The 139,481-nt window shown below is 37.5% G+C and overlaps 2 protein-coding genes, 1 long non-coding RNA gene and 1 pseudogene across 15 annotated transcripts in view; 3 read left to right on the forward strand and 1 right to left on the reverse strand.

Annotated features, from left to right (window-relative positions):
- Window positions 1–8,554: 8,554 nt before the first annotated feature.
- On the forward strand, window positions 8,555–13,954 carry LOC309801009. Its single transcript, XR_014293518.1, has 3 exons — window positions 8,555–8,931; window positions 12,318–12,442; window positions 13,525–13,954. It is a non-coding gene; the product is annotated as an uncharacterized lncRNA (long non-coding RNA).
- A 49,185-nt stretch (window positions 13,955–63,139) lies between these two features.
- On the forward strand, window positions 63,140–121,573 carry ZNF782 (zinc finger protein 782). Its single transcript, XM_082615262.1, has 6 exons — window positions 63,140–63,190; window positions 64,790–64,884; window positions 65,414–65,464; window positions 71,695–71,821; window positions 112,952–113,047; window positions 117,110–121,573. The coding sequence occupies exons 3-6, from the start codon at window positions 65,450–65,452 to the stop codon at window positions 118,990–118,992; spliced, it is 2,121 nt and encodes a 706-aa protein (XP_082471388.1). The 5' UTR covers window positions 63,140–63,190; window positions 64,790–64,884; window positions 65,414–65,449; the 3' UTR covers window positions 118,993–121,573.
- On the reverse strand, window positions 110,397–110,978 carry LOC309801772 (NTF2-related export protein 2-like; annotated as a pseudogene). Its single transcript has one exon. The product of its transcript is annotated as an NTF2-related export protein 2-like (transcript).
- Window positions 121,574–135,391: 13,818 nt separating the features above from the next.
- Window positions 135,392–139,481, forward strand: part of ZNF510 (zinc finger protein 510) — a 22,055-nt gene continuing 17,965 nt past the window's right edge. The window contains exons 1-3 of one of the 12 annotated variants that reach the window (XM_082615280.1): window positions 135,392–136,980; window positions 137,235–137,281; window positions 137,925–137,983. In XM_082615280.1, the coding sequence (XP_082471406.1) occupies window positions 137,269–137,281; window positions 137,925–137,983 (72 nt within the window). In that variant the 5' untranslated portion in view covers window positions 135,392–136,980; window positions 137,235–137,268. Of the gene's footprint in view, window positions 137,104–137,234; window positions 137,282–137,924; window positions 137,984–139,481 lie in introns of those variants that run through there. The other 11 variants (XM_082615276.1, XM_082615272.1, XM_082615277.1 and 8 more) reach the window with 11 other exon arrangements.

Here is a 139,481-nt window from a genome sequence, read left to right on the forward strand (position 1 = left end):
CATGCAAACACTAAGCCAAGAAAACTGGAATAACCATATTAATATCAGACAAAGTAGATTTCAGAACAAAAAAAAATTACCAGGGACAAAAAGAACATTACATAATTATAAAATAAAATAGTCACTTAATGAAGAAGAGATAACAATTCTAATTATATATGCATCGAACAACAGAGATTCAAAATACAGTACATGAAGCAAAATCTGACTGAACTGAAAGGAGAAAGAGACGATAGACTATAATTATAGGTTGGGATTTTAACACCTCAGTGATTGATAGAAGCAATGAACAGAAAGTCAGCAAAGATATAAAAGAATTGAAGAACACCATCAATCGACAGGATCTAGGGAATTCCCTGGTGGTCCGGTGGTTAGCACTCGGTGCTTTCATTGCCGTGGGCCCAGGTTCGATCCCTGGTTGGGGAACTAAGATCCCACAAGCCATGTAGCATGGCAAGAAAACCCCAAAAAACAGGATCTAATTGAAATTTATTGAATAACAGCAGAATATATCATTTCAAGTGCACCTGGAACACAAAGATAGGCTATGTCCTGGGAAATAAAACAAATATGAAAAATATTAAAAGAATTAAAGTCATACAAAATATATTCTCTGACCATGGGAGAATCAAACTTGAAAGCAATAACAGAAAAGTAACAGGAAAATCTCCTGACCTTGGAAATTAAACAACAATATTCTCAACATTCCAGTGGTCAAAAGGAAGCTTCAGGAAAAAAATACATAAGTGAAAGTAAAAATATAGCATAACATCTATTGGATGTAGGTAAAGCAGTGTTTATCAGGAAATTTAGAGCACTAAAGTTTTATATTAGAAAAAAAATCTCAAACCAACAATCTAAGTTTCTACCACAAGAAAACAGAAAAAGAAGGGAAAATAAACAGAAAGCTAGAAGAAAGGGAATGATAAAGATAAGAACAAGAATTGGTACAATTAAAACATGAAAACAAAAGAGAAAATCAAAGGCAAAACTTTGGTTTTTTTGAAAATATAAGTGAAATTGATAAACTTCTAGCATGACTGACAATGACAAAAGGAAGATACAAATTACCAACATCAGGGATGAAAGAGAATTCCTACAGAACCCACAGATATTGAAAAGGATAATAGAATAATATGAACAAGTCTATACATAGAAATTCAACAAATTAGACAAAATGGTCCAATTCCTTGAAAACTACAAACACAAAACTCACCCAAGGTGAAATCAATCATTTAAGTAGTCTTATATTAAATAGATTGAACGTGCAGAAATACACACACACACAAACACACACACACACACCTGCAAAAAAGGAAATTTCCAGATCAGTTGTCTTCACTGGTGAGTCTACCAAACATTTAAAGATGAAATAATGTGTGGAATCTAGTCAAACTCATAGAAGCAGATAGTAGAATTGTGATTGCCCAGGGCTGGGAGGAGGAGGAAATGGGGAGATGCTGGTGACAGGGTACAAAGTTTCAGTTATGCAAGATAAGTTCTGGAAATCCAATGTATGGTGGGCAATGTGACTAAAATTAACAATATTTGAAATTTGCTATGAGATTAAATTGTAAGTGTTATCACCATAAAAAAAAGAAGAAGAAAAAGAAAATGGTAACTATGTGAGGTAGTGGATATGTAAATTAGCTTCTTTGTGGTGATCACAATATATATGTATATCAAAGTACCAAGTTATACACCTTGAATATAAATGATTTTTATTTGTCAATTATACCTCAATGAAGCTGGGGGTGATATAACACCAATTCTACACAAACTCTTCCAGAAAACAAAAGTGGAGGGAACACTTCTCACCTCATTTTATAAGGCCAATATCAAAGTCAAAGACAGTACGAAAAAAGAAAATGATATCAATTTCCCTTATGAACATAGACACACAAGTTCTCAACAAAATATAAGTCAATCATATCCATAAGTATATAAAAAGAAAGATACAATATAACCAGCTATAGTTTAGTCCACAAATGCAAGGCTGGTTCAATATATGAAAATTAACCAGAGTAATCTGCAATTTTGATAGGGTAAAGAAGAAAAACCACATGATCCAATCAGTTGGTACAGAAAAAGCACTGGACCAAAGCCAACATTTATTCAACAACAACTCTCAGCAAACTAGAAATAAAAGGGAACTTCCTCAATCTGATAAAGAACTACAAAATTACTGAAGCTAACATCACACTTAATGATTAAAGTCCTAATGCTTTTCCCTTAAAATTATTACCACAGCAAGGGTGCTCACTTTCCCCAAAACAACTTACATAGTACTGGAAGCCCTGGCTATTTCAATAATTTGAGAAAAGAAAAAGCAAGGCAAGTCATACAAATTGGAAAGGAAAAAATAAATCTACCCTTACTTGCTGATTCCATGACTGTCTACATAGAAAATCCAAGGAATTTACCAAAACATTCCTAAAACTATAGAGTTTAGCAAGATCATGGAATACAAGATCAACACACAAATATCAGTTATATTTCTATACATTAGCAATGAACATTGGAAACTGAAATAAAAAACATATTATTATTTACAATTGTTCCAAAAAATTAAAAAGAATTTGACAAAACATGTGCAGGATCTGTATGCAAAAAATACAAAATGTTGACTAAAAAATCAAAGAAGAAAAATGGAGACACATGCCATGTTCATAAATTAGAAGCCTCAATACAGCTCAGGTTCCTGGGGTTTTGGAGTAAGTTATGCCTTTACCTCATGATAATCTTCCTCCATTTGAAAAGCAGCTTCTGATTTGCCATTGGGTCCTGATGGAGACTGAACATGGAATACCAAGTGACTATGTGAACCAAAATATCTATCATCAACTTGTATAATCTACTTCACTGAATCAAAATCTTAGATATGTGTAAAGCTATTCCTTTGTTAAATGGGATGGTAAATATAAGACCAGACCAAAACAGGACCAGAAGGTATAAGCAAACTGTATAATCAAGTGGTTCACAGTCACATGGTACTTACATTAGGGAACTGTTGACCAAAACTGCCTGCACATTTGGCCAGGTATAATGATAACCACTTGCATGAGATATCTCACAATAAGAGATTCCGATAAGGAACACAGTGCTGTCACAAAAACTAACTGGGAGAATTCAGGAGGGGTCTAAAAGAGTGGGGAGATGCCAGTCCATGTCCTCCCAACCTCCCAGAATCCTTCTCACTGGAATCCATCTTGGCTGAGAGATGCACGGGCCACCAGGAAGGACCATGAGTCAGACTGAATATGGGCCAAGAAAGATGATTGGCCGGAGACAACCGGGGACTAATCACATTACCATAAAACCCGAGACTGTGAGCCACGTGGCAGAGCAGTTCTTCTGAGTTCCCTTACCCTGCTGCTCTCTGCCCAGGCACCCCTTCCCAATAAAGTCTTCTGCTTTGTCAGTACACGTGTTTCCTCAGACAATTCATTTCTGAGTGTTAGACAAGAGCCCACTCTCGGGGCCTGGAAGGGGTCCCCTTTCCTGCAACACTTACTCCTATTGACTCACCACATGACCTTCAATGCTCCTTAGAGTCCCATGGGGAGTCCACTATAAATGTTTAACAGAGGAGGAAAGAGTACTCTCCTTGAGTGACAGATGTGTCTGCAAGGGATGGTGGCAGAATGCTGGCCCTGAAAGGCTGTAGTGAAGAGAAATCCTCCTTAGTGGGCAGAGTTTGGGGAGGTATATCTGATTGTCCACTTTGTGTGGAAGGAGATGTGTTTAGAATCATAATAATTCAATATGAATGGCTCAATGAGCTCACTGGTAATCCGGGGCTGGTAAAGAATATTACTGGACAATTAACAAGGAGACCTGGAGGAGACCATGTGGATGCACTTCTAGGAACCAGAGTGGGAGGATGTAAATAGTCACTACCGGACAGGACATGAGAGGGTGAAAAACAAGTGAAGTTTGGGAATTATTCCTTTGGCCTTCTATACTAAGCCATTCTAATGTTCCTCTTAAGACCATAGCTCCTCTTGGGGCAGTCTTTCCTGCCAAGTTGTAGTTATACTCCCTGCACATCTTTTGGTGATAATGCCTCCCTACAGTCACTAGCCACAGGGTGTGTCTCACCAACCCTGCCCTTATTTCATTAGATCTCCTTAAGTGTCCCATTGTTTCTTAACAATTGACCACAGCAACCCTGATCACAAACTCCGTAAGAGTAGGGACTTTTATTTCTTATATTGTTTGTTAAAATCCCAACATCTAGAATGATGTGTCACATGGCAGGCTTTCAATAAATGTTTGTTGAACAAATATATGTATGGTCCACTTTCTCTCCATTAGAATGTGAATAGCAATTCCTTAAGCATCACTAATAATTACTTATCAAAAATGCATGTCGTCTGGTGTTGGAATGGATGTGAGGAAACAACATAAACTGATACAGCCTTTCTCAGGACTATTTGTTAGCATCTATAAAATGTTTAACATGTACACTTTTTTTTTCTTTTCTTTCTTTCTTTTTTTTTTTTTTTTTTTTTTTTGCCACGTGGCTTTCAGGATCTTGGTTCCTGGACCAGGGATGGAAACCGGCCCTTGGCAGTGAAAGCACAGAGTCCTAACCACTGGTCCGCCAGGGAATTCCCACTTGCACATATTTTAACTGAGCAAGTCTATCATTCTGGCTTTTATGCCAAAGAAATAATCACACATATATGCAAAAGATATATGGGCAATGATGTTTGCTATATATTATTTATAAAAGTGAAAATTGGAAACAAACTGAACATCAATAACAAAAAGATTGATTAAATAAACATGATATACCCCTACAATGTAGCTAAGGAAAAGAATGATTTAGCCTGACCAGACAACTGGATTAGAGAAAACTTGTACAAAAACAAGTTGTAAGTAAGTAGTAACCATGCTTTTTGGAAAATGCAGTTAGCTGTAACATAAAGTCTAGAATTCAGCATCAGTTAATACTGGTTTTATATGGAAGATGGGATGGAGAGTAGAGGTAAATTCCATTATCCAGCATGTATTTATAATTTAAAAAGAAACATTTAAATATACTTACATTAAAAAATAAACAGGAACAACTCAAGTGTTTAAAAAATAACAAGGCTTATTTAATAGCCTTGCTCAGCACATAACGTAAGGGTGATAAAATATCAAGTTGCAAAGCTTATTACAACACTAATAAATGTAGTTGGGTTGACCGTCTACTATACTGTCACACTTAGCTTTCACAGTATGAGTTCAAGGATATTTATCTAGAAAGCTGCACTTAACAAAAAAGGGTATTTGATTATTAATAAACCAATTGCATTTTTTATGGATAATACGGTTTTTTGTCCTTCCCAAAGAGTCCAGATGACAGAGTAGGGTTCATTTTTGCAAAGATGGAAAATTCAGTCTAATTAAGGGGACATACCTGAAGCAGGAGACAGATGGGCCCCAGGCTGAACAATTTCTCCCCTGTGGACAGAAACTCCACAATGGAGGATGGTGGAGGAGGCTGGGATGATGGATGGAGGCTGGGATCTGCACAGATAAGAGATAAAAGACCACATATTCCTCATTCTTGAAGTCAAGGAGACCTCCCTGACTACACACAGTGCAGAAAGGCTCCTTGGAGGTCAAAAAGGGAGGGGGCACCACCCCACAGTAAGTGATGCCAACCTACCCATAGGCCTTTTCGCTAGAACCCATCTTGGCTAAGAGATGCGTGCATGGGAGGACCCTGAGATATACCATATACGGACTCAGAACCAGGCAAAGCAAGATGATTGGCCAGAGGAAACCCGGAAGAAATGCCCCACGAAAGTGATTCAAACTACCGGGAGGGCGTGACTCTATCTGAGGTCGCCCGTGTGTCTCTCCACACATATGTACTCTTTTTCCTCCTAATAAACACTTTCCTTGTTTCACTACTTTCCGTCTCTATGTGGAAATTCATTTCTGCACAGCTGACAGGCCAGGGCCTTGTCACTGGCCACTCGTCCCTGGTGGTCAGGTGACTAGGATTCAGTGCTCTCACTGCCACTGCCCGACCTCAATCTCTGGCCGAAACCGAAATCCTGCTTAAAGCCGCTGCAGGCCGAGGCCACCTGAGGTCATACTCATGACCATCGGGAACTGAGCAATGTACAAGACTCCTTTCCCAGCTGAGGTAAACCCAGAGGCCTTTCACGCTGGCCCGGGGGCTGGAGGGTGTGGGTGCGGTGGCAGGAGCTTACCTCATGGGAGACGTGCCTAGATCCCGGCTGCGTCCGTCCCCCAAGACTCAGGCATCGGAGCACGCCAGGAGACCCGTCCTGGGCGGCTGAGGACGCGCCCAGACCCGCGCCGCCATAGCCGCTCTGGCAAAGCTGCGCCGGAAGACGCCTCCAGATCCAGCCAAGCAAGGCAGGAGGACGCGCCCAGACGCAGGACTGCGGAGGATTCTCCAAGCGAGGTGGAGCTAGGCCGGAGGACGAGCCAAGGGAGCCGCGTCGGTGGCGGCGGGGCCTGGGGAGCAGCAAGGAGAGCTCTTTAGCGTCCGGTGAACTGTGCCCGCCACCCCCTCCGGTGGCCCCGAGCCCAGTCCACACCAACAGCACGCACTCTGAGGAGGCTGAACGGCCCGGTGAAGCGGGTTCCCAGGCGTGGGCGGGGACGAAAGCTTCCTAGGAAAGCTGCTGAACCTTTATGCCTGTGTTCACTTAAATTGCACTAACTTCTTGATGGCTGTATTCCTTTTCTCACTGTATGAATAGGACCAAACTTTAACAATCATTGTCATAGAAAAAATGATTGATGTGAAATAATATTGACCAGATACGTGCTCAATATATGTAATTTAGTTAAAAGATATTCCTATAATATTATGCTCATATGTGCCTAACTTGGTTAAAAAAAAAAAACCAACAGGATGCTCACTAAGGCTGCAGTAGGGTCACCTCTGAGAAATGAGTGCTTTTCTTTTTTTTTTTTTTGCGGTACGCCGGCCTCTCACTGTTGTGGCCTCTCCCGTTGCAGAGCACAGGCTCCGGACGCGCAGGCTCAGCGGCCATGGCTCACGGGCCCAGCCGCTCCGCGGCACGTGGGATCTTCCCGGACCGGGGCACGAACACGTGTCCCCTTCACTGGAAGGCAGACTCTCAACCACTGCACCACCAGGGAGGCCCCCCAGGCCCCCTGAGTGCTTTTCTTGATAATCATTTTCTTATTTTGCATTGTGTGTATTTTCGTACATTATGCATTTTTGAAATTTGCTCTTTTCCTTTTCCTGAGATAAATTCTGTTGGTCACAGATACTTTCTTTTATGGTACTGTTGTGCTTAATGTTCAAGTGTCTTATTTGCCTTATTCCCAAAAGTTATTTGTATCTTGACTACTTTTGGCAACTTAGAGTTTTAACAGGGCATTGATGGAAAGAGAATGCCTATCCTTTTCTTTGTATTACAAAAATTTGAAAAACAGTGATGGAATAAAAACTATGTCTTAAGGCAGGACAAGAAATTTTAAGCATAACATATTCCTTGCCCCTATTAGGCCAGCCCTAAAGTGCTGTGTGCATCTGCATTATACATTAACCAGACCTCCTCAAAGGCGGGAATTCCTGCTCCACCGTAAAGATCAGTGTTTTCTTTTTCTCCTTCTGATACCAATAACATAACTTCTTAGAAGATTAATTTTTCCTTTCCTAATCCTGTAAGGGGTCATAGTGACCTACTTCTCCCCTTGTACGTGCAGGTCTGGACTATGTATCTTTAGTGAACTTTATGTAAAATATCAGTGTGTCATTTTGACGTACCATCCTTTGTCTCGAAAATGTATATGACTATGACTTTGACTTCTAACAGGTGGAATAGTCCTCAGTTTTCTGAAAGACTGTTTCCAGGTCTGTAATCCACAGGTTGGCTTGAATAAAATTCTTTCTCCTTTAGATCAGCTATTAATTTTTCCTAGACAACAAAAAAATAGAAAATGGTAAAATGAGTATCCATAAATAGTTATGCCCTCCATCAACTTAAGAAACCTAACCTTTTGCTGTATTTGCTTTAATTAGTTTTTGCTCAAATTTTATAAAATGAACTAACAAGATGACTTCAGTGCAAACCGTGTCCTTATGCATGCCTTTACAAAATCAATACATTTTCCAGTCAATCAATATAATTCCATGTAACAACTGAGTAACTAATATTCGCTGACATTATGCTCAATTCCTAATCACCACTCCACATTCAAATTTCCCAAATTGTTCCCAGCGTCTTTGGCAACTGTTGTTTTCCCCTTCGGAGTGTGATGCAAGACCATGCGATGTAGTATTTGGCAGTAAAGTTCAAATTAACCCATAACGCCTGGGGTCTCTGAGAGAACCTGGGCAGAAGGGAACATAGAGCCCACCTTGCAACAGTCTAATAATAAAGAAGAAACGCTGCAAAGAAACGGCAAGTCACAGAGATTTATGGGAAATGTAGTTTTGAATCTGGTTGGGTCACCGTGCAGCCCTCTGGGTAGTTTCTAGTCTACATTTGCGCGTGTGCAGGCCCAGCTGCGCGTTCTTGTTTCCGCACTTTCGTCCCTGGTTGATATTTGGTGCTGGGTCCTTGATTGTCCTCCTGTAGAGTGGATTTGGGGCGATAGAGACACCGCGCCGCACGGGAACTTCTGGAGAGGAGTGGGCTTGTGACCCAGGGGGCGGGAGCAGAAAGTCCCGGGGGCCCCCAGGTTCAACCCCCGTGTTAGATGCGGCTGAGCCCTTATCAGGAGCAAGTGCTCGATGCAGGCCGGAGTGTACGGGGATCGTTTGCCTGGCTCCACCTGCAGCCGGACCGGAGAAAAGCCCCCGCGGCGGCCGTGGTAGGGAGCGTGGTACTTGTTTGTTCATAATGCGGATGGTGAGCGTGCCAGAAAGCGCAGGCGGTGGGTCTGTAGTGGAGCCCGAGCTCTGGAGCCAGAGAGACCCAGGTAAATTCCAGCTCTGTCACCTTTAAGCAGGGGCGCTAGAAGGAACCTGGATAAGAAGCAAGTTTCTCATCTGTCAGTAAGGACATTAATAATGACTGCTTCATGGCATTGTTTTAAAACTCAGATAAGTCATCACCTGTAAATCAGGTAAGCTAGTGCAGGGTACTAAGCCCTGAGTACGTGACAACTGCTATTATATTTAGAAGACACGTCGTTCTTCTTATTGGTTGGCGTATGTATAAACCTCAACCATTCTGTGAGGTCTGTATAACCATCTGCTTTAAAAATAACCGAAGCTCAGGTTAGTGGACGGTGGCTCAGGTCACAAGCTAGCAATGAGGGAGTCTGGATTCAAGGGCAGGTGTGCTTTACTTCCAATCTCAGGCTTTGTCTAAATATCACATCTGCCAGAAATCAGCATTGCAGCCTTCACAGCACCTAACAGAGTAACTTGTCCCCAAATCTCCAGGGATATAATAGTAAGTGAATGTAGATGGAATCCTACCATATGTCAAATGTATTCTGGGATTTCTGTTGTCTCCTCAGATCCTTTGAGTCAGACAGAGCCTCCTATCCCCTCATGCACTTCAGGCTGTGTTATTAGTCTAAGATTATAATGAATTCCAAGAAGGTCAGCTTTCTGGCCTTAAAATTGTGGCCTAGGACTAGATTCCAGCTCCTGGGAAATTCATTTTAGAGCACAGCAGCTCTTGTGAAGTAGGAAGCAGGGGGACCCTGGTAAAGGAGTCTTACCTGGAAGAGAGCACCCCCTGACCTTAGACCTCTCTCCAGAGCTACAGAGTGGAGGCAGAAGAGCCCAGGAGCAGGTCTGCACAAGATCAAGAAGTAGTTCTTGATCCTTCTGCCAGGAATGAGCCAGACTTGGTAATGCCACCACATTCAGAAGCCACCACATTGGTGTGACAGTTGGGAGTTTGGGCCAGTCTTGAAAAGAGCAAGGTGAGCTGGGGTGGCCCAGGGGCAGGCTGCTCAGGAAAGGCCACTTTGTTGGAGAGCTAGTGAGGTTGAGGTCTGGGAGTAAAGGATAACCAGGCAGAGGGCGGAAATGGTGTCTCCACTCTCCCTAAATTGCCCTTTTACAGATGCTGCCGTCACACATGTGGCACTATCCTGACTTCACAGAGTCCCACAGTGATGGTTCCTGAAAGGTTTCTATGGTCATCTACCTCTGACTCATTTAAAACTTTAAAGAAATTAGACCTGAGAGTGTCAGTGAATTGTCCAGGGCCAAGTATTGTGACAGATCCAGGAATCAAACAGTGTCATTCACTCTGTCTCCAGTCCATGTTTCAGTAGTTTGTTCCTTTCTATTGATGAGTAGTCATCTGTTGTGTGGCTATTCCACAGTTCATTTATCCATTCACCAGCTGATGCATATTTGGGTTATTTCCAGCCATAAATATTCATATACAGGCTTCTTTGTGTGAACATATGTCTTCAGTCTCTTGGGTTAACATGAAGGAGTGAGTGGATTTTCTGGGTCTCATAATAATTATATGTCTAATGTCGCAAGAAAATGTCAAATTGTTTTCCAAAGTGGCTGTCCTAGTTTGCATTCCCATCAGCAATGTGTCAGGGTCCTGGTTACTCTGTATGTTCACCAGCATTTAACAATATCAGGTTTTTTATTTGAGCCATTATTTTAGGTTTGTAATGGTATTTCATTTTAGTTTTAATTTGAATTTTTCTAATGCCTAATAATAAGCATGTTTTTGTTCGTTATCCATTACTCTTTGTTGAAGATGCCTATTTGATTGGAGACTTACATATGTTCTATAAAAATATTTCCACAGATACATGATTTGTAGATATTCTCTCTCAGTTTTAGGTTTTTTCATATTCTTAACAGTATTTTTCAAAGAGCAGAGGTTTTAAATTTATCAATTTTTCATACCTTTTTCAGTTTCTTTTATGAATGTATTATTCTAGGCTGGCTGCTGTAACAGAATATCACACACTGGGTGGCTTAAACAGCAGAAATATCTTATAACTCTGGAGGTTGGAAGTCCAAGATCAGTATGTCATCAGTGTTGGTTTCTGGTGAACCAACTCTTCCAGGCTCACAGAGGGCCACCTTACTGCTGTGTTCTCACATGGACTTTCCTCTGTACACACACAGAAAGAGAGAGATCTCTGGTGTCTCTTCCTCTTCTTATAAGGACATTGGTCCTATCAGATTAGGGCCCCACCTATTTTAACTTCATTTAACCTTAATTACCTCCTTAAAGACCCTATCTCCAAATACAGTCACATTGGGGGTTAGGGCTTCAACATATGAATTTTGGGGGACACAATTCAGTAAATAACAATGATATATGCTTTTTTGTCCTATCCAAGAAATATTTGCCTAATATGGCCAAAAGCATTTTACCTTTTTATTCCCCTTATATATGTTTGAAAATTATGGCACCATTTGTTGAGAAATATGTACTTTGTTCATTGGATTGCCATGGTACCTCTGCTGGAAATCTATTGAGTATAAATATGAGCTCCTGAAATACAGGTCTGGTTCTGAGTATTCCCTCCAGGGCTTACACGCATCTATTCATTGATTCCCCCATTACCCCAGCAGAGGACTCTGGCTGAGGATGTGTGTAACCTAGAGAGTGCTCAGGTGTATAAACCATTGGTGTATAAGAAATGATTATAGGAACACTATTTATAATGACTTTATCTTTAAAAAGACACTAAGCTTTGGGACTTCCCTGGTGGTCCATTGGTAAAGAATCTGTCTTCCAATGCAAGGGACACGGATTCAATCCCTGGTTGAGGAACTAAGATCCCACATGCCGCAGGGCAACTAAGCCTGCGCACGACAACTACTGAGCTCACGCACCTCAAGTAGAGGGCCCACGTGCCGCAAACTACAGAGCCCACGTGCCCTGGAGCTTGCACACCACAACTAGAGAGAGAAAGCCCACAGGCTGCAACTAGAGAGAAGCCCACACGCCACAACTAGAGAGAAGCCTGCAAGCCACAATGAAAGATCCCACATGCCTCAAGGAAGATCTGGCGTGCTGCAACTAACACACGGCGCAGCCAAAAAATAAAATAAAATAAAGAAATAAAATGTTTTTTAAAAAAGGCACTAAGCTTTCTTGGTAGTATATTAACTGAGATTATAAGTACATATTTTAGAAATATATACAAATGAATTAGGGCATGAAAATAATATTTGTACTAATTGTGTGATGCCCCCAAAGTATAAGACAAAATTAGGGCTGTAATAATTTATAATTTTATTTATTATTTTACAATATTTTGCTTTAAACTCTCAACAGTAAACATCACAAGAGTTTTCAAAGGTATTTTCTATGTTACCTGTTTCTAAACCCTTCAGATTAATCAGAAATGTGCTATTACAGGCATGAATGTCATTCAAGGATGTGACTGTGGATTTAACCCAGGAGTGGAAACACCTGGGCCCTGCTCAAGAGTATCCTGTACAGAGATGTGATACTGGAGAACTACAGCCACCTCCTCTCAGTGGGTGAGCAGACCTTACCATGTGAATGCCTCAAGAATGCAATCCTGTTTATTCTCTTGTTCTTAACTGCTACTTTTATCATATGTGTCATATCCTGTTGTTTCTTTTGATTGACTATTCTCCTGGTTAAGGGTCATATGTGCCTTCTTTTCATACTTCATAATTTTTTATTGGTTGCTAGTTACGGATTTTAATTTGTTGGGTGTTGTATTTTTTTGGTATTTTAAAATATCTGGGGGCTTTCTCTGGAATAAAGTTAAGTTATTTGGAATTAGTTTTATCCTTTCAAGATCTAAAGCTTTGTTCTCTTGGATTCAGAGCAGTCTAGGGCTGACTTTGCTCCTGTACTAAGGCAGATCTTTCAGGTTATTCTACTGAGTCCTCCATGAATTAAGAGATCTTTCTACTCTGGCTGGTAGGATAACAAGCTTCCCATCTCTGTCTGTGCTTTGGTGATTTATCATCCTCCTCCTTTCCAGTGATTCTTTCCCCAGTCTCAGGTAGTTTCCTTACATGCATGCACAAGTCTCTACTCAGCCAAAGACTCAAGGAGATCTTTCTGCAGATTTCTACAGCTCTTCCTTACTACAGCTCTTTCCCCTTCAGTATTTTGTCTTGCAGATTCTAGTTGCCTTGGCATTCCTAAATTACTAACTCTGTCTCCTCAACTTACTGAGAGTGTCAGGCTCTCTTTGGTTTCCCTTACTGTGTTGTGGCATAGAAATTTTCTATACTGTGGGAATAATGGGACTCACTTAATTTGTTTCCTTTTTCTTAAGAATTCCTGTCCTGCACTGCCTATTGTTCCATTTTGTATGATTTTCTACTTGTTTGACATGAGGAGGTAAAGTGATAGTCCCCATGAAGTCCCTTGTATAAAACCCCACACATGGACTATTTTTAGAATTTAATTATTTAGTCCTACGATTCAGGGATTTAAGAAGATTCATTCCTTCTGTCACCTCCTCAAAAAGGTCAAATGAGCACCTTCATTGTATAGTTCCTGAAGCTGTACCTTCCTTTATATCCAGAAGTATTGAAGCCCATGTAGCTGATCCAAACAATAAATTCTTTTCCACTTATAGAGTATTGCTTTGGAAAACCAGATGTGACCTTCAAGTTGGAGGAAGGAGAAGATCCATGGTTATTAGAGGAAGAATGTCTAAATAGGAGCTACTCAGATGAGTTACTGAGTACTAGAAGAAGGTATCCAGGGAAAAGTAAATCCAAAGTGATCAGTTATAGGTAGGAATTTTAATTTTAATTTTATTTATTTATTGGCCATACCGCACGGCTTGCTAGATCTTAGTTCCCCAACCAGGGATCAAACCTGCATCCTCGGCAGTGAAAGCGTGGAGTCCTAACCCTGGACCACCAGGGAATTCCCTAGGTGGGAACTTTTAGAGGCCTGTGTCTTTGGTAGTTTACAAAGAATAGATCCAGTACAATGTGGAAGATGAAGGTATAACATAACCAATGCAGTACTAGCATACTGATTTTCTGATCTTTAAAGGCTGGGAGTCCAAGTGTATCATTTACAACTGAAAAACCAAGTTATAGGATTTTTATTTAATTGTAAAATGATAAACACTAAGAAATATTAGAAAAGGCACTAAAATTGGGCATTAAAGGATGGTTAAGGAGAGAGAAGAAACACTGATTTCATCATTGGTTCTATAATATGGAATTACTAGTTACTGTCTTAAGTAAGTAGAAGATTAAAAAATACACAAGTTTATAATTATAAAAGTACCTACTAGAGCAAAAACACAATCTTCCTAATTCTTAGAAGAAAAATGAACAGAGCCATGAAAACAGAACTATTTACTAAAAAGACTTTTTTTTTTTTTTTTTTCAGTACGCGGGCCTCTCACTGCTGTGGCCTCTCCCATTGCAGAGCACAGGCTCTGGACGCGCAGGCTCAGTGGCCATGGCTCACGGGCCCAGCCGCTCCGCGGCATGTGGGATCTTCCCGGACTGGGGCACGAACCCGTGTCCCCTGCATCGGCAGGCGGACTCTCAACCACTGCGCCACCAGGGAAGCCCTAAAAAGACTTTTTTATAACATAACTGAACATAAACTAAAACAAATATATCTGCCACTCAACTTACTGAAAGGAGTTAAGTTACCTATTAAATAAGTGCTATCAGATTGTACCAAAGAGTTATACCTAAAAAATAATGTAGAAAGTTTGAAATATAAAACAGTAAATTTAATAAGCCAATAAATGTACAAATAAATCAAGGTTCATTTACCTGGCTGCTAAAGTTCGAATTTAGGCAAAATAATATGAAATCAGAAAAAGGGCACTTGAATGATGTTTTTTAAAGACATTTTAAAAGGACAATAAATGTTTTGATTATCTGTGCATGAAATAAGTTATCAGGATCCATAAAACGACAATTGTAAGAGGTATAACGTAAAAGATAAACATATTAGATATAGTAGATCTTAATATACCTTTCTGGTTTTATACCAGATACAGTGGAGAACAAATGAAGTTCTAGAACAAGGGTTGGCAAACTACAGTCCTTGAGCCAAATGCAACCTGACACTTCTTTTTCTAAATTAAATTTTTTGGAACTCAGCCACTCTAGTTCTTTTACGTATTGTCAGCACTGTCTTCATACTACAAAGGTGTAGTTGACTAGTGACAAGGACCATTAGGATAATTCTCAGGAGTAAAGTTAAAAGCTCTGAATTTTTTTTATGATTTATAAGATATGATTCACTTTTGCTATTCATTTTATCTTCCAAAAGAGAAAAACATACCAGCTCTGGAGAAAATTAAGGAGATTTTATTATTTCTTAAAAGAATGACATAAGTCTATGACATAAGCAATAAATCAGCAGGTGATTCCCTACTTCAATTCCTTTCCTCTTTCTTCATTTTCTAGAAGTCTGGCCAGGCCCCTAGCCTAGGAGTAAATGACCCATGTGCTTTGAACCCAATGACTAAGTTTTCAAAAACAAAACACATGGTATTGATTATAAATTTTCTACAAGACGTGATTTATAAAATTGGATTTTACTATTAATACTAGTTTATGTAGATAACTTCTATCCTAGAAATTTGAGAAAACCTAATGTAATTGTGAAATCCATGGAGAGTTGAAGCAAAGAATAAAAATGCACAAACTCTTGTTACCAGACATATGTGGTGGTGATTTGTGCTGTTATTCCAGATTTAAATCTCCATCCCCATCCAATGGACAGTCCCAGAGGGGCTCCCTGGCTTTTATAAACTGCAACACATAGTAAAACAAAGTAATAAGCTAGTAGAACTATCATTTAGCAATTACTTCCTGATTATAGCAAAAATAATAAAGTATTTTGAAAAATCCAAATTCCAATACCCGGAGGTGATCGCCTTTAGTATTTGTGTGTATTCCCTTTTAGCACATGGTCTTTGCATCACAACTTATTTTTCTGAGATCTGGACTTATTTTTTTCAAATAGTGTTGAAAAAAATGGTTCTTACCAATGTATTGTTGATATTTTTGATGACTAGAAGGGTATGCTTTTAATTTTGGTTTATGGTTAACTATTAGCACAGATATACCCTAATTTAGCTCATTGTTAATAGGATAAAACCCAGCTTATTTAACTGATTGCCTGCTGTGCAATTTTCACTGCCATCTAAAGCTGCAGATCTCTATTATGTCCACTACTTAGCATTCATTTTAATTATAAGTCACTACCTTGATGATTATTCTCAGTGATGTACGTTCCTTACCTCCAAGCAGGATAGTTTTATACAAGGATCCTTACCCCTAAGTTGAGGACAAAACCATCTGCTGTGAAGGGAGCAGATATCAGTCATTCTGTAGTAAAGGTTGCAAGAAAGGGGCTGGCAGACTCCTCTGGGCCTTTCTCTAAAAGACTTCAATCCAACTCTACCCTCACAGAGACAAAGTGGGAATAATGAGAAGCAGAATCCATACAAGAGATCAGAACCTCAAGTGGGGCTTAAAAGTCAGCCCAGAACCCTGCATATTCTCCCCTCAATCCTGATCTCTAATCAGGATAACAGTGTAGATCGGAGTGGCTGTCAAATAGGGTTTGGGGATAGACCACACTATTTCTTAACACTCCTGGGGGTCTCTTCTGAGGAATGGTTATAGACAATTTAGGATCATTTAAGTTAGACATCAGTTTGAAAAATCTGATAGAAGCCTTGAACCTCACCCGAGAAATATGCACAGACCCGATTGCAGCCAGAAACTTGCATGAATTTCAGGCAGCTAATGAGTTTCTTGCATCTCATTAGTGGGTCTCAGGTTAGGAATGTAGTGGATATGGCTCAGAACACTTATTTCCTTGTTCCCTGATTCTAAAGGATTTAAGTATGCTCAAGTGGGGAGGGCATGGATCTAGAATGCAGAGGAGCAGAGAAAGAAGCAGGCACCCCCTACCTTTGGCAACACTCCCTTGCTTCCCTCTATCCCTCTACCTGGGTTACACCTAAGCTGTCTGTCAATTCAGCTAGCAGATCTGAGATAGTCAATGGTGGAATTAGTAACTTCATCACTAGCTGACCAGGAAGGCAATCAAATCTGTGCAGTAGAATACCTATTATGTTTAATTATTTGCAGTTATATAGGCAGGTGAAATTTAGTGTCATTCGTCAAACCACCAGCTAGTCAGGCAATGAAAATAGACCTCAGGCGAGGACTGAAGCTCCCTATTAATCATGTCACTACACACAACAGTGTGATGATCCTCTGTCAACAGGCTTCTTTTCTGCCTGCAGTGGTGTGAAGAAAGAAAATCCAACTCCTCTTGGGTCTCCAGATGAAAATACCACTTGTTGGAACAAAGTTCAGAGACGAGTAGGAAAGATCTACAGTACATAATAAGTACCTGCCATGTCCTAGGCACTGCTAGGCCCTGGGGACATAAGAACTGAACCAAGTTCCTATCCTCAGGAGTCTCCATTCCAGTGGAGGAACTGGTAGAAGCTTATAAATGAATATATGCTGCTTGGTAATCATAGGTGCTGTGACTGAAACTAAAGCAGGATAAGGAGAGAGCCCCTTCTAGGTTTCTCTGAGGACCTCTTTGAGGAAACATCATTTGGCAAAGACCTGAATAGAGTGGGTGAAGAAGACTTGTGGACACCTGGACAGAGTGAATGTGACCCCTTCCTGAGGCAGGAGAGCACTTGGTATGTCTGAAGAATGGCAAATTCATCATGGCTGGGGTACAGGTATAAAGAAGGGGATGGAGATGGGGCAAAGAGGGGGCTGGACCAGACCCATAGGACTTTGTAAGCCATTGAAGGGGCCATTGATTTATAATCATCATCCTGGAAACCTTTTGAGGCAGATGAGCTTTGTTATCAGATTTACATTTTGCAGTCTTCACTCTGACTGTGGGGTGAATAATTAACTGCAGTGGGCCAAAGATAAAAGTAGAGAAAAAAGTTAAAGCCTGTCACAATTCCGGTAATTCTCAAGGCAAGAAATGCTATGATTTGGGCTACACACAGCAGTAGTGAGAGAGTGATGGATTGTAAGTGAGTGGTGAGAAAAAGACAGGAGTCAAGGATGTTTCCAAAATTTGAGGCCTAACCAGTGGATGAATGGACATGCCATTATCAGAAATGGGAACACCAGGGATGGATTAGGTTTGGGCAGAAAAAGTATATGGATTTAGAAATGTCTTACATACTTCCTACATATCCAAGGGGATGTGTCAAAAAGGAGTGTAGAGATTTGTGTATCTTATTAGGGAAAGTCATGGCTGTGTATAAATGTTTGGACTCTATGAGTATCTAGACAGAACTTATGGCCATTTGCCTGAATAAGTCACCTAGAATAGCTAGGGAAGAGACATGGAAGAGGAACATATAGAAATTGTTTGCATTTCTTTACACTAACAATGAAATATTAGAAGGGGAAAGTTTTTTAAAAATTCCTTTTTAAAATCACATTTAAAAAAACTTAGGAATAAACCTGACCAAGGAGGTGAGAACTATAAAACATTAATAAAGAAAAATGAACATGATTCAAAGAAATGGAAAGATATTACATGCTCTTGGATTTGAAGAATTAATACTGTTAAAATGGCCACACTACCCAAAGTAATATACAGGTTTCATGTGATCCCTATCAAATTACCCATGACATTTTTCATGGAACTAGAACAGATAATCCTAAAACTTATATGGAATCATAAAAGATCCAGAATTGCCAAAGCAATCCTAAGGAAAAAGAACAAAGTACAAGGCATAACCCTCCCAGACTTCAAACAATGCTACAAAGCTACAGTAATCAAAACAGCATGGTACTGGCACAAAAACAGACATATGGATCAATGGAACAGAATAGAGAGCCCAGAGATAAACCCACACACCTATGGTCAATTAATCTTTGACAAAGGAGGCAAGAATATACAAGGGAGAAAAGACAGTCTCTCCCACAGGTGGTGTTCGGAAAGTTGGACAGCGCCATGTAAATCAATGAAGTTAGAATGCACCTCACAAAAAATAAACAACAGCTTAAATGCTTAAATGTAAGACATGACACCATAAAACTCCTAGAAGAGAACACAGGCAAAACATGCTCTGACATAAATCGTACCAAAGTTTTCTTAGGTCAGCCTACTAAGGCAATAGAAATAAAAGCAAAAGTAAACAAATGGGACCAAACCAACCTTATAAGCTTTTGCACAGCAAAGGAAACCATAAACAAAACAAAAAGACAACATACAGACTGGGAGAAAATATTTGCAAGTGATGCTACTGACAAGGGCTTAATTTCCAAAATATATAAACAGCTCATACAACTCAATAACAAAACAAAACAAAAAACCCAACCAAAAAATGAGCAGAAGACCTAAATAGACATTTCTCTGAAGAAGACATACAGATGGCCAACAGGCATATGAAAAGATGATCAATATCGCTAATTCTTAGAGAAATGCAAATCAAAACAACAATGAGTTATCACCTCATACCAGTCAGAATAACCATCATCAAAAAGTCTACAAATAAATGCTGGAGAGGGTGTGGAGAAAAGGGAACTCTCCTACACTGTTGGTGGGAATGTAAATTGGTGCAGCCACTATGGAAAACACTATGGAGGTTCCTCAAAAAACTAAAAATAGAGTTGCCATATGATACAGCAATCCCACTCCTGGGCATATACGCAGACAAAACTATAATTCAAAAAGATACATGTACCTCTATATTTATAGCAGCACTATTTACAATAGCCATAACATGGAAACAACCTGAATATCCATCAACAGATGAATGAATAAAGAAGATGTGGTATATTTATAAAATAAGATATTTGAAAATTAAACATTACACTTTTTTCATATTCTTTTCCATTATGGTTTATTACAGAATATTGAATATAGTTCATATATATGTATGTATATGTATATATATATATACATATATATACACACACATATATATACACAGACACAATGGAATACTACTCAGCCATAAAAAAGAATGAAATAATGCCATTTCTAGCAATATGGATGGACCTAGAGATTATCATACTAAGTGAAGTAAGTCAGAAAGAGAAAGACAAATACCATATGATATCACTTATCTGTGAAATCTAAAATATGACACAAATTAACTTATTTACAAAACAAAAACAGACTTACAGACATAGAGTACAGATTTGTGGTTGCCAAGGGGAAGGGGGGAGGGATGGATTAGGAGTTCGGGATTACCAGGTGCAAACTATTACATACAGAATGGATAAACAACAAGGTCCTACTGTATAGCACAAGGAACTATATTCAATATCCTGTAATAAACCATAATGGAAAAGAATGTGAAAAAAAGTGTACTGTTTAATTTTCAAATATCTTATTTTACTGATATCTTTCTGTTGTTGATTTCTAATTTAATTCCATTACAGTTGAATAATATAGATTGCATGATTTCTATTATTTTAAATTTTTAAGGTTTTTTATGGCCCAGAATATGGTCTATCTTTGTTAGTTTTCTATCTGCACTTGAATGTTTCATATGCACTCTTGTTGGATAGAGTATTCCATGAATATCAATAAGGTCATCTTAGTTGATAGTGGTCTTCAGGTCATTTATATCCTTACCTATTTTCTTATTTGTTCCATCAATTATTGAGAGAGGAGTGCTGAATTCTCCAACTATAATTTTGAATTTATCTATTTCCTTTTTAGATCTACTAGTTTGTACCTCATGTATTTTGAAGCTCTGCTGTGGGCATACACATTTAGGACTATTATTCCTTCTTGTAGAAGTGACCCTTTATCATTACATAATGTCACTTTTTATTCCTAAATCACCTTCATCATTCTCAAGGCTACTTTGCCTGAAATTAATATAACTAGTCCAGTTTTATTTTGGTTGGTATTTGCATGGTATACGTTTCTCCATCTCTTTACCTTTAATCTAAGCTTCTTACTTATGTCATATTTCTTCTGCCTGAGATCTCCCTTTAACAGTTACTGTAGGCAAGTACCCAGGAAGTTTTTCCTCAGTTTCTTTCTGCATGTGTGTGTGGGAGGGGAGGGGAGGATCCTGAAAGTCTTTATTTCTTCTTTACTTTTGAAGGATATTTTAAATGAGCATAGACTGCAAGGTTGACAGATTTTTCTTTCAACACTAAAGATTGTCTTCTTGCTTGCTTAGTTTTTCATTAAAACTCTATGATAATTCTCATCCCTGTTCTTGTTAAGTAATGTGCTTTTTCTTCTGGCTGCCTGCAAGATTTTTTCATTGTCTTTGATTTTCTCTAATTTGGATGTGATATGCATAAGTGTATGGCTTGGGTTTTGGGGGTTTTATTGTTGTTGTTTTTTCTTTATGTTCTTTGAACTTCTTGGATCTGTGGTTTGGTGTAATAATTTTGAAAAGTTCTTGGCTGTTATTTTTTCAAATATTTATTTTGCCCTGTTCTTTCATTTTTCTTCTTCTGGGATTTTAATTATATGTATGTTAGACCAATTGATATGTCCCCCAGTTCTTGAATGTTCTAATTTGCTTTTTCCCCCTGCTGTTTATTCTCTTAGTATTTTAGTTTCTATATTTTTAAGTTTCCAATCTTTAAGTTGACCAAAGTTTTGCTTGGCTATATGATGAGACCACTGAAGTTATTCTTCATCTCTGAATGTCAACTGTCTCTCCTCCTGTTGTTTAATCCTTTTGTTCCCTAAGTGGAAAGGATATGGATGGATTTCACAGAACTTCTGTTCCCCTTTGCTAGACAGCATGTGTGGGTACTTTCTCCTGATTCTCTTCTGTCTTCCCTGTGAAAGCTTGGTGCAGTTCCTGCAGGAAAAGCTTGCATTGGAAACTTCTTTATGACTGCAGCCCCCAGAAACCTCACACTAACACTCATCCTCCAGAAATTTGTCAATGTTTCTAGTTTAATCTTTCTACCAACTTATATGGGTCCCAGTGACTTTTGTCTCAGTTAAGCAAATATTTGAGTCCTATGTCTCCCTGAAGGTGCCTATCCCTCTTCAGATTTTAAAAAGATGGTTATTTTGTCCTTTGTCCTCAGTTCTATCATGTATTCATGAAAAGTTGTTAATTTATTGTCTGGGCAGTTTTATTTTGTAAGGATGGAAGGGAAGTCGTTCAGCTCTCTACATCCCTGACCTGAAATTAGAAGTCTTCATCACTTTTTTTAATGTGCATCAATGCAATGAGTGTGATAAAGTGATGACTCATTGTTACTTTAACTTGTATTTCCTTGACTAATAGTAAAGTTGATCATGTTTTAATGGGCTTTATTGATCATTTGAATTAGTTCTTCTAGAATTTCTTATTCACGTAATTTGCCAGGTTTCTTATATTTTATTTATTTATTTATTTATTTAGTTAGTTAGTTAGTTAGTTAGTTAATTAGTGAGTTTTGGCTGCATTGAGTCTTCATTGCTGTGCCTGGGCTTTCTCCAGTTGCAGCGTGTGGGGGCTACTCTTCATTGCAGTGCACAGGCTTCTCTTTGCAGTGTCTCCTCTTGTTGTGGATCAAGGACTCTAGGCCCACGGGCTTCAGTAGCTCTGGCACGTGGGCTCAGAAGTTGTGGCTCACGGGCTCTAGAGCGCAGGCTCAGTAGTTGTGGTGTACGGGCTTTGTTGCTCCGCGGCATGTGGGATCTTCCCGGATCAGAGCTCAAACTCGTGTCCCCTGCATTGGCACATGGATTCTTAACAACTGCACCACCAGGGAAGCCCAATTTGTTAGTTTTTAAAGCATTTTTTTACCTTTTATTTTCAATTTGGAAGACCTCTTTTAATCTTTTGTCTTAAATATGAACTGTGAATAAAGTTTCTCAGTCTACCAGTCCCTCAAATGTATACAACTATTGTATAAATATTTTTCCTTTTTAAAATATTTTATGCATTTTTGTCTTCGTAAAAAGGTTTCCACAATTTCTACATTGTACATAGGTTCTCATTTTTATTGTCTTTCTCATTCACTAAAATATAAAATTCATGTGGAAAGGGACTCCAGCTATCTTATCATTGTATCACTAATACATGGAACAGCATCTAGCATATGGCAACAGCTTAATGAGTGTATTGTGAATAAATAAAAGATAAATAAAATTATTTCTATTTCTGTAAAATATATGCATATGCATTACAATTGAATCAACTAAAATGGTCTGAAGTGGAGAAGACTTTTTCCCCTCAGAATATGGCATATGTCCTTCAAATTAACTGTATAACAGGACCTCCAACCATTGTTCAAGTATCCCAAAACTCAAGATTCATGAATAGATCCAATAAGATACAGAGTTTTCTAATAGTTTAGTCACTGATGATTTTTGTACTAAAATTTTTTTTTCTTTTTTTTTTTTTTTTTGTGGTATGCGGGCCTCTCACTGTTGTGGCCTCTCATGTTGCGGACCACAGGCTCCGGATGTGCAGGCTCAGCGGCCATGGCTCACGGGCCCAGCCACTCTACGGCATGTGGGATCTTCCCAGACCGGGGCACGAACCCGTGTCCCCTGCATCGGCAGGCGGACTCTCAACCACTGCGCCACCAGCGAAGCCCTGTACTAAAATTTTACATCACATATCTCCTATATGTCACCTGAACATCACATCAAAACTCTTTTGCTGTGTACTGGAAACTTCATCTGGTAAATCTTCACCTGACCAAGATTTTTCCCACTGGTCTAACAGATTCTTGTTTTGTTTGTTTGTTTGTTTTTTAACATCTTTATTGGAGTGTAATTGCTTTACAATGGTGTGTTAGTTTCTGCTGTATAACAAAGTGAATCAGCTATATGTATACATATATCCCCATATCCCCTCCCTCTTACATCTCCCTCACACCCTCACTATCCCACCCCTCTAGGTTGTCGCAAAGCACCGAGGTGATCTCTCTGTGCTATGCAGCTGCTTCCCACTAGCTATCTGTTTTACACTTGGTAGTGTATATATGTCCATGCCACTCTCTCACTTCATCCCAGCTTACACTTCCCCCTCCCCGTGTCCTCAAGTCCATTCTCTGGGTCTGCATCTTTATTCCTATCCTGTCCCTAGGTTCTTCAGAACCATTTTTTTTCTTCAGAATCCATATATATGTGTTAGAATATGGTATTTGTTTTTCTCTTTCTGACTTACTTCACTCCATATGACAGACTCTAGGTCCATCCACCTCACTACAAATAACTCAATTTCATTTCTTTTTATGGCTGAGTAATATTCCATTGTATATATGTGCCATATCTTCTTTATCCATTCATCTGTTGATGGACACTTAGGTTGCTTCCATGTCCTGGCTATTGTAAATAGTGCTGCAATGAACATTTTGGTACATGACTCTTTTTGAATGATGGTTTTCTCAGGGTATATGCCCAGTAGTGGGATTGCTGGGTCATATGGTAGTTCTATTTTTAGTGTTTTAAGGAACCTCCATACTATTCTCCATAGTGGCTGTATTAATTTACATTCCCACCAACAGTGCAAGAGAGTTCCCTTTTCTCCACACCCTCTCCACAGTTTATTGCATGTACACTTTTTGATGATGGCCATTCTGACCAGTGTGAGGTGATACCTCATTGTAGTTTTGATTTGTGTTTCTCTAATGATTAGTGATGTTGAGCATCCTTTCATGTGTTTGTTGGCAATCTGTATATATTCTTTGGAGAAATGTCTATTTCAGTCTTCTGCCCATTTTTGGATTGGGTTGTTTGTTTTTTGATATTGAGCTGCATGACCTGCTTGTATATTTTGGAGATTAATCCTTTGTCAGTTGCTTCTTTTGCAAATACTTTCTCCCTTCTCAGAGTTGTATTTTCATGTTGCTTATGGCTTCCTTGGCTGTGCAAAAGCTGTTAAGTTTCATTAGGTTGCATTTGTTTATTTTGTTTTTATTTCCCTTTCTCTAGGAGGTGGGTCCAAAAGGATCTTGCTGTGATTTATGTCATAGAGTGTTCTGCCTATGTTTTCCTCTAAGAGCTTTATATGTCTGGCCTTACATTTAGGTCTTTAATCCATTCTGAGTTTATTTTTGTGTATGGCATTAAGGAGTGTTTTAATTTCATTCTTTTATGTGTAGCTGTCAGTTTTCCCAGCAGCACTTATTAAAGAGGCTGTCTTTTCTCCATAGTATATTCTTGCCTCCTTTATCAAAAAAAAGATGACCATATGTGCATGGGTTTATCTCTGGGCTTTCTCTACTGTTCCATTGATCTATATTTCTGTTTTTGTGCCAGTACCATACTGTCTTGATTACTGTAGATTTCTAGCATATTCTGAAGTCAGGGAGCCTGATTCCTCCAGCTCCTTTTTTCTTTCTCAAGATTGCTTTGGCTATTCGGGGTCTTTTATGTTTCCATACAAATTGTTAAATTTTTTGTTCTAGTTCTGTGAAAAATGCCATTGGTAATTTGATAGGGATTGCATTGAATCTGTAGATTGCTTTGGGTAGTATAGTCAGTTTCACAATGTTGATTCTTCCAATCCAAGAACATGGTATATCTCTCCATCTGTTTAAATCATCTTTAATTTCTTTCATCAGTGTCTTATTGTTTTCCGCATACAGGTCTTTTGTCTCCTTAGGTAGGTTTATTCCTAGGTATTTTATGCTTTTTGTTGCAATGGTAAATGAGAGTGTTTCCTTAATTTCTCTTTCAGATATTTATCATTAGTGTATAGGAATGCAAGAGACTTCTGTGCATTAATTTTCTAGCCTGGGGTAAGGGGAAGGGTAAGCTGAGACAAAGTGAGAGAGTGGCATTGACATATATACGCTACCAAATGTAAAATAGATAGCTTGTGGGAAGAAGCCACATAGCGCAGGGAGATCAGCTCGGTGCTTTGTGACCACCTAGAGGGGTGGGATAGGGAGGGTGGGTGGGAAGGAGACGTAAGAGGGTAGAGATATGGGGTTATATGTATATGTATAACTGATTCACTTTGTTATAAAGCAGAAACTAACACACCATTATGAAGCAATTATACTCTAATAAAGATGTTAAAAAAGCTTTTGTATCCTGCTACTTTACCAAATTCATTGATTAGCTCTAATAGTTTTCTGGTAGCATCTTTAGGATTCTCTATGTGTAGTATCATGTCCTCTGCAAATAGTGACAGTTTTACTTTTCTTTTCTGATTTGGATTTTTAAAATTTCTTTTTCTTGTCTGATTCCTGTGGCTAAAACTTCCAAAACTATGTTGAATAATAATGGTGAGAGTGGGTAACCTTGTCTTGTTCCTGATCTTAGTGGAAATGGTCTCAGTTTTTTACCATTGAGAACAATGTTGGCTGTGGGTTTCTCATATATGGCTTTTATTATATTGATGTAACTTCCTCTATGCCTACTTTCTGGAGGGTTGTATCATAAATGGGTGTTGAATTTTGTCAAAAGCTTTTTATGCATCTACTGAGATGATCATATGGTTTTTATCCTTCAGTTTGTTAATATGGTGTATCACCTTGATTGATTTGTGTATATTGAAGAATGCTTGCATTCCTGGGATAAACCCCACTTTATCATGGGGTTTGATCCTTTTATGTGCTGTTGGATTCTGTTTGCTAGCATTTTATTGAAGATTTCTGCATCTATATTCTTCAGTGATATTGGTCTGTAGTTTTCTTTCTTGTGTGACATCTTTCTCTGATTTTGGTATCAGGGTGATGGTGGCCTTGCAGAATGAGTTTGGGAGTGTTCCTCCCTCTGCTATATTTTGAAAGAGTTTGAGAAGGATAGGTGTTAACTCTTCTCTAAATGTTTGATAGCATTCGCCTGTGAAGCCATCTGGTCTTGGGCTTTTGTTTGTTGGAAGATTTTAAATCACAGTCTCAATATCAGTGCTTGTGATTGGTCTGTTTATGTTTCCTATTTCTTCCTGGTTCAGTCTCAGAAGGTGGTGCTTTTCTTAGAATTTTTAGATTTCTTCCAGGTTGTCCATCTTATTGACATATAGTTGCTTGTAGTAATCTCTCGTGATCCTTTGTATTTCTGCAGTGTCAGTTGTTACTTCTCCTTTTTCATTTTTAATTCTATTGATTTGAGTCTTCTACCTTTTTTCTTAATGAATCTGGATAATGGTTTATCAATTTTGTTTGCCTTCCCAGAGAATTGTCTTTTAATTTTACTGACCTTTCCTACTGCTTCCTTCATTTCTTTTTCATTTATTTCTGATCTGACCTTTATGATTTCTTTTCTTCTGCTAACTGTGGGTATTTTTTGTTGTTGTTGTTCTTCTTCTTTCTCTAATTGCTTTAGGTGTAACGTTAGGCTGTTTATTTGAGATTTTTCTTGTTTCTTGATGTAGGATTGTATTGTTATAAACTTCCCTCTTACAACTGCTTTGCTGCATCCCATAGGTTTTGGGTCGTCATGTTTTCATTGTCATTTGTTTCTAGGCATTTTTTGATTTCCTCTTTGATTTCTTCAGTGATCACTTCATTATTAAGTAGTATATTTTTTAGCTTCCATGTGTTTGTATTTTTTACAGATCTTTTCCCGTAATCGATATCTTGTCTCATAGCGTTGTGGTCAGAAAAGATAATTGATACAATTTCAATTTTCTTAAATTTACCAAGGCTTGATTTGTGACCAAAGGTATGATCTATCCTGGAGAATGTTCCATGAGCATTTGAGAAGAATGTGTATTCTGTTGTTTTTGGATGGAATGTCCTATAAATATCAATTAAGTCCATCTTGTTTAATGTATCATTTAAAGCTTGTGTTTCCTTATTTATTTTCATTTTGGTTGATCTGTCCATTGGTGAAAGTGGGGTGTTAAAGTCCCCTACTATGATTCCGTTACTGTTGATTTCCCGTTTTATGGCTGTTAGCCTTTGCCTTAGGTATTGAGGTGCTCCTATGTTGGGTGCATAAATATTTACAATTGTTATATCTTCTTCTTGGATTGATCCCTTGATCATTATGTAGTGTCCTTCTTTGACTCTTGTAATAGTTTTATTTTAAAGTCTGTTTTGTCAGATATGAGAATTGAGTTCCATTTGCATGGAATATCTTTTTCTATCCCCTCACTTTCAGTCTGTACATGTCGCCAGGTCTGAAGTGGTTCTCTTTTAGACAGAATATATATGCGTGTTGTTTTTGTATCCATTCAGCCAGTCTATGTCTTTTGGTTGGAGCATTTAATGTATTTTCATTTAAGGTAATTATCAATGTATATGTTCCTATCACCATTTAATTAATTGTTTTGGGTGTGTTATTGTAAGTCTTTATGTTCCCTTGTGTCTCCTGCCTAGAGAAGATCCTTTAGCATTTGCTGTAAAGCTGGTTTGGTTGTGATGAATTCTCTTAGCTTTTACTTGTCTGTAAAGGTTTTAATTTCTCTGTCGAATCTGAATGATATCCTTGCTGGGTAGAGTAATCTTGGTTGTAGGTTTTTCCCTTTCATCAGTTTAAATATGTCCTGCCACTCCCTTCTCGCTTGCAGAGTTCCTGCTGAAAGATCAGCTGTTAACCTTAGGGGATTCCCTTTTATGTTCTTTGTTGTTTTTCCCTTGCTGCTTTTAATATTTTTTCTTTGTATTTAACTTTTGGCATGTTTCTCCTTGGATTTTTCTTGTATGGGACTCTCTGCACTTCCTGGACTTGACTGACTCTACCTTTTGCCACATTAGGGAAGTTTTCAACTATAATCTCTTCAAATATTTTCTCAGTCCCTTTCTTTTTCTCTTCTTTTTCTGGGACCCCTATCATTCGAATGTTGGTGAGTTTAATGTTTTCCCAGGGGTCTTTGAGACTGTCCTCAATCCTTTTCATTCTTTTTTCTTTATTCTGCTCTACGGTAGTTATTTCCACTATTTTATCTTCCAGGTCACTTATCCGTTCTTCTGCTTCAGTTACTCTGCTATGGATTCCTTCCAGAGAACTTTTAGTTTCATTTGTTTTGTTGTTCATCATTGTTTGTTTTCTCTTTCATTCTTCTAAGTCCTTGTTAAACGTTTTTTGTATTTTCTCCTTTCTATTTCCAAGATTTTGGATCATCTTTATTATCATTACTCTGAATTCTTTTTCAGGTAGACTGCCTATTTCCTCTTCATTTTTTGTTCTGGTGGGTTTTTACGTTGCTTCTTTATCTGCTGTGTATTTCTCTGTCTTCTCATTTTGCTTAACTTACTGTGTTTGGGTTCTGTTTTTCACAGGCTGCGAGTTCATCATTCCTGTTGTTTTTGGTGTCTGCCCCCAGTGAGTAAGGTTGGTTCAGTGGGTTGTGTAGGATTCCTTGTGGAGGGGACTGGTGCCTGTGTTCTGGTGGATGAGCCTGGATCTTGTCTTTCTGGTGGTCAGGACCGCCTCCTGTGGTGTGTTTTGTGTTGTTTGTGGACTTACTATGATTTTAGGCCACCTCTCTGCTAATGGGTCGGGCTGTTTTCCTGTCTTGTTGTTTGGCATGGCATGTCCAGCACTGGAGCTTGCTGGCCGTTGTGTGAAACTGGGTCTTAGCGCTGATATGGAGATCTCTGGGAGAGCTCTTGCCAATTGATATTACGTGGGGCTGGCAGGTATCTTTTGGACCAATGTCCTGAACTCGGCTGTCCCACATCAGAGGCTCAGGCCTGACACCTAACCAGGGTACCAAGACCCTGTCAGCCATATGGCTTAGAAGAAAAGGGATAAAGAAAAACAAAAACAAAAAATAAATAAATAAAATAAAATGAAGTTGTTAAAATAAAAAAATATTTAAATATTATTAAAATAAAAATGTAATAAAAAAGAGAAACCAAACCAATAAACCAATCCAGCAATGATAACAAGCACTAAAATCTATACTAAAAATAACCCAGACAGAACCCTAGGGCAAATGGTAAAAGCAAACCTATACAGAAAAATCACACAAAGTAGCATACACATACACACTCACAAAAAGAGAAAAAGGAAGAAAATATATATGTTTAAAAGGAAGAGAACAACCAAATCAAAAAACAAATCTACCAATGATAATAAGCTCTAAATACTAAACTAATATAAACATAAAACTAGAAACAAATTAGATGCAGAAAGCAAACCCCAAGTCTGTAGTTCCTCCCAAAGTCCACCTTAATTTTGGGATGATTCGTTGTCTAATCAGGTATTTGAGGGATGCAAGGTACATCAAGTTGATTGTGGAGATTTAATCCACTGCTCCTGAGGCTGCACAGAGTGATTTCTCTTTCTCTTCTTTGCTCGCACAGCTCCTGGGGTTCACCTTTGGATTTGGCCCCTCCTCTGCATGTAGGTCTCTCTCTGGCATCTGTCCTTCACCCAGACAGGAGGGGATTAAAGGAGCAGCTAATTTGGGGGCTCTGGTTCACTCAGGCCAGAGGAATAGAGGGGTACGGAATGTGGGGTGAGCCTGTGGCTGCAGAGGCCAACGTGATGTTGCAACAGTCTGAGGCCCGCCATGTCTTCTCCTGGGGACGTTGTCCCTGGATCATGGGGCCCTGGCAGTGGTAGGCTGCACAGGCTCCTGGTAGGAGCCTGGATAGTGACCTGTGCTTGCACACAGGATTCTTGGTGGCTGCAGTAGCAGCCTTAGCATTTCATGCCCGTCTCTGGTGTCCGAGCTGATAGCCATGGCTCGTGCCTGTCTCTGGTGCTCATTTAAGCGGTGTTCTGAATTCCCTCTCCTCACACACCCCGAAACAATGGTCTCTTGACTCTTAGACAGGTCCAGAGTTTTTCCTGGACTCCTTCATGGCTAGCTGTGGTGCACTAGCCCCCTTCAGGCTGTGTTCACACAGCCAACCCCAGTCCTCTCCGTGAGATTTGACCTCCGAAGCCCGAGCCTCAGCCCAGCCCCCACCTGCCCTGGCGGGTGAGCAGACAAGCCTCTCAGTATGGTGAGTCCTGGTTGGCACCAATCCTCTGTGCAGGCATCTCTCTGCTTTGCCCTCTGCACCCCTGATGCTGCGCTCTCCTCCATGGCCCTGAAGATTCCCCCCAACCCACTCCCCATCTCTGCCAGTAAGGGAGCTTCCTAGTGTGTGGAAACTTTTCCTCCTTCACAGCTCCCTCCCAGAGGTGCAGGTCCCATCTCTATTATTTTGTCTCTGTTTTTTCTTTTGCCCTACCCGGGTATGTGGGGAGTTTCTTGCTTTTTGGGAAGTCTGAGGTCTTCTGCCAGCGTTCAGTAGGTGTTCTGTAGGAATTGTTCCACATGTAAATGTATTTTTGATGTATTTGTGGGGAGGAAGGTGATCCCTACGTCTTACTCCTCTGCCATCTTAAAGGTCCTCCTGGTCTAACAGATTCTTACATAATTTATTCCCTGTCTACAGCTAGATGGACCAAACATGAATATTTCTTCATAAGGGGCTAATCAGAAATTTTTCATGGGATTTTTGAACATTGAAGCACTGAATAAAATGGGAGAGAAATGAGTGTTGGAAAAAAAATGAGGGACAGACGTAAAACTAAGAGATAACAACAGTTGATATCTAGTTCTAGTTTTAACTAATGCCAAATTTCTTATTTCTATAATATGACTTTTTAGTCTTTCCTCTGATTTTGTAAGTCAATAAATTAATCTTTTCCCCGAAGCTCATTGAGTTTCTGACATTAGAATTTAAGATCTTGAAATATCACAGAAATAGATGAAAAATTCCATTAATCCCCCCTGCTTCTTTTTAAACCAGGTGTCCTTGTCCTCAAATTCTGAGATTCAAGTCCCAAACTCTCCTGTAGCAACCACCACCATCTTCTACCATCTGACTTTGTATGTGTGCAATGCAAGTATGTGTACAAGATGTGGCGGCAGGGGGAGAACTGTTTACATAGCGGAATTGAGAAACAAAAATGATACAGTTATTTTGATGAACCAACAGCATTTCTATCTTAGTATGACACCAGGGACACAATCTCTGCTGTTTCTAGTGTACTTGCTGAAATGTGATTTCTATTTTTCAATTTTTATTTTATATTGGAGTATAGTTGATTAACAGTGTTGTGTTAGAGGACTCAAGATGGTGGAGGAGTAGGAAGCAGAGTTCACCTCCTTCCACAGAAACATTGAAAATACATCTACAAGTGGAATGATTCACACAGAATAGCTACTGAGCGTGGACAGAAGACCTCAGACATCCAAAAAGATAAGAAAACATCCACGTAACCAGGTAGGACAAAAGGAAAAAAAAAAAAGAAGAAGAAACAAGCTTGGGGCCCTGTGCCCCAGGGAGGGAGCTGTGATGGAGGAAAAGTTCCCACAACTTGGGAAGTCTCTCCACTAGCAGGGTGATCAGCCTGGATGGAGGGGGGGGGTTCAGAGCCTAAGAGGAGAGATCAGAAATGGTTTGTGGAAGGCAAAACAGAAAGTAGCTTGCTCAGAGGGTCAGCACCGCCACCTGCACTCCCCAACTTGATACACTCCTCTGTTGGTGGGGGGTGAGGGTTGGGTGCTGAAGCTCAGACTCTGGAGCTCAGTCCCAGGGAGAGGACCAGAGTTAGGTGCAGAAACAGCTTGAAGAGGTCAGGCTGTGGCACCTGAGAATGTACTAGGAAGAAGCCTCAGCCCACCAGAGAGGCAAGGTACCATTATTGGGAGGTGCACGAGAAGAGGAGCAGGACCACCATAAGAGCTCCTTTCCCTGTGAACACTACCAGGCAACAAGACACCACCTACAGGAGCTCTGGGGGCAGGAGTGAGTCATCGTCGCCATCTTGGGCTCCAGAGGCAGGCACTGGCCACCACTTCCAGACCACAGGCAAATGCCAGACCCTACCCCTGCTGACCCAGAAGGGCGCAGACAGCTTAACCCACTAGGAATTCTTCCAGCAAGCCACAAGACCTGCCCCCACTGACCCAGAAGGGCATGGACAGCTCCTGCCACTAGGAATTCCATCAGAGGGCCACAGGACACACCCCCACTGATCTGGAAGAGTGCAGAAAGCTACCACCAGTAGGAATTCCGCTAGCTGGCCCCAGGACATTCCCTGCTGTCCCTGGAGCATGTGGATAGCTCCCCCCACTGGGAAGTCTCCCAATGGGTGCCAGTACCTGCCCTGCTGTCCCGGGAGGGCATGGATAGCTCCCACACTTGGAAATCTTTCAGCAGGTGCTGGGACTGGACCTGCCCACACTGTACCAGGAGGGCACAGATAGTTCTCCCTACTAGGAAACCCACCCAGAGGAGGAGCTGAAACCAGAGCCAAAGCCCTGGGCCTGTGTGACTAAAGAAGAAGAGTTGAAGTCTCACAGCTGCATGAACTGTGGAGTTACATCTCCACTGATGGCTTCCTAAATTCAGCGCCTGCAAAACATCTGAAAGGACAACAAGTGCTCCTTCAGCTGGGACAGGTCTGGCTTTAGTAGCTGTGGGCTTTATGGGCACATACATGTGGGGGTTGGGCCAGGTCAGAGTCTGAGCTGATTCCATAGCTCCCACAGTGGGTCCAGGTGCATGATAGCTGCAGTCCTGGGACCGAACCTCAGTACATCTGCACCGGTGGCCTGATGAAAACAACACCTGAGAGTCACCAGAGCCAATTGCCAGCATACCCACAGTTAAGGCAGGACAGAGAGCAGTGCCAACAACAGGGTACTTTGTGAGCCCGCAAAATGGGCAAAAGGGGACACAACAGAGCACATTCACAGGTGAACAACTCCAGAGGAGGAATACTTAGTGGCTTCTCCCAGTAGGAGTGCTCCAATCCCACTTACCCCACATTGCAGATCAGAATCACGACAAAGAAACTAATCTGGGGACCTCTACTCCAACAACTAGGGAGCAGACTCCACCCCTGATAGGGCAGTGACAACCACAGAGCAAAGGGGAGGCCCACTTAAGATCTAGGGCAAGCTCTGGTCACAACAGCAGTCAAACCCCCTATCAAGGGGATAACAGCACAAGCCTCTGGACCAACCTCACCCACTAGGGGCAGAAACCAGAAGCAAGATGCACCTAGATCCTGCAGCCTTCAGAAAGGAGACCACAAACACAGTAAGTCTGACAAAATGAGATGACAAAGAAATATGTTGCAGTTGAAGGAGCAAGATAAAAACCTACAAGAACAATTAAATGAAGAGGAGATAGGCAAACTACCTGAAAAAGAATTCAGAGTAATGATAGTAAAGATGACCGTTGCAAGATCTTGAAAAAAGAATGGAGGCACAGATCAAGAAGATATAAGAAAATTTTAACAAAGACCTAGAAGAACAAAAGAACAGAGATGAACAAGGCAATAACTGAAATGAAATATGCACGAGAAGGAATCAATAGCAGAATAACTGAGGCAGAAGAACGGATAAGTGACCTGGAAGACAGAATGGTGAAAATCTCTGCCATGGAACAGAATAAAGAAAAAAGAATGGAAAGAAATTAGGACAGTCTCAGAGACGTGTGGGACCACATTAAATGTACCAACATTTGAATTATAGGGGTTCCAGAAGAAGAAAAAGAGAAAGGGCCTAAAAATATTTGAAGAGATTATGGTCGAAAATTTCCCTAACATGGGAAAGGAAATAGCCACCCAAGTTCAGGAAGCGCAGAGTGTCCCATACAGGAAAAACCCAAGGAGGAACAGACTGAGACACATATTAATCAGACTAACAAAAATTAAATACAAAGAAAAAATATTAAAAGCAACAAGGGAAAAGCAACAAATAACATACAAGGGAACCCCCATAAAGTTATCAGCTGATTTTTCAACAGAAACTCTGCAGGCCAGAAAGCAGTGGCATGATATATTTAAAGTGAAGAAAGGGAAAAACCTAAAACCAAGAATCCTCTACCCAGCAAGGCTCTCATTCAGGTTCAACAAACAGATCAAAAGCTTTACAGACAGGCAAAAGCTAAGAGAATTCAGCATCACCAAACCAGCATTACAACAAATGCAAAAGGAACTTCTCTAGGCAGGAAGCACAAGAGAAGAGAACAGAAAAAGAAATCTATAATAGGTGTGCACACGAAAAAGAAAAAGGAATCCAAACAACAAGAGAGAAATCAAAAGGGGAAAGGAAGAAAAAAGACCTATAAAAACAAATCCACAACAATTAACAAAATAGTAAGAACATACATATCAATAATTACTTTAAATGTAAACAGATTAAATGCTCTGACCAAAAGACACAGACTGGCTTAGTGGATACAAAAACAAGACCTGTACATATGTTGTCTACAAGAGACCAACTTCAGATCTAAAGACACATACAGACTGAAAGTGAGGGGATGAAAAAATGTATTCCATGCATATGGAAATCAAAAGAAACTTGGAGTAGCAATACTCATATCAGACAAAATAGACTTTAAAATAAAGACTGTTACAGGAGACAAAGAAGGACACTACATAATGATCAAGGGATCAATCCAAGAAGAAGATATAACAACTGTAAATATATATGCACCCAACACAGAAGAACCTCAATATATAAGGCAAACATTAACAGCCATAAAAGGAGAAATCGACAGTAACACAATAATAGTGGGGGACTAATAATAATAATAATAATAGTGGGAAACTTCAACGCCCCCCCTTTCATCAATGGACAGATCATCCAGACAGAAAATCAAAAAGGAAACATAGGACTTAAATGACACATTAGACCAGAGGAACTTAATTGATATTTATAGAGCATTCCATCCAAAAGCAACAGAATACACATTCTTCTCACGTGCAGGTGGAACATTCTCCAGGATTGACCACATGCTGGACCACAAAGTGAGCCTCAGTAAATTTAAGAAAATTGAAATCATATCAAGCATCTTTTCTGACCACAACACTATGAGATTAGAAATCAACTACAAGAACAAAAACTGTAAAAAAAAAAAAAAACACACATGGAGGCTAAACAATAGGCTACTAAACAACCAATGGGTCACCAAAGAAATCAAAGAGGAACTCAAAAAATACCCTGAGGCAAATAAAAACAAAAACATAACCATCCAAAACCTATGGCATGCAGCAAAAGCAGTTCTAAGAGGGAAGTTTATAGCAATACAATCTTACCTCAGGAAACAAGAAAAAATCTCAAATAAGCAACCTACCTTACACCTAAAGCAACTAGAGAAATAAGCACAAACAAAACCAAAGTTAGGAGAAGGAAAGAAATCATAAAGATCAGAGCAGAAATAAATGAAATAGAGATGAAGAAAACAATAGAAAAGACCAATGACACTAAAAGCTGGTTCTTTGAAGAGATAAACAAAATTAATAAACCTTTAGCCAGACTCATCAAGAATAAAAGGGAGAGGGCTGAAATCAATAAAATTAGAAGTGAGAAAGAAGAAGTTACAAAGGACACCATAGAAATACAAATGATCATAAGAGACTACTACAAGGAACTATATGTCAATAAAATTGACAACCTAGAAGAAATGGATAAATTCTTAGAATCACAAGTACTGAATTTGAAACTGTGATTTTAAAACTCCCAAAAAACAAAAGTCCAGGACCAGATGGTTTCACAGATGAATTCTATCATACATTTAATGAACAGTTAACACCTATCCTCCTGAAACTACTCCAAAAATTTGCAGTGGAAGGAACACTCCCAAGCTCATTCTAAGAGGCCACCATCTCCCTGATGCCAAAACCAGGCAAAGATACCACATAAAAAGAAAACTATAGGCTAATATTGCTGATGAACATAGACACAAAAATCCTCAATAAAATACTAGCAAATTGAATCCAACAATACATTAAAAGGATCAAACACCATGATCAAGTGGGATCTATCTCAGGGATGCAAGAATTTTTCAATATTTGAAAGCCAATCACTGTGATACACCACATTAACAAACTGAAGAATAAAAACCATATGATCATCTCAAAACATGCAGAAAAAGCTTTAGATAAAATTCAACACCCATTTATGATAAAAAGTCTCCAGAAAGTGGGCAGAGAAGGAACCTGCCTCAACATTATAAAGACCATATATGACAAGATCACAGCTACATCATGCTCAATGGTGAAAAGCTGAAAGCATTTCCTCTAAGATTGGGAACAAGACAAGGATGTCTACTCTCACCACTATTATTCAACATAGTTTTGGAAGTCCTAGCCACAGCAATCAGAGAAGAAAAAGAAAAGGATTCCAGATTGGAAAAGAAGAGGTAAGATTGTCAATGTTTTCAGGTAGCATGTTACTGTACATAGAAAGTCATAAGGACGCTATCAGAAAACTACTAGATCTCATCAATGAATTCAGTAAGTTTGCAGGATATGATATTAATACACAGAAATATTTTCCATTTCTAGACACTAACAATGGAAGATCAGAAAGAGAAATGAAGGAAACAACCCAAGTTACCATCACACCCAAAAGAATAAAATACCTAGGAATAAACCTACCTAAGGAGGCAAAACACCTGTACTCTGAAAACTAAGATGCTGATGAAGGAAACTGAAGTTGACACAAACAGTTGGAAAGATATACCATGTTCTTGTACTGGAAGAATCAATATTGTCAAAATGACTATACTCGAACTTCCCTGGTGGTCCAGTGGTTAAGACTCCATGCTCCCAATGTAAGGGGCCCAGGTTCAAACCCTGGTCTGGGAACTAAGATCCCTCATACTGCAACTAGTGCCACAACTACTGAGCTCACCTGCCCTAGAGCCCACGCGCCACAACTACTGAACCCACACACTATAGAGCCCACACACCTCCACTAGAGAAGCCTGCATGCTGCAACGAAGACCCAGCACAGCCAAAATAATAAATAAATAAATTAATTAATTAAAAAAATTTTAATGACTATACTACCCAGAGCAATCTACAGATTTAATGCAATCCCTATCAAATTACTAAAGGCATTTTTCACAGAACTAGACTGAAGAATTTAAAAATTGTATAAAAACACAAAAGGCACTGAATAGCCAAAGAAAACCTAAGAAAGAAAAACAGAGCTGGAGGAATCAGGCTCCCTGGCTTCAAACTATACCACAAAGCTACAGTCATCAAGACAGTATGGTACTGGCACAAAAACAGACATATAGATTAATTGAACAGGATAGAAAGCCCAGATATAAACCCACGCACCTATGGGCAATTAATCTATGACAAAGGAGGTAGGAATATACAATGGAGAAAAGACAATCTCTTCAATAAGTGGTGCTGGGAAAATTGGACAGCTACATGTAAAAGAATGAACACCATGACAAAAATAAACTCCAAATGAATTAAAGATCTACATGTAAGACCAAATAGTATAAAACTGTTAGAGGAAAACATAGGCAGAACCCACTTTGATATAAATTGCAGCAATATATTTTTGTATATGTCTCCTTGAGTAATGGAAATAAAAACAACAATAAACAAATGGGACCTAACCAAACTTATAAGCTTTTGCACAGCAAAGGAAACCATACACAAAATGAAAAGACAACCAACAGAATGGGAGAAATTATGTGCAAATGAAACAACTGACATGGATTAATCTCCAAAATACACAAACAGCTCATGCATCTCTATATCAAAAAAACAAACAATCCAATCAAAAAATGGGCAGAAGATCTAAATAGACATTTCTCCAAAGAAGACATACAGATGGCCAAAAAGCACATGAAAAGATGCTCAACTATGCTAATTATTAGAGAAATACAAATCTAAACTACAGTGAGGTACCACTTCATACCAGTCAGAATGACCACCAAAAATCTATAAACAACAAATGCTGGAGAGGGTGTGGAGAAAAGGGAACCCTCCTACACTTTTGGTAGGAATGTAAATTTGTACAATCACTATGGAGAACAGTATGGAAGTTCCTTTGAAAACTAGAAATAGAACTGCTATATGATCCAGCAATCCCACTCCTGGGCATATATCCAGAGAAAACCATAATTCAAAAAGATACATGCACCCCAAGGTTTATTGCAGCACTGTTTACAATAGCCAAGACATGGAAGCAACCTAAATGTCCACTGACAGAGGATTGGATAAGGAAGATGTGGTACATATATACAATGGAATATTAGCCATAAAATAAAATGAAATCATACTATTTGCAGCAACATGGATGGACCTAGGGATTATACTAAGTGAAGTAAGTCAGACAAAGACAAATATTATATGATATCACTTATTGGTGGAATCTAAAAAGATGATACAAATGAACTTATTTACAAAATAGAAACAGACTCACAGACTTCAATAAAAAACTTATGGTTACCAAATGGGAAAGATGGAGGTGGAGGGGTAAATTAGGAGTTTGGGATTCACATATACATACTACTATATATGCACTACTACTATAAAATAGATAATCAACAAGGACCCGCTGTATGAAACAGGGAACTCTACTCAATGTTTGGTAATATCCTTTATGGGAAAAGAATTGAAAAAAATGGCTATATGTATATATATAACTGAATCACTTTGCTGTACACCTGAAACTAACACAACATTGTAAATCAACTATACTCCAATATAAAATTTAAAATTAAATTTAAAAAGTAACTGCACTTATCTCCCTCACCTATAGAGTGAGTGTAATATATCCCCACCTCATTGGGTTCTGTGGAAGTTAAACTTGCAAGATGCCATAAATAATTTCAAACTTTCACAATGGTTGGTAAATACAAAGTGCTCACCACAAACCCTAACAAACAGTAAATGCTTTAACAGGGAGCATCATCCTTCAATGAACCTGATATACACAGACAACATCAAAGCCTGCAGGGAGAGGCTGCATCCACAAAATCAAAAGACCTCCCTTCAAGGAGATGCATGATGCATAAACCTGCAGATTAGATTAATGCTCACCAAAGAGGAACTGATTCAACCCATATCCTGTATATGGTATACATTTGCAAACAGCCCTCTTCATCTTAAGGATTTCTTCAGAAGTATGTGTTTCCTGGTGAGATTTGCATCCCGGTTTCCCTCTGCCTCAATTGGTAGTACCTTTTACTGGGAAATACTGTAATTTTGATGTCTTTCCTTACCTGCTTCTTATTCATCTTCCAGATTTAGCTGGTCAAGCGCTCTTATCCCCAGATCATCCTGGTCCATGACAGTGTGGAATCTGGAGCAGTTATCATTAAAAATATTTTTAAAATATTTTTCTCTATCATCTCCATGCTAAGAGTAGGCTTAACTAATATTTTTAATTTGTTCTGGAGAATTTGTAATAAGGTGAATGCTAAAAATGATTCTGGGCAAATTGAGACTGGCTTAAAATGTGTGACTAGGATTCCACTGGTGGATTCTCCCTACATGGTAAGGATGGGACCCAGCAGGGAGGTGATGAGAAGTAATTAATCTGACTCCTCCTAGGGGAAAAGAAAAGTTACCTTGGGGGAGGCCTTTGACAGGGCACACTTGTAACATTCAGGAAGATACAATCACAGGTTTACGTTCTCGGAGTAACTAACCCTTCCCTGGAAGGAGTGGATGTGTACTTATGTGTCTCCTGGGGCTGTCAGAGTATTATTTTATAGGAAAGTCGGTGATTAGTTATCATGGTCTCAGTGAATCATTGAAGCACTGCTTGCAGGCCAGTTGATTGAAAGCCCATGTCCAATGCAATTACCAACTTGTCCATCAGATCTCAAAATAAAATAAGGAGCCCTGCATGGGGCTAGTTAAACTATTTATACTGGCATTAATTGTGATGCCCAACATTGACAACATGCATCCAAAGAGAAATTTATTTTAATATCTCCTCAAGAATTCCATGATGGCATTAACATAAAAAATATATATTTTTAGTATTTGCTGCCATATCTTGGCTATTGTAAATAATGCTGCTATGAACATTGGAGTGCATGTATATTTTCAAATTGAGGTATCATAAAATACAAATGAAAATTAAGTACCTGCTTTATGTTTAAAATATGTTCAGTCAAAATGTGCAACAGAGGCACCTAGTAACAAAACTTTAAAGCAGTTCTGTGTTTAATTGGAAAGCTTATACACAGATAAATTATGACATGAATTAAATCATTTCTATATGCATAAACAAAGTGTAAGATGAGAAAGTTTAAAAATATGAGACACACACATAGTTGCAATGAACTGAATTTAGAGAGTTTTAACTAATTTTTCAAGTCAGACTAAAATAGTAAGTATACCATCCATTGATTCTACAACTGTGTATATCAATGTGATAATATACAGTACCAGGAAAAACAGGACATAAGAATTGAATTTATGCACACACACACACAAGCTAGAGGTTACAACATTTTATCCAAAATTGCTCTTTATTTGGACTTTTTTTCACTATAACATATAGTGTCAGAATTACAGAGCTATGCTTCTCAAATTTCAATCTCCTAGATAATTACACAAAATCAGGACCTTCTTCGTATCAGAATTTCCATCACTTAATGGTTTTAATCCATGTAGATCCTCTCTTTTAATCTGAACTCATTTCATGGACCTGAGTTAATAACTGTTGATTTATGACATACTCTCATTATTGGCTCATGAATTACTTCCTCTTTTTTTCCCTTCCTCTCTCCTTCCCTCCCTCTCTTCCTTTTTTCCATCCCCCTTCCTTCTCTGTCCCATTCTTTGCCCATCCTTTCCTTATCCCTCTTATTTCTTCCACTTGTCACCCAATACACAAAAAATATAACCTTGATAATAACTTAAAATACTTGTGATGCCTCCTTCATTCCAATCCCCTGCCTTCACTGCCTCAAATTGTTACCTTAAATCTGTACCTATTATTTTGATTGGATATAAGTATTCTTTAAGAGAATATCATAAGTTTTAAATAAAAGTGTATTATACTCTTGGTAAAAAGAAAATTAAATTGGGTGAAACCTGTAACTTTAGGCAACATTTTACCTCTTATCATGGAAATAAGAATCCCCATGCTGTATTTTTGCTGTATACTGCACAGAGAGAATCTCCAAGGGTGGCATGTGAACACATTTGTGATTTATATCTTTGTAGAAAAGAGGAGTAAAGTGAGCATCACAAATGCAGCCAGAGTCCAGAGTCCAGTAATGACAGCCATGGACACCCAAACCTGAATGCTTTAGCCTGAGGGATATCAACACAATTTAGTGTACTAAGTAACCCTTTCCCCAACATCCATCTAGTTGTAAGAGCTCCACCTAAGTTGTCAAGAGCACTTGTTTCACTCTCCTCATTCACAGAGATGTGAAAATATGAGGCACTTACCAAATGTCATTCTTCTGCTATCAGTCACAAACACGGGAGCATTTGAGAGCAGGAGGCTGGAGGGGAGTGATAGGGGTGTCTGCCAGTTATGGGGAAGGAACTCTGGAAAAAAACATCTCCAAGACAGCTGTGATTATCACCTCAGTTGCAGTCTCAAAGGGAGTGCCCGCCTGACAGGTTCACAACAATTACAGCCATTTCAATAACTCTCAAGTTCTTTTTCTGAATTATCTGGAGTAACCTTAAAGACAAAATGCTACCATCTATTCAGTGTCTTGTGGGATCACTCTTAACCATTAAGCTCTATTGGCTCCAAATGGGGCCTGGGAGATTATTTTTTCCCAACACAACATTTACAGATGAAGTTTCTAACTGAAACTTAGAAATATTAAGTAAAGTTTGTACAGCCTTTTCTGCCAAACCTGGAGTTGTTAAAAGTCTTCTAGCCTCCCACTGTAATATTCTTAAAGTGCTTTATACTCATTGATCCCAAAAGTTGATTTCTAGAAAAACATTCCAAGAAGTGATCATGAGCACGAATAATTACTTTAAATATTTTTTACTATAACACTAATTTTGACAAAAATAATAGAAAACACATGAAATAAGGGCATGTTCTAATGAATTATAATGGTATATATAGTGCTGTTATTTTGTTGTTATTGATGATGATGATATATTAGCTAACATCTTGTTCAGAGCCAGCGACAGTTTTAAGCACTTTATCTATGCTAGTATTATCTATTCTCATAGGTATAATTATAATCCCCCTTTCAAGATAAAAAACAATTACACTCAAATGATTAAGATTAACCCTTGGGGGCTTCCCTGGTGGCGTAGTGGTTGAGAGTCCGCCTGCCGATGCAGGGGATGGGGGTTCGTGCCCTGGTCCGGGAAGATCCCACATGCCGCGGAGCGGCTGGGCCCATGAGCCATGGCCGCTGAACCTGCGCGTCCGGAGCCTGTGCTCCGCAACGGGAGAGGCACAACAGTGAGAGGCCCGCGTACTGCAAAAAAAAAAAAAAAAAAAAAAAGATTAATCCTTAAAGTCACACATTGTATGAATGATGGAGTCTAGATATGAACCTAGTCAGTTTGATTATTGTTTAATAAATAATCTATTATGGAAAATTTCAAAAACCACAAATGTAGAAAGAATAGTATAAAGAACTTTGATATACCCATAACCTAGTTTCAATAATAATCAATTTTTTCAATGCTATTTCATTTATATCTTCAACTATTCATTTTCATTTTTATTTTTATGGTAATATTTTAAAGCAAATACCAGTCATTATGTTATTTCACCCATAAACACTGATGTAAACTTAAAAAAGGAATTTTTTACATAATAACCATGTCATTTTCACACTTAATGAAGTTAATCATAATTTCTTAATGTCATCTATAGCCAATCTATACTCAAATTTCTCTGATTGTTTAAAGATCTCCTTATATAGGTGGTTTGCTTGATTCTGGATCCAGAGTTGTAAAGAATGGAGTCATGGAAGATTTGAAAGCAAAGACCAGTCAAAGCTATGACTTAAGAATGGGTAGCAAATGTGATAAATTGAAGCTATTGACCATTACATTACTCTTCATTTCTTTGTATGTATTCAAATTTCTGTCTGTTATTCCTTTCCTCTTGCCTAAAGAGCTTCCTTTATTATTTCTTGTAGAGCAGGTCTGTTAGCAATTGGGGTTTCTCTGCTTGGAAAAGTCTATATTTAACTTTTATTTTTTAATGTTTTTTTCTGTTTAATTTTGAAATCAAGCAGTCCTCATTTTACATGATTCCAATATGCATGTGTTTCATTCACCAAGATTTAGTTAAATAATACCAGTCCCCCAACAACACAGTCTGAATTTCACCTATCATGGTATTTTGACTGGGAATGGTTGCATGAGGCACCAACTTAGCTGCTGGATCATCAGTCCACAAATCACCACATAAGTAACAGATAGATATCTTGATCTGTGACCTATTGCCACTTTTTTCAAAGTCTGACAGTGATTTGTCACAACAGATTTATCATTCACTCACAGACAGTGAAGTGTATGGTTGTGTTACCTACTTTCCCAGTGATAATCCCACAGGACAGTTTATAAAAATAGAGAAATGACCAACAAATATGAAAGTGTAGCAACAGAAATGAAAAGTAAGTATGCTGGTACTGAAATCTGAATCCAGTGTAAGTGAAATTATAGAAGAACTAGCAGCCAGTGGGAATATTGGCACTGCCATTGTTCTAGACATGCAGCCAGAGGAACTTAGTGAAGGAGAACTTATCAACATAAAAGAGGGAAATGACTTCGACCAAAAGGATGTGAAGATATCCTAGAGGTAGTGATGTCAGCAAAAACTTCTTGTTAAAGGTACTCTGGGAGATATTTCAGGACATTGAAAGTACAAAGGGCAATATGTTGGAAGTTGATCCATATGACAATTTGCCAAGGATAGAAAAGGTATTCACTTCAAGTCCTAAGTTATATAACAAAAGGAAAGCAAGCACTGTTGGAACTACTCTTGATAAGATTTTTACAAGTTAATGGAACACTTTAAGTCTCCATGTTTCTAATGTTTTAAATTACCATGTGCTACATAAATATTGATTATACTGTTTTCACGTTTCTCTATGCATGTATAACTGATAGGAAGAGTTTCAGTGTTTTGTCAAGAAATTTTAAAGATCACAGAACAACTGTAATTTTTCCCATTGATTATTAAGATTGCTTTGCACAGATTCAACTTGCACAATATTTTTTATGATTCTGCACTTCTTTGCAAAGCAAGAACTTCCTGTAATTACAGACTCATAAGAAGTTACAAAAATTGTACAGAAGGCCTTGTAAACCCATCACCCAGCTTCCCCCAATGGTAACATCTTATGTAACATTATATTATCAAACCTTGAAACTGACATTGGCCAACACAATTAACTACACTACAGACCTCATAAATTTTTTTCATACACTCATTTTAAAATATGTTTTGTGTATAGGCCTGTGATGTTTTTATCAGAAGTACAAATTCATATGATTGATATGACCACCACCACAATCAAGATGCAGAGCTATTATCACTAAAGAACTCTTGCTTCCTACTATAGTCTCTCCTTTGCTGCCCACCGGTAACCCCCTTGCAACTATCTATCTCTTCTTTATCTGTGTACTTTTGTCATTTGGAGAATATTGTATAAAGTAGTCATACAGTAACTCTTTGAGATTGGCTTGCTTTGTTTCTCAGCATAATGCACTTAAGATACAATTGTATCAATAATTTGTTATTTTTGTGGGCTAGTAGTATTTCCATTGTATGAATGTGCCACAGTTTGTTTAACCATTCACTCATTGAGGGACGCTGGGGATTTGTGCAGTATTTTGATGCAAAGATATGTGTATAAAATGTGTGTGTGTGTGTGTGTGTGCGTGTGTGTATGTGTCTGTATGAAAATAAGTTATTTATTTATTAATTATTTTTTAAATAAATTTATTGATTTTATTTAATTTTGGCTGCCTTTGGTCTTCATTGCTGTGCACAGGCTTTCTCTAGTTCTGGCAAGCGGGGACAACTCTTCGTTGCTGTGCGCAGGCTTCTCGTTGCAGTGGCTTCTCTTGTTGTGGAGCATGGGCTCTAGGAGTGAAGGCTTCAGTAGTTGTGGCACGTGGGCTCAGTAGTTGTGTCTCACAGGCTCTATAGCGCAGGCTCAGTAATTGTGGCGCACGGGCTTAGTTGCTCCGCGACATGTGGGATCTTCCCGGACCAGGGCTCGAACCTGTGTCCCCTGCATTGGCAGGCGAATTTTTAACCACTGTGCCACCAGGGAAGCCCTGACATGAGTTCTTTAGTTCTCAGAACTTTGGTTATGATGTGCTTTGGCATAATTTCCTTTCCTTTGATCCTGTTTGAGGATCACTAGCTTCAGTAATCTGTTAGGTTTATCTCTTTGCCAAATTTGGGAAATTGGTGTTTTGCCTTGTTGCTACCAGATGTAAGTGGCAATTCCCCTTTGAGCCCTTCTGAACCCATTAAGCCCTCACTGGGGGAAGGGAAGTGGAGTGCCAACTAGTACCTCCTCATATTGCCTCATTCCACTTTGCTGCTGTGGAGTGGAATAGAGGTTCAACTTCCTGCTGGACCCAGCTGGTCTCAAGGGAGGTAGGAAAGCAGAGGGCTAACTCATACCTCCTCCTTGCCACCTACATGGGGGAGGATGTTTAGCTCCCCACTGGCCCCAGTGACCATACTTCAGTAGAGGTATTTGAGGGCCAACAAGGACAACCTAGTTTTACCTTGCTGCTATGTGGGGTAGGGGGAGGGTTGGAACTTAGGCTCCCTGCTTGGCCTTATTCACACCAGCTGCAAGAAAGTAGATAACCCTAGTTGCTGCTGGGCGGGAGTGGAAGTGCAACTCCCATTTGGCCTCACTGACACCACATGGGGGAGTTTTTCTGTTCATATTTGATTGGAGTAGGGTATGTATTCTGTTCTGTTAGATCACCCTTTTCACAGGTCTTTAGCTAGAGGAAGAAGGCTTTTTTTGAAAAAGGCTTCTATTGCAGACTTTTTTTGAAAAAGGCTTCTATTGAAGACTTCTTTGGCTCCCCATCTAGTATATATGAGAGGCAAAAAGAAAACCCAGGGTACTCACCACTGCATCATGTCTCAAGTCCCTAGGGCACATAGTTCTAAGAGGGATAACTGGGAGGAATGGGGCTACTCCATCTTGGCCAGAGCTGAAAGTCCTTTTGCCCTTTAAAATTTGAGTTGCTTTCCTTCTTATTGCATTGTGGGAGTTCTTTTTATATCCTGGATTCAAATTCTTCATCAGATATGGGATTTGCAAATATTTTCTCCTAGTCTGTGGCTTGTTAATTGTTTTCTTACTAATGTTTTTGAAGGGCACACACTTTTAAGTTTCGTAAAGTTCAATTTATCAATTTTTGTTTTATAAGTTATGTATTTGGTATGATATCAATGAATTCTTTGCCTAGCCCAAGGTCATGAAGATTTTCTCCTATGCTTTCTTCTAAAAAAGCTTATAGGTTTAGCTTCTATATTTAGGTCTATGATCCATTTTGTATTGCTTTTTCGTTATGATATAAGGGTTTTTGTTTGGTTGGTTTGGGGTTTTTTGGGGTGCAGGGGAGACACAAGAAGGTTGCATGTGGATAGTCCATTGTCCCTGCACCAATTTCTGAAAATACTATATTTACCCCATTGAACGGTCTTGGCACCTTAGTCAACAACTCTTTGACCATAAATGAAAAGTTTATTTGTATTCCATTGATCTACATGCCTATCCTCGTGCCAATACAGCATGATAGTGATGACTATGGCTTCATAGTAAGTTTGGAAATTGGAGAGGTAAGTTACTCAACTTTGTTCTTTTATAAAATTATCCTGTCTATTCTAAGTTCTTTGTGTTTCATCTATAGTTTAAGATTAGCTTGTCAATTTTTACCAAAAAGAATCCTACTGTTATTTTGATAGAGATTGCTTTGCATTTATAGATCAACTTGGCAAAATTTCTATCTTGACAATATTGAGATTCCAATTCATGAACATGAAATGTCTCTATATTTATTTAGTTTTGCTTTAACTTCTCTCAGCAGTTTTTTGTATTTTTAAGTGTACAAGTTTTACACTATTGGTTAAATTTATTCCTAAATATTTTTAGATACTATTATTAATGGAATTATTTTCTTAGTCCATTTTCTGATTTTTCTTTGCCAGTGTGTTGAAATGTAGTTAATTTTGGATATTGATCCTACATCCTGTGACCCCTGTAAACTTATTAGGTCTAGTGTGTGTGTGTGTGTGTGTGTGTGTGTGTGTGTGTGTTCCTTGAGATTTTCTACATATAAGATTATGTCCATCTGTGAATATAGATAGTTGCACTGCTTCCTTACCAATAAGGATGACTTCAGTTACTTTTTTTCTTTTTTTGCGGTATGCGGGCCTCTCACTGTTGTGGCCTCTCCCGTTGCAGAGCACAGGCTCCGGACGCACAGGCTCAGCGGCCATGGCTCACGAGGCATGTGGGATGTGGGATCTTCCCGGACCGGGCATGTGGGATCTTGAGGAATTTTGTGGTTCTATACAAATTGTAGGATTGTTTTTTCTATTTCTGTGGAAAATACCACTGGAATTTGGTAAGGCCATCTATAGATGGCTTTGGGTTATATGGACAATTTTAACAATATTAACTCTGCTGATCCATGAACACAGGATGTCATTACATTTATTTGTGTCTTCAATTTTTCATCAATTTCTTATAGTTTTCAGACTAGATCATTTATTTCCTTGGATTAATTGATTCCTAAGTGTTTTGTTATTTTCAATACTATTGTAAACAGAATTTTTTTTATTTCTTTTTCAGATAGTTCATTATTAACATATAGAAATGGAACTCATTTTGTATGCTGATTTGTATACTGTAACTTTATTGAATTCATTTATTAGTTCTAACAATTTTTTGGTGGAGTCTTTAGGATTTTCTATATACAAGACCATGTCATCAGCAAACTGAGCCGATTTTACTTCTACATTTCTGATTTGGATGACTTTTGTTTCTTTGTCTTGCCCAATTGCTCTTGTTAGGACTTCTATTACTATGTTGAATAGGAGTGGTGATAGTGGGCACCCTTGTTTTGTTCCTGATATTATACAGAAAGCTTTCAACCTTTTACTATTGAGTATAATGTTAGCTGTGGGCTTGGCCTTTATTATGTTGAGGTTTGATTCTTCTTTACCCAATTTGTTGAAAGTTTTTACCATGAAAGGATATTGAATTTTGACAAATGTGTTTTCTGCATTTATTGAGATCATTATATGATTTTTGTCTTGTATTCTATTAATTTTCAATTTGCATATATTGAACCATCTTTGCATTCCAGAAGTAAATGACACTTGATCATGGTGTATGTTCCTTTTAATGTGCTGTTGAATTCAGTTTGCCAGTATTTTGTTGAGAATTTTTGCATCAATATTCATCAAGAATATTGGCCTACAGTTTTCTTTTCTTGCATTATCCTTATGTGGCTTTGGTATCAGGGTAACACTGGCTTCATAAAACAAGTTTGGGACTGTTCCCTCTTTTTCAATTTTTCTGGAAGAGTTTCAGAAATATTGGCATTAATTATTTAAATATTTGGTAGAATACAATGGGGAAGCCATGTGGTCCTGGGCTTTTCTTTGTTTGGTGGTTTTAGGTTACTGAATCAATCTCTTTACTCATTACTGGTCTGTTCAGATCTTCTATTTCTTTGTGATGTGGATATGGTAGGTTTTATGTTTTGAGGAATTTTTTCATTTCTTGTAGTTTGTCCAATTTGTTGGCAATACTGTTCATCTTTTAAAAAAACGAACTCAGTTTTATTGATCTTTTCTATTGATTTTTTATTCTCTATTTTATTTATATCTGCTCTGGTCTTTGTTATCTTCTTCCATCTGCTAATTTGGGATATAGTTAGTATTTTTATAGTTCCTTGAGGTGTAAAGTTAGGTGACTTATTTGAGACTTTTTGTTTTTTAGTGTAGTCATTTATCACTATAAACTTTCCTCTTAACACTGCTTTTGCTGCATCCCATAAGTTTTGATATATCTGTTTCCATTTTCATTTGTCTCAAGATGTTTTTTGTGTTTTTTTTTTTTTTTTTTTTTTTTTTTTGCAGTACATGGGCCTCTCACTGCTATGGCCTCTCCCATTGCGGAGCACAGGCTCCGGACGTGCAGGCTCAGTGGCCGTGGCCCACGAGCCCAGCTGCTCCACGGCACGTGGGATCTTCCTGGACCAGGGCACGAACCCGTGTCCCCTGCATCGGCAGGCGGATTCTCAACCACTGTGCCACCAGGGAAGCCCTCAAGATGTTTTTTGATTTGCCTTGATTTCACCTTTGACCCACTGGTTGTTCAGGAGTGTGTCATTTGATTTCCATATATTTTTGAAATTTCCAGTTTTCTTCATGTTATTGATTTCTAGTTTCATACCATTGTGGTCAGAAAAATACTTGGTATGATTTCAATCTTTATAAATTTGCTGAGATTTGTTTTGTGACTTAATATATAATCTCTTTTGGAGAATGTTTTACGTGTGCTTGAAAAGAATATGTATTCATTCCATTGCTGTTAGATGGAATGTTCTCTATACGTCTGTTAGGTTCATTTGGTCTAAGATGTAGTCCAAGTCAAATGTGTGCTTATTTATTTTCTTTCTGTGTGATCTATCCATTATGGAAAGTGGGGTAATGGAGTCTCCTACTATTATTGTGTTGCTGTCTATTACTCCCTTTATATCTGTTAGTATTTGCTTAAAATAGGTGCTCCAATTATTCATGCATCATATTTATAATTATTATATCCTCTTGATGAATTGACCTCTTTAAAATTATATAATGACATTCTTTATATCTTGTGACAGTTTTTGACGAAAGCCTATTTTGTCTGACACAAGTACAGCTCTTTTTAGTTTTCATTTGCATGGAATCTTTTCCTATGTCTTCACTTGAGCCTGTGTGTGTCATGAAGTCAAAGTGAGTCTCTTGTAGGCAGTATATAATTGGATCTAATTTTTTTTATCTTTCATCTACTCTATGCCTTTATATTTGAGAATTTAACCCATTTACATTTAAAGTAATTATTTATAGGTAAGGACTTATGCTTGCCATCTGTTTATTGTTTTTTGGCTGTTTTAAAGTTCCTTTCTTCCTCTCTTGTTCTCTTCATTTGTGAATTGATATTTCATAGAGGTACACTTGATTCCTTTCTCTTTATCTTGTGTGTATCTACTATAGATTTTGGTTTTGTGGTTATTCTGTTGCTTACTTGAAACCTCTTCTAGATAAACAGCTTATTTTTAGCTGTTAACAACTTAATTTTGATCACATACAAAAAGTCTACCCTTTTATTCCCCTCTCCTTTTACATTTTATGTTTTTAATGTCACAATTTATATCTTTTTATATTGTGTATACATTAACAAATTTTTGTAGCTTTAGCTATTTTTAATACTTTTTGTCCTTTACTCTTTATATTAGTGTTAAGTAGTTAACACTGCCGTATTACAGTATTAGAGTATTCTGAATATGACTGTATACTCACATTTACCAGTGTATTATGTATTTTTCATGTGTTTTTATGTTAGTAGTTAACCTTTTGTTTCAGCTTGGAGAACTTCTTTCACCATTTCTTGTAAGGCAGTTCTAGTTGTGATGAACTCCCTCAGTTTCTCTTTATTTCTTTATTCCTGAAGGACAACTTTGCTGGGTAAAGTATTCTTGGTTGGCGTGTTTTTTTTTTTTTTTTTCAACTCTTTGAGTATATCATATCACTCTCTCCTTGCCTACCATGTATCTGCTGGGAAATTTGCTGATAGCCTTATGGGGGTTATTTTGTATGACAGAGATTTTTTTTCTCTTGCTGCTTTCAAAATTCTCTCCTTGTCTTTGATTCTAGACAGTTTAATTATAATACATCTTAGAGAAGTTCATTTTGGATAGAAAATTTGAGATGACTTATTTACTCCATGAACTAGGATGTCCAACTCTCTTCTCAGCCATTATTTTTTTGTTTGTTTATTTTATTTTATTTTATTTTATTTTATAGTCACTTTTCTTTAGAAGAGGTTTTTACCCTTTTCTCCCTCTCTTTTCTTTCTGGAACTCCAATGATGTGTAGATTGCTTCTTTTGTGTCTCATAAATCTTGTAGGCTTTCTTCATTCCTTTTTACTCTTTTTTTGTTTTGCTCCTCTGATTAGATAATTTCAATTGATCTGTCTTCAAGCTGACTAATTTCTTCTTCTACTTACTCCAGTCTGCTGTTGAAGCTTTCTATTGAATTCTTCAGTTCAGACATTGTATTCCTCAGTTCCAAAATTTCTGTTTTGTTCTTTTTTATGTTTCTCTCTCTTTGTTGAACATCTTTTTGTTCTAGTAATGTTTTCATGATTTTTTAAAATCTCCTATCTATGTTCTCTTGTAGCTCTGAGTATCTTTAAAAGAATTATTTTGAATCCTTTGTCATGCAATTCCTGTATCTCCATTTCTTTGGGGTCAGTTAATGGAAGTTTACTGTGTTTTTTTGGTGGAGTTGTGTTTCCCTCATTCTTCATGATCCCTCTAGCCTTGTGTAGGTATCTGTGCATTTGAATAAACAATCACTTCTTCTTGACTTTATAGACTGACTTTGGTAAGAAAAGACCTTTACCTAGGGGTGGGGATATGCTGGAGCTTGTAGTGACCCTGGATCTAGTGATGCAGAGTGCCAAGTGCAAGGGCATGTGGTGGTTCCAGTTTTGGCAGGGCGTGCTGACTCATTTTTCAGGCCACTGAGTCCTTGGCATGATCAACAACTGTGTGATCCTTGGTGAGCACTGCAGGGAGTCCATAGAGGCTTCAAAGGCTATTAGGGTCCTCAGAGGCACCTCCAGTTCCAGCATCTAGGACCAGGGCAGGCAATGGTGGTAGCCAGAGCCAGTGGTGTATACATGCTCAGCTGCAGGAGTAGCTGTGGGTGCCTGCATAGTGTCAGAGCCAATTACAAACACACTTATAGTAGGGGGGGCCAGGGTAAGGGTTGAGGCCAACTGCAGGCACCCTGGAAGCTCTGGGGGCCATGGTTGTTGGCATGCACCACCATGGCTGCTGGTTCTCACTACAGGAGCATGGCAGTGGAGGCCGGTGTTGGGAGTCAGACCAAGGGCATACAAATATACAGCTCAAGGGGTTAACTGCAGGTGAGCCGACTGGTGCAGGTCAATTATAGAAGAGAGGGACAGATGCAGGCCCACAAGAAGCTACAGGGGCTCTGGCATGCACTCCTGTGGCTGCACAGTCTCCTCACGGGCATACACATGACAGTGGCGGCCAGGGTCAGGTGTCGGACAGGGGGCGTGCAGATGCACAGCTGAAGTGACTAGCTGCAGAGGAGCCCAGTGGTGTAGACTGGTGACAGGAGGCAGGGCTGGGTCCAGGCCCACAAGTAGCTGTGGGGCCCTTGGCTATTGAAGCATACTTCCTTGGCTGTAAGATCTTCCTATGGGTACACACACAGCAATGGAGACCAGTGTGCAAGTACAAAGATTGAAGTGGTAGGGGTCAGCCGCCAGGGTCTGTACTGGCATTTCGTACTCACGCAGCTGCAGAGGCCTGGACTGGTTGCCAGCATGGGTCCCAGGTTCCAGTGGAAATGGGGATGGGGAGCAGGGAGGGACTCAGGTGGCTGGCATCTACTAAAGTGAATACCCATGAGGCAAAAATCAGTGAAATCTGGGGGGTTTGAAGTGACTGTTTCTTCTGTGATGGAAGCTGCCAAGGTCAAAGAACTGAGGTTGCTTTCAATATATGTTGATATTAGTAAACCCTACTTTTCTTCCTTGCTCCTAGCCATCTCTGTACATCTCAGCTTTGCCAGTCTCTGGGAAGGTAAAACTGAATCAAGTGCTTTTTGTGTGTCCTGAAAGGCTGGGAAGCTCGTCACTCACTCCACTCTCCCTTTCCCTTCAAGGAGAACGGTTTCTAGTTGGGGAGTTTCCTCTTGGCACTGAGCAGTGCCAGCTTGGAGGACAGGGTGATGTAGACAAAATGAAGCTGTTCTTTCCCTTTTTGTGCAGTTATTTTCAATTGCTTTGTTCCACTGTGTTGCTGAAGTTTCTTAAGTGGACTCCAGCACTCTTTTTGTTCATGGAGAGATGTCTGTTGACCTTTGTTGGGGGATGGAGGCTGAGTGTCCGACTCCACCATCTTGGTGACATTACTCTTTAATAATATATTGTTAAGGATTTTTTCATCTATATTCATGAGGGATATCAGTCTTTTCTTTGCATGTGATGTCTTCATTTGCCTTTGATGTCAAGATGAAACTGGCCTAATAGGATGATGTGAGACATGCTGTCTCTTTTCTACATTTTCTGGAATAGATGGTGAGGGATTGAGATTATTTCTTCCTTAAATATTCAGTGGAATTCACCAGTTGAGTCATTTGAATCTGGACTTTTATTTCCTGAAAGGATTTTAATTACTAATTTAATTTTATTATTTGTTATAGATCTATTGAGATTTTCTATTTCTTTTTGAGTCAGTTTTGGAAATTTGGATCTAAGAATTTGTCTGTATCTTATAAAACATCTAACTTGTGGCGTAAAGTTGTTCATAATACTCTCTCATACTCCTTTAATTTCTGTATTTAAATTTCTTGTTTTGGTAAATTCTTGCTTGGAATGCTAGCTAAAGGATTGTCAATTTTGTTGATCTTTTAAAGAGCCAGATTGACAAAATTCTGGTTTTATTGATTTTTGTGTTTTGTATTTTTTTGACATGTGTTCTAACCTTTATTATTTCCTTTCTTTTGCATGGTTTTTTCTTTTTTAGTGTCTTGGGGTTGAAACCTAGGTTATTGATATGAGACTTCTCTTCCACTACAGGTGTTTAACAGTATAAATTTCTTTATAAGCACTGCTTTAGGCACATCCCATACATTTTGATATACTATTTAAATTTTTCATTTACTTCAAAATACTTTCTAATTTTCCTTCCAATTTATTTTTTCACTTACGTGTTATTCAGATATGTGTCATTTAATTTCCAAATATTTGTGGATATCCCAGATATACTCTGTTCTTGATATTTCACATTCCACTGTGGTTGGAGAACATATTTATATTATTTCATTCCTGTTTAATTTATTGATATTTGTTTATGGCTGAATACATGGTCTATCCTAGAGAATGTTCCATGTGCTGTTGAAAAGAATGTGTATTCTGTATTTATTGAATGGAGCATTTTATATATGTCACTTAAATTACTTTGGTTGATAGTGTTTTTCAGGTCTTTCTTCTATAAACTTGCTGATTTTGTTTCATTTTTTTTCTATTATTTTTGGACATTAGGAAATTGAAATTCCCAACTATTATTGTTGTATTGTCTATTTCTACTTTCATTTCTGTTAGATATTGCTTCATGTATTTTGAAGTTCTGTTATTATATTTGTATACATTTATGATATTATTGACATTTTATCATTTGGATTTGTCCCTCTTTATCTCTAGTAATATTTCTTGTTTTAAAATCTACCTTGTCTAGTATTAATACAACCACTTCAGCAGGTTACTACTTGCATAACATATCTTTTCCATCCTTCTACTTTCAATGAATATGTGTCTTTAATTCTAAGATATGTCTTTTGTAGCTTGCTTATAGTTGGATCTTGCTATATTATCCATTTTGTCAATCTCTGTTTTCTAATTGAGTTGTTTAGACTATTTACATTTAGTGCAGTTATTGATAGGGTCAGAGTTACATTTGCCATCTTGCTATTTGTTTTCTGTTTTCAGTCTTCTTTGTTCTTCTGTTCTTCCTTTAATGACTTCTTTTGTGTAAAATATTTTAGTACATTATTTTAATTCTTTTACTGATTTTTACATTTTTGAATTATTTTCCTAGTGTCTGAACTTCATAATCCAATATACATCTTAACTTATTGCAGTCTATTTCAAATTAATATTAACTGAATTCCCATGAAACATAGAATGTTTTCTACAATATAACTCTATTCTTTCCCCTTCTTGAGTAATTGTTTTAATATATATTATATGCCTTACAAACCAACAATACAGTGTTATAATTATTTCTTTATACAATCTTATGCATTTTAAAGAATTTAATAGAAGAAATGAGAAAATATATTTATAAATTCTTTTATTCTTAATCTAGATATTTATTACTCCTGGTACTTTTCATTTCTTCCAGTTGATTTGTGCTAGTGTCTAATGTCATTTTCTTCTAGCCCAAAGAATTTACTTTAGTATTTCTCATAAATCAGTTCTAATAGCAAGGAATTCTCCCAGCCTTTTAAAATTCAGAAATGTCCTTATTTCACCTTTATAACTGGTGGATAGTTTTGCTGGATAAAAAATTCTTCATTAGCAGTTTTTCTTTCAGTATTTTGAATATATTATTCCACTGCCTTCTTGGGTCCATTTTCTCTGGTGATAAGCTACGCTTTTTTTTATAGTGATGCACTCCAGTACGTATTAAGTTGTTTTTCTCTTTCTACTTTTAAGATTTTTCTCTTTGTGTGTGGCTTTCAACATTTGACTACAGTGTGTCTGGGTACACAACTCTTTGTATTTATTCTATTTAGGATTCATTAAACTTCTTGGATGAGTAAATTAACATTTTTTCATCAAAGTTAGGAAGTTTGGGCCATTATTCTTCGAAAAATAACAATAATTATTGGATTCACAATTTGAGGAAGTATATTAGATGAAACTTGATACATTTAGTGCAAAAGTCTAGGGACCTTGAAATTGGAATGAGTACATGTCTTTGGATTCAGATATAGCCTGAATACATTGAGCATGATGAGTACACCATGATCTCATAAGTAGTTGTTTCTCCCCATGTGAGACAGTTTCTACATTGCTGGTACGCAACTATTAGATAAATCTCAAAATCATTATCCTGAGTGGAAAAAAAAAGACATACAGAAGAGTATGCACCATATGATTCCTTCTGCATAAAACACTAGAAAAGACAAAGCTAACCTATAGTGACCAAAATGGAGAGGGACAATTCCTAGATGGAAGTGACTGAATAGTGTCAAAAGTGATCCAATATATTTGGGCTCTCAATAGATGGAAATTATTTTAAGTATTCATTCTGATAAGGCTTGAATACAAGAATATCTTCAAGAGGGACATTATACTTCTGAATCTTTTATGAAATTCTGTGCATAGGAGGATGGATGCCAAATAAATACACCTTCTCCCCCAAACCCTACTAGGATGGACTCAATGTGAGATCAAGATCAAGGTGAGGATATTCACTTAGGCAGATTTACCAAGCATCCAGGAAGCCTAATGTTATTATCAGAGGAGAAGGATATGGTCAAGCATCTGCTACTAGTTTGTCAGAGCAGATATTCTCTGCTCCGTACACCTTACCTGGCAAATTAGACACTTGAAGCTTGTGAGGCAGTTCAGGTTTGTTGTACCTGAAATGCTCTGTGAAATTTTAAGGCCTCTAAGGTTGACTAAAAGTTACTGCTTGTGAGCAGATATGAAAAAGAAGTGATCAACTGACTTCTAACAGTGGCGCTCTCATTTCTTTCTCACCTAATACTAAGGAGTGATCCTAATATAACTCATCCCTCTTTTAGGGGAGTGCACACTCTCCTCAGGGTCTGCCTGTACAACCTCCCTTACTGACTCCAGGCGCATAGTGGGAATTTAAAAACCAACTATTCTTGGAGAGAAAATTGCAAGGTCTAATCCAGAAACAAACAAACAAAAAACACAAAAGGAACTCAAGATCTTTCTCAATACTAAATGCTGCAATCAAAATACATAGGGTAGCTGATTGGATGAAAAAAACAAAATCCATCTACATGCTGCCTATAAGAGACTCACTTCAGAGCTAAAGACAAACAAAGATTGGAAGTGAGGGGATGGAAAAAGCTATCTCATGCAAATGGAAATGACAAGAAAGCAAGAGTAGCAATACTCATATCAGATAAAGTAGACTTTAAAACAAAGTCTATTACAAAAGACAAAGAAGGGCATTATTTTTTAAATAAATTTATTTATTTATTCGTCTTTATTTTTGGCTGTGTTGGGTCTTTGCTGTGTGCAGGCTTTTTCTAGTTGCAGCGAAGGGTGTGCGGGCTTCTCATTGTCATGGCTTCTCTAGTTGCAGAGCATGGACTCTAAGCACGTGGGCTTCAGTTGTTGTGACACACGGGCTCTAGAGCACAAGCTCAGTAGTTGTGACACCCGGGCTTAGTTGCTCCGTGGCATATGGGATCTTCCCAGGCCAGGGATCAAGCCCGTGTGCCCTGCTTTGGCAGGTGGATTCCCAACCACTGCACCATGAGGGAAGCCCAGGAAGGCGTTATTTAATGATACAGGGATCAATACAAGAAGAAGTTATAATATTTGTAAACATATGTGCACCTAATATAGGAACACCTAAATATATAAGGCAAATATTAACAGACATGAAAGGGAGAAATTTACAATAATACAATAATAGTAGGGGAATTTAACACCAACTTACATCACTGAACAGATGATCCAGACAGAAAATCAATACAGAAACAGTGGCCTTAAATGACATATTAGACCAGTTGGAATTAATATACATCTACAGGATATTCCATCCCCAATAAAAACATAATACACAATATTTTCAAAGGCATGTGGAACATTCTCCAGGATAGATCCCATGATAGGCCACAAAACAAGTCTCAACAAATTAAAGAAGATAGAAATTTTACCAAACATCATTTCTGACTACAATGGTATGAAACTAGAAATCAATTAGAGGAAGAAAAGTGGAAAAAACACAAACACATGGAGATTAGACTACATGCTATTAAAAAACCAATGGGTCAACAAACAAAGAGCAAATCAGAAAATATCTTGAGACAAATGAAAGTTAAATGCAACTTTCCAGAAGCAGTTCTAAGAGGGAAGTTTATAGCAATACAGGCCTATCTCAAGAAATAAGAAAAACATCAAATAAACAACCTAAGCTACCATCTAAATGAATTAGAAAATGAAGAAAAAAGCCCAAAGTCAGGAGAAGGAAGGAAATAATAACGATCATAGCAGAAATAAATAAAACAGAGACAAAAAAATAACAACAACAACAACAGAAAAGATCAGTGAAACCAAGTGTTGGTTTTTGGTTTTTTAAAAAGCTAAAAAAATAGATAAGCCTTTATTCAGTCCCATTAGATGACATGATACTATGCATAGGGAATCCCAAAGATGCTACCAAAAAACTACTAGAGCTAATCAATGAATGTGGTAAAGTAGCAGGATACAAAATTAATGCACAGAAATCTCTGACATTCTGATACACTAATGATGAAAAACCTGAAAATGAAATTAAGAAAACACTCCCATTTACCATTGCAACAAAAAGAATAAAATATCTAGGAATAAACCTACCTAAGGAGACAAAAGACCTGTATGCAGAAAATTATAAGACACTGATGAAAGAAATTAAGCATGATACAAATAGATGGAGAGATATACCATGTTCTTGGATTGGAAGAGTCAACATTGTGAAAATGTCTCTACTACCCAAAGCAATCTACAGATTCAATGCAATCCCTATCAAACTACCACTGGCATTTTTCACAGAACTAGAACAAAAAATTTCACAATTTGTATGGAAACACAAAAGACCCCGAATAGCCAAAGCAATCTTGAGAACGAAAAATGGAGCTGGAGGAATCAGGCTCCCTGACTTCAGACTATACTACAAAGCTACAGTAATCAAGACAGTATGGTACTGGCACAAAAACAGAAAGATAGATCAATGGAACAGGATAGAAAGCCCAGAGATAAACCCACGGACCTATGGTCACCTTATCTTTGATAAAGGAGGCAGGAATGTACAGTGGAGAAAGGACAGTCTCTTCAATAAGTGGTGCTGGGAAAACTGGATAGGGACATGTAAAAGTATGAGATTAGATCACTCCCTAACACCATACACAAAAATAAGCTCAAAATGGATTAAAGACCTAAATGTAAGGCCAGACACTATCAAACTCTTAGAGGAAAACATAGGCAGAACACTCTATGACATAAATCACAGCAAGATCCTTTTTGACCCACCTCCTAGAGAAATGGAAATAAAGACAAAAATAAACACATGGGACCTAATGAAACTTAAAAGCTTTTGCACAGCAAAGGAAACCATAAACAAGACCAAAAGACAACCCTCAGAATGGGAGAAAATATTTGCAGATGAAGCAACTGACAAAGGATTAATCTCCAAAATTTATAAGCAGCTCATGCAGCTCAATAACAAAAAAACAAACAACCCAATCCAAAAATGGGCAGAAGACCTAAATAGACATTTCTCCACAGAAGATATACAGACTGCCAACAAACACATGAAAGGATGCTCAACATCTTTACTCATTAGAGAAATGCAAATCAAAACTACAATGAGATATCATCTCACACCAGTCAGAATGGCCATCATCCAAAAATCTAGAAACAATAAATGCTGGAGAGGGTGTCAAAAAAAGGGAACACTCTTGCACTGCTGGTGGGAATGTGAATTGGTACAGCCGCTATGGAGAACAGTATGGAGGTTCCTTAAAAATCTACGAATAGAACTACCATATGACCCAGCAATCCCACTACTGGGCATATACCCTGAGAAAACCATAATTCAAAAAGAGACATGTACCAAAATGTTCATAGCAGCCCTATTTACAATAGCCCGGAGATGGAAACAACCTAAGTGTCCATCATCGGATGAATGGATAAAGAAGATGTGGCACATATATACAATGGAATATTACTCAGCCATAAAAAGAAATGAAATTGAGCTATTTGTAATGAGGTGGATAGACCTAGAGTCTGTCATACAGAGTGAAGTAAGTCAGAAAGAGAAAGACAAATACTGTATGCTAACACATATATATGGAATTTAAGAAAAAAAATGTCATGAAGAACATAGGGGTAAGACAGGAATAAAGACACAGACCTACTAGAGAATGGACTTGAGGATATGGGGAGGGGGAAGGGTAAGCTGTGACAAAGTGAAAGAGCGGCATGGACATATATACACTACCAAACATAAGGTAGATAGCTAGTGGGAAGCAGCCGTATAGCACAGGGAGATCAGCTTGGTGCTTTGTGACCGCCTGGAGGGGTGGGATAGGGAGGGTGGGAGGGAGACACAAAAGGGAGGGGATATGGAAACATATGTATATGTATAACTGATTAAATTTGTTATAAGGCAAAAAATTAAAAAAAAAAAAAGGTTAATATCCAAAAAAAAAAAAAAAAAAGCTAAAAAAATAGATAAGCCTTTATTCAGTCTCATTAAGAAAATAAGAGAGAGGACCCAAATAAACAAAATAAGAAATGAAACCAATATAACAAAAATACCAAATAAAAAAAAATCCTAAGAATACTACAAACAGTTATATGCCAATAAATTGGACAACCTGGAAGAAATGCATAAATTCGTAGAAATATACTATCTTCCAAGACTGAATCAGGAAGAAATAGATAATCTGATCAGACTGATTACTAGTATTGAAATTAAATCAGTAATAAAAAAACTGCCCCAAAAACAAAATCCCAGGACAGAACAGCTTCACAGGGGACTGCTACCAAACATAAAAATAAGAGTGAATACCTATCCTTCTCAAACTATTCCAAAAAGTTGAAAAGGGGGCTTTCCTGGTGGCGCAGTGGTTGAGAGTCCGCCTGCCGATGCAGGGGACACGGGTTCATGCCCCGGTCCGGGAAGATCCCACGTGCCGTGGAGCGGCTGGGCCCGTGAGCCATGGCTGCGGAGCCTGCGTGTCCAGAGCCTGTGCTCTGCAACGGGAGAGGCCACAACAGTGAGAGACCCGCGTACCACAAAAAAAAAAAAAAAAAAAAAGTTGAAGAGGAAGGAACATTCCGAAACTCATTCTATGAGGCCACAATTACTCTGACACCAAAACCAGACAAAAAAGAAAATTACAGGTCAATATCATTGATGAACATAGATGCAAAATGAAATATTAGCAAACCAAATTCGACAATACATTAAAAGGATCATACACCATGATCAAGAGGAATTTATTCCAGGGATACAAAGATGGTTCAATATCTGCAAATCAACCAATGTGATACACTACATTTAAAAAAAGGATATAAATCACATGATCATCTCAATAGATGGAGAAAAAGCATTTGATGAAATTCAACACTTATTCATGATAAACTCTAAACAAATTGGTATAGATCAAATTGGTATAGATTGGTATATAGGGTTTACAGATGCTTAAGAGAGGATAGGACATTAGAGGGAAGAAAACAAGTGAGGTTTGTGTATTTATAACTTTGGCTGGCTGTGCAGAGCCATGTAATGGCCATTACAATGTTTCTCTTCCTAAGGCCACAGCTCTCATAAGTGTAGCCTTTTCTGCCAGGCTCTGGTAGTATTACTTACCCTCACTATAAGCCTGATGGTGCTAATGGTTCCCTACCATCATCAGTTACAGGATGCTTCACCAACCCTACCCATGTTTTTGGAGCCCCCGTTTATTAAACTCAAGTGTCCTTTTTTTTCTTGACAACTGACACGTGTTTTTTGAGGTGACCCTGACAACAACACTGATCATAAACTCCATGGGGATAGGGAATTTAATATCTTTTATCTGATGTTGTTAACCCAGCATCTAGAATGATGTCTATCGCACAGAAAGTTTTCAATAAATTTGTTCCATGAACATATGTAGTGACCACTTTGTTTCTGTTAGTGAAATTTATGTTAAAGTCTATTATGATTGATTTAATGTAATATTGATTTAATACAGTTTGACCAGCATTTTTGTGCTGTTATTTGTAATTCGTTAAAGAATGACAAAGAATTAGGTATGTCAGCAAAAAGCAAGCAAACTTGTTATGTGCACAGAAATCCAAGATCAATGTAATTTAATTAACAAAATTTGTTGAAACAATAATAGAATTCATCTGAAAACAATGTTGATTCATAAAAACTAACAGCTTCCTTATATATCAATACATCTATACCTGCAGCACTGCCTTGACCTCCAGTAGAACCTCCACACTGGGCTCCAGGGGTGCCAGCAGGGGCTTAGGGGTTAATGGGTGTGTTGGCTGTATAGATACAGTGTAGAGGTCCCAAGTTGAAAAATTACAAAATTATAATTTTACAGCTATATAATTTCAATTCTAAATACCTCAATCGTCCTGCCTTTTTTTTTTTTTTTACAAAACCAATTTTCTTACGTAACTCAAAATTTTTTCACACTTTACCTACGTAATGGTAATTTTAACATTTTCAATATCCAAGCCATATTCAAGTTTCCCCAACTGTCTCCAAATGACTTATGAAAAAACTGCTATTTCAACTGGGAGCCAATAGAGGACCACCCTTTGCATCTGGCATTTAAGTTGATATTTAACCCGTTCTCTTCAGGATCCTTGAGAGGCTGGGCAGGATACTTGTAAGACGTCGCCCTTCAGCTTTCTAAAATGCGTAAACGCCTAAAGAGTGACTGCAGCAATGGACGCGGAGGTCTATGGGAAATGTAGTCTTGAATCCTTCTGTTTTACCGCGCGGCCCTCTGGGAAGGGGATTCTGGGCTGCTTCTGCGCGTGTGCGGCTGTATCCCCGCCTCCTCTTTCATCTTCTCTGGACTTCAGGGAAGAGGTTTGGGAAGCTGGGAGTCAGCTCGGAAAGTGAAGGGTGCGCACCTGGGGTGAGAGTGCGGGGGGACCAGCTGAGAGGGGTGCATTTGTGCCTAGGGATGGAAGCGGAAAATCTTTGGGACTCCCTCCCACCAACGCCAGTGTATGCGCCCGGGCGGGCCCTCAGCCTGGGGGAGGCCGGTAGGGGATGACCCCGGCCCTCGTCCTCCCCGGGTGCAGGTCGGGCTGGTCCGGTTAAGAGCAGGTGTTCAGTGTAGGCCTGGGTGTGTGGGGACCGTGTGCTTGGCCCCGCCTGCAGCCCGACAGGGGAAAAAAAGCCCATGTCGGCGGCAGGGGGCAAAGTGAATTTATAGTGCTGACGGTGGCCAGGGGTCTGCGATGAGAGCCCCTGGAGCAGAAGGGCCCGGTAAATTACAGGTCTGTCACCTGTAAGCAGGGTTACAGAAGGAACCTGGGTAAGAGGTATTTTATATGAAAATGATACTAATGATGACTGTTTCGTGGCGTTGTTTTGAAACTTAGATCTAAGTCATCACTTGTAAAGCATTTAGACGAGTGCCAGATACTGAGCACAGAGTAAGTGACAACTGCTATTATAGTTGGAAGACACTTTATTCTTTTCATTGGATGGCTTTATGTTATCTCATTAACACTTTAACAAAAACCGAGGCTCAGGTTGGTGGAACGGTGTGGTCAGGTCACAAGCTAGTAGTGAGGGAGTTTAGATTCAAGGGCAGGTGTGCTTTACTTACAACCTCAGGCTTTGTCTAAATATCACACCTACCTAATACCGACATTGTAGCCTTCAGGGCACTTAGCAAAGAGGCCTGTCCCTGGTTCCCAGAAGTATAAGGGAAAGTGAATGTAGATGGAATCCTACCATGTGTCAAAATTTATTCTGGGATTTCTAGTGTCTCTTCAGGTCACTTGGGGCAGACAGAGGTCCCTGGTCCCTTCTGCATTGTCAGGCTGTCTGTCTTTTAAGTCTGGTATTATAATGAATTCCAAGAATTAGGCTTTTGCTCCTGAAATGAATTGTTTCTTGGATCCACGTCCCAGTTACCTTGAAACAAAGTGACCCTTGTGAAGTAGGAAGCAGGGAGTCTCTGTTAACAGGGAGTCTCTGTTAACAGGAGTCTTACCTGGAAGAGAGCACCCCTATGACCTTAGACCTCGTTCCAGAGCCTCAGAGCAGAGACAGAAGAGCCCAGAAAGGAGCAGATCCTAGATTTGCAAGATCAGAAGCTGTTCTTAATCTCCCTGCCCAGAGTGAGCCAATCTTGGTGATGACCCCACCTCCAGAAGCCACCAGACTATGTGACAGTGGGGGGTTTGGGCCAGCCTTGAGAAGAGCAAGGTGAGCTGAACTGGTCCAGGGGCAGGCTGTTCAGGAAAGGCCATTTTGTTGGAGAGCTTGTGAGGGCAAGGTCTGGGGTTAAGGGATAACCAGGCAGAGGGAGGAAATGCTGTCTCCACTCCCCTTAAGTGCCCCCCCCAAAGATGCTGTGTTGCTGTCACATGTGTCTGTCACCACATGTGACACTAGTGATATGCCGACCTCACAGGTTCCCAGAATGATGATATGTGAAGGGTTTTCCAAGGTCATCTATTTCTAACTCTCTTGAAATCTTTAAAGACATCAGGCCTGAAAAGTTCAGTGACTTGTCCAGGGAAACCCAGTTTGTTTGTGACAGAATCAGGAGGAAAACAGTGCACTTCGCCCTCTCACAGGTAGGTCACCAAAAGGGCCTTTTGACAAATATATCACGGCTGAAACGATTAAAATTTCCTGCCTTAAGGCATCCCATCTCTTTTATTAGGCTTTCTGTAGATTGTTTATACCAGCGGGTAAATAATATTAATAAGAAAAATAGATAAATGGTGCATACTGAGTATTGTTCTGCTAAGTTAATTTTAATGAAAGGATAGTGTCTTATCCTTTGGTGTATTTAATTCAGCTAATCTTCTGTTGTTTTTATTTACTTGTGTTAGGACACATGCATTATTTTTTAAATGATTGAGAAAAGTTTACATTCACTCAGTTAAAAACTGCAGATTTAATCCTCATGGTCATCTCAGAGTCACACAAAGACAGGTGGTGCCACCTGTACGTGATCACTCTAGTGCCTTTTCAAGGCCGAGAGGGCCCTATGCCTATAAGGAAGATGATCCCCAACTGGGGTGCTGACATTTTGGGGGGTGAATCTAGGAGCTATAAGACAGGTTATGTCTCATGACACCCATCTTTCTGACCCCTCAGCTGAACCACGATTCTCTACTCTCCCAAGAGCAGAAAATGAACATACCTCAGGTGAGCTCTTTATTCTTTCCTCATTTTGCATTTTTATGGATTTATAAGGTTAAGAAGCATCCATGCATTAAATGGAAAAGGAGAAATAAAAATAGATCAAGTCAATCTTGAGGGATAATATACACTATTTTACTATTAATTGTGATGTTTGCTGTCAGCTTCTGGTAGGTTACCTTTGTCAGGGTAAGAAGGTTGCTTCCAGGTATCAGTTTGCTAAGATTTCACATTAGTCATGAATGTGCATTAAATTACATTGATTACATTTTGTGTATCTATTGGAGCAAAGCTATAGCTTATTTCCTTTAATCTATATATACTGTAAACAGTATAATGGATTTTCTAATGTTAACTTAAATCCCTGTGTAGACCCTAATTGCTAATAAGTGTGGTAAGTTGCTTCTTACATATCTTCCTAGGACTTTTTGCTAATACTGTATTTAGGATTTTTATTTTTGTATCCACAGCTTGTATTAGACTATACTTTCTTGTTTCTGTGTCCAATTATGGTATCATGGTCATAGCCTCATAAAAGGAAATGGGACATTTTCCTGCTCCTTTTCTTTAATAATAATTTAGATGAGAAAATTGTGTTACATGTAGATTTTGTGAAACTCACCTATAAATTAGGGCCTTATGAAGACTTTTTGCATGAAGATTTTGATTAATTTATTGGTCATAATTCTATGATGGATTTGTATTTTTTTTAGTATAACTTTCCTCATTACATTTTCATAGAAAATTGTTCATTTTTATTTATTTATTTTTTAATTTTGGCTGCGAAGGGTCTTAGTTGTGACACGCTGGATCTTTGTTGTGGCATGCAGGATCTTTAGTTGTGGTATGCGGACTCTCAGTTGTGGCACGCAGAGTCTTAGTTGCGGCATGCATACGGGATCTAGTTCCCCAACCAGGGATCGAACCTGGGCCCCCTGCATTGGGAGCGCAGAGTCTTACCCACTAGACCACCAGTGAAGTCCCTATTTATGTTTTTAAATGTATTTTCATGAGCTTGTTGATAGTATTCTCTTAGGATTTCAAAATCTTTGTTATACCAATAATTTCCTTTTTTGATCAACTTTAAAATTTTATTTCAGTATAAAGCTTGCCAATCAGAAAAGGACAAAGTTTGTTCTCGTTGGCCCAATCTAAAACTAAGAATTTCTGTGTCTGAGGGTCTTAGTATCTGTGCTGGCAGAATAGAATAGAGGAATTGGGAGTAGAGAAACGTGCGTTTGCCATGTTTGTGCTTTCTACCTTTGCATACCCAACTGTCAGCACCATTTGTTGACAAGAATATCCTTTCTCCATTGAATTGCATTGGCACCTCTGAGGGAAATCAACTAGCAACCTATGTTTGGGTCTGTTTCTGGATTCTCTTCACTTCTTTTTTTTATTTTTTAAAAAACTTTATTGAAGTATAGTTGATTTACAATGTTGTGTTAATTTCTGCTGTACAGCAAAGTGACACAGTTAAACATATATATACATTCTTTTTTGTATTTTCATTATGGTTTATCACAGGATATTGAATATAGTACCCTGTGCTATACAGTAGGACCTTGTTATTTATCCATCCTATATATAAAGCTTGCATCTGCTAATCTCAAACTCCCAATCCTTCCGTCCCCCCAACCCCTCCTCCCCCTTGGCAACCACAAGTCTATTCTCTATATCTATTTGGACTCTGTTAACATCTGATGACCTTAATCCTTTTGCTAATACCACGTTGCCTTGATGAGTGTCTCTTTATAGTAACTCTTGAAATCAGATAATATGTGTCTTCCAACTTGGTTCTTTTTTAGGAGTGTTTTGGAGATTCCAGGTACTTTGCTTCTCTATAGAAAGTTTTGAAAATTGGCTTGTCTAGCTCAGGAAAGCCTGCTGAGATTTTGATTTTGACTGCAGTGACTCTATAGAATCTGTAATATAGATCAATTTGGGGAGAATTAACACCTTGATCAAAATGTCTTCCAATACATTAACACATTACCTCTCACAATGTGGGGGTTTTGAGGGCTTTCATTTTTATTCTTTTGAAACAAAAGGATAGTTTTCACTTACAGTTTAAAATAATAACTCTACATTTTGAAGATAAACTCTAGTGGGGTAGTAGTGAAAGCAGGAACAATATAGGAGGCTATTTCTGTAATCCTAGCAATAAATGATGATCATTTAAGGGTGTTAGTTGCTTTCAAGTGGTCAGATTCTGGAGGTAATTTAAGGTAGAGCCAACAGTCTAGGAGTGTGTTTTTCTTCTCCACAACCTTACAAATAGAGTGTGCCATCAAACTTTTTGAATTTTTACTAATGTGATTAAAAATGATAACTCAAGTTTAGTTTTACAAGCTTTCCTCTTCTCATGAGTGAGGTGGAACATCTTTTTTGTTTGAATTCATCTATATTTCTTTTTTATTGAACTGTTTATTTCTTACTGTTTTCCTGTTGTTGTGCTGATTTTAATTAATATATCCAGTATATCTTTATAGCCATTTTTCAGTGATATAAACTGCACAATTTTCCTACTTTTTCATATTTTTGCCTTGCTCATGTTTTTTTTATTTTTGCCAAAAGGCATTTGGTTTTTGTCTTTAACTGTGGTGAACTTTTTTTGTCATTTAAAAAAATGTATTGAAATATAGTTGATTTACAATGTTGTGTTAATTTCAGGTATACAGCAAAGTGATTCAGTTATACAAATGTATATACATATATATACAGTATATATATTCTTTATCAGTTTCTTTTCCATTATAGGTTATTACAAGATATTGAGTATAGCTCCCTGTGCTATACAGTAGGTCCTTGTTGGTTATCTATTTTATATATTGTGGTGTGTATATGTTAATCCCAAATTCCTAATTTATCCCTCCCGCCCTTTGCCATTTGATAACCATAAGTTGTTTTCTACGTCTATGAGTTTATATCTCTTCTGGAAATAAGTTCATTTGTATCATCTTTTTAGATTACACATATAAGTGATATCATATAATATTTGTCTTTCTTTTTCTTATTATGATAATCTCTAGGTCCATCCATGTCGCTGCAAATGGCATGATTTCATTCTTTTTTGTGGCTGAGTAATATTCCATTACATATATATAGATATATGTAGATATACATACATCACATCTTTGTCCATTCATCAATTGATGGAAATTTAGGTTGCTTCCATGTCTTGGCTATTGTAAAATGCTGCAGTGAACATTGGGGTGCATGTATCTTTTCGAAGTATGGTTTTCTCCAGATATATGCCCAGGATTGGGATTGCAAGATCATATGGTAGCTCTATTTTTAGCTTTTTAAGGAACCTCCGTACTGTTCTCCATAGTGGCTGCACCAATTTACATTCCCACCAACAGTGTAGAAGGGTTCCCTTTTCTCTACACCCTCTCCAGCATTAGTGATTTGTAGATATTTTGATGATAGCTATTCTGACTGTTGTGAGGTGATACCTCATTGTAGTTTTGATTTGCATTTCTCTAATAATTAGTGATATTGAGCATCTTTTCATATGCCTGTTAGCCATCTGTATGTCTTATTTGGAGAAATGTCTGTTTAGGTCTTCTGCCCATTTTTTGATTAGGTTGTTTGGTTTGAGATGTTTGTATATTTTGGAAATTAATCCCTTGTCAGTAGCATCATTTGCAAATATTTTCTTGCATTTTGTTCATGGTTTCCTATGCTGTGCAAAAGCTCTTAAGTTTAGTTAGGTCCCATTTGTTTATTTTTGTTTTTATTTCCATTACTGTAGGAGACAGATCCAGAAAAATATCGCTGTGATTTATGTCAAAGAGTGTTCTGCCTGTGTTTTCCTCTAGGAGTTTTATAGTATTTGGTCTTACATTTAGATCTTTAATTCATTTTATTTTTGTGTATGGTGTTAGAGAATGTTCTAATTTCATTATTTTACATGTAGCTGTCCAATTTTCCCAGCATCACTTGTTAAAGAGACTGTCTTTTCTCCCTTGTATATTCTTGCCTCCTTTGTCATAGATTAGTTGACCATAGGTGTGTAGGTTTATTTCTGGGCTTTCTATCCTGTTCCATTGATCTGTATGTCTGTTTTTGTGCCAGTATCATAGTGTTTTGACGACTGTAGTTTTGTAGTGTAGTTTGAAGTCAGGGAGCATGATATCTCCAGCTCAGTTCTTCTTTCTCAAAATTGCTTTGGCTATTCAGGGTCTTTTGAAGGCATTTGATTTTTATGTTGTCAAGTTTAGCAGTTTTTTCTTTTATGCTTCCTGGGTTTTTAGTCATAGTTGGGCATTTCCCACTCTGACCTTATAAACGAATTGCTCTGTGTAGTCTTTTAGAGTATGATTTTATTTTTTACAGTTAGATCTTGAATACATTTTAATTTTATCCTGCTCTGTGGTGTGAGATATAGATCAGTCTTTTCCCAGATGGCTATCTAGTTATTCCGAAGACATTTGTATCTAGCCATTTCTCACTCATTTAAATGATGTCATCTGTATTCAAATAGGAAATTGACTCTGTTTATCATTTCTCCTACTACACAGTTTCTTCAATTTAAGCTTGGACGTCTTTCTGGGCTTTCAACAGTGCCCTGCTCCTTTTGCCCACTTCTACATTTATATTAGATTGTGGGCAATATTGTTCTATTTTTTTTTTATCAATACTATCTTACCCTCTATCTTCCAGAATTTGTTCAAAATTCAGGCCTTGTGCTGGGACGTTTCTCTGAATTCCTCTTTTGTCATACTTTTATAGCTATGAAAGCTTTTTATTTTACCTGAATGTGTTTTTGGAGGCAGGGGATGTAAATGTGTGTGTTCAGTTTATTCCCATGAACTAGAGGAATAATTTTTGCTTGTAATTCTCTCGTCTCTTAATTTCTGGTACTCTAATCTTTCTGTTTTCTCTTTCTACCACTTAGAAATTCTTTCTCAGCCTTCCTGGCTTATCTTTCTACCTGCCTTTTAAATTTTGCTATTCCCTTGAATTTTGTACTTGCTCCTTTTCTTTCCTAAAGTTTCTATGTTCTTTCTGAACCAGCCCTTTTTCCCTGATGACTTAAGTTACCATCTTAATGACTGGCTCCTAGATCCTTATTTTCACTTTAGATTTCCCTTCTCTGTTCCAGAATCTTGCAGCCAATGATGAAATAAATAATTCCATCTGTATGTTCCACGGGTGTTTTGAGTGCAGTTGAACAACATCTGCTCACTGTGACCCAGCCTCTGATTCTTACTTATTCTTCCAGTCTCTGTGTATGGCATCAGCATCTACCCACTTGCTTGTGCAGCATCTCTGTGTATTAATTTCCCATTCTTTATCTCTGTTGCTTTGCCTTAGTGTAGCTCATCTCTTAAACTGGGTATTTTGTTTTGTTGCTGAAGGTATTGTCCACTATTCATATAGAATGATGGTTCCTAACTAGGGGTGATTTTGCTTCCCAGGAGACATTTGGAAGTATTTGGAGATATTTTTGATTGTCATGACTGGGAATGCTATTGGTATCTAATCAGTAGAAAACAGGGATACTGGTAAATATCCTAAAATACACAGGACAGTCTTCCACAAAAATAGCATTATCTGGCCCAGAGTGTCAGTAGTGCCAAATTGAAGATACCCTGCTATAGAGCAAAGGCAGAGTTAGTCATCTTTTATAGCATTTTGTTTTAAACTCTAAACAGTAAAAATATATCTGGAGAAAACCATGGTTTGCAAGTATACATGCACCCCAGTGTTCACTGCAGCATTGTTTACAATAGCCAAGGCATGGAAGCAACCTAAATGTCCATCAACAGATGAACTGATAAAGAAGATGTGGTATATATATACAATGGAATATTACTCAGCCATTAAAAAGAATGAAATAATGCCATTTGCAGCAACATGGATGGAAAGGTGGGGAAGGAGGGATAAATTGGGAGTTTGGTATTGACATATACACACTAGTATATTTAAAATAGATAACCAACAAGAACCTACTGTGTAGCACAGGGAACTTTGCTCAATATTCTGTAATAACATAAATGGGAAAGGAATTTGAAAAAGAATAGATATATGTATATGCATAACTGAATCAGTTTGCTGCACACATGAAACTAATACAGCATTGTAAATCAACTATAGTCCACTATAAAATAAAAATTAAAAAAATAAAAATTAAATAAACAGTAAACATAGTAGGAGTTAGTTTTCAAAAATATTTTCCATGTCCCAATTCTGAACCCTCAGTTTGATTAGAAATATGTTGTTAACAGGCATCAGTGTCATTCAAGGACGTGACTGTAGAGTTCACCCAGGAGGAGTGGTGGCAGATGGACTCTGCTCAGAGGACCCTGTACAGAGATGTGATGTTGGAGAACTACAGCCACCTCGTCTCAGTGGGTGAGCAGACCTTACCATGTGACTTCCTCGGGAATGCAAATTCAGTTTTTTCTCTTTTTAAATGTTAATCACTTTTGTTGATGAACATTAAATGGAAAATTTAGCACTTTTCAGTGTCAAGTCAATAGGTTTTAAAAGATTATACAGTAGATTACCATCATCAAAATCATGATTTGGAATATTTTCATCATCCCCCCCAAAATTCCTTGTACCCCTTTGCAGTGAGTCCCCTCCTTTCATTCCTACTTCTCAGACCCCAAGCAATCACTGATCTGTTTTCTATTTCAATAGCTTTTCCTTTTTTTGAATTTTATATAAATGAATTTGTAAACTATATACTGTGTTTTGTCTGGCTTCTTTCATTTAGCATGATGCTTTTGAGACTCGTGTGTGTGTGTGTGTGTGTGTGTATCACAGGTTTATTCTTTTTATCCTTAGTAGAATTCCTTTGTGTGCATATACCGCAGTTTGTTATCCTTTCAGTTCATAGACACATGGGTGTTTTTCCAGTTTGGGGCTGTTATGAAAAAGCTTCTATGAACATTCACATATAAGTCTTTGTGTCAATATGTTTTCATTTCTTGTGTAAATACCTAGGAGTGGGCTTACTGGGTCTTCTGGTAAGTTTATATGTAACTTATTCAGAAAGTGCCAAATGTTCCCAAGTTGGGTCTACTGTTTTTCATGCCTGTAAGCAATGTCTGAGAGTTATCATTGCTCTTTGATTACCAACGTTTCTTGTTGCATCTTATTGGATTTTAATTTGCATTTCTCTGGTAATTAACAATGTTGAACTTCTTTTCATGTGCTTTTTAACCATTCATAATCTCCTTTAATGAAGTGTCTCATGAAATCTTTTGCCCATTTTTTGGTATAGTTTTTTGGTTTGCATCTTATTGTTAAGTTGAAGGAGTTTAGATCTTTATCAGATATATGTTTTGCAAATGTTGTATTCTCCAGCTCTGGCTTGCCTTTTTAAGAAGAAAATGTTTTCAGATTGTTTTTGGTTTGAATATATACTTAAAAAATTTTTATATAACATAATTAAGATTCACAGGATTTAGCATAGTTGTATTCTTCACAAGTTTCCCCTAATGGTTATATCTTAGGTAACTATAATATACTCTCAACACAAGGAAATAGGCATTGGTACAATGTATGTGAATAGCTCTGTGCCATTTTCTTTACCTTATTTTTTTATGGAAGTATATAGTTGATTTAGAATATCATGTTAGTTTCAGGTATACAGCGAAGTATATATATATATATATTGTTTTTCAGATTCTTTTCCCTGATAGGTTATTACAAAATATCGAGTATAGTTCTCAGTGCTATTATAGAGTAGTAGGTCCTTGCTGGTTATCTCTTTTATACATAGGGGTGTATATATGTTAATCCCAAACTCCTAATTTATCCCTCTCCCCTTTGGTAACCATAAATTTATTTGCTATGCCTTTGAGTCTGTTTCTGTTTTGAAATACGTTCATTTGTATCTTTTATTTTTTGATTCCACATATAAACAATATCATATGATTTTTTTTTCTCTGTCTGGCTTCACTTAGCATGATAATCTCTAGGCCCATCCATGTAGCTGCAAAGGCATGATTTCATTCTTTTTTATGACTCAGTAATATTCCATTGGGGGTGTGTGGTGTGTGTGTGTGTGTGTGTGTGTGTGTGTGTGTGTGTGTGTGTGGTATATATATATATATATACCACAACTTCTTTATCCATTCATCTGCTGCAGTGAACACTGGGGTGCATGTATCTTTTTGAAATATGGTTTTCTCTGGATATATGCCCAGGATTGGAATTGCAAGATCATATGGTAGCTCTATTTTTAGTCTTTTAAGGAACCTCCATACTGTTCTCCATAGTGGCTGCACCAATTTACATGCCCACCAACAGTGCAAGAGGGTTCCCTTTTCTCCACACCCTCTCCAGCATTTGTGATTTGTAGATGTTTTGATGATAGCCATTCTGACTGGTGTGAGATGATACCTCATTGTAGTTTTGATTTGCATTTCTCTAATAATTAGTGATATTGAGCATCTTTTTATATGCCTGTTGCCATCTGTATGTTTTCTTTGGAGAAATGTCTGTTTAGGTCTTCTGCCCATTTTTTGATTAGGTTGTTTGGGTTTTTCTTGTTATTGAGTTGTATATATTTTGGAAATTAATCCCTTGTCAGTAGCATCATTTGCAAATATTTTCTCGCAGTCTGTAGGTTGTCTTTTCATTTTGTTTATGGTTTCCTATGCTGTGCAAAAGCTCTTAAGTTTAGTTAGGTCCCACTTGTTTATTTTTGTTTTTATTTCCATTACTGTAGGAGACAGATCCAGAAAAATATTGCTGTGATTTATGTCAAAGAGTGTTCTGCCTGTGTTTTCCTCTAGGAGTTTTATAGTATCTGGTCTTATATTTAGATCTTTAATTCATTTTATTTTTGTATATGGTGTTAGAGAATGTTCTAATTTCATTATTTTACATGTAGCTGTCCAGTTTTCCTGGCACCACTTGTTAAAGGGACTGTCTCCATTGTATATTCTTGCCTCCTTTGTCATTAGAACAGTTGACCATAAGTGTGTGGGTTTATTTCTGGGCTTTCTATCCTATTCCATTAATCTGTATGTCTGTTTTGGGCCAGTACCATACTGTTTTGATGACTGTAGCTTTGTAGTATAGTCTGAAGTCAGGGAGCCTGATTTCCTCAGCTCTGTTTTTCTTTCTCAAGATTGCTTTCTCAAGATTTGGGGTCTTTTGTGTTTCCATACAAATTAAAATGTTTTTTGTTCTAGTTCTGTGAAAAATGCATTGGGTAGTATCATCATTTTGAAAATATTAATTCTTCCAATCCAAGAACATGGTATATCTTTCCATCTGTTTATGTCGTCTTCAGTTTCTTTCCTCAGCATCTTAGAGTTATCAGAGTACAGGTCTTTTGCCTCCTGAGGTAGGTTTATTCCCAGGTACTTTATTCTTTTTGATGCGATGATAAACGGGATAGTTTCCTTAATTTCTTCTGATCTTTCCTTGTTAGTGTATGGAAAGGCAGTAGGTTTCTGTGTGTTAATTTTGTATCCTGCAACTCTCTACTGAATTCATTGATGAGCTCTAGTAATTTTCTGGTAGCATCTTTAGGATTTTCTATGGATAGTATCATGTCATCTGAAAGCAGTGACAGTCTTAGTTCTTCTTTTCCAGTTTGGATGCCTTTAATTTCATTTTCTTCTCTGATTGCTGCAGCTAGGACTTCCAAAACTATGTTGAATAAAAGTGGTGAGAGTGGACATCCTTGTCTTGTTGCTGATCTTAGAGGAAATGCTTTCAGATTTTCACCATTGAGTATGACATTAGCTCTGGGCTTGTCATATATTGCCTTTATTATGTTGAGGTAGGTTCCCTCTATGTCTACTTTCTGGAGAGTTTTTATCATAAATGGATGTTGAATTTTATCAAAAGCTCTTTATGCATCTATCGTGATGATCATATGTTTTTTATTCTTCAGTTTGTTGATGTGGTGTATCACACTGATTGATTTGTGGATATTGAAAATCCTTGCATCCCTGGGATAAAGCCCACTTGATCATTATGTATGATTCTTTTAATGTATTGTTGGATTTGGTTTGCTAGACTATGTTGAGAATTTTTGCATCTTTGTTCATCAGTGATATTGGCTTGTAATTTTCTTTTCTTGTGGTGTCTTTGGTGTTTGGTATCAGGGTGGTGGTGGCCTCATAGAATGAGTTCAGAAGTGTTCCTCCCTCTACAATTCTTTGGAATAGTTTCAGAAAGATAGGTGTTAGCTCTTCTCTAAATGTTTGCTAGAATTCGCCTGTGAAGCCATCTGGTCCTGGACTTTTGTTGGGAGTTTTTAAATCACAGACTCAATTTCAGTAGTTGTTTGTTCATATTTTGGTCTGTTCATATTTTCTATTTCCCCCTGGTTCAGTCTTGGGAGATTGTACTTTTTAAAGAATTTGTCCATTTCTTCTAGGTTGTCCATTTTATTGGTATATTTTATTGTCCATGTTGTTGGCCTGTAGTAGACTCTTATGATCCTTTGAATTTCTGTGGTGTCAGTTGTAAATTCTCCTTTTTCATTTCTAATTTTATTGATTTGGGCCCTCCTCTTTTTTCTTGATAAGTCTGGGTGAAGGTTTATCAATTTTGTTTATCTTTCCAAAGAACCAGCTTTTAGTTTCATTCATCTTTTCTATTGTTTTCTTAGTCTCTCTTTCATTTATTTCTGCTCTGATCTTTATGATTACTTTCCTTCTAGTAACTTTGGGTTTTGTTTGTTCTTCTTTTTCCAGTTGTTTTAGATATAAGGTTAGGCTGTTTATTTGAGATATTTCTTCTTTCCTGAGGTAAGCTTGTATTGCTATAAACTTCCCCTTGGAACTGCTTTTGCTGCATGCCATGGGTTTTGGATTGTCATGTTTTCATTTTCATTTGTCTCTGGGTATTTTTCGATTTCCTCTTTGATTTCTTTGGTGATCCGTTGGTTGTTTAGTAGCATATTGTTTAACCTCCATGTTTTTGTGTTTTTTGCAGTTTTTTTTTCTTGCAGTTGATTTCAAGTCTCATAGCATTGTGGTCAGAAAAAATGCTTCATGTGATTTCAGTTTTCTTAAATTTACTGACGCTTGCTTTGTGGCCCAGCATGTGATCTGTCCTGGAGAATGTTCCATGTGCACTTGAAGAGAATACGTATTTTGCTACTTTCGTATGGAATACTCTATAAATATCAATTAAGTCCATCTGGTCTAATGTGTCATTTAAGGCCTGTGTTTGCTTATTGATCTTCTGTCTGGATGACCTGTCCATTGATGTAAGTGGGGTGTTAAAGTCCCCCACTATTATTGTGTTACTGTCGATTTCTCCTTTTATGGCTGTTAATGTTTGCCTTATATATTGAGGTGCTTCTGTGTTGGGTGCACGTATATTTACACTTGTTATATCTTCTTCTTGGATTGATCCCTTGATCATTATGTGGTGTCCTTCTTTGTCTCCTGTAACAGTCTTTATTTAATATAATTTTTTTGTGTGTGTGGTATGCAGGCCTCTCACTGTTGTGGCCTCTCCCGTTGCGGAGCACAGGCTCCAGACGCGCAGGCTCAGTGGCCATGGCTCACGGGCCCAGCCGCTCCGTGGCACGTGGGATCCTCCTGGACTGGGACACAAACCCACGTCCCCTGCATCGGCAGGCGGACTCTCAACCACTGTGCCACCAGGGAAGCCCTGAAGTTGGTCTCTTTTAGACAATATACGTATGGGTCTTGTTTTTATATCTGTTAAGCTAGCCTGTGTCTTTTGGTCAGAGCACTTAATCTGTTTACATTTAAGGTAATTATCGATATGTACATTCTTATTGCCATTTCAGTAATTATTTTGGATTTGTTTTTATAGGTCTTTCTTCTTCCTTTCCTCTTTTCTTTTCTCTCTTGTGGCTTGGATTCCTCTTTCTTTTTCGTGTGTATATCTATTATAGATTTTTCATTTGCAGTTACCATGATGTTTTTATACAGCAGTCTATATATCTATATACATGATTGTTTTAAGTTGCTGATCTCTTAATTTCAAGTGCATTTCAAATATCCTGCACTTCTACTCTCTCTCGCGATTACTGGTTTTGATATCATATTTGTGCTGTGGATGATTTCCTACCTTACTGTATGTTTGCTTTCCCATTTTGTAATTTTCTTGTTTCTAGTTGTGGCCTTTTCTGCCTAGAGAAGTTCCTTAGCGTTTGTTGTAAAGCTGGTTTGGTGGTGCTGAATTCTCTTAGCTTTCACTTGTCTGTAAAGCTTTTGATTTCTCCATCAAATCTGAACGAGATACTTGCTGGGTAGAGTATTCTTGGTTATGGGTTTTTCCCTTTCAGCACTTTAAATATATCATTCTAGTCCCTTCTGGCCTGCAGAGTTTCTGCTGAAAAGCCAGGTGCTAGCGTTATGGGGATTCCTTTGTATGTTATTTGTTGCTTTTCCCTTGTTGTTTTTAATATTTTCTCTTTGTCTTTAATTTCTGTCAGTTTGATTACTGTGTGTTTTGGCATTTTCCTCCTTGGGTTTATCTTGTGTGGGACTCTGCACTTCCTGGCCATGAGTGATTGTTTCCTTTCCCATGTTACGGAAGTTTTCACCTATTATCTCTTCAAGTATTTTCTTAGTCCCTTCCTTTCCCTCTTCTCCATCTTGGACCCCTATAATGTGAATGCTGGTGTGTTTGACGTTGTCCCAAAGATCTCTTAAACTCATTGTTTTTCATCCTTTTTTACTTTTTATGTTCTGCAGCAGTGATTTCCACCACTCTGTCTTCTAGCTCACTGATTCATTCTTCTACCTCATTTATTCTATTAATTCCTAATTGTGTATTTTTTATTTCAGTTATTATATTCTTCTACTGTCTTTGGTTGTTCTTTATATTTTCTAACTGTTGGCTAAAAATTTCTTATAACTTCTCACTCTCTTTTCCTTCCTTCTGGGATCATCTTTATGATCATTATTCTGAACTCTTACACAGGTAAATTGGCTATCTCCACTTCACTAAGTTGTTCTTCTGGGGTTTTATCTTGTTCTTTCATCTGGGAAATATTCCTTTGCCATTTCATTTTGTTTAAATTAATACTTGTATTTTTATGAATGTAGTAGCTTAGTTATGTTTTTGACCTTGGATAAGTGGGCCTCTGTAGGGGATGTCCTATGTGTCCCAGCAGTACACTCCCCTCTCATCACCCAAAGGCTGGGACCAGATGATCCCAGGGTAGGTTCTGACCTGTGTTTATGGACTCAGTTCTGCAGGCTGCAGGATCATAATTTCCTTGCTTCTCCCTGGAAGGTGAGGTTTGTCTAGAACCTTGTGTGGGCTTCCTGGCAGGAGCGTCTGGTGCCTGCCCACTGGTGAGTGGAGCTGGGTCTTGGCCCTCTGGTGGGCAGGACCATGTCAAGGGCTGTGTCTAGAGGTGACTGTGGGCTCAAGAAGTCTTTAGGCAGCCTATCTGCTGATGGATGGGGCTTATTCCCACCCTTGTTAGTTAGGTGTCTGGCCTGAGGCGTCCCAGCACTGGAACTTACAGGCTGTTGGGAAGAGCCAGGTCTTGGTGCTAAGGACCCAAAATGTCTGCCTCCAGCCAGAGTTCATGTATGTCCCTGCTATGTCTGCCACCAGCTTTTATGACCCCAGAGAGAGCCACAGCCTCCCTAAGAGGCCCTCCAAAACCAGCAGATATGTCTGGCCCAGGCTCCTATGGTCACTACTTTTGCCTTGGGACCTGGTGTGCACAGGACTTTGTGTGTGCCCTCCAAGAGTGGAGTCTCTGTTTTCCCCAATCCTGTGGTGCTCTTGCAGTCAAGCCCCACTGGCCTCATAGCCAAATGCTCTGTGGGCTCCTCCTCCCGATGCCGGACCCCTAGGCTAGGGAGCCTGGAATGAGGCTCAGAGCTCTCACTCCTGTGGGAGAACTTCTGCTATATAATTATTCTCATTTGTGGGTCACCCACCTGGGTGATATGGGATTCGATTATATTGTGAGTGTGCCCCTGCTACCATCTCAAGGTTTCTTCTTTGTCTTTGGATGTAGATTTTTTCTTTTTCTTGTAGATTCCAGTCTTTTTTTAAATCAATGGTTATTCAGCAGTTAGTTGTGATTTTGGTGTGCTGTGCCATTTTATCATATGTGGAGATTCGTGTAACCACCACCACAATCCAGATACAGAACTAACTATTCCATCACCACAATGATTTCTTTCATGCTACCTCTTTATTTTCATACCCATCCCCTCTCCCACACTATGCCTAATCTCTGCCAAATATTAATCTGTTCATCTCTATAATTTTGTAATTTCCAGAATATTAAATACGTGCAATCATACAGTATTTGATATATTGAGATTGAGATCCGCCCGAGTTGTAGTGTGTAGATAGTTTATTTCTTGTTTTACTACAATGGTATTCCAGTCTATAAATGAATGTATTATAATTTGTTTAGTCATTCACCTATTAAAGGACATTTCGGTTGTTAATTTTTGGCTATTATAAATAAAGATGCTATGAACATTCATGTTCAGATTTTTATGTAAAATAAATTATTATTTCTCGGGGATAAATGCCCAGGAGTGTGATTGGAGCTGTATGGTAAGTATGTGTTTTGTTCTTTAAGAGACTGTCAAACTCTGTTATCAAAAAGACCACAAATAACAAATGTTGGCAAGCATGTGGAGAAAAGGGAACCTTTGTATGCTATTGGTGGGAATATAAATTGGTGCAGCTGCATACTAGAAAACAGTATGGAGGCTCCTCTAAAAGCTAAAGATAGAACTACTATATGATCCAGCAATTCCACTACTGGGTATATATCCAAAGGAAATTAAAACACTTTAATTCAAAAAGATACATGCACCCCAATCAATGTTCACAGCAGCATTATTTACAACAGCCAAGATTTGGAAGCTACCTAAGTGTCCATCAACAGATGAATGGATAAAGATGTGGTATAGATACACAATGGAATATTTACTCAGCCGTAAAAAAAGAATGAAATTTTTCTATTTGCAACAACATAGATGGACTTGGAGAGTATTATGCTTAGTGAAATAAGTCAGACAGAGAAAGACAAATACTGTATGACATCACTTACATGTGGAATCTAAAAAATAAGACAAACTAGTGAAGATAACAAAAAAGAAACAGACTCACAGAGGGAATGAACTAGTGGCTACCAGTGGGGAGAGGGGTAAGATAGGGGTAGGGGATTAAGAGGTACAAACTACTATGTATAAAATAAGCTACAAGGATATATTGTACAACACAGGGAATATAGCCAATATTTTATAATAACTATAAATGGAGTGTAACCTTTAAATATTGTGAATCACTATGTTGTACACCTGAAACTTACATAATCTGTAAATCAACTATACCTTAATTTAAAAAAAACAGAAACTGCCCAGAATGGCTGTACCATTTTGCATTTCCACCAACAGTTTGTGAGAAATCCAGTTATTGATACTTTCTATCCTTCCTAGTACTTGGTATTGTTACTATTTTTTATATTAGTGGTTGTAATAGGTGTATAGTAATATCTCATCATGGTCTTAACTTGCATTTCCTTAATGGCTAGTGATGTTAAATATTTTTTCATGTGTTCATGTGTCATCTATATATTCTTAAATAGTAAATGTTCATGGCTTTTGCATATTTTTTTCTACCTTTATTGAGGTATAATGACAAATAAAAATTTTATATATCTAAGGTATAAGACTTTTTTTATATATGTATACATTGTGAAATAATGGCCACAATCAAACTAATTAATATACCCATCATTTGACGTAGCTCCCTTTTTTTGGAGGTGGGGAGTGGGGCTTGTGAGTACATTTAAGATCAACTCTCTCGGCAAATTTCAAGTATACAGTATAATATTGTTAACTACAGTCACATTTGTATATTAGCTCTCCATAGCTTATTCATCTCTGGTTAATTGACCTTTGTACCCCTTGACCAACATCTTCCCGTTCCCTAGCTTGCCAGCCTGTTTAAACCAACCTTCTACTGTCTGTTTCTATGAGTTTGACTGTTTTGAATTCCACTGAGATCATGCAGTATTTGTCTTTCTGTTTCTGGCTTATTTCACTTAGCATAATGCCCTCTAGTTTTATTCATGTTGGGGCAAATGTCAGGATTTCCTTCCTTATGTGGCTGAATAATATTCTAGTGTGTCTATATACCACATCTTCTTTAATCATTCATCTGCCAATAGACATTTTTAGATTGTTTCCATTTCTTGGGTATTTTGAATAATGCTGCAGTAAAAACAGATTGCAGATATCTCTTCAAGATCCTGATTTCACTGACTTTGGATATATACCCAGAAGTGGAATTGCTGGCTTATAAGGTAGTTCTGTTTTTAGTTTTTTGAAGAAACTCTATTGTTTTGCATAATGGCTGTACCAATTTACATTCCCACCAACAGTGTACAAGGGTTCTGTTTTCTCCATATCCACAGCAACACTTACCTTTTGTCTTTTTGATAATCACCATTCTCTAACAGCTGTGAGATGATACCTCACTGTGGTTTTGATTTGCATTTTCCTGATGGTTAGTGACGTTGAACACATTTTCATTTTCCTGTTAGCCATTTGTATGGCTTCTTTTGAGAAATGTCAACTCAGGTCCTTTGCCCATTTTTATTTGCTTTTTTGCTATTGAGTTGTATGACTTCCTTATATATTTTGAATATTTACTCCTTATAATTATTATTATAATTTGCAAATATTTTCACCCATTCTTTGAGTTACCTTTTTCATTCTGCTGATTATTTCCTTCTCTGTCCAGAAGCTTTTCTGTTTGATGTAGTCTCACTTGTCTATTTTTGCCTTTGTTGTCTGTGCTTTTGTTGTCTTATAACAACCACTGCCAAGACTGACGTCAAGGAGCATTTTTCCTATGTTTTCTTCTACGAGTTTTATGATTTTAGGTCTTCCATTTATGTCTTTAATCCATTTTGAGTTGATTTTTATGTACAGTGTTAGACGAGAGTCCAGATTAGACTTCTACATGTGGATGTCCATTTTTCCCAGAACGACTTATTGAAGAGAGTGTTCCCCCATTTTGTGTTCTTAGCACTCTTGTTGAAGACCAGTTGACTGTAGATGTTTGGATATGTTTCTGGGCTCTCTGTACTTTTCCATTGGTTTCTAAGTCTGTCTTTATGCCAGTGCCATACTGTTTTCACTACTGTAGCCTTATAGCATATATACTAAAGTAAGGAAGTGTGGTGCCTCCAGGATTGTTCTTCTTTCTTAAGATTGCTTTGGCTAAGCAGTCTTGAGGGAAAAAAACAGAGCTGGAGGAATCAGACTCCCTGACTTCAGACTATACTACATAGCTACAGTAATCAAAACAACATGGTACTGACACAAAAACAGAAACATAGATCAATGGAACAAGATAGAAAGCCCAGAGATAAACCCATGCACCTATGGTCAACTAGTCTATGACAAAGGAGGCAAGGATATACAATGGAGAAAAGACAGTCTCTTCAATAAGTGGTGCTGGGAAAACTGAACAGCTACATGTAAATGAACGAAATTGGAACACTCCCTAACACCATACACAAAAATAAACTCATAATGGATTAGAGACCTAAATGTAAGACCAGCCACTATAAAACTCTCAGAGGAAAACATAGGAAGAACACTCTTTGACATAAATCACAGCAAGATCTTTTTTGATCCACCTCGTAGAGTAATAGAAATAAAAACAAAAATAAACAAATGGGACCTAATGAAACTTCAAAGCTTTTGCACAGCAAAGGAAACCATAAACAAGATGAAAAGACAACCCTCAGAATGGAAGAAAATATTTGCAAATGAATCAACAGACAAAGGATTAATCTCCAAAATATATAAACATCTCATGCAGCTCAATATTAAAAAAACAAACGACCCAACCCAAAAATGGGCAGAAGACCTAAATAGACATTTCTCCAAAGAAGACATACGGATGTCCAAGAAGCACATGAAAAGCTGCTCAACATCACTAATCATTAGAGAAATGCAAATCAAAACTACAATGAGGTATCACCTCACACCAGTTAGAATGGGCATCATCAGAAAATCTACAAACAACAAATGCTGGAGAGGGTGTGGAGAAAAGGGAACCCTCTTGCACTGTTGGTGGGAATGTAAATTGATACAGCCACTATGGAGAACAGTATGGAGTTTCCTTAAAAAACTAAAAATAGGGGCTTCCCTGGTGGCGCAGTGGTTGAGAGTCCGCCTGCCGATGCAGGGGACGTGGGTTCGTGCCCCGGTCCGGGAGGATCCCACATGCCACGGAGCGGCTGGGCCCATGGGCGATGGTCGCTGAGCCTGTGTGTCCGGAGCCTGTGCTCCGCAATGGGAGAGGCCAGGGCAGTGAGAGGCCCGCATACGGCAAAAAAAAAAAAAAAAAAAAAAAAAACTAAAAATAGAATTACCATATGATCCAGCAATCCCACTACTGGGCATATACCCAGAGAAAACCATAATTTAAAAAGACACGTGCACCCAAGTGTTCATTGCAGCTCTATTTACAATAGCCAGGTCATGGAAGCAACATAAATGCCCATCGACAGACGAATGGATAAGGAAGATGTGGTACACATATATAATGGAATATTACTCAGCCATAAAGCGGAACGAAACTGGGTCATTTGTTGAGACGTGGATGGATCTAGATACTGTGATACAGAGTGAAGTAAGTCAGAGTAAAACAAATATCATATATTAACACATATATGTGGAACCTAGAAAAATGGTACAGATGAACCGGTTTGCAGGGCAGAAATTGAGACACAGACATAGAGAACAAATGTATGGACACCAAGGGGGGAAAGTGGCGGGGGGGTTGGGGTGGTGGTGTGATGAATTGGGCGATTGGAATTGACATGTATACACTGATGTGGATAAAACTGATGACTAATAAGAACCTGCTGTATAAAAAAATAAATAAAATAAAATTCAAAAAAATTAAAAAGAGAAAAAGATTGCTTTGGCTATCTAGGGTCTTTTGTGTTCCATATGAATTTTAGAATAGTTTTCTCTATTTCTATAAAGAATGCCACTGGATGGGCCTCCCTGGTGGCGCAGTGGTTGAGAGTCCGCCTGCCGATGCAGGGGATACGGGTTCGTGCCCCGGTCTGGGAGGATCCCATGTGCCGCGGAGCGGCTGGGCCCGTGAGCCATGGCCGCTGGGCCTGCGCGTCCGGAGCCTGTGCTCCGCAGCGGGGGAGGCCACAGCGGTGAGAGGCCCGCATACCGCAAAAAAAAAAAAAAAAAAAAAAAAAAAAAAAAAAAAGAATGCCACTGGGATTTTGATAAGGATTGCATTGAATCTATAGATTACTTTGCATCATATGGACATTTTAACAGTATTTATTTCTTCAATTTTTAAACATGGGGTGTCTTTCCATTTATCTTCTTTAATTTCCTTCTTCAACATTTTATAATATTCAGTGTACAAGTCTCTGACCTCTTTGGTTAAGTTAATTCCCAAGTATTTTTTAATTTCCTTTTTGGATAATTCATTGTTGGTATAGAAACACAACTGATTTTTGTAGGTTGATTTTTGTATCCTCTAACTTTACAAAATTTATTTATTAGTTCTAACGTTGTTTTCAGTTGAGTCTTTTGGGTTTTCTACATATAGAATTTTGTCATCTGTAAACAGAGATAGTTTTACTTCTTATTTTTTTATTTAGATGTCTTTTATTTCTTTTTCTTGTCTAATTACCCTGGGTAGGAGTTCTAATGCTATGTTGAATACAAGTGAGAGTGGGCATTCTTGCCTTGTACTAGATCTTAGAGGAAAACTTTTAGTTTTCCCCCACTGGCTGTGGGCTTTTCATATGGGCTTTACTAGGTTGAAGAAATTGTCTTCTATACCTATTTTGTTGAGAATTTTAATCGTGAATGGGTGTTGAACTTTGCCAAATGCTTTTTCTACATCTTTTGAGAACTTTTTTCTTTCATTTATTTAATGTGATGAAACACATGGATTGATTTGCATATAGTTAACCATCCTTGTGTCCCAAGGATAAATCCCACTTGTTCGTGGTTTAAGTTCTTTTAAATGTGCTGTTAAATTTAGTTTGCTAGTCTTTTGTTGAGCATTTTTGAATCTCTATTCATTAGGGATATTGGTGTATAGTTTTCTTGCCATGTCTTTCTCTGGTTTTAGAATCAGGGTGATGCTGACCTCATAAAATGTGTTTGGAAATGTTCCCTGTTCCTTTAAAAAAAATTTAATTGGACTATGGTTGATTTACAATGTTGTGTTAGTTTCAGGTGTATAGCAAAGTGATTCAGTTATACATATACATATATTCATTCTTTTTCAGATTCTTTACCCAGATAGGTTATTACAGAATATTGAGTAGAGTTCCCTGTGCTATACAGTAGATCCTTGCCCTATTCCATTTTTTAAAAGAGTTTAAGAAGGATTGGTATTAATTCCTTGAATGTTTGGTAGAATTCTACCATGAAGCCATCTGGCCCTGGACTTTTCTTTCTCAGGACGTTTTTGATTACTGATTAAGTTTTCTTATTTTTTTGTAGGTCTGTTCAGCCTTTCTATTTCTTCATGACTCAGTTTTGACAGGTTGTATGTTTCTAGGCATTTATCCATTTCACCTCAGTTATCTAATTTGTTGGCCTAGGGGCAAGACAGGAATAAAGATGCAGACGTACTAGAGAATGGACTTGAGGATACGGGGAGGGGTAAGGGTAAGCTGGGACAAACTGAGAGAGTGGCATGGACATATATACAGTACCAAGTGTAAAATAGATAGCTAGTGGGAAGCAGCCGCATAGCACAGGGAGATCAGCTTGGTGCTTTGTGACCACGTAGGGGGTGGGATAGGGAGGGTGGGAGGGAGGGAGACACAAGAAGGAAGAGATATGGAGATATGGAGATATATATATATATATATATGTATAACTGGTTTACTTCGTTATAAAGCAGATACTAACACACCATTGTAAAGCAATTATACTACAATAAAGATGTTAAAAAAATCTGTTGGTGTAGTTGTTTGTAATAGTCCTATATGATCCTTTTTATTTCTGAGGCATCTGTTGTAATATCTCCTCTTTTCATTTTTTATTTTGTTTATTTGAATTTCTCTTTTTTACCCTTAGTCTAGCCTAAGGGTTTGTTGATTTTGTTTAGCTTTTCAGAAAAACAACTCTTAGTTTATATTGTTCTGTTCTCTATTTCTAATCTAATCTTTATTATTTTCTTCTTCCCACTAACTTTGGGCTTAGTTCTTTTTTCTAGTTCCTTGAGATTTAAAGTTCATTGTTTCTTTGATATGCTTCTTTTTTAATGTAGATGTTTATCACTATAAACTTTCTTCTTATACTGCTTTTGCTGCATCTCATACGTTTTAGTATGTTATGTTTTTGTTTTTCTTAAGATACTCTAAAAATTCCCTTTTCATTTCCTTTGTGACCCAATATTTGTGCAAGAGTATGTTATTTAGTTTCCACATATTTGTGAATTTTCTTATTTTCTTGCTGTCGTTGATTTCTAGTTCAGAAAAGGTACTTAGAATGATTTCAGTCTTCTTAAATTTGTTAAGACTTGTTTTGCGACCTAACATCTATCTTGCAGAATGACCCACGTATGCTTGAAAGAATGTGTATTTTTCTGTTGGGTGATGTTCTATATATATATATTTATTTATATATACATACATATATATATAAATATATATACACACACATACACACACATGCACACTCTAGAGTGGGTGTGCGTATGTTTATAATTGTTATATCTTCTGTGGAGTTTACCTTTTTATCATTATATGATGATCTCCTTTGTCTCTAGAGACAGTCTGTTTTGTCTGCTGTAGGTATAGCCACTTCTTTCTTTTTTTCTTTTTTTTTTAATGTGTTGTTGGATTCTGTTTGCTAGTATTTTGTTGAGGATTTTTGCATCTATATTCATCAGTGATATTGGTCTGTAATTTTCTTTTTTTGTAGTATCTTTGTCTGGTTTTGGTATCAGGGTGATGGTGACCTCATAGAATGAGTTTGGGAGTGTTCCTTCCTCCACAATTTTTGGGAAAAGTTTGAGAAGGATGGGTGTTAGCTCTTCTCTAAATGTTTGATAGAAATCACCTGTGAAGCCATCTGGTCCTGGACTTTTGTTTGTTGGAAGATTTTTCATCACAGTTTCAATTTCATTACTTGTGATTGGTCTGTTCATATTTTCTATTTCTTCCTGGTTCAGTCTTGGAAGGTTATACCTTTCTAAGAATTTGTCCATTTCTTCCAGGTTGTCCATTTTATTGGCATAGAGTTGCTTGTAGTAGTCTCTTAGGATGCTTTGTATTTCTGTGGTGTCTGTTGTTACTTCTCCTTTTTCATTTCAAATTTTATTGATTTGAGTCCTCTCCCTCTTCTTCTTGATGAGTCTGGCTAATGGTTTATCAATTTTGTTTATCTTCTCAAAGAACCAGCTTTTAGTTTTATTGATCTTTGCTATTGTTTTCTTTGTTTCTATTTCATTTATTTCTGCTCTAATATTTATGATTTCTTTCCTTCTGCTAACTTTGGATTTTGTTTGTTCATCTGTCTCTAGTTCATTTAGGTGTAAGGTTAGATTGTTTATTTGAGATTTTTCTTGTTTCTTGAGGTAGGCTTGTATAGCTATAAACTTCCCCCTTAGAACTGCTTTTGCTGCATCCCATAGGTTTTGGATCGTCGTGTTTTCATTGTCATTTGTCTCTAGGTATTTTTTTAATTTCTCTTTGATTTCTTCAGTGGTCACTTGCTTATTTAGTAACGTATTGTTTAGCCTCCATGTCTTTGTGTTTTTTACGTTTTTTTCCCTGTAATTCATTTCTAATCTCATAGCGTTGTGGTCAGAAAAGAGGCTTGATATGATTTCAATTTTCTTAAATTTCCCGTGGCTTGATTTGTGACCCAAGATGTGATCTATCCTGGAGAATGTTCCATGCGCACTTGAGAAAAAAGTGTAATCTGCTGTTTTTGGATGGAATGTCCTATAAATATCAATTAAATCTATCTGGTCTATTGTGTCATTTAAAGCTTCTGTTTCCTTATTTATTCTTGTTTTGGATGATCTGTCCATTGGTGTAAGTGAGGTGTTAAAGTCCCCCACTATTATTGTGTTACTGTCGATTTCCTCTTTTAGAGCTGTTAGCAGTTGCCTTATGTATTGAGGTGCTCCCATGTTGGATCCATATATATTTATAATTGTTATATCTTCTTCTTGGATTGATCCTTTGATCATTATGTAGTGTCCTTCCTTGTCTCTTGTAACATTCTTTATTTTAAAGTCTATTTTATCTGTTATGAGTATTTTTACTCCAGCTTTATTTTGATTTCCATTTGCATGGACTATCTTTTTCCATCCCCTCACTTTCAGTTTGTATGTGTCCCTAGGTCTGAAATGGGTCTCTTGTAGACAGCATATAAATAGGTTTTTGTTTGTTTGTTTGTTTTTTGTGGTACACGGGCCTCTCACTGTTGTGGCCTCTCCCATCCCAGAGCACAGGCTCCGGATGTGCAGGCTCAGTGGCCATGGCTCACGGGCCTAGCCGCTCTGCGGCATGTGGGCTCCTCCCGGAACAGGGCAAGAACCCTTATCCCCTGCATCAGCAGGTGGACTCTCAACCACTGCCCCACCAGGGAAGCCCGGGTCTTGTTTTTGTGTCCATTCAGCAAGCCTGTGTCTTTTGGTTGGAGCATTTAATCCATTCACGTTTAAGGTTATTATTGATATGTATGTTCCTATGACCATTTTCTTAATTGTTTTGGGTTTGTTTTTGTAGGTCCTTTTCTTCTCCTGTGTTTCCCACTTAGAGAAGTTCCTTTAGCATTTGTTGTAGAGCTGGTTTGGTGGTGCTGAATTCTCTTAGCTTCTGCTTCTCTGTAAAGCTTTTGATTTCTCCATCGAATCTGAAAGAGATCCTTGCCAGGTAGAGTAATCTTGGTTGTAGGTTCTTCCCTTTCATCACTTTTAGCATATCATGCCACTCCCTTGTGGTTTGTAGAGTTTCTGCTGAGAAATCAGCTGTTAACCTTATGGGAGTTCCCTTGTATGTCATTTGTCGTTTTTCCCTTGCTGCTTTCAATAATTTTTCTTTGTCTTTAATTTTTGCCAGTTTGATTACTATGTGTCTTGACGTGTTTCTCCTTGGGTTTATCCTGTATGGAACTCTCTGCGCTTCCTGGACTTGGGTGGCTGTTTCCTTTCCCATATTAGGGAAGTTTTTGACTATAATCTCTTCAAGTATTTACTCGAGTCCCTTCTCTCTCTCTTCTCCTTCTGGGACCCCTATAACGCAAATGTTGTTGCGTTTAATGTTGTCCCAGAGGTCTCTTAGACTGTCTTCATTTCTCTTCATTTTTTTTTCTTTATTCTGTTCCTCAGCAGTGCATTACACCATTCTGTCTTCCAGGTCACTTATCCGTTCTTCTGCTTCAGTTATTCTGCTATTGATTCCTTCTAGTGTAGTTTTCATTTCAGTTGCTGTATTGTTCATCTCTGTTTGTTTGTTCTTTAATTCTTCTAGGTCTTTGTTAAACATTTCTTGCATCTTCTCGATCTTTGCCTCCATTCTTTTTCCGAGGTCCTGTATCATCTTCACTATCATTATTCTGAATTTTTTCTGGAAGGTTGCCTATCTCCGCTTCATTTAATTGTTTTTCTGGGGTTTTATCTTGTTCCTTCATCTGGTACATAGCCCTCTGCCTTTTCATCTTGTCTATCTTTCTGTGAATGTGGTTTTTGTTCCACAGGCTGCAGGATTGTAGTTCCTCTTCCTTCTGCTGTCTGCCCTCTGGTGGATGAGGCTATCTAAGAGACTTGTGCAAGTTTCCTGATGGGAGGGACTGGTTCTTTCCTTTCTTTTGGTTACCATTTCTGTGGAATAGCTGTTTCCATCCCTTCACTTTCAGCCTATATTTGTCTTTAAATTTAAAATTAGTCTCTTCTGGATAGCACATCTCTGAATCTTGTTTTTTATCCATTCAGGTAATCTTTGCCTTTGATTTGAGCATTTAATATATTTATATTTAAAGTCATTATTGATAAGTGAGGACTTACTGTTGCCATTTTGTTCATTGTTTTCTGTGTCTCTTGTAATTGTTTTGTCCCTCTCTTCCTTTCTTGCTGTCTTCCTTTATTATTTAATAATTTTTGTTGATTTGCTTTGATTCTTTTTCTCAGTATCTTTTGTGTATATATTGTAGTTTTTTTTCTTTGTTTTTGGTTAGCTTGACTTTTGCAAAATATTTTGTAGTTATAACCATCTATTTTAAGTTGATAACGTCAGCTGCACACAAAAACTCCACACTTCATGTTCTTGTAGTCAGAGTTTGCTTCTTTTTATATTACGGACCTATTATATAATCTTTATCTAATTTTTATCTTTTAATCTTTATATTATCATTAAAAGTAATTTAACTATTACAGTGCTACATTATTCTGTATTTATTTATTTGCCTTCATCAGTGAGACTATTTCGTGTTGCTCTTTAATGTATTTTCATTGCATTTTGAAGAACTCCCTTAATTAAGCATTTCTTATAAGGCAGGTCTAACGGTTACAAACTCCATTGGTTTTTCTTTGCTGGAGAAGACTTTATTTTTCTTCATTTGTAAAGGGTACTTTTGCCAAGTGTAGTATCCTAGGTTAGCAGGTTTTTTCTTTTAGTGTTTTGAATGTAACACCCCACTCTGTCCCAGCCTGCAAGGTTTGTGCTGAGAAATCTACTAACAGTCTTATGGGAGTTCCCTTCTATGTGATGAGTCACTTTTCTCTTGCTGCTTTCAAAATTCTCCTTGTCCATGACTTTTGACAATTTGATGATGAGTCTCAATGTACTTTATGTTAATCTTATTTGGGGCCCTTGAGTTTCATGAATCTGGATGTCCATTTCCTTCCCAAGATTTGAGAATGTTTAGCAATAATTCCTTTTTTATTCTTTTTACTTTTTTATTGAAATATATTTGACATATAACATTGTATAAATTTAAGGTATTCAACTTGTTAATTTGATACATTTATATATGGTAATATGTTTGCCATTGTAACGATAATTAGCACCTCTATCACACTATATAATTATCCTTTTTTGTAGTTGGAGTAATTAAGTTATAGTCTCTTAGCAAGTTTGTTGATTATAATACAACATTGTTTCCTCTTTTTACTGTGCTGTGCATTATATCTCTAGGGCCTATTTACTACTTGTTGCAAGTTTGTACCCTTAAACAACATCTGTCCTGCCCTCTACCCTGCCATCCCCTGGAAACTATGATGTTATTCTCTGTTTTTATAAGTTTGGCATTTAAAAATTCCACATATAAGTAACATCATACAGTATTTGCCTTTCTCTGTTTGACTTATCTTACTTAGCATAATGCATAATGTGCTAAAGGTCCATCCATGTTGTTATAAATCAAATGTCAGGATGTCATCCTTTCTCATGGCCGAATATTCTATTGTATATGTGTACCACATTTTCTTTATCCATTCATCTATCAGTGGGCATTTAGGTTGCTTCCGTATCTTGACTACTGTAAATAATGCAGCAGTGAACATGGGGGTGCACATATCTTTTTGAGTTAGTGTTTTTGTTTCCTTGAGATAAATAAATGTACAGAGTGGAATTGCTGTATGATATGGTAGTTCTATTTTTTAATTTTTTGAGGAGCCTCCATACTCTTTTCCACAAAGGCTGTACCAATTTATATTCCCACCAACAGTGCACCAAGTGTTCCTTTTTCTCCACATCCTCACCAGCAATTGTTATTTCTTGTCTTTTGATGATAGCTATTCTAACAGGTGTGATGTGATACCTCGTGGTTTTGATTTGCGTTTCCTTCATGATTTATGACATAGAGCATCTTTTCATGCATCTGTTGGCCATCTATATGTCTTATTTAGAAAAATATCTATTCAGGTATTCTGCCCATTTTTTAATTGGATTGTTCTTTTGTTATTGAGTTGTTTATATATTTTGCATATTATCAGATATATGTTTTACAAAATTTTTCTTCCATTCTGTATGTTGTCTTTTCAGTTTATTAATTGTTTCTTTTGCTGTTCAAAAGCTTTTAAGTTTAATGTAGTCCCATTTGTTGATTTTTACGTTTTGTTGTTTGTGGTTTTGGTGTCCTATTAAAAAAAGTATTGCCAGGACCAGTGTCTAGGACCTTCTTCCTTGTGTTTTCTTTTTCTTTTTTAACATTTATTTATTTTATTTATTTATTTTTGGCTGCATTGCATCTTCGTTGCTGCATGCAGGCTTTCTCTAGTCACAGCAAGCATGGGCTACTCTTTGTTGCAATGCTCAGGCTTCTCATTGCAGTGGCTCCTCTTTTTGCGGAGCATGGGCTCTAGGCGCACGGGCTTCAGTAGTTGTGGTGCGCAGGGTTCAGTAGTTGTGGGGTGCGGGCTCTAGAGCACAGGCTCAGGAGTTGTGGCACATGGGCTTAGTTGCTCCACAACATGTGGGATCTTCCTGGACCAGGGCTCGGACCCGTGTCCCCTGCATTGGCAGGCGGATTCTTAACCACTGCATCACCATGGAAGCCCTTCCTTGTGTTTTCTTTTAGGAGTATTATAGTATCAGGTCTCATGTTTAAATATATGATCCATTTCAAGTTAATTTTTGTGAGCGGTGTAAGTCAGGGCTTCAGTTTTATTGCTTTGCATGTGTTTCTCCAGTTTTCCTAGAACCATTTATTGAAGAGACTATCTTTTTCCCATTGGATGCTCTTGGCTTCCTTGTCAAATATTAGTTGGCCATATAAGCAGGGGTTTAATTCTGGGATCTCTATTCTGTTCCGTTGGTCTGTCAATTTTTGTGCCAGTACCATACTGTCTTTACTACTGTAGCTTTTTAGTATAGTTTGAAATCAGGAAGTGTGATACCTCCAGCTTTGTTCTTTTTCCTCAAGATTGCTATGGCTATTCAGGGCCGTTTGCCAGTCAATACAGATTTTAGGATTTTTTTCTATTTCTGCGAAGAATGCCTTTGGCATTATGATGGGGATTGCATTGGATCTGTAGATGGCCTTGGGTGGTATGGACATTTTAACAATATTCTTTTTTAAAATTTATTTTATTGAAGTATAGGTGATTTACAATGTTGTGTTAATTTCTGCTGTACAGCAAAGTGGTTCAGTTATACATATATATATACATTCTTTTTCATATTCTTTTTTTAATGTGATTATATGATCCAATTTTTAAAATTTAATTAATTAATTTATTTATTTATTTATTTTTGGCTGTGTTGGGTCTTCATTTCTGTGCGAGGGCTTTCTCTAGTTGCGGTGAGCGGGGGCCACTCTTCATCGCGGTGCGTGGGCCTCTCACTGTTGCGGCCTCTCTTGTTGCAGAGCACAAGCTCCAGACACGCAGGCTCAGTAGTTGTGGCTCACGGGACTAGTTGCTCCGCGGCATGTGGGATCTTCCCAGACCAGGGCTCGAACCCGTGTCCCCTGCATTGGCAGGCAGATTCTCAACCACTGCGCCACCAGGGAAGCCCCCTTTTTCATATTCTTTTCCATTATAGTTTATCATAGGGATATTGAATATAGTTCCCTGTGCTATACAGTAGGACCTTGTTGTTTATCCATTCTATATATAATAGTTTGCATCTACTAATCCCAAACTCCCAATCCATCCCTCCCCCTCCTCTCCTCCCCCTTGGCAACCATAAGTCTGTTCTCTTATGATCCATGAACTCAGATCCATTTGTTTGTGTCTTCTTCAATTTCTGTCAACAAAATCTTGTAGTTTTCATTGTAGAGATTTTTTACTTCCTTTGGTTAAATTTATTCCTACGTGTTTTATTGTTTTTGGTGCTATGGTGAATAGAATAGTTTTATTTCTTTTTCAGATGTTTCATTCATTCTTAGTGTAGAGAAATACAACTGATTTCTATATATTAATTTTGTACCCTGAAACTTTACTGAAATTGTTGATTAGTTCCAACAGTTTTTTAGTTGAGTCTTTGAAATTTTCTAAATGTAGAACTATATCATCTGCAAATAGCGAAAGGTTTGCTTTTTCCTTCCCGATTTGGATGCCTTTTATTTCTTTGTCTTGCCTAATTGCTGTAGCTAGAACTTCCAATACTATATTGAATAATAGTGGTGAGAGTGGACATCCTTATGTTGCTCCTGATATTAGACGAAAAGCTTTTCAGTTTGTTGTATATGGCCTTTGTTATGTTGAGGTATGTTCCTTCTATACCCAGTCTGCCAAGGGTTGTTATTATGACAGGATGTGGTATTTTGTCAGATTCTTTTTCAGCATCTATTGAGATTTTTATCTTTCATTTTATTAATGTGATGTATTACACTTATTAATTTGCATATGTTGAACCATCCTTCTATCTCAGGTATAAATCCCACTTGATAATGGTGTATAATCTTTCTTATGTGTTCTTGAATTTGGTTTACTAATATTTTCTTGAGAATTTTTGCATCTATATTTGTCAGGGATACTGGTGTATAGTTTTCTTCTGGTGTCCATCTCTGGCTTTGGTATCAGGGTAATGCTGGCCTCATAGAATGAGTTTGAAAGCATTCCCTTTTCCTCAATTTTTTGGAGAAGTTTGAGAAGAATTGGTATTAATTCTTCTTTAATATTTGGTAGAATTTGTCAAGTGAAGCCACCTGGTCCTGGGATTGTCTGTGTTGGGAGGTTTTTGATTACTGATTCAATCTCTTTGCTCATTATTGTTCTGTTCAGATTTTATTTCTTCCTGATTCAGTCTTGGTAGGTTGTATGTTTCTAGAAATAGCCATAATTTCTTTAAGCAAACTTTTTTATTTTTTTATGATTTCTATATCTTTGTTTAACTTCTCATTTTGTTCATGTAATGTTTTCCTGATTTCATTGAGTTGTCTATCTGTGTTCTCTTCTAGCTTGCTGATCTTCCTTAAAACATTTCTAATTCTTTGTCAGACATTTTGTAGATTTCCATATCTTTGGAGTTTGCTACTGGAAATACATTGTTTTCCTTTGGTGGTGTCATGTTTCCTTTATTTCTCACGTTCCTTGTAACTTTGCATTGATGTTTTTGCAGGTGAAGGAATAGTTACCTCTTCCAGACTTTACAGACTAGATTCAGTAGGGAAGGACCTTCACCTGTGGATGATATGAAGGGGGCAGCTGGGTTGGGTGCCAGTTGTGGACTTCATGCAGCTCTATCAACTAAGGTCAGCATTCACAAAGACTATGGGGGTCCTTGATAGTAAATGCTGCAGTTATCTGCAGCAAGAGCAAGGACTGCTAGGGTTCTTGCTGGCAAAGGTTGCTTGATTCCTCTCACTCTCCTTTTTTCTTGCAGAGGGATGTCTCAGCAAAGGGGATCCCTTTTGGTGTCAGAGTACAGGCATACACAGTGGCAACACTAGAGTCCAGAGTTCAAGCATGTGCATGGTGTTGCCAGGGAGGGGTGGGGGACTGTAGTGGCTCCAGCCCCAAAGGGAGCACAATAGAATCTCCTGCTCTAGAGCATTGTAGCAGCATGGGCTCCAGGCAGCCCTATCAGCTAAGATAACTATAGGCAAAGACCGTAGGTGTCCTCAGTGAAGAAACTTTCAAGTGTCTGTTGCAACAGTGAGATCTTTTGGGGTCCTTGGTGGTAAAGGCTGCAAAGGGGTAACTTGTTTTTTCATCCTCTTCTTAAGGTCTTCTGCAGAGCCTAAATTTTTAATTTTGACAATGTCCAATTTATCTGGATTTTGTATGTGCGTGTGTACCTGAGAACACTTCACCAAGTCCTTGGTCCAGTGGTTTTCTCCAAATTTTAAAAATTACATCATTTTACATTATATTTAAATCTGTGGTACATTTTGAGTTCATTTTTTATAGGGAGTGAAGTTTAAGTGGAGATCATTTTTAAAAATATTTATTTATTTATTTATTTGGCTGCACTGGGGATCTTCGTTGCCATGTGTGGGATCTTTGTTGCAGCATACGGGATTTTTAGTTGCAGCTTGCAAGCTCTTAGTTGCGGCATGTGGGATCTAGTTCCCTGAGCAGGGATCGAACCCAGGCCCCCTGCATTGGGAGCGTGTAGTCTTAGCCACTGGACCACCAGGGAAGTCCCTAAGTTGAGATCATTTTTTAACCTATCCATTTGTTCAGGTACCATTATCTTTCTTTCATTGAGTTTCTTTTTCAACTTTGTCAAAAAATCATTTTGGTGTCCTTGGGTGGATCTATTTCTGGGTTCTCTAAATCAGGTAGAGCACTGCTTCCCATGTTATACTTATTTTTCAGTATTGTTTTAGCTATTCTAGCTACTTTGCCTTCTCATATAAATTTTGGAATAATGTCATTACGTTTTTTAAATGCTTGCTTGGTTTTTGATAGAAATTATATTAAAAATATATAAATTATCAATTTTGTAAGCTACCATCTTTGCTGTGTTGCCATTCAAAGTTCCTAATATATTTATTTATATTTTTGATATTTTTCATCTGTGTTTTTTAGTGTCCAGCATAAAAGTCCTATACATGTTTTGTTAGATTTATACCCCAATATTTTATTTTGAGTAATTGTAAATGTTACTGTATTTTAAATTTCTGTCTCCTTATCATTTGCTAGTTTATAGAAACATTTTTATATGTTGTTCTTTTATGCTGAGACCTTGATGAACTTTCTTAGGAGTGATGAGAGCAGACACATTTGCCTTGTTTCCAACCTCAGAGGAAAAGCATTCTGTCTTTCACCAAGTGATGTCAGCAGATTTTCTACAGATATTCTTTAGCAACTTGAGGAAGGATTCCTCTATTCCTAGTTTTCAGAGAGTATTTATCATGAATGGATATTGAATTTTGTCAAATACTTTTGTTGTATCTACTGCTGTTTCTCTAATAGCGGTACTTGACTTTAGGGAGTGCAATGAAATCTTTCCATAAAAAAGGTGTGATATGAGACTTCCCTGGCAGTCCAGTGGTTAAGACTCCATGCCCCCAATGCAGGGGGCACAGGTTAGATATCTGGTTGGGGAACTAAGATCCTGCATGCCACACAGCACAGCCTAAAACTAAAAAAATAAAAATAAAAAAAGTGTGATATTTGTTGATACTGGAGGAAGGATATTTCAGGAGAGGTGTTCACTGGACTATTTACTATTTTATAAAGTTTTTCAAACTCAAAAAGAAATGTTACAATAAAGTGATGCTTGAGGAAAGCTCTAAGGAAAGTATAGGAAGAAGTGAAATAAAAAATGTAAGTATTCCAAGCAGAGAAGAGAACAGGCATCAAGATTCTTGGTAGAAGAGAAGATAGTGAGCACAGGGTCCTAAAAATAGATTAGTGAGGCTGGAATGAAGAAAGCAAGAAGACATATGGGGGCTTCCCTGGTGGCACAGTGGTTAAGAATCAGCCTGCCAATGCAGGGGACACGGGTTCGAGCCCTGGTCTGGGAAGATCCCACATGCCACGGAGCAACTAAGCCCGTGCACCACAACTACTGAGACTGCACACTAGAGCTTGTGAGCCACAACTACTGAAGCCTGCACGCCTAGAGCCTGTGCTCTGCAACAAGAGAAGCCACTGAAATGAGAAGCCTGCACACCACAACGAAGAGTAGCGCCCGCTCACCACAACTAGAGAAAGCCCACAAACAGCAACAAAGACCCAACACAGCCAAAAATAAATAAATAAATTTATTTTTTTTTAAAAAGATAAACATATGGTATAAGATGTGGAAGAGGACCAAGAGAATATATTGAGGCCATATTCTGAAGTTTTAAAGCAATGGGTAGCCATTAAAGGGTTTTTTTGTTGTTGTTGTTGTTGTTGTTTTGCGGTACGCGGGCCTCTCACTGTTGTGGCCTCTCCCATTGCGGAGCACAGGCTCCGGACGCGCAGGCTCAGCAGCCATGGCTCACGGGCCTAGCCGCTCTGCGGCATGTGGGATCTTCCCGGACCGGGGCACGAACCCGTGTCCCCTGCATCAGCAGGTGGACTCTCAACCACTGCACCACCAGGGAAGCCCCACCATTAAAGGTTTTAAATAAAATAGTAACACAATCAGACCTGCCTTTAATAAGTGTACATTTTTGGCACCAAAAAAAATTCCAGGTGTATTAGATTTTACCCAGCAATCTCATCCCCAGGAATCTATCTTAAAGCTATACCTGCACAGGTACAATATGATACATACACAAGGTCATTCATCATAGCATAGTTGATAAAACATCAACAACACAAATGTTCGTCATTGACTAGTTGACTTAAACTTGGGTTACATCTACCCACAAATGAATATTAAGCAACCATAGCATAGGAAGAGTTTTTAAACAGGTAAGGAGTAATATTCAGTATATATTAAGTCAAAAAGTGAGAAGCAGAACAGTGTGTATTAAAAGTTATCTTTTGAGTAAGAAAGACAGGAATATATGTAATTGCTTATATTTGCAAAAATGAAATATTAGAAGAAAATCAGAAAGTAATAAAAATGGGAAGGAAGGGAATGAATGGAGGGGACAGGAATGGATGTGAGCCTCTGAATATATCTTTTTATACAGTGTGGATTTTTGAACTACATAAACATTTTACATATTTAAAAGTTACACAAAAATTTAAAAGCAGTTTTTAAGTATGAAAATTCTGGAGACTGATAGTTTCAGATATGATTGATTAGACATACCCTGTTCCTCCCCTTAAATACAACTAAAACCCTAGACATTATATATAAAACAAACATGAGACTTTGGACAGTGGAGAGAAGGAAACAGACTGGCTAGTGATCTCAGAACCCAAGAAAAAATACTTAGTTTCCTCAGTTTTATTTTTGTCTAACATATTTGAGCTTGGGTGCTGGATAAAACAAGCAACCCAGAAACACCAATGGGCACAGGCAAAAAAAGCCCAAGTAAAGCCTGTTTCCTCTAGACAGGGAAAAGGAAAGGGGCAGCATAGAAAGACAGAAAATTTTAGAAAACTGCCCTACTTCAGCTAAAACACCATGGAAAAAAGTGAAGCCCACCTCCATCAGTAAAGATTGACATCCCTCATTCTGCTGTAACAAGGTACCACTCCACCTTTCTAATAGGGTGATGGCAGAGAAGGCCTGATGGGGAACCAAGACTTTCAGCACTGACTAGCAGCAAAAAGTGGGTCCAGTCCCTACCCCATGGTGTCCAGAGAGGCCAAGTGGAGAACCTAGACTTCAAACCTCACCTGGCAGTGAGAAACAGTATTTCCCTCTCCAGCTGCCGCAGTGTCAGAGGAAGCCTGCTATAACAGAAGATAAAGAAGATCCAGTCACATAACATAATGCTTAGAATGTTCAGGATGCAATTGAAAACAATAACAGTAACAAGGTATTAGGTGATTATAGCATATGGATAAGTTAATGACAGCAGTAGCACAAGGGATGGCAAAGACCATAGGGAATACACTGTTATAAGGTGCATGCACTACATGTGAAGTGGCATTGTTATAGTGTTATTGTAAGGTGGATATAGATTACTTTAAAATGTATACTGTAAACACTAGGCAACCACTAAAAAGATTTTAAAAGAAGTGTAAATGATACACTAAAAGAAGAAATAAAATGGATTCATATAAAATGAATGGCTACAAGAGGGTAACCTAAACACAAAGACTCAGATAGCTTAAAAGTAAAGAGAAATAGAAAAATATGCCATGCTAACACCAACCAAAAGAAAATTGAAGTAAGTATACTAATTTCAGACAAAGTATACTTCAAAACATGGAAGATTACCAAAGATAGAGAAAGATTGCGTACTGAGGTCAATTCTTTAAAGAAGACATAACAGTCCTAAACATTTATGTACCTAACAACAAATTCAAAATACAGGGGGAAAAAACTGATAGAACTAGAAAGAGAAATAGGCAAATCCACTATTAGAGTTGGAGCCTTAAACTCTGCTCTGTCAGTATTGGTAGATCAAGAAGGCATAAAATTAGTAAGGATATAGATGACCTGAACAGCACCATCAACCAATTTGGATATACTGATACACACACACACAGACACACACACATATTTGTGTGTATATACATACGTACACATAGACTATTCCAACTACAAGAGAATACACTTAATTCACAAGTATACATGAAATGTTAACCAAAATAAAATGATTCTAGACCAAAAAGCACACTTTAACAAATTTATAAGTATAGAAATTAAAAATATGTTCTCAGACTACACCAGAAGTAGATAAGAAATCATGTACAGAAAGATAGCTGGAGTACTCCAAAATATTTGGAAATTAGCCAACACGTTTCTAAATGATGCATGGGTCAAATAAGAAATCACAAGAGAAATTTTGAGAATTTTTTTAATGAAATATAATTTTTCATTTAAAATGAAATGAGGGCTTCCCTGGTGACGCGGTGGTTGAGAGTCCGCCTGCCGATGCAGGGGACACGGGTTCGTGCCCCGGTCCGGGAAGATCCCACATGCCGCAGAGCGGCTGGACCCGTGAGCCATGGCTGCTGAGCCTGTGCGTCCGGAGCCTGTGCTCCACAACGGGAGAGGCCACAACAGTGAGAGGCCCGTGTACCGCAAAAAAAAAATAAAAATAAAAAAAATAAAAATAAAATGAAATGAGTTGCAACTAAAGCAATACTCAGAAGTTAGTTTATAGCACTAAGTGCACATAATAGGAAAGAAGATCTAAAATCAGTAAACAAAGTATCCACCTTAGGAAACTAGAAAAAGGAAATTAGACTTGAAGCAGAAAAAGGAAACAATAACAATTAGAGCAGAAATCAGTGAAACTGAAAATAGGAAAAGAATGGAGAAAATTAAAACAAGATGAGTTCTTTGAAAAGATCAATAAATTGATTAATCTCTACCTAGGCTAACAGAGAAAAGACACAAGTTACCAATACCAGTTATGAAAGAGCAGTCAGCACTGCTGATCCCTTAGTCACTAAAAGTATAATACTACAAACAGTTGTGTGCCCATAAAGTTGATTATTTGGACAAAATAGACTGATTCATTGAAACACAAACTTCCATATGTACTTTTGACAAAATAACTAACCTGAATAGTTCTATATCTATAAAAGAAATTTAATTTAGAGTTTAAAACCATCTAAAAAAGAAAACACCAGATCCAGATGATTTCACCAGTGCATTCTACCAAACTTTTAAGAAATAACACCAATTCTATACAAACTCTTCAAGGAAGGTAAAGAGCAAGGAACAATTCCCCACCATTTCATGAGCCTAGAATTCTAATATGCAATGAGAAAACTAAAAGAAAACTATAGACTAATATTTCTCATGAACTTAGATCTAAAAATCTTTTATAAATATTAGGAAACCAAATCCAGCAATATATAAATGGGTGATATATCTAAATGGGTTTCATTCCAGAAATGCAAGACTGGTTCTACATTTATAAACCAATAAATAAGAGTCACAGTAAAAGACAGTAAGAATACTGTACGATCATATCAATGGAATATTTTTTCTAATTTTACTAAATTTACAATGCATTTGTATGTTTGTATCCCCCCAAAATCATGTTGAAATCCTAACCTCCAAAGTGATGGTATTTGAAGGTGGGGCCTCTGGGAGGTTATTTGGTCATGAGGGCAGAACCGTCATGAATGGGATTAGTGCCTTTATAAAAGGAACCCCAGAGAGCCCACTCACCCTTTCTATCATATGGATACCTCAAGAAGACAGCCATCTGTGAACCAGGAAATGGGCCCTCATCACACAGTGAATCTACTGACAGCTTGAACTTGTACTTCCCAGCCTCCAGAACTATGAGAAATAAATGTTTGTTGTTTATAGAACACCCAGTCTATGGCATTCTTGGTATAGCAACCTGAACATACTAAGACACCAATCGTGGGGAAAAAAAGAACCACTCTCAAAACATGAGCAGTATGAGAGTATGACCTAATAAAGGGTATGTATGAAGGATCTGACGCTAGCAACATACTTGTTGTGGGAGTCAGAACACCTGCCCTCTAAGTTAGGGAATAAGGCAGGGGTTAATTTCTCACCACTCTTACTGGAACTCCTGACTAGTACAGTAAGGTAAGAAAAGGGGGAGGAAAGTATACAGATTGAAAAGGAAGAAATAAAACTGTCTTTACTGACACCTGACATTTTCTATATAGAAACCCCCCCAAAATATACCAGAACATTCCTGGAAATAATAAGCGAATGTAGCAATTTTACAGGATCCATGGTCTTTTTGCAAAAGTTATTGCTCTCCTGTATATTAGAAATGAACAATTGAAACTTGTTTTTTAAAAAACAACACTTAAAAAAATTGCACTTAAAACAAGAGGAAGTAGTTAAGGATAAATTGACAAAATATAAGATGTGTTTGCAGAAAACTACAAGACACTGATGAAAGAAATCAAAGAACATCTAAATAATGGACAGCTGTTTTGTATTTATGGATTGGACAACTTAAGATACCAGTTTTCCCATACTTGATCTATAGATTCAAGGCAGTCTCAATCATGATTCTAGGAAGTTTTTATCAATAAACTGATTCAAGGCAGTCTCAATCATGATTCCAGGAAGTTTTTAGCAATAAACTGATTATAAGATTTATATGGAAAATCAAGGGATCTACAATAGCCAAAGTAAATCTGAAAAAGAACAAAGTTAGAATGACATTTCCCAATTTCAAGGTATGTGATATTGGTGAAAGAATACTCTTGTTATTCAGTGGAACAGAATGAAGAGCTCAAATAGATACAAACAAATATAATCAAGTGAATTTTGACAAAAAGTACAAAGGCAATTTAATGGAGAATGGATAGCCTTTCATCAAATAGTGCCAGAACAATTGAATGTCCATATGTTATAAAAAACAACAACCTCAAATTCAGGCCTCATATCTTACCCCAAAATAAACTTAAAATGGATCATAGACATAAATATAAAATGCAAAACAGAAACATCTAGAAGCCTAAAACAGAGGAGAAAATCTGTGAGCTGGGGTTGTTGATATGTTTTTACATACAACACCAAAAGAAGATCCATGAAAGTAAAAAAAATTGATATGTTGGATTTCATTATAATTTTTTTTCGGTATGCGGGCCTCTCACTGCTGTGGCCTCTCCCGTTGCGGAGCACAGGCTCCAGATGCACAGGCCCAGTGGCCACAGCCCACAGGCCCAGCTGCTCCACGGCACGCGGGATCCTCCCAGACTGGGGCACGAACCCGCATCCCCCGCATTGGCAGGCGGACTCCCAACCACTGCGCCACCAGGGAAGCCCCATTATAATTTTAAAATTGTTCTCTAAAAGACACTGTTAAGAGAATGAAAACACAAGCCACAGACTGGAAGAAAATTTGCTAATCAAATACTTGTACTCAGGACTTGTACTCAGAATATCCAAAGAGCCCTTAAAATTTAATAGTAAGAGAGAATGATGTCAGCAGAATGGTCAACTAGAAAACTCCAAGCTTTCATTCCCCCATAGAAACAATTTTTTAAATAACTTTGTCAGAACTCTGAAAAATGAAGGTTTACAGCAACTAAACAAATACACAATCAAGAAAAAGTCATCTACAAAATGGTAGAAATTTTTTAGTGTTTTTCCTCATTCTTGCCCTTCACACTGTCCAGTGCAATGGTGGTCTTGGTCTTGAGCAGGTGGCTTCACAGTTCCCAGGTCCTCCCTCAAACCAGAGGAAGCAGAACATACCTTATTTGCAAATTATTGTATATGTCTGCTCTGGCCTGTCAGGGGGGATACCTGAAGAACTGATGCAAGGTGTTCATCAGTTTCACATAATACAGAGTACAGGCAGGAAAAGTGGCAGAAAAGACTCGAGACGACCTTAAGCTTCCCCCTCAGGCATATATTTTGCATAAAGCAAACCTAGATAAGTGGTTAAGGAGGGCCACAAAATAGATCCAGTTTGCAACATGGAGAGGTGGTTCTCAGTTTTTTGTTGTTTGTTTTTGGCAGTTTTGTTTTAGCTCCTAACAAGGAAATCTGTCAAAATATTAGTTGAGCATGAACTAAAGGAATGGAGAGCTCAGTGATCACACACTACAAGCAATTGACTTTACAAAAAAATAGTTTGGAAAAGTCTCAAGACAGATGAACTACTACAGCGTCCAACAGTTAAAAAAATAAAATCAGCAAACCCTGGGGAAGAGGAGAATCTGATTTCCAGAGTTGCCACATTATAATAATCTAATGCCCAATTTTCAACAATATCACAAGGTATACAAAGAAACAGGAAAACATGGCTCACTGAAGGGAACAAAATTCTTTGACAGGCAAAACCACCCTTGAGGGAACCAGACATTAAACTTGCTGGGCAAACAGTTTAAGATAACTGTCTTAAATATGACCAAAGAGCTAAGAGAAAACATGGAAAAGAACTAAAGGACATCAGGAAAACAATATAAAACTAGAATAACTACAAAAAGATGAAAAAATTAAAAGGAAACAAACAGAAATTCTTCAGCTGAAAAGTATATTTGAAATGAAAAATTCACTATATGACTTCAACAAGAGACAAAAAGACAGAAAAAATAACTAGAAGATAGGATAGTCGAAATTACCTAATCTGAGTATCACAAAGGAAAAAGAATGAGGAAAAGTGAACAGACCAAAAGACTTGTGGGATACCTTCAAGAGGGACAATGAATACATAATGTGAGTCCCAAAAGAGAAGAGAGAAAAAGGAACAGAAAGTTATTTGAAAAAATTATGGCTAAAAACTCCAAACTTGATGAAATACATGAATCTACAAATCCAACAAGCTCAATGAACTGCAAGTGTAAGCCCCAAAAGACCAAAACTGAGGCACATACTCTGTCACAGTACATACAGAAAATCTTGAAAACAGTGAGAGAAGTGACTCATCACATACAAGGGACCCTGAATACAATTATCACCCTTTTTCTCCCCAGAAACCTTGGAGACCAGAAGGCAGTGGGATAATATATGTAAAGTGCTGAAAGAAACGAAATGTCAAATGAGAATTCTATATCCATAAGACGGTCCTTTAAAATTGAGGGAAAAATTAAGAAATTCTAAGACAAAGTCAGAGATAGTTCATTACCACCAGAGCTGCCCTATAAGAAATGTTAAAGGGAGCTCTTCAGGTTGAAATGAAAGGATGCTAGATGGTGAGTAGCATGTAGCATCTCCAGTAAAGGCAAAGGCATGGACTAATATATAAGCCAGTATTATTTTAACTTTGGTATATAGCAACACTTTTTTTCTGCAAAATTTAACAAATACATAAAAATAATTATAAATCTATGTTATTGGGCTCACAATGTATACAGGTTTAATTTGTGAGATCAGTAACATAAAGGTAGAGGAAAGAGCTCTAGAATTTTTTTATGATTGAAATTAAATTGACATCAATTTAAATTAAATTGTTATAGCTATGTATATAACCACCATGATAAAAAAAATCTACAGAATATACATAAACAGAAATGAGATGGAAATCAAAATATATCAGGACAAAAAAATCAACTAAACACAAATGGTGCCAGTAATGGAGGAAATGAGGCCAAAAAAACTATAATACATACCAGAAGCCAGTAGCCAATTAAATGAAGTAAGTCATCCCTTGTCAGTAAGTACTTTAAGTGTAAAGGGATTAATTCTATCAAAAGATAGAGATTGCCAGAATGAATTTTAAAACAATTGATCCAACTCTATTCTGTCTTATAAGAGACTTAATTTAGATCTAAAAACACATTTAGGTTGAAAATGAAAGATGGGAAAAGTTATTCTATGCAAATAGTAACCAAAAGACAGTAGGGAGGCTATACTATTATCAGACAAAGTAGACTTTAAGTCAGAAACGGTTACAAGAGACAGAAAAGGACATTATATATTGATAAAAGGGCCAGTCCACCAAAAAGAATGTATAAGCATATATGTACCAAACGTCAGAGTCTCAAAATATATGAAGGAAACATTGACAGAATCGAAGAGAAAAGCATACAATTCTACAGTAGTAAACACTTCAGTATTCCACTTTCAATAATGGAATAAACAACCAGATGAAAATTAAGTAAAGGACTTGAACAACATCATAAACCAACTGAACCTAACAGATATATAGAAGACTCCACCCAAGTTCAGTAGACTACACATTTTTTTCTTATGTGCATATGAATCATTCTCTATACCACAAAACAAGTTTTAACACATTTTAAAAGACTGAAATCATATGTAGTATCTGTTCCCATCAAAATTAATGAAACCAAGAAATCATTGACAGAAAATGAAATGTCATAAATATATAGAAAATAAGATGCTCTTAAAAACCAATGAGTCAAAGAAGAAATCATAAGGGAAATTAGAAAATACCTTGAGAGAGTAAAAGTGTTAACACAGTATACCAAAACTCATGGGATATGGTGAAAGTAACACTTAAGGTGGGAATTTGTAGCTGTAAACACATATACAGAACAAGAAAAAAAGATCCCAAATCTATAACCTAACTTTACACCTTAAGGAACTGAGAGACAGAAGAGCAAACTAAACCTAAAGCCAGCAGAAGGAAGAAGACATTATAGATTAGAAAAGAGATAAATTAAATAATAGAAAAACAGTAAAGAAAATCAATGAAACCAAAAGTTGGTTCTTGGACAAAGTAATGAAATGCACAAACCTTAGCTAGATTGAATAAGAAAAAAAGAAGGCTCAAATTAACAAATCAGAAATGACAGTGAGGTAGTATTACCAATTCCACAGAAATAAAATAATTATGGAAATACTATGAGTAATTATATACCAGCAGATTGGACAACCTAGATGAAATGGTCAGATTCCTAGAAACCCATTGTTTTCCAAAACAAAACTATAAAGAAATAGAAAATGAAATAGATCTATAAGTAATTACTAGTACAATTCTCCAATAAAAGGAAGCAACTATGGAGAAGTGGCTGTTCTGGGGGCATGGAACATAGAAGATGAGTATGTAGGAACTTAAGGAGATACTCAGAAAACAGAATGATGGGGATATGTCAAAGAACATAGGAGCCAAACTGAAAGAGCTCCCAATAGCCAAAGCTGCAACAATTTGAGCAGTAAAATAATATAGTGTTGGTTTATAACAAAGTATAAATTACTTATGAGTCCATACTGATATGTGATTAAGTAAATAAATAAATGTGAGAGAACAGAAACATCTCTGTCACAGAATTACTAATAATTTATGTAATTGCTCCACCTTCAAGGAGGTGGAGCAGAATTCCCCACCCGTTTAGTGGGCTGTGCCTAGTGACTTCCTTCTAAAGAGTACAATATGGGGACTTACCTGGCGATCCAGTGTTTAAGACTCCACACTTCCACTGCAGGGGGCATGAGTTCAGTCCCTGGTTGGGGAACTAAGATCCTGCATGCCACACGGCCAAAAATTAAAAACTTAAAAATTAAAAAAAATAAAGAGTACAGTATGCATGGGGGTAGGGGTGGGGTGGGGAGTAACTTTACATTGGAGAATCCTGGCACACACTACCTCAACCAAGTTCTCATCAGTGATAAGTCATATTGATAGCATGTACCCTTGATAAGGTGGGGTAAGAATGACAGTCATTTTACCTCTGTGGCCTTTCTCCCAAAAATACAACCCCATTTTTAACGGTGAGAAAAACATCAGACAAACCCAAACTGAAGGACCCTTTTACAGTGTCTTCTAAACTGTCAAGATTACCAAAAAAGATTATCACTTACAGTCTAGAGGAGGCTAAAGAAGCATGATAACTAAATGTAATGTGGTATCCTGGATGGAATTGTGGAACAGGAAAAAAAATGATTACGTTAAAAAAACCAAGGAAATTGAATAAAGTATAGATTCTATTTAATAATGTATCAGTATTATATTAATAGTTATGACAAATCTGCTAGTAATGTAAGATGTTAACAGTAGGGTAAATTGGGTGCAGGTTGCACAGGAATTCTCCTTTCCCTCTGCAACTTTTCTGTGAATTTAAAGCTATTCTAAAATAAAACATTTATTTAAAAAAACATCAGTGCATGTTCACAGCAGAATGGAGAGGAAAGAGGGGAAAAACATCACTGAACTTTATAAGGGAACCATAGAAATGGCTCAATCATTACAGAGGAAAAACAAAATAGAATACAGATGAACAGAACATCAGGGAACTATGGGTCTACAACAAAATCTCTTAACATTTGTGTCTCTGGAGTCAGAGAAGGAAAGGCTAAAAATTTTTTCAAAAAAATTATGGCTGAAATTTTTCCAAATTTGGAAAAAGCAATTCATATACAAGTCTTAAAACATTCAGTTCATGAACAGTATACAACCACTCAATTCCGTTATTGCTAGTTATATGCAGCTTTTACCTGAGACTGTTGTCCTTAAGGGAAAGGGCAGTGTTTGGGCAATCTGATTGTTGCTGCTAAAGCTGTGGTTTTAAAAAGCCATTCTAAAATTAGAATAAACTCACTTTATGTAGAATATAACGTGTAAGTTTTAGTCAGTACTACAAGAAGGTGTGTTCTAAAATCAGTTGCATCCCCTTCTCCTACTTAATTCTATTTTGTTAATATATCAGAAATGTAATGTGTAGTTCGGGACAAGAGTAAATGAATCACTGATTTTCAAATTAAGTGGCAAGAAACATTAACTTTGAGTTGCAGTGTAGAAACAAAGCTGGCACATCTAGTGTAAAAACATGAAAACAGTAAATTCAAAAATGGAAAGACACTAAAAGTTTAACCAAAAACAAAGCTAGATTTATTTTTCTTTAGATGTTGAGACGTAAAATCAATCAGTTGGTTCTTTTGAAGTATGTGGGCTTATGAAGATCTGCTGTTCTTTATTTTCTCTAAAAAGACAAAGTGTTAGCCACATAACAGGAACATGTTTTATAACAGATTTCTTTGCTCAGTGCCATATGGAAGAAGAAATCATGAGATTACATAATTTTAACTTTAGTAAAAAGATTGTGCAGTTGACAGTGTAAACACAGGGAATAAATCACTCACTTTGGGGGTGGGTAGTACATAAGAGACTTTTGGCCTGAAGTTCATGTGGAAGACTTAGAAGGGCCCCAAAGAGAGAGCGATGGCTTTGTTTCCAACTTTCCTGTCAGACCCTGCTGCAGGATCAGGCTTATTGCTGACATTTTACCCCCATAAGTTCTTGAATAAAGTGAGACATTTATTGGTGATAAGTATGAGGTGAATTGGAAAAACCTTTAAAAATAATTCTTAGACCAAAAGTGACATTCATGACCATTTGGTAAGGATACTTATTATCTTAATGGCTTAAATCCTAAAATTAGGCGACATTTTTAGGAGGTAGAAAACAAGTACCAAAAGTATACCATTGTTACCCTGCCTTACTTTTGGCCAACCTCGGATCTCTACAGTTCTCACTCCACATTCTCCCATTAGAGCTATTAGTCCTACTACCTGCCATTCACTACCTAAAGTTACAGACCTGGAGCTGCCAAGAAAAACGTTTTTAAGAAGTTTGCTTTTAAGCCACTGAGTGTATTCAGCACTCAGGTATCAATCCAGAACATTTTACACCTCTCTAGTAGATCAGTTCATAGGAAAACAAGCCGACATTTTAAAAACCCACATTTCTTAACATAAAAAGACTATTGAACATCTCTACGTGAGATTCTAGTATGTCAGAGTAGTTATGTAAACCTAAATTAGTAATGTGTTCATTGAACTGATTGAAAAAGCGTTATATTAAAACTGCATTACCACTGTTTACCAAAAATAGGTACATGTTGTACTACAAAATTAACTAAATTAAAAAAAAAACCTCCACTTCCTCCCAGAAAGGTTACATTGTGCTGATATCCCATAGACAGTACAATAAAAGGATTTCATTTTTGCGATATGCCGGGCTCACAGTGAGTATGTTAGTACAGAGGTCATAGCTTTAATGTTGCTGTAAGAATGTCATTAGTGAAACTTATATAAGGCATGTAGAAAACTAGCATTAAAGCTCTTAAGGGCAACAATTCAAACTGGCAGCTGCTAGAAAAGGTGCTGCTAGGAATAAAAAAATATTAAAGAAATTTAGTTTCAGCACATACTAGTTTTTCGTGCTTCTACAATGAAATTAATTAATTCACATAAATTTCTGTTGCTGGAACTAATGGACCAAAAGTGAATGGACTTTTGCCCCCTTTGACTACTAGCCCAATCTTGAAAATGGAAGCAGTCACTTGCAGTCTTCCACACAGTATTGTTAGGAGAAGACTAAGCAGTCAGCAGGAAGTTCTGGTTGAAGTAGTGTTTGTTTCCATCAAACTTCACAGTTCCACTGGTCACAACAAGAACTGTAGTCTGGGCCTGAGTAGCTTGCTCATAAACTGGCTGGCAGTCTAACATATTGACCTGGAACTCACTAGAAGGCAATATCTCAAAAAAATTAGGGCTTCCAGTCCTGTAACAACATTTCCATTACATATTAAAGTGGCCTTGTCCAGATACAGCCTGGTTAGTGCCCATCTTCTTTTCTCCATTGTCTCATAGTAAATATTGACAAATTCCTCAGCAGCTCTGCATGCCTGATCTACATAAGTTTTAAAATCCCTAACATTCCCAACTCTTGCTAGTTCCCATTTCCTACAGTACATTATTGTTTTAAAACAATTTATTATTTTTAAGAGAGTTCTGAAAATGAGAAAAGTTTATTTTTATCCTCTTGTTTCCAGATTATGGTGCTCTTTTTTCTATGTATTAATCCAAATTTCCACCCGATAGCATTTTTCTTCTGTCGGAAGAATTTCTTTTAGAGAGTTAACTTTCCTGTAACACATGTCAGTTGGTCATAAATTCTTTCAATTTTTGTTTGTTTGAAAATGACATATTTGCCAAGCATAAAATTCTAGGTTGACTTTTTTGCTTTCAGTACTTTAAAATTGTCACTTCATAGTCTCCTGGCTTGTATAATTTCTGACAAGAAGTAGACATTCATTCTTTTTTTTTCTCTGTACATATTATGTCTTTCACTATCTATTGAACATTTTCTCTTTATCACTGGTTTTAGCAATTTAATTTTAATGTATCTTGGTGTGGTTTTCTTCATGTTTCTTCTCCTTGGCATTCATTTAGCTTCTTGGATCTGTCGGTTTATACACTTCTTCAAATATTGAACCTTTGCCCTTTATTTTTTCCATCCTCCTTTTTTTCTTCTGAAATGCTAATTACACATGTTACATAACTTTATCCCACAGGTCACAGAGATAACTCTGTTTATTATTTTCCAGTCTTTATTCACTGTGGGTTTCTTCTTCCATAGTTTTTATTTATATACCTTAAAGTTATCTATCTACCTTATGTCATTTAGCCTTCCTTATGTGGTATATATACTATTATTAATCCTATCCAGTGTTTTTTTGTTTGTTGTTTGGTTGGTTTTCTCATTTCAGATATTTTTCATATTTAGAATTTCAGTTAGGAACTTCTTTTTTATAAATTCCCTTTCTATTCTCATCATGGAGTATGTTTACTGTTTTAATGACCTTGATTATTAATTGTATATGTGTCATTTCTTACTCTGTGGCTTACTGATTCATTTTTCTCCTTGAGTACAATCATATATCCCTTTTATTCATACCTAGTATTTTTTTTATTGAGGGCTAAATGCTGTGGATTTTACATTGTTAGGTGCTAGTTTTGTTGTATTATTTTAAATCTTTTGGGGCCTTTTCTGGGATGTAGTTAAATTACTTGGAATTACTTTGATCCTTTCAAGGTTTGCTTTAAGCTTTGTTATATTGGATTCAGAGCTCACTTTACTCTTGGACTAATTTGGCTCCTCTACCAAGTCAATAAATACCCTTCTGGTTATTCTACCCAATTGGCCATGGATTAGAAAGTTTTTCTACCCTGGCAAATAGAAATAGAAGTTCCTACCTCTCTGTGTGCTTTGGTAATACTTCAGGCTACTCTTTTTTCACTGGTCTTCCCCCCAACCTCAAGTGTTTTCCTTACACTTTCAAGTACTCAGGAGATGCTTCTGCATATCAGATAGAGAAAGACGCTGTATGTTTCTTCTCTTGTATTTTATTTTACAAATCCTAGTTTTCATGACTTCCTTAAAATCCAGTTCTGTTGCCTTAACTTACTGAATCAGCTAAGCTCTGTTTTGGTCGTCTCTTTTTGCATTATGGGTTGAAAACTCTCCAAGCAATAAGCTGTGATAATCACAGGGCTCACCTCATTTGTTTCTCTATTCTCAAGTATCCCTGTCTGTACTGCCTGTTTTCCAAATCTAAAACCCATTTCATATAGTTTGTATGGGTTTTTTTAGATGTCTGATATGAAGGGTAAATTAGTTCCTTTTACTCCATTATGGCCAGATATGAAATTGGTCCTTACGAAATCTCATTTGAAGCACAGACATTGACTATTTTAGAACTTAATGTTATTTAGGCTTGTGACTCAAGGGTTTAAGAAGAGTGATCCATTATGAGTGTAAAAAAATGTTTTTTGCTGTCATTTCTGCCCCCCCAAAAAAATTCTAGCAAGCACCCTCAATGTACCACTTCTGAAGCTATACCTTTCTTCACATTCAGAAACAGTGAAACCTATGCAGCTAACTCAAGTGCTAAAGTATTTCCCTTTTACAGGGTACTGCTTTACAAAACCAGAACTGATTTTCATGTTGGAACAAGGAGAAGATCCGTGGTTATTAGAGAAAGAATTTGTAAACAGAAGTTCCCCAGGTGAGTTACTGAATACTGGCAGAAGGCATCCAAGAAAATTAGATCCAAAGTGATCACCTAGAAGTGAGCAGTTTGAAATGTTTTTCAGCACTCTCCCATTAGAGGCCTTCACATTTGAAACATTAGAAATAATAGATCTATTAAAAGGTAGAAGGGGGACAACTAAAGAAAGGAATGGAATGTAAGTATGTTGATATTCTCATCTTTAAAAAATGGGAGCTAAGTGTACCCTTTGAAGCTGAAAAATTAAGTAATGGTTGTATATTTAACAGTAAAAAAGATAAAAACAAAGAAAAGTTAATGAAACAACTAAAATTGGGAGTAAACAGATCAGAAGAGAGAAATAAACAAATTTTATCACTATATAATAATAAATTACTATATACAATCGAAATAAATAGATGATTACATAGTATAATTAGAAAGCATAAAAACTAGAGCAAACTGCAACCTTCCTTATTGTTTACATTTGACAGAGCAAAGAAAACAGATCTGTTACTAGAAAAGTTTCTTATAAAGCTGTATATCAAGGGTCCCCAGGATCATCATCAGGTTCATTAACTCACCTTGGAGGACTCAGCATATAGGCATACTCATAACTAAGATTTATACAGTGAAATCATACAAATCAAAATCAACAAAGAGAAAAGGTGCATGGGGCAAAGTCAAGAGAAAACCAGGTGTGACAACACATGTGAAATATGTACCTGGAAAGTTCATTTGAGATGAGGTGCCCAGCGTTTTCACTGGGGGCTGCTCATGTAAGCACCCTCTGTCTAGCATGTATCAAAATTGTAGGCTTTCAGATGGAAACTAGGTATTCAGCATAAATATATTGTTTGTACAAACAGTTTAGGCTCATTGAGTCCCTCTTAGCAGTTCTGGGAATCTTGGGAACCATCTCAAAATCTAAGTTCCCAGATGCCCGCTAAGGGCTAATCTTGTAAACAGGCCTTTCTAAGGGTAGCAGTCTCAGGCCTGCTGTGTTAAACATTCTCTGCACAAAAGCTATGCAAACACACATAGAGTAAGACAAACATATCTGACATATGAACTACCAATGTAAATGGATCTTAATACACCTATTAAGAGAAAATGCTATCATACTGTATCAGAGATACACCTAGAAAATAATTTAGAAAGTTTGAAAATACAGTCATGAATTGTTAAGACTATAAACATAAAAACAACTCAGTGTTTATTTATCTCAAAGTTCAATTCAGGTCAAAAACAGGTGAGAAAAAGGACATTTTGATAATGCTAAAGAAGATGATTTTTAAAGGATACATAAAAGTTTAAAATATTAGTACATCAAATAAGTTATTCATCAGGATTCATAAAACAAAAAACTGCAAGAGTTATAAGGAGAAATAGGAACACATTAGATATAGTCAACCTTAATATGCCTCTCTGATTTCATTCCATAGCCTGTGGACTCTAGAATAGTGCTTGGCAAACTATGGCCCACAGGTCAAATCCTGCCTTCTGCTTGTTTTGGTAAAGAAACATTTATTGGAACACAGCAATATCCATTTGTTTACATATTCAAGCTACAAGGCAGAGTTGAATTGTTGCAATAGAGAGTGAATAACCAGCAAAGCCTAAAACATTTACTCTCTGGCCTCTTACAGAAAAAGTTTACCAACCTCTGGTCTAGACATTATAAATAGCATATTTTATAAAATGAATCTATTATGGTCTGAAAACAAAGCTATGCAAACACACTACATAATTATTCTGAAAACAAAGAATAAACCTCCTTTTAAATGACCTTGGAACATTGACAAAATGTAAAAGTATTTTAGGCAAATTCTACAAAGTAAAGATATTATTGTCAAATAACACTATAAATTGCAAACAATATGAGAAACTTTTAAATCCCTCTATCTTAAAATTAATAATGAATATATATCTTTAAAAACCTATTTCATAAAAGAGTAAGTTAAAACTGTATAGTATCCAGAAATTATTTTTTAATGAAAAACATGTTTATTAGACTCTTTGCACTATAGATGAAATGGTGCTTAGAGGAAACTATTTTAGCCTCATATACTTATTTTTAAAAGCAATAAAGTTTTAAAAGAAAACTAAGCAAAGCAAGAAATGTAATAAAGATAAAACATTATAGTTATAAAATGTTATAAAGCCAAAAGGTGGTTCTTGGAATAAAAGCAAATAAAATAGCTAAACCTCAGCTAGAAAAAGAGAAGAAAGCACTATTACTCATTTTAAGTTTGGGCTCAGATTCCTACTTCTATAATGTAATGTTGGAATACTTTAGCCTATACTTTTTCTCTTACTTTTGTAAACTCTTAGCCCATTTGATGGATGTGTCAAAAAAATGAGATTCTGTGCCAGATAGCATATAGTTACTGAATGAGCTCCTTTCCTCACCTGGATTATAATCTCCCAAAAAGAATGGTCTCTGTTTCACTCTTCCTTTCTGGGTATTTGTCACATGATAAATATTTTTTAATAACATTGTAGGCTGATTCCAAAGTCAGGTGGAGAGAGGCATTTCATACTGATTCACTTAGAAAACACAATCCACAAATGTAAATGCCCAAGTCAATTTTCTGGGACTTTTGAATCATCCAATGTAGGTGTTGCTGGATCTGAACCCTTATATTAGTAAAAGAACTCTCTAGGTAATTCCTATGCATAGAGCTTTCTATGGACCACTAAATTTATATTACAGAGAGATGCAAAGTATATCACAGTGAGGGTTTTATTTTGGAAAGGTGAGTAAAGCTGCATAAACATATTTTATATTATGTAAGATGCTGTTGATTAAATGGTGAGCCATTATTTTAGGTACAACCAAGAGAGAAGATGCTGCTCATTTAATTATGGATTTGCCATCAGTTTTATGATGCCTCCTGATTTTGGTGATGGTTATTTACTTTAAAAATTGTGAGTCACAGACATTTTTTCATGGAGCGTGGGAATCAGGAGGACAATAGCAGTCAAATATGCACAGGAAGTTTATGGTAAATAAATATAAAGGATACTTGTAGGGTTTCTAGGGCCACTTTGAAACATATGATCCTTAAGATTCTTACACTGAATAAAAACTAGATATGTGGAAAAATAGATGGAAAATAGAATTAAGGATTGGACAGGGCATGACTGGTTTGGGGGAAATGAAAATGAGTAAACAAATTGAAAAGAGGAAAGTTAAAAGATTTGATGATTAAGAGGGACTCACTATTTAACAACCCTGATATAATACCAAGGCACCAGAACCAGGAAAGAGAGGTGACTCCAATATAGGTGGAAAAATTACTTTAACTCTCATCAGTTTTTTCACTTCCACCAATACATTTATGTTTCTGTTTCTGATTATTTCTTTCAACATGAGAAAGTTGGTGCCATGATACTTTTTTTTTGGCCACACTACGTGGCTTGCGGGATCTTAGTTCCCCGACCAGGGATTGAACCTGGGCCCATGGCAGAGAAATCGCTGAGTCCTAGCCACTGGACTGCCAGGGAATTCCCCATGATAAATTTATTTCAGTGTTGATGTGTAGAATGGAAAAATGGAGCTCCAGTTGGAATCATATAGACTAATGGTTATCAATGTAATCTGTGTTTTTGAATGTAGTCTCTGGTGTTCTTCCCTAATGCAAACTCTATCTCAATAAAGCCACTGAAAGCAATTCTCCATTGATACTTTTTGTTATCTACTTAGTGCAAAATCCTTGTTGAATTCATTTCAGTCTTTGTTTCATCTGTTCCCAGGATTCAACTCTCTCAAATATATTCTTCTTTTTTAATTGTTCCTTTCCTTTATATCCTCTTCTCTACCTGGTTTTGAAAATTATACTTTAAGATACCAAATATAGATGTAATTTCATTTCTAGATTCCTCTCTGTCTTTCCACTAGAAAAAGTTTTTTTAACAACAAAATAAGAGAGAATATACACTTGAAATTACTTTATTTTTGGGAAACTGAGCCAGACACCAAGGAGTCAAATACATAATGGGAGATTTGTATATAAATTTCACTCCATAATAAGTGTGTTAAATATCACTAAGTGTTTTTAATTTTCTCACTTTTAGAAGAATCCCAACCTGATGAACTCTTACAGGAGAGCCTAGAAAACCAAGGCAAACATTTGAGGCAAGTTTTATTCGTCAACAAATCATTGACTACAGAGCAAGAAATTTCAAGAAAACTATGTACTCTGGACATAAACATTTTCCCTGCAGAAACAATGCCTTGTAAATTTGACACTACAGGGTCTACTTACTTGCTTCTTAGCTCATTGACCCCACACTGTCAGTATTCAAGAAAGAAGGCTTATGAGCTTAATGTATGTGAGAATTGGCTCCTCAGTATTAAGGATCGCAGAACTAATAATACTGGAGAGAAATCTTCTGTTTATAGTAAAAGTGTGAAAGCCTTTGGACATAAAGACAAAGTTATTCAGCATCAGACAATTCAGACTTTACAGCAAACTTTTGAATATAATGAATGTGAAAAAGATTTTCTTGAAAAGACTGCCCTTGTTACATCTAAGGATACCCACCCAAAAGTGAAATCTTATAAATTCAATAAATTTGGGGAAAACCAATATGATAAATCAACCTTGATGATCTCTCAGAGCAATCATCCAGAGGAGAAGAGTCACTATGAGTTTAATAAATATGAATATACTATTGATAAAAACAGAAATAATTTCAGTAGGATCACTCAAAGAACTGACACACAAGGGAAATCTTTCAGCCAAAAATTACACATTAGAGAACAGCAAAAAATTCATATAGGGGTGAAACCCTTTGAATATGGAAAGAATTTCAGCCATAATTCAACCCTCCAAGTGCATCAGAGAATTCACACAATAGACCAGTCCTCTGACTATGGCACATGTACAGAATCATTGGCTTACCAGTCAACTTTCAATGTACATAAGAGAACTCAAATAACAGTGAAACCCTATGAGTGTAATGAATGTGGAAAATCCTGCACTATGACTTCATGCCTGATTCAGCCTCAGAAAAGTCACACAGAGGAGAAGCCCTATGAATGTCATGAATGTGGGAAAGCTTTCAGTGAGAAGTCACGCCTAAGAAAACATCAGAGAACTCACACAGGAGAGAAACCCTATAAATGTGATGGATGTGAGAAAGCCTTCAGTGCAAAGTCAGGCCTAAGAATACATCAGAGAATTCACACAGGAGAGAAACCTTTTGAATGTAATGAATGTGGGAAATCTTTCAACTATAAATCAATCCTCATAGTACATCAGAGAACTCACACGGGGGAGAAACCCTTTGAATGTAATGAATGTGGAAAATCTTTCAGCCATATGTCAGGCCTAAGGAATCATCGGAGAACTCACACAGGAGAAAGACCGTATAAATGTGATGAATGTGGGAAAGCTTTCAAACTGAAGTCAGGTCTAAGAAAACATCATAGAACTCATACAGGAGAGAAGCCCTATAAATGTAATCAATGTGGGAAAGCATTCGGTCAGAAATCACAACTCAGAGGACATCATAGAATTCACACAGGGGAGAAACCCTATACATGTAATCATTGTGGGGAAGCTTTTAGCCAGAAATCAAACCTCAGAGTACATCACAGAACTCACACTGGGGAGAAACCCTATAAATGTGATGAGTGTGGAAAAACTTTCAGGCAGAAATCAAATCTCAGAGGACATCAGAGAACTCACACAGGGGAGAAACCCTATGAATGTAGTGAATGTGCCAAAGCTTTCAGTGAGAAGTCAGTCCTAAGAAAACATCAGAGAACTCACACAGGAGAGAAACCCTATAATTGTAATCACTGTGGAGAAGCTTTCAGCCAGAAATCAAACCTCAGAGTACATCAGAGAACTCACACTGGGGAGAAACCCTATAAATGTGATAAATGTGGGAAAACTTTCAGCCAGAAATCAAGCCTTAGAGAACATCAGAAAGCCCACACAGGGAACTAAACATATAAATGTAATGAATATGGAAAAGCTCTGAGCTGGAAATCAAGTCTCGCAATACAAAATAAAACACGTAGGAGAGAACCCCTATGAATATAATGAACACTTGGAAGTTCCTCTGCAAGATACCAGCTTTCACTAAACATCAGAGAACTTACACAAGAGAGAAATTCTTGGAATATATTTTACACGGGCAGTCTCATCTTGAGTGCAGTCCTCATTGTAGATCAGAGAATTCAGTTCAGCAAAGAAACTCTGTAAAGATAATGAATACAAGAAATACTCTGTGCATTCAATCCTTGGAAAACTCACACTGCAGAAGAACCCTGGGAATGTAATGAAAATTTCCAAACTTTGTCCCAGCAATCAAAATTCATTCATCATCAGAGAAATCAAACAGTGAGAAAATTGAGAATGTAATAAATGTGAGATAACCTTTAGCCAAAAGGCAGCTTTCTCAAGCAAAAAATACATAGAGACCTCACAGTATATCAGAACAGACAAGAAATCAGGGTAATGGATGTGGGGAATCCTTCTACTGTAAGTCACACCTCAATTTGACTAACGCAGGGTAATAACTATTTGACATATAATGACTACTAATTGTTCACCAATAACCATTTCCTTTTTTCTCATGCCACACCTAGTCTAAATTTCTCAACTACTCTGTCATCCAAATGAGATCATATTTTTAACCTCTGGATAGTGAAATGTAGAGGTCAATGACAAGTCTTACTAAATACACCCCTCAAATTCTTAATGTTTTCTCATGTCCCTTGTCAGAATGGAGTGGAGATTACCCCCAGCAAAACCAAAGGGGCTCATGCACAGAAGATGAAAGAGTACAAGGTAGAAAGAAACAGGACCAAAGAATGACTGTTGAATGAAACTTTCTTCTGCATGTACACAGACATTTTGCTGTGATGAAATAAACTTGTTCTCTGCTGGGCTTCTACAGTTTGGGTATACTTAATACTGATATTTACTCACCAACCCTCAGTTAACAAAGCCTATGAATGTGATTTCTGTGGACATGTGAACTCAGTGTAGTGTATCAGAAATATCACACAGGAAAACCCCCTGACAACATCCTGAATGACCATAGTTTTTACCCACAACTCTTCCTCCTCGGTCAGGTAAATATCAGGGGAAGATATCTAACATTGCAACATATATAGGTAATCCTTTACCCAAAAAATGATATCTCATTAAACATCTGATAATCGAGCTGTGAATGTGCGAATGCTTTCAATGAGTCATCAAAGTTTAATATCTCTCAGAGTTTGTAATAAGGGAAAAATTTATCAATTTGGGAAAGGTAAATAATAACCTTTATGTTATGTAAAAACTTTCATATGTAATATTAAGACAGTTAATGAAATATAACAATATTGGTTCATGGATATTCACTAGAATAAGATTTTTAAAAATAAATAAATTGCATAAACTGCACAGTGTTGAATGTATGTGAATATTTTCTGAGTTCTCTATTGTGTGTCTATGTGAGTGTGCATGCCACTTAGATGTTTGTTTTGTATGTATATTGGAAGTCAACTGCACTGTAATAGAATTATGTACCCCTTACTTAGTAACTATTCTGATATCAGCTATGATTTGCCACATGTATATTAATAACAAGTAAACCTTTTACAGGAAGTATCTGAAAATTCAGAATCCTATACCTCATTCCTTTTCTCCTGCTACCTCCTGACATGTGCATATAGGAGAGGCCATTGTTACTAAGCTGTCTTTTTTCAACAAAGTCAAACCATGTTTTCTGTGTACTTTTGTATCATCTCTGGGTCACTAATACAAATACTGTATTGAGGCATACACACATGCAAATATATATATGTGTGTGTGTATATTCTACAAATATATATAAAAGTGTGTGTATATATTCTATCTCTCTTTTCAATGTCACTGAGTCCTTTCTCAGTGGTATCAAGTATACTGATAAGCCCTTTGAAGGCATTCTTCATTTATTGTATGTGTTTTTTATTTCCAGCATTTAAATTTTACTATAGTTTATATCTCTCTGCTGAAATAACCTATCTGATCTTGCATGTTGTTTAGCTTTTTTACAATCATTTTATATGGTGTTTGGCATTCTCTGTCTCAGTTAAGCAACTGCTTGGGTTCTTGTTTCTCTCTGCAGCCACCTAGCTCTCCAGACTTTGGCCTAGTTTTTTGCCCTGCAATCTCATATATCTGATGTATTCAAGAAAAGTTGTTAAATTTAAACTCTTCCCATATGTCTTCTTGTTTAGGAATAGGAGCAGTGCTTTTTCCTGCTGTCTAATGATCTGAAATGTAACTGAAAGTTGTTAGTTGATTTTTGACATATGTTCCAGGGTAATTTGATGTGAAAAAGGTGACTTTTTTCAAAAATGGTGATAAAATAATTGGATAATCGTATATTTTAAATGCACCTTGATGTTTATACCATAATTAAAGATTTATTCAAAATAAATTATAAATCTAAACAAAATAGCTAATAGTACAAAATTTCTGCTGGGAAACATGGAAACTAATTTGATGCACACATATTTTTAATATGTAACACAAAGAATTGTGTGAGACATAAAAGCAAAAAAGATAAATTGGAGTTTATTAAAATCTAAAGTCTGCTTTTCAAGATTTTATTATGAAAACAAAAAATCACACATTGGGAGAAAATGTCTCTAATAGATATGTCTGTCAAAGGATTTGCATCCACAATATATAAAGAATGTTCATAATGCAATAATAATACAAGCAACTCAGTTTAAATGGGAAAAAAAGGATAAGATTAAAACAAACATTTCACAACAGAAGATATATAGATAGCCAGTAAGTACTAGAGAAGATATACAAAGCTTTAGTCATCAGGGAAGTGCAAATTAAAACTATAATGTGATAGCATTAAAAATCCATTTGATAGTTCCTTGTAAAGGTAATGACACCTTAACCTAAAGCCAACAATTTCAATTCTAGGTATTTACCCCCAGGAAAACTTAAATAATTATACAAAAACAAAATCAAAAAATAAATTTTTAAAAAAGAATTGTATAAAAATGTTCATAGAATCTTTATTTATAATAGCCCCAAATTAGAAAGAACCAAAATGTCCTTCAGCAGATAAATGTATAAATGGTGATGTTGCCTGACAATGGAATATCATTCAGCAATGAAAAGGAAGGAACTACTAATGCATATAACAACATTAATAATAAAATTAGGCTGGGCAAAAGAAGCCAGGCACAAGAAAGTAGACCTGTATGATTCTACTTATACAAAATTCTAGGAAAGACATCTAATCTAAGGGGTGGGGGTGAAAATTAATTGGGTAGGGGAACAAGGGAATGTTTTAGTATGATGGAAAGTTCTATATAGATTGTGGTGGTGTTTACAAAGTTGTATAAATTGTCAAAATTCATCAAAAGGTATCAAAAATGCATATACTTATATAAATTACACATCAATATAGTTGATTTTAAAAATTATAAAAGTGAATTTTGGATCCCCAGCATATTATGAGACCCAGATTCTGAATTTGCCACATGGCTCATTGGCTTTACTATCAATACCTGTGTATTTATTCCCTTGTCCCTCCCGTATGGCTGTACGACCTTGGGCAAGTCAGTTCTCCTTTATGTCTCTCAGTTTCCTCATTTGTGAGGAGTGCATAATGATGGTAATTACCTACAGTCCTTTTTGGAGGCATTTTCTGAGTTAATCTATCAATAAGTCAGACACTTAAAACAACGCCTGGCACAAAGTAAATGAGCAATAAGTAATAACCAACCATTATTTTACTACTATTATTAAAAATCAGAATAAAAGTCTGTGTTCCTTAAAAAAGCTTAAAGCAATATTATAGCTGATAATAAAGCAAAATAATAAATAAGGCTGAAAGGAGATTCAGCCTTGATGTGATGGGTAGGTGGGAGTTCCTTACACTCTCAAGGCATTACTTTTTATCTGATGACACCATTCCTGAAATTTTGTAAGCCTCAGGCCTGTGCACTGTTCACGTGCTTCAGCCCCAAGCATTTTCTGAGTGTCCAGTCCCCTGGAAATTGCTTTTCCACAAAGGCAGGAAAAGCACCCCCTATGACTCTATCTCTCCCCCCTCCCCCCAGAGCTTCTCTCTGATGGAAGTCTGAACTAAACTGGAGTATTGTCACTTGGGTTCTCTGTTACAGATTCTTCCATCCAGGGTAGGAGTTACATACCAGATGTATAAATATTCTAGAGAGAAGTCACACTATAAGATATTACTAACAACACACATGCATTCGCATGTGCACGCACGGACACACACATATACATCCTTTCATGGCCACTGCTGCCCTGAGTTCTGTTTCCCTGCTATACTTGAGGTGATTTCATTAATGCCTTTTAACACAGGAACTGCATCCTGAATTCTTGTGTAATGGAATCACTTCATTTGGTGACCTCTATGAGAAAAGAGGACTTAGAGATCAGCAGATGATTTGGCCCTAATCACGGGCAAAAGGCATGAAATTCTGCATTCTTCACCACAGGTGCGTCAGGACATTAAAAAGACACCATGTCAAGTAGTAGGCAGTCTCCTGCCAGTGTACAGAGTTTGTGGGGGCATGACTTGGGCCAGAGTTTGAGAACCCATCTGGGTCAGTAGACAATTTTGACAAGGACCTTGAGATAAGATTGAGCTCAATTCACAGAGGCCCCTCCGTATTCCTAAGGGAAACTTCCAGTCATCAGTGGTGTGGGCATGACTATACTTGTAAATGCTTCAGCACTAGGTGAGATGAAATCAAATGGAGTAATGAGACAAAAGCAGTCTTTTATTTGGTAGTATAACTTATTTTCATATCAAAATTATTGGAACAGTGCAGAAGCAGACAATAGTCACAAGATATACAAAAATAAGTATAGAAGATTATAGTGAAAGTATACAATGCATTGTACATAAGTATGCAACAGAAACCATTAAGTTGCCGTCGATTTTAATTGTGAACTTTATTCCCCGAATTAATGCTTTATATCTACATATTTAAAATGGAACTGAGGGTTTCAGGCCTTTATTTTTCAATTTGCATCACATGTTTTGGTGACTTATCCTTGGAAAAAACAAAATCCAATGTCTGATCTCCATAAGAGGATGAGCAATGTCTTATCCTGAGCCCACAAGCCAAGTGTCTGTCCCATGGAAGCCCCTTTGCAGCTGGCAGGTCCTGGACAGGAAGGTGACCTTCCTGGCACAGATAGCACAGAGGTTGATATCTCCAAACAGGTGAACCTGGTAGACTTCGGGGCCTCCTGTAAAGCCCTGCTAGTCCCACACTGGAAACACAGCCAGGCTGCAAGCTTTGAGCAACTTCCCAGAGCAGTATCTGTAATGGCTGTTGAGGATCAGAGCCCCTGAGATTTCTGATTCTGCCTGATTTCACAGAGAGCAACAATCCTTTGTAGTAACAATGTGATGCTGATGAGGGTTACTGTCTTGCCTCTGTGGTGCCAAGGGCTTTCAGGATCCTGGGGATAATTACAGATGTTTTTGCTGGCCTTCTTGGTACACCACTTGAGGCTGTCAAGCAATGTTTCGCATCCATCTGCCTTTTCTGTGCGGTCTTCAAGAGCAAGAGTAGCCTCTGTGCCTGAAAGAGTGCAAGGCAGCTGTTGACACATAGCAATACTTTAGCTCTGAACCATACCTAAGTGTGGACTTCTTTTTGTTTTAAAGACAGTAATACTCTATATGATACCAGACTTTTCCAGATAAAACTATTTTTTAATTCATTTATTTGGTTGCACTGGGTTTTATTTGCAGCAGGTGGGCTCCTTAGTTGCAGCAGGTGAGCTCTTTAGTTATGACTCACAGGCTTCTTAGTTATGGCTTGCCAGCTCCTTAGTTGTGGCATGTGAACTCTTAGTTGTGGCATGCATGTTGGATCTAGTTCCCTGACCAGGGATCGAACCCAGGCCCCATGCATTGGGAACGTGGAGTCTTACCCACTGCGCCACCAGGGAAGTCCCTAAGTGTGGACTTCTTGGCACATTACACCTACTTAAAAGTTTACCAAAGGAAGGAGTGCATGACTGATATTTCTAACCAACACACTGGTAATTTGTTTTTATATTATATTTTTTTCTTGGAAAAATGCCAGCAGTAGTTGGCTAGGGATTGCATTGAATCTCTAGATTGCTTTGGGTAGTAGAGTCATTTTCACAATGTTGACTCTTCCAATCCAAGAACATGTTATACCTCTCCATCTATCTGTATCATCTTTAATTTCTTTCATCAGTGTCTTATAATTTTCTGCATACAGGTCTTCTGTCTCCTTAGCTAGGTTTATCCTAGATGTTTTATTTTTTTTTGTTGCAATGGTAAATGGGAGTGTTTCCTTAATTTCACTTTCAGATTTTTCATCATTAGTGTATAGGAATCCAAGAGATTTCTGTGCATTAATTTTGTATCCTGCTACTTTACCAAATTCATTGATTAGCTCTAGTAGATTTTTGGTAGCATCTTTAGGATTCTCTATGTATAATATCATGTCATCTGCAAACAGTGACAGCTTCACTTCTTCTTTTCTGATTTGCATTCCTTTTATTTCTTTTCCTTCTCTAATTGCTGTGGCTAAAACTTCCAAAACTGTGTTGAATAAGAGTGGTGAGAGTGGGCAATCTTGTCTTGCTCCTGATCTTAGTGGAAATGGTTTCAGTTTTTCACCATTTAGGACGATGTTGGCTGTGGGTTTGTCATATATGGCCTTTATTATGTTGAGGAAAGTTCTCTCTATGCCTACTTTCTGCAGGGTTTTTATCATAAATGGGTGTTGAATTTTGTCGAAAGCTTTCTCTGCATCTATTGAGATGATCCTATGGTTTTTCTCCTTCAATTTGTTAATATGTTGTAGCACGTTGATTGATTTGCGTATATTGAAGAATCCTTGCATTCCTGGGATAAACCCCACTTGACCATAGTGTATGATCCTTTTAAAAGAGAAAGAGTTTTATGCATGGTCAAGAGTTTTATGCATGGTCAAGACTGGCTAAAATTAGGAGCTTCCCTGGTGGTGCAGTGGTTAAGAATCTGGCTGTCAATGCAGGGGACATGGGTTCGATTCCTGGTCCAGGAAGATCCCACATGCCGTGGAGCAACTAAGTCCATGCACCACAACAACTGAGCCTGCACTCTAGAGCTCGTGAACCACAACTACTGAGCCCTCGTGCTACAACTACTGAACCCCTGTGCCTAAAGACCGTGCTCCACAACAAGAGAAGCCTGCACGAGAAGTCGCACACTGCAATGAAGAGAGTAGCCCCCGCTCACCACAACTAGAGAAAGGCCGCATGCATCAATGAAGACCCAATGCAGTGAAAAAATTAATTTTAAGAAAGACTGACTAAAATTAGATAGAATTTAATTAAATGAATGAATTTTAATATTAAAGGTGAAATAATACAAAACTAGAATTTGGGTTTTTTTTCTCTATCAGTACAAAGTTTTCTTGAAATATTGATCTGTTTTTGATAACAGATTGTAAAGTTTCTTTACCGGTAACTTTCTGCACTTGCCTTTGAAATCTTTTATTGTCACTTTGGTTAAGTGAGTAAATATTGTTTCACAGTGATTTATGATCCTACTTGGCCAAATATTTAAAACCTTTTGATATCTTTAACAAACTTTCTCAAATCAAATTCTAAATGAAGTTCTTTTGACCTCTACCTAACTTTGAGATGCTTAAGAGAGCCTCTGAACATCTCAAAGACAGATACTTAACTAATTAGTCTTACCTGGTCTGTTAAATTACATGGGAAACATGTTCAAATGAGTAATGATAAACTTTCTTAGGTTATGTTGCATGAGTAAATATTATTAATAGAAATGTTCTAGAATTTATATGAAGTTCCTAAAATTTGAAATGTCCTGGTATATTGTCAGTCATAATTCTAGTTATCTTAAAATGTTGTATGTCACAGCAATAGCCAAATTTCTTTGACGATTGCATTGTAATCAGGTCTTTAACCATGCTTTTAAGTCTTTTGCTGTTTATAGACAGTTATTGTCTTACTCTGATGCTTTTACAAAAATGCTTGTAAATGACTTGCTTTTATGCTCCAAAACTAAATTAGACTCGTAGCAAAAGGACTTCTATCTTGTATGAGGACTATTTCAGCAATGTCTCTCTTATGTAAGGCTACTGAAGACATAGTAATAGAGTCTCCTTTAACTATTTATGCCCCACACTGAGCACTACTCTGCAAGCTGACTAACTTCTTACAAAGTGTTGTTGATTTCTGCACCTAATACTACCTCAGTTCCGTGTAATACCTTACCCTGCAACTTTGTTTCCAGTACCACAGAAAGAAAACAAATTTTGTTAACTGATTAGGTTCTTGCTCCCAGGAATGATTTATAAGAAGCTTCTGTTGATAATGCTGACCTAATTTAATTTACAGATGGGTCCTCCTTAAAGGATGAGTAGGGATTTACTGAGCTGGATATGCAATAACTCCCACAGTAGACATAATTGAAAGCTCTCATTTACCAAAAAAAAGTCAGGACAACAAGCCAAATTAATTGCCTTAACCTGAGCTTGTCAGCTATCAAAAGACCAGGTAAAAAATATTTATACTAGCAGTCACTATGCTTTTAGAGTGGCACACAACTTTGGAATGCTATGAAAATAATGAGGTTTATAACCTCTTCCAGATAACCTATTTTAAAAATGGAAAACAGGTTACAGAGTTATTAATTGTTATACAACTGCCTAAACAGTTAGCAAATATTAAAACAGCAGGGCATTCCAAATCTGATATTATGGAAGCTACAGGAAATCAGCTTGCTGATGCTGCAGCCAAACAGGTAGCTTTAAAAATACTCATCCTGTCCAGCCTCAAGAACATCCACTGCTCTCCATTAACTCTGCTAACCCAGTAAAAGATTTCCTTCTTCAGGCTCAAGAAATTGCCACCAAAATAGAGAAACAAATATAGCAGCAAAAAGGGGGAATTTTTAACCTTTCACATAAATATGGTTTAGAGCTGATTTAAAAAAACAAAACGAAACTGATAGTGTCTCTTGGAGCGCTGTGGCCCTTACTCCAGCATGTGTATTCTTTAACACATTTTCTTACCTGAGAAAATGGTTTTATGGGGAAAACAATATTTTTGGAAACTTTCACTCATGGTGTTCAAGAGAAATATATTATATTATTGTCAGGGTCTTATTGAGGCACTGAAAATAAAATTTGGTAACTAACTCCATTTACAGCAAGTTCCCAAGAGATGAAAACTTTAAGGATTATAAATTGCAAACTAAAGATTTTGTTTATTGGAAAGGACAACAAATAAAAGATTCTTTGAAGCCATGATGGAAAGAACCTTATCAGGTATTATTAACTAATCCATGTGCAGCCAAACTGAAAGACATAAATTCTTGGATTCACATCTCTCATTTAAAAAAGTCCCCTCCACCTGAATGGACTTTGGCCTCTGTTTGTAACACCTGCCTTCAACTAACTAAGACAAGCATCACCAAGATAGGACCAGAAGATGACAACAATAGCAGCCAGCTAACCCAAGAGTCTGAACCAGAACCTTAAGACCTATCCTACTAGTTCAGTTGTACTGATTACCAAATGTCTCTCTGTCAAAATTGAAACTTATTGTTTTACTTCAAGCTATACTTTTTCCCCAGTGTTTAAGATGGAAGAAAAATTCTTTAGTAAAGTTGTCACAAAATATAGCTACTGGAGGCAATTTGACTGATTTTTGGATCTGCCATCAAATTCCTCAGTCAATACAAGGCCATTATAGGTCCCTCATAACTCCTGTCACTGACATTTTTCAGATGTTCCTATAATCTATAAAATGTTTCCCCATCAGCATATACCTCCATGTTATTTTACTACCTTAGATTAATTTACTCAATTCTGAAATCTCTATGATAGGAAAGTGATTTGCAAAACTGAATGGCTCTTGGTTTTTTAAACTGCTTTGCAAAGAGAAACTTGTGCTATAATCCAGACAGACTGTTGTGCTTTCATACTGAATGAGTCTTCTAATATAACTCATCTAATGACTCACATATAAAATAAAATTCCTGTATTAAAGGATCCCCTTCCTAGTCTAGGTGAAATCTTGGGTAGATGGTTCATCTCTGGGGATTTATGGCTTAAATACTCTTCTTATGATTTTGTTATGGCTGTTGGCTATATTGACTATGTTCTGCATAATTTATAGAGTAATCTCTTGTGCCTCTCAATGTATATTCAAAACTCCAACTAAAATAATGGTGTCTAAATGGCTTGAAACTATTGATCATATCTATAGCTCTAGATAAAATAATGGACATGCACAATGCACATACAGGGTAAAATTGGCATAAATCCTATTGGACAACCTAGAATTGACTATCAGTCCTTGCTAAGCATTCTACTAGCCTAACCCCCAAAAAGGAAAGAAAGAACCAGACTATTAAAACCTGGCATTGGGGGACATAATGGATTCAGGGCAAGTAAGCAACCACCCTGGCATTGGGGTACCAAATATTTAATCACCTAATGCTTGCTACTGAATGATTAATTATCAGAAGGGGGGAAATGGTGAAATAAAGTTTGTATTTTAAGGCCAGACAAGAAAAAATTAAACATAAAATTCTCTGTGCCTGTTTGGACCTCCTCCCTCCCTCCCTAATGTGTAGTGTGCATTAACCAAACCTCCTCAAGGATGGGAGAGCTTGCTCAACAATAAAGATCAACTTTTTTTTCTTTCTTCTGACACTAACAATGGAACTTTTTAAAAAATAGCCTTTGGGGAATTCCCTGGTCTAGTGGTTAGAATTCCAGGCTTTCACTGCCATGGCCTGGGCTCAATCCCTGGTCAGGGAACTGAGATCCCACAAGCCACACGACATGGCCAGAAAAAAGAAAAAAAATAGCCTTTGTTCCCAACTCTGTAAGGGGTCCTGGTGACTTGCTTCTTGCTTTGTATGTACTTACCTGGACTATGTATCTTTGGTGAACTGTATATAAAATATCAGTATGTCATTGTCATGTATGATCCTTTGTCTCAAAAATGTATATGACTGTGCCTTCAACTTCTAACAGGCAGGAAGTACTCAGAGCTTTCCAAGATTCTGTCTCCCAGGTTATAATTCTGTTTGGCTCAAATAAAATTCCCTTTTTTCTTTTTAACTTGATTGTTAATTGAAATTTTGGCAACAAATCTAACAAAATATGTACAAGATCTATATAAGGAAAACTACAAAATTGAAAGAAATGAAAGAATAACTAAATAGATGGAAAGGTATTCCATGTTTATGGATAGGAAGACTAGATATTGCTAAGATGTCAGTTCTTCCCAATTTGATCTATAGATTCAATGCAATCCCAATAAAAAATCCCAACAAGTTACTTTGTGGATATAAACAAACTGATTCTAACGTTTACAGAGAGGCAAAAGACCCAGACTAGCCAACACAATATTGGAAGAGAAGAATCAGGTCAGAGGGTTGATGTTACCCAACTTCAAGACTTACTATAAAGCTATAGTAATCAAGACAATGTGGTATTGGTGAAAGAATAGACTGATAGAACAATGCACCAGGATATAGAGCCCAGCAATGACCAACACAACTACAGTCAACTAATCTTTGACAAAGGAGCAAAAGTAACACAGTGGAGAAATGACAGATTTTCCAATAAATGATGTTGAAATAATGGGATGTCCACATGAAAAATAAATTTATCTGGACATTACATCCTTTACAAATATTAAATTTAAATGAATCATAAACCTAAATGTAAAGTGCAAAACTATAAAACTCCTAGAAGATAACATAGGAAAAAATCTAGATGATCCTGGGTTTGGTAATGACTTTTTAGATATAAAACCAAAGACATGATCCATGCAAGAAATAATTGATAAGCTGCACTTCATTAAAATTAAAAGTTTCTGCTCTACAAAAGGCATTGACAAGAAGATGAGGAGAAAAGACACAGCCTAGGAAAAATTATTTGCAAGAGACATATCTGATAAAGGACTGTTATCCAAAATATATAAAGAACTCTTAAAACTAAACAATAAGAAGACAAACAACCCAATTAAACAATGGGCAGATCTGAATAGACACCTCACCAAAGAGAAGCATATGAAAAGATGCTCAACATCATATGTCATTAGGGAATTGCAAACAAAAACAATGAGATACAACCATACACCCATTAAAATGGCCAAAATCAAAGACACTGACAACCCCAAATGCTGAAGAGAATTCTCATTCACTGCTGGTAAGAATGCAAAATGGTTCAGCCACTTGGAAGTTAGGTTGGCAATTTCATACACAACTATACATACTCATACATATGATCCGGCAATCATGCTCCTTGGTAAACACTCAAAGGAGTTGAAAACATATGTCCACACAAAAACTTGCACATAGATGTTTATAGCAGCCTTATTTATAATTTCCAAAGCTTGGAAATAACCAAGATGACCTTCAGTAGGTGAATGGGTAAATAAACTGGGGTACAGCTAGACAATAGAATATTATTAAGTATCAAAAAGAAATGAGCTATCAAGCCATTAAAAGACATGAATTAGTAAATGCATATTACTAAATCAAAAACACCAATCTGAAAAAGCTACGTACTGTATGATGCAAACTATAAAGACATTATGAGAAAGTCAAAACTATGGGAACAGTAAAAAATCAATGGTTACCAGAGGTTAGAGGGGAGGGACGGATGAACAGGCAAAGCACAAAGGATTTTTAAGGCAGTGAAGCTACTCTGTATGATACTATAATGGTGGTTACATTGTTAAAACCCACAGAATGTATAACACCAAAGGTATACTCTAATACAAACTATGGATTTGGGTAATAATGATATATCAATGCAGGTTCATTGAGTGTAACAAATGCATGGCTCTGGTGCAGGATGTTCATAGTGCAGAAGGCTGTATGCCTGAAGGGGCAGAAAGTATATAGGAACTCTCTGTACTTTCCTCTCATTTTTGCTGTGAACCTAAAACTGCTCTAAAAAATAAAGCCTAGGGCTTCCCTGGTGGCGCAGTTGTTTAGAATCCGCCTGCCAATGCAGGGGATGCGGGTTCATGCCCTGATCCAGGAAGATCCCACATGTCGCGGAGCAAGTAAGTCGTGTGCCACAACTACTGAAGCCCACGCACCTAGAACCCGCGTGCCATAACTACTGAAGCCTGCACGCCTAAAGCCCATGCTCCGCAACAAGAGAAGCCACCGCAGTGAGAAGCCTGCGCAACGCAACAAAGAGTAGCCCGCACTCGCCTCAAGTAGAGGAAGTCTGCACGCAGCAACGAAGACCCAATGCAGCCAAAAATAAATTAATTAAATAAATAAATTTTTTCTAAAATAATTTTTAAAAAGCCTATTTAAAAAAGAGGAAAAAGGACACAGAGCAAGCTGAAGGATCTCCCAATGGCAAGAACTAGAACATATTTAGCAAAAAATATAGTAACGGATTATAGCCCAACGAATGACATAAATCTTCACCTGTCTATACAGATAAAAACAAATGGTTGAATAAATAAATTGGGAGAAGGGACAAATCCTCCGTACAGAAGTCCTATTAATAACAGTAGAAGAAGTTAATGTACTTCAGCCAAATATCACCAGCAACACACTTGTAGTAGAACAATTTGGACTTTAATAGTCGTTGCAATGAGGCAGAGTGCACACCATATGGGAACCATAAACTGTTTTAGTAAAAGGGTATTAGGAAGGAATTATTGGATTTGAGCTTTGGTTAGTTCATTTTGCAGAGGTTCAAAGGCAGCTGAATTTAGTCTGGATTGGGTGTTGTTAAAAAAAAAGACAGCAGTCACTCATATCAGCTGAGAGAGGGATATTTCTAATTTTGAGAGTAGCAGAACAACCTTGTTTTTGTCCCCACTTATGCAAAATTATAAACTGGTCTTGCTTGTCTTACATCATCATAGTCACAAAATGACCTTGTCCACTTGGTGTTCAGTGAGATTGTTTATGTCCAACAGGAAAACAGCTCTGTTTAGCTCTGAGCACCAAGACAGCTTTAATGGACAGCCAGGCTCTAAGTGTCAGGCCAGTTCCCTAATGTCAGAGGCTGCTTTATACTTTCTCAAAGGAAGACAGAAATTGAAAACCACCATTAAAACACCAGAGTAATCACTGATGCAGGCAAGATCCACAGATGAATGCTAAATTGGTGGGTGATACTATAAGGAGACACAGAATGTTTTACAGCCTCGAAGTATTCTTCTGCAAATATTTATTAGCAACTGTAGTGGTGCTGCATCTACACTGGTGGCACCAGACTTGGAAGAGGTGGAGCACGGAGTGTGTCTGTGGCCCCTCTCCGAACATGAAGGCTGTGTTCCCAAGCCTGGTGCAGTGTCCTAGGCATGGGATAGGAGTGAAGGGCAAGGGTTTCCAAGGAAAGGAGCTGAAAGGCCTTATATTTTTTAAATGTTTGTATTCCTTAAGAATTTAAGAAATTTAGAATTTAAATTTTGTAACTTCAAAATTGGGACTTCCCTGGTGGTCCAGTGGTTAAGACTCCACGCTCCCAATGCAGGGGGTCCGAGTTTGATTCCTGGTTAGGGAAATAGATCCTGCATGCCGCAACAAAGATCCCGCGTGCCACAAATACTACCTGGCACAGCCAAATGAAAAATAAATAAATAACTGATTTAAAAAAAAACAACTTTAAAATTGTCTTTTAAGTGCTTATAGCTTGAATCCCTATGAAAGTTATTTATTGTAATATGAATGCCATGGATATGGACTTACTTTGTTCTGGCACCTACCTCATTGTTCTAACGAGGTTACTGAATGTCCTTTTTCCACTATTGAAACCAGCTCTGATACACAATATGTTCTCACTTTCTTTTCTTCCTGGACCTGAACTTTTATCGCACAAGGGTCAATTGTTAAATATTTTAGCAGTAGCATACATGTTAATATGGACACATTGTTATGAATTTTCAATTCTTTTCTAATCATTACTAAATATTTTTATTGTGATGAAAGTCACAATTTTTCCTTTAGGTTTAACAAACAAAAAATACAAATGTCAAAGAGAAAAACACACATAAAAAACTTTTTTAGAATTCTGATTGGAACTTTAATTTTATTATTTTCATCTAGGAAAACACTACTTATTAAAGCTTCTGAAGTGTCAACAGATTAAAGTTTTATAACTTGACTCACAAAATTGCACTTACTGATAACATGAATCCTTTTTTCTTGCTAATCAAAACTTAACCACATTTTATCATTGTCATATAAAATAATCAGTGTTACAAAATATCAACCAAGAAAAGTGTGCGTGTGTGTATTTATATACAAGTATAATCAGAGGTTTCTAATTTGGTTCTAATTTCAGAAGTGTGCACACAAATTTTAAGCAAGTTCATCCCTAGGAAATGCATAATTTGCATGATAATCATTTCCTTATTTGAGTTATGTGTACTTTCAGTTATTGCTTTTTCTTTTTTCCTCAGAAATAAACTCTGAGGATTACAGATCCTATTCTTTTATGTTAATCATAAGCTCCGTTTTCCAGCATTTGTTACATTTTACAGTTTTATTTACAAAAGCTGTTTATATATGATAATGTTAATTGTCTATCAGGACCCACAAAATGGGGGCCCACGTTGCAAATCTAAACCTAAGTTGGCCTGCACTTATGGGACACATATCACAGTCGAGGAAACTTAACATACACCAATCACAATCCTCCAACTCAGCTTTAACTAGCTTACTTTAACATAGAAAATAGGACCTGCCTTGTACGAAAATCTCCGACCTCCTAGCCAGCGATGTCCTGTTTCTATGCTGCCTCCTGCCCAAAACCCCTCAGAATTGTGTTCCACTGCTTGTTACGAGAGGTAGACATTCTCAACATTTTACTATATTTGCCTTTTCTAGTTATTTTTATTACAAATATATAATACAATGCTAAGTACTTTAACATGCATTTCTTAAAAAAAGAGTAAACTTACATAATCCCAATATTATAACAATTAACAAAAGTAATGATAACTTCCCCTAATGTTTCCAATATCCTGTCCATATAAAAATTTCCACAGTTGTTCCCAAACGGCCTGTTTTCTCCAAGGAGGATCACTGATCGAGGACCACACACTGGATTTGCTGTACTGTCAGAGTTTAACACATGACCTCTGGGGCTTTGGTAGAATTTGAGCGTCATTCATCAGTACAGACTGTTAACTATATCTTATTGCTCCCTAACTCCCACCCCCTCTACACACACCCACACACACCCCCAAAATTTGCGAGTGCTTGCAGCGTTTATGGGAAACGTAGTCTTGAACGTTTCCGGTTATCGAGCAGCATTCTGGGAACGGATGTCGTGGGCTTTTCTCCGCGCTGGTGAGGTAACCCAACTTTTCTACTTCCGCCCTTTCCCGACTCGCGGGCGCGGAGGCTTTGCGCCTGAGGTGAGGACGTTTTAGGTCTGGACATCCAGCTTGAAAGGGTAGGCTTGTGCCCCGGGTCAAGGAACAGCAAGTCCCGGAAACCCCTCCTGCCCCAACGTGGGACTCCCACCGCCTGTCTCCGAGCCCTCTCCGAGCCCGGCCAGTGGGTAAACCTGGGAAAGGTGAATGGGGGCGGGCTCCGGGCCCGTAGGTGGGTCTGAGTGCTGGTCAGAAATGCTCGGTGCGGCACGGGTGTGGGAGCTGACCGCAGCCGGACCTGGGAAAGTCCCTTGCCAGCAGTGGAAGGGCAATGCACGTTTATAATATTGACCGTGAACCTGCCACGAAGCACGCGCGGGCGGTGGGTCTGAGTTGAGCTCCCGAGCTTAGGAGCCAAACAGATCGAGTAAATTCCTTCTCTGTTACTTGTGCATAAGTCAGGTTTCTCACCTAAAAGTAAGGTTATTTAATAACTGTTTCGTGGCGTTGTTCAGAGAGATAAGTCTTCACCGGTAAAGCATTCAGCCAAGTGCTAGGCAATAAGCACTAATAAGTAGTAGTTAATAAGCCAACATATAATGTTGGCTCGCATCATAGTCAGCAGACACTTTGTTCTTTTCATTTAGTATTTAATCCTCACAGCCACCCTATTTATAGGTGTTGCAGCCATCACAGCACTAGCAGAGTGACTTGTCCCCAAATCCCCAGGACTGTGATGTAAAGTCAGTGTGAACTGAATCTCACTCTGTGACAGGTGTGTTTACTCTGGGATTTGTGGAATGTTTCCAGAGCCTCTGGGTTAAGACTAAGGCTCCTGGAAACTTCTGCACTGTCCAGGCTGTCTCTGTCTTCAGAAAGCACAGTCTGATGTTCTAGTGCAGTGCTGTCCAATAGAAAGAGAAGGTGTGCCATGTATGTAATTTTAAATGTTCTAATAGCCACGCTAAAAACTAAAAAGGAACAAGTGAAATTAATTGTAAGAACATATTGTGTCTGTCTCAATATATCAAAAATGTTACTTCAACATGTGGCAGGAGCCACATTTCAAGTGCTCGATAGTGGGATGTGGCTAGTGGCTACCATAATGGATAAAAGAGTTGTAATGAATTCCAGGAGAATCAAGTTTAAGGCCCTGCACCGGTGGTTCCCAACCAGGGTGACTTTGCTCCCCAGAGGACCTTTGGAAATGTCCAGAGACATTTTTGGTTGTCACAACTGGGAGAAGTGCTACTGGCACCTGGTGGGTAGAAGCCAGAAATGCTGCTTGACATCCTACAATGCACAGGACAGCACCCCCTCACCCCTGTGACAAAGAGTTATCCAGCCCACAATATCATTAGTGCTGAAGTTGAGAAACACTGCTCTATATGAAAGTTTCAACTAAAATGCATTTGTTTCCTAGGCCTAAGTCTCAGCATCTCTGAAACAAAGCAGCTCTTTTGTGGCAGAAAGGTGGGGACAAGAGTCCCATCTCAGAGGGGCCACCCTCATCAGAACTTCAGAACAGATGCAGAAAAACCCAGAAAGGAGCAGGTTGTGATTCGCTCCAAGGTGATTAAGAACTAGATCTTAATCACCTTGCCTAGAGAGAGCCAGACTTGGTGATGTCACCACATTCAGAATCCGTCACAGACTGTGTGACCATGGAAACTGTGGATCAGCTTGCAGAAGGTGGTGAGCAGGGGTGGAAAGGGATGGGTGACTGATATACTGCACAGGTAAACCCACAGCCAGAGTCAAGGAAATTCTGTCTTCAGTCCTTAAATAACCCCCCACTTTCTTCATTCTTCTCTCATTCTTTCCAGATTCTGAGCTACGGTCACGCCGTGTTCATAACACATGGCATCTAGAGGTAGGCTGTGGCTTCCTTTATCCTGAACATATAGAATCACAAAATGATAATATAGGAAAAGATTTCTACTTCTGACTCTTAAAACCTTAAAACAAAACACTGAGCTTGAGATGTATGTCCCCTGGTCACCCAGGACAGAGCTAGGAGCAAAGCTCAGTGCTGTTCAAAGCACAGCACTGTTCATTCTGTCACAGGTAAGTCACTAAAAGTGTCTTATCAAAAGTCTTTTTGAGAAATTGCAACAAATCAGAACAAAAAGATTTAAAAATATTTTGTCATTATCTTTTTGTTCAGAGTTTTCTGTTGATTTTCTAACTCAAGGTGTAAATAATAGGATATTAATATTAATCCTCTGTTTTAGTTTTTTGTGAATTAGTCAGAGAGGACATACATTTTTTTAAATCAATAGGAAAATAATTTACAGTCACCCAGTGAAAAACAGCAGGGTTATATCCGCATGATCATATCAGAGATGTACATATTCAGGGAGTGCTGTCTCTATGCGGTGCTTCCTGCTCAAGGATCAACAGAACATTTTTCCATAGAGAGACTTTTTTCCCAACTGGTGTGATGAGATTAGGCAAGTGAATACAGAAGCTCACCAGACCTTTCCTGACTCCATCCCTCTTTTCTTTACTCCCAGCTTATTCTTCACAGTTCTTTGCATTCTCTCAGGAGCAGCAGAAAATGAACATATCTCAGGTGAGTTGTTCATTAACACCTTTTTTTATAATGGATTGTATAGATGGTTAATTAACATGGCAAAGTAGATATAGGAACGGATCAGAATTATTCAAGGAAGATAATAGAAAAGCAGATGAATAGCACAGCAGAGTTGTCATGTGGATAGATAAAGGTCCTCTGATATTACAGATTTTCCAAAGTGCAGCTGCAAATTTCTTCTGACCTTTCTGATAGCCATGGCAGAGAGTTAGGCAGACAATATTTGTTTAAAGAATTACGTTGATGAGAAGCTTAAACCAGACATTCCTCATGGAATTTAAAGTCATCAAAGTCAGGAGAAATGTCTTTGTTGGTCTTCATGTAGGTCATAGTGCAGATCTTTCCAATGACAACACTGAAAGTAAAGGGCATATTGCCAAAACAGGGCTTTTGTTAAAACAGGTGTTTGGATAAGTAAAACAGAAGTTGAGTTATCCTGTTGGATCCAGGGATAATTCTTAGACTAACTAGAGGTCAATATGAATGGCTGTATGTTCATGTCCTTAAAAATAGCTCTCCATAAATATTCCTCTCAAGTACCTGTCATAAACAAGTTGTTTAGCAGACAGTTTAAAGTACTGTTCTTTGGCAAATGTTACCACACTTTCCATTCATACTTCAGTCCACTGCATGAAGCCTTGGTGTCTCTCTTCATATGCCTGTGATCTGCACTCACCAGTGACCTAATTACAGTCAAATCTAATGGGTCTTGTGTAGTCCTTACCTCACTAGACCTGTCTCAGTGCCTGACTCCCCCCTCTCTGTGTCTCTGGAAGGTCTCCTGCATTAGTATGTGTGACACCCTCCTCTGCCACTCTCCTGCCTCTTGTTTCTTTCATGGAGTCATCTTCCTTCTCCTGCCCTTTCACATGTCTCCTCCACAAGTGTCTATTCTCACTATTCTTCTAACTATTCTTCTCGACTCATTTCATCCCATTTCTGGTTTTAACAATGATGTATTTGCTAGTCTCCCAAATGAGGCTCTGCAGCCCACCCTGACCAATGGCACTTTTTGTGATGATGGAAATGGTCTATATCTGCATTTCCAAAATGGTGACCAGTAGCCATATGTGCCTCTTGAGCAGTTGAAATGTGGCTAGAGTGGCTGAGGGACTGAATTTTTAAGGTTTAAATAGTCATATGTGGCTACCGTACAGGACATAGTTGATTCAACATTTCTCTGTAGGTATCTAAAACTATCTCCAGCTCAACTGATTCAAAATAAAAGTCAACATTCACAGCCCTTCCCAAACTAATCCTCCTCATCTTTCCCTATAGATGGTACCACCCCATTCAGCCAGGCACCCAAGCCACAAAAAATGGAATGCATGCTTGACTCCTGTTGCTCTCTCTCTCACTCTCTAACTCCTGCCACATCTGGCCAATATCATGTCTAGGTACTTTTCCTATTTGTCTAGATCAGAGATAACAGCAATTTTATATGGTTCAATTTAATGTATTTTAAACGTATTCCTCT

The sequence above is a fragment of the Mesoplodon mirus genome (genome assembly GCF_964341445.2).
Source record: "Mesoplodon mirus genome assembly, chromosome: 1".
NCBI classification, from domain to species: domain Eukaryota; kingdom Metazoa; phylum Chordata; class Mammalia; order Artiodactyla; family Ziphiidae; genus Mesoplodon; species Mesoplodon mirus.

Coding starts and splice junctions, on each gene's coding strand:
- ZNF782 (XM_082615262.1), top strand. Junction 71,822..112,951: donor CAGCCACCTCGTCTCAGTGG/GTGAGCAGACCT, acceptor TCCCTTTTACAG/GGTACTGCTTTACAAAACCA. Junction 113,048..117,109: donor TGTAAACAGAAGTTCCCCAG/GTGAGTTACTGA, acceptor TCTCACTTTTAG/AAGAATCCCAACCTGATGAA.